This window comes from Onychomys torridus, chromosome 4, assembly GCF_903995425.1.
Source record: "Onychomys torridus chromosome 4, mOncTor1.1, whole genome shotgun sequence".
NCBI classification, from domain to species: Eukaryota; Metazoa; Chordata; class Mammalia; order Rodentia; family Cricetidae; genus Onychomys; species Onychomys torridus.
The window spans coordinates 8,481,375-8,603,270 of NC_050446.1; the positions used below are offsets into that span (position 1 = coordinate 8,481,375).

The 121,896-nt window shown below is 53.0% G+C and overlaps 4 protein-coding genes across 6 annotated transcripts; 2 read left to right on the top strand and 2 right to left on the bottom strand.

Moving 5' to 3' along the window:
- Positions 1–43,131: 43,131 nt before the first annotated feature.
- On the top strand, positions 43,132–45,859 carry Ier5l (immediate early response 5 like). Its single transcript, XM_036183074.1, has one exon. The coding sequence runs from the start codon at positions 43,334–43,336 to the stop codon at positions 44,567–44,569; it is 1,236 nt and encodes a 411-aa protein (XP_036038967.1). The 5' UTR covers positions 43,132–43,333; the 3' UTR covers positions 44,570–45,859.
- A 23,397-nt stretch (positions 45,860–69,256) lies between these two features.
- On the bottom strand, positions 69,257–98,223 carry Ptpa (protein phosphatase 2 phosphatase activator). 2 transcript variants are annotated; one of them, XM_036186630.1, is made up of 10 exons: positions 97,934–98,222; positions 93,536–93,633; positions 91,337–91,423; positions 85,427–85,552; positions 81,552–81,669; positions 79,594–79,693; positions 77,955–78,079; positions 76,535–76,635; positions 72,539–72,646; positions 69,257–69,356 (listed from the first exon to the last, which is right to left on the bottom strand). In XM_036186630.1, the coding sequence occupies exons 1-10, from the start codon at positions 97,962–97,964 to the stop codon at positions 69,279–69,281; spliced, it is 972 nt and encodes a 323-aa protein (XP_036042523.1). In that variant the 5' UTR covers positions 97,965–98,222; the 3' UTR covers positions 69,257–69,278. The 2 variants fall into 2 exon arrangements, with proteins under 2 accessions (XP_036042523.1, XP_036042524.1); XM_036186631.1 differs by lacking the exons at positions 69,257–69,356; positions 76,535–76,635 and having other exon boundaries at positions 72,576–72,646; positions 97,934–98,223.
- Positions 98,224–98,311: 88 nt separating this feature from the next.
- Positions 98,312–113,047, top strand: Crat (carnitine O-acetyltransferase). The gene is made up of 14 exons (XM_036186629.1): positions 98,312–98,909; positions 101,058–101,321; positions 104,255–104,373; positions 105,521–105,574; positions 106,071–106,236; positions 106,380–106,554; positions 107,102–107,280; positions 107,687–107,787; positions 109,171–109,290; positions 109,383–109,505; positions 109,608–109,743; positions 110,091–110,153; positions 111,278–111,415; positions 112,184–113,047. Exons 1-14 carry the CDS (start codon positions 98,883–98,885, stop codon positions 112,397–112,399), a joined length of 1,881 nt encoding a protein of 626 aa, XP_036042522.1. The 5' UTR covers positions 98,312–98,882; the 3' UTR covers positions 112,400–113,047.
- Positions 113,048–113,943: 896 nt separating this feature from the next.
- Positions 113,944–121,667, bottom strand: Dolpp1 (dolichyldiphosphatase 1). 2 transcript variants are annotated; one of them, XM_036186254.1, is made up of 8 exons: positions 121,279–121,663; positions 119,295–119,395; positions 119,010–119,094; positions 118,816–118,915; positions 118,572–118,670; positions 117,989–118,117; positions 117,554–117,643; positions 113,945–115,869 (listed from the first exon to the last, which is right to left on the bottom strand). In XM_036186254.1, exons 1-8 carry the CDS (start codon positions 121,436–121,438, stop codon positions 115,833–115,835), a joined length of 801 nt encoding a protein of 266 aa, XP_036042147.1. In that variant the 5' UTR covers positions 121,439–121,663; the 3' UTR covers positions 113,945–115,832. The 2 variants fall into 2 exon arrangements, with proteins under 2 accessions (XP_036042148.1, XP_036042147.1); XM_036186255.1 differs by lacking the exon at positions 117,554–117,643 and having other exon boundaries at positions 113,944–115,869; positions 121,279–121,667.
- Between the last annotated feature and the right edge of the window lie 229 nt (positions 121,668–121,896).

Genomic DNA, 121,896 nt, shown 5'->3' on the forward strand with positions numbered 1-121,896 from the left:
GGGTTGGGGTGTGAGTGACCTGGACTCCTAGGCAAGTCCGGCCCCAAGGACTGCCTGAGACCAATCACGGCCCATGTCAGACACTTCTTGCAGACTTAGAGAGGAATAGGGTTCAGGAGAGCAGGCCCTGGGTGGGGACAGGAGTGGATTCAGAGACCTAGAGACAGAGCAGAGACCCTAGCATGTGCCAAGAGTGTCTGTGTTTTTACAGATGGAATAAGAAGCTAGGCTGAGGTGACGGGGCCCTGTAGCACCTGCTGTGTTCGCCGGAACACACACTTTCCTTGAAAAGAGAGAGGTGTGTGCTGTGTGACATACTGTGCAGAGCACTTCTGCAGAGGCCAGGGGGGCTGGCTCCTGAAGGGGTCACTGGCCCACCCTCCAGAGAAAGCCCACCCAAGCAATTGACACCTTGAGGACCTTCCAAGACCTCAGCAAGGCGGAGCTGGGGCTCGGCCCAAGGAAGATACAGCTTGGATGGGTGAGTAGGAGGCTCCTCATTCCTGCCATCTTGAAATCTCATGTTCCAGGGTGAGAGGCAGTGGGGTTAGTATGTGAGTGTCTTGATTTAAATGTGGGTCCCCAGGCCCCTCCTTTTATTGTTTTTGTTTTTTGTTTTTTCAAGACAGGGTTTCTCTCTGTAGCTTTGGAGCCTGTCCTGGAACTCACAGAGATCCGCCTGGCTCTGCCTCCCGAGTGCTGGGATGACAGGCGTGCGCCACCGCCCAGTCCCCAGACCCCTCCTAAAGAGGCTCTGCTAAGGCTCAGGAATCTGCATTTGCTCGAATGACCCCCCAACTGGTGTGAGAGGTGCTTCTGGGTGGGCGACTCCAGCTTGGAGTCTACAACTGTAGTGACAGGTCCTGCTCCACCGCTTCCTGCTGTGTGACCCAGGAAATGCCTCTTTCCTTCTCCTGGCGGCCATGCAGCCATCAGTGAGGCAGATGAACAAGGAGACTGTCCTAGCTGAGGTTCTATTGCTGTGGTAAACACCACGACCAAAGCAACCTGCGGAGGAAAGCCTCGATTTCAGTCAGGACAGGAACTCAACAGGGCAGGAACCCGGAGGCAGGAGCTGATGCAGAGGCTGGAGGGTGCTGCTGACTGACTTGCTCCTCATGGCTTGCGCAGCCTGCCTTCTTACAGCTCCCGAGACCACTAGCCCGGGGTGGCACCACCCACAGTGAGCTGGGTTCTCCCCGTCAATCAAGAAAATGAGCTGCAGGCTTCCCCACAGACCAATCTAGTGAGGGCGTTTTCTCAGTGGAGGCTCCTCTTCCCAAATGACACTAGCTTGTGTCGAGCTGACATTAACCTAGCCAGCACCAGTCCAAAGCTCAAGCCCCCAGGCAGACTCCTGAATTCTCTCCCACCTCTGCAGCTGCTGCCTGTGCGACCTTCTAGGTGCTGGTTCCTGTGCAGCACAAGGTACCACCAACAATGCTACAAGGACACCATGACCACCTGCTCCTGCCCCACTTCAGCAACCAAGGGGATCCTGTGACAGTCTGGTCCCATCTCTTCAGTCCACCTGATGCTACTTGCCTAGCCCTCAGCCCTGGCCATCCTGAGTGCTGGGCCCCACTCACACCTCACTGCCTGGTGTGGTTCCCTCTCCCCTGCCAGGCCTCAGTGCACAGGATGGCGCCTGGTGTGTGCCGCCTTCTTATAAATAGAATACTTATAGTCCCTATCGAGAAAGGTTCCAGAACCTTCTCAAACACCGATGATAGATTGGGGGCTTGCATAAGAGACTGCGTTTTGCATCACAAGAATGCACCAAAAAATGCAGAGGTAAATAAATGTAGCTGGGCATGGCAGTGCGCACCTGGCACCCCAGCGCTCAGAAGGCTGAGACAGGAGCACTGTGGGTTTCAGGGAAGCCTGGGCTACCTATGGGGATCTTACCTAAAAAAACAAAGGAAAGGGGAACTGGAGAGATGGCCCAGTCTGTAAACCACCTGCTGCATAGGCCTGGGGATCTGAGTTCAAATCCCAGCACCAAATAAAATGCCTGGTGTGGTGTCACACCCATCGAACCCCACTGGTGAGTTTCAGGTTTAGTGAGACGCCCTGACTGAAGAAATACAGTGCAGAATGGCTAAAGACCCCACTGTCAACCTGGCCTCCGCAAGTATGTGAATACATGTACGTACACACAAACACACATGTGTGTACACAAGAACACACAAAAAAGGAAAAAAAAGGAAAGGCGATACAGAGGGGGAGGGGAGGGGAGAGGGGTGGAGTCAGATACGGAGGGGGGGAGGGGAGAGGGAGAGGGGTGGAGTCACATACGGAGGGGAGGGGAGAGGGGTGGAGTCAGATACGGAGGGGGAGGGGAGGGGGAGAGGGGTGGAGTCAGATACGGAGAGGGGGGAGGGGGGAGAGGGGTGGAGTCAGATACGGAGAGGGGGGAGGGGGGAGAGGGGTGGAGTCAGATACGGAGAGGAGGGAGGGGAGGGGAGAGGGGTGGAGTCAGATACGGAGGGGAGGGGAGAGGGGTGGAGTCAGATACGGAGGGGGGGGGGGGGGGGAGAGGGGTGGAGTCAGATACGGAGGGAGAGTAGATTCTGCCCCCCACCCCAACTGCTCTCACAGGAAGTGCGTGTTTAACTGGGCACTAACCCATCAACATGACTAAATCCTGCCACTGAGTCAGAGAGCCTGAACCCTGGGGGAAGAGAAACCCAGCACCACTCTGCCCACCTGGCCTCTGATGCTGTTCCAGGATGGAGCCTGTACACCACAGGGGCTAAATAAGTGTCTGTCAAGTGAATAAAGAAATGAATGTCTAAGGCCTCTGACCAGATGGATGAGTTCCTTTAAGAGACCAAAGCCCCCAGCCAGAGGCAGCCAGCATACAGTAGATGCTCAGTGGAGGAGCTACTTAATGTCCCAAGACCCTCCTGGACCGGTGTGTGTGCCTGTGTGTGCACATGCATGTGAGGGCTAGAGATGTCTTCCTCGGTCACTCCACATTTTTTTTTCCTGTGTGAGGCAGGTTCTCTCACTGATCCTGAAGCTCACTGATTCAAGACTCACTGTTCAGCAGGCCCGTGGGACGTTCCTGCCTCTGCCTTACCAGTGCTGGGATTACAAGTACAGACCATCATGTCTGTCACTGTTTTAAAGGTTTCTTTAATTTTGTTTTATGTGTATAACTGTGCATGCAAGTACATGCAGTGTGCCGGGCGGGGTGGTACACACCTTTAATCCCAGCACTCAAGAGGCAGAGGCAGGCAGATCTCTGTGAGTTCGAGGCCAGCCTGGTCTACAGAGCGAGATCCAGCAAAGAAGCAAAGCTACACAGAGAAACCCTGTCTCGAAAAACAAACAAACAGAAAACAAACAAACAAACAAAAAAGCAATTACAGAAGCCGAAAGAGGGAATCTGATGCCCTGGGCCTGGAGTTTCAGACAATTGTGAGCCACCATGTAGGTGCTGGGAGCCGACCCCTGGTCCTCTGCTGGAGCAGCAGGTGCTCTCAACCACTGAGCCATCTCTCCAGCCCTCCCATGCCCAGCTTTTACCTGGTGCTGAGAATGGATCACAGGTCCTAGCAGTTTATGGACTGAGCCATGCCCCCACCTACATGCTGACTGTCACAGACGCCCACATGTATGACGAAATCCACCTTTGCACTTTACAGCTCTCTCTGGCATGTCTGGGTGGCTAACAACACTGGCCTTGTACTGTGGAGCATCAGGAGGTCAGCTAAGGATACTTGAACACAGCACTAGGGTACCGCATAACACACAGGCACCACACACAGCATGGATACCCTGGGTGACTCAAGTCCTGGCCATATGAAGTGGACAACAGGAGATTTGATCAAATCCCTCAGAGGACTTGCAAGTTCAAATTCACAGATTATTTCCTGAACTTTTCACCTAATATTTTCAGACCAAATTTAACCATAGACAACTATAACCTTAGAGAGCAAAGTGGATGACTTTCCTGGGCCTTTTTCTATGAATGCAAAGAAATCGGACCCAGGAGAAGAGAAGAAGCAGATTGTGTGGGCGTTCTGTCTTGTTTGTTTTGTTTTTAGAGAAGTCATGACTCAGTAGCCCTGTAGATCTGACTGGGAGCTCACTCTACAGACCAGATCAGCCTCCGACTTGCAGCAATCCTCCTGCCTCTGCAGGCATGAGCCACCACACGTGGCAGGGCGTGATTCTAGAGACACAGAATTCTTCCTTGGGATTCCCACATTGACTATGTAACCTCCTCCTTCATTCCCAGAAGACTGTGTGTGTGTGTGTGTGTGTGTGTGTGTGTGTGTGTGTGTGTGTGTGTTCTTGCCTGCCCTCTCTATGGGAAAAGTTGCCCACAGCCTCCCAGGGGTCCCACTCAATGGCTTGGCTGGGGTGGGGGCAGGGAGAGCTGGCCACTCCTGTCCTTTCCCCCAGAGTTCTCCAGAACCTGCTTCCTGCCACCCTGAGAAGCCTAGGAGTCTGGCAGCCCTGTCTTCCCCAGCTCTGGGCTTTCTAGCACATTCTCCCAGTTACCTTGCCCTCTGCTCTCTGTGGCTGGTCAGGCTGGCTGCTTAGAGCTGTTCTGTGACTGACCATTTCCCAACCAGGAGAGGGAATCACCTGCTCCCACCAGCCAATGAGTGTGTGGCATCAGGCTTGGCACCCCTTTGTCTGGGCGAGGGCCCTCACTGTCAGCCTCAGCTTCCCGATCTGTAAGGCAGGGTGATCCCTCCCTCCTCAGAGAGGCCCCCTGTCCAGCCCTGGCCCAGAAAGCAGCCTTGGTCTGAGATCAGCCAAACCCCTTCCTCTGGTTCCCCCAGGAAAGGCGGATGTTAGCGCTGGGAGGCAGAGGGGAGCCAGAGGGGAGGGGGGGTTTACAGGGGTGGGAGGTGGGTTCTGCCCCCTGTCACCACAGGGCTAAGAAGGCAGCTCCTTCTTCTCTGGTTCTTTTTCCTTCCCAGTCCTGTAGGGTGTGTGTGTGTGTGTGTGTGTGTGTGTGTGTGTGTGCTCGTGTGTGTCTGTGTCTTTGTGTGTGTGTGCTCATGTGTGTGTGTCTTTGTGTTCATCTGTGTGTGTGTCTATGTGTATGTTTGTGTATTTGTGTGTGTGTGTATGTGTGTGTGTGTTCATCTGTGTCTGTGTCTTTGTGTGTTCATCTGTGTGTGTGTTCGTGTCTTTGTGTTCATCTGTGTGTGTGTCTGTATGTTTGTGTCTTTGTGTGTGTGTGTGTGTGTGTGTGTGTGACTGAGTGCCTTGTTTGTGTGTGTGTGAGTGTTTGTGTGTTTATTTTTTTAAATTCCAGCCACAGAGCTCTGCGTTCCCATCCGGGCCTCCTGCCTCCTCCCACCTCCTCGCTGGTGGCTGTCTCACAACAGACATTTTTAGTGGTGACAGCTGGCCTTGTGGAACTCGGCTGAGTACGGGAATGATTTTTTTTAAACAACGAGGCAAACCACGGCCACTTTAAATAGCTGGGAGGAAAGGCGAGGCGGGAAGGCACAGGTCTGAGCTCCTAGGTGGGGAAACCGAGTCCCGGATTGAGGGGCAGACGTCCCTGCCCGGCTTGTGAGTGGCAGGGCTGGGACTCCAACCAGGCGTGGGCGGATCCCCGTGGGCCACCTTCCGGTGGCGCTCACCCGCACCGCGGACTGGTGCGGGTCCCCAGGCCCGGGCATCGGTCCTGAAGGGCCCCAGGTGCCAGACATGCTCCAGGGCCGCCCTGGTGGTTGCTGCTCCCCCACAGACTAGGGTCCGGTCACTCTGTCCCCTTGGACGCTGGGAGCGGTGACAACTCGGTCATCCGTGTGCTCCCCTTGCAGATCGTAACATGGCATCCGCCTCGTTCCTTGGCAACAGAGGCATCGCCAGCTTCTGGTGGAGCTGAGCAGACCCGGGTTCAAGTCCTGCCTCTTCCACCTCGGAGCCTCCACCCTCCGCTCTGTGGAGCGGGAATCCGAGGTGGGTGGGCGAGGTTGCAAGAGGCACATGCTCAGTGCTGGAGCCACCTCGCCCTTGCTGGAGGCAAAAGCAGCAGGGGTGGAGGGGGCAGAGGAGCTTGCCCCCTCCCCTCCCCCCACCTCCCACACACCCCCACCATCCCACACACACCCCTCACACCCCGCCAGCCAGGCTGCACCTCTGGACCTGAGTCCCTCTGCCTGTGCCATTCCTTAAGAGGACCAGCAGGAAGCCCTGGGTTCCAGTTAGGCAGGGTGGGGATGAGAGGTGGGAGGTAGGGGAGGTGGGGGGCCCTTCCTTGTTCGAATGTTACTACAGATTGCCACACAACTCCTACCCCCTCACTACAGATCGCCACTTTCCTCTCACACCCCCTACACCCCACAGTGATTTAAGTGCCCCCAGTGTCCGCCTCCCCCGTGTGGTGCATTATGGGTGTAGAACCAAGGAGCTCACCCTCAGCTGATCTTCTGTCTAGAGAAAAGCAGTCGAGCAGGGGATTTAGCTCAGTGGTAGAGAGCAAGAGCAAGGCCCTGGGTTCAGTCCTCAGCTCACAAAAAAAAAAAAAAAAAAAAAAAAAAGGGAGAGAGAGAGAGAGAGAGAAAAGCAGTTGAAGCCCACCAGGAAGTGTGCACATAGCAAGACTTTCCCCATCCTGGATCACCCTGGTGCCAACATGCACCTCTGTGTGCCTCCCCTGCAGGACCCCTGCATATCTCTAGATTAATCTTTGGAACATCCTAGGAGCAGGATTTTTTTTAATATCTCCCCATCTCAGTATAGATGATACTGAGACTCAGAGAGGTAAATACACTTGCCTGAGACCACACAGCAGTGAGTATAGGATCCAGAATTCTGACCCAAATCTGACTCCAGAGTCTGTACCCTGTTGTTAAGAACTCCCAGGCCCTAGGGAAATGACTCAATGCTTAGAGCACTTGCCATGCAAGATCAAAGTTCAGATTCCCAAAACCACTGTAGATGCTGGGTGGGCCTAGCAGCCTGACTGTAATTCCAGCGTCCAAAGGATTCCCAGAGCTCAGGTTTGATAGACTCTCCTTCAGTGAATAAAGACAAAAGCCATCACAGAAGATCCCTAACATCAACATTGGGCCTCCAAATGTGCACACTCGTGCACACACGCGCACGTGTGCGCACACACACACACATGCTCACACACATGCAAACACACATGCAAACACACGTATAACACACATACATTAAAATGAAAATTAATAAGAGAATCTCTAGCCCACTCAAGAGCCATCCTGCACTGGCCAAAGAGTGCCTTCTTCACCACAGGGAAGATTCTAGAACTAAACAAACTAGCATGTGCCTCAGAGAGTTCTCCATGATCAGAGGAAGCCCCAGGACGGCAGGGAGAGGCTCTGAAGTTCAGTGCTGAGCAGTCTCCACCCCGTAATTCATACTCCACGCTTCGTGGTGTGTTCATGTTAAAACACATGATCTCATTTACTCAGACAAGCTTGTGTGATGAGCACCGTTTGCTCTGTGTGGCTTAGTCAGGTCTAAGCTGCTCCGACCAGGCTGTGGAACAAACGGCCCCCAAACCAGGGCTCAGCATACTCTTCTTCCCAGAGGTCTGCAGCAACCTGGCGTGACACTGCTGTATTCCATGAAGCGCTCTCCTCACTCCAGTCCCGGGAGCCTCTCCTTTGGGCCCGTCCGTCCGCTATCTGGGAGTATGTGGCAGAAGCTTAAACAGCCTATTCTGATCCTGGTCAGGAGTTGCCATGACATCTACCCACAATGCAGTGGGGCAGGGGACGGGTCTGCCTGCTCCAACAGGACACTGGCTCACACCTGTCACTCTAATACTCAGGAGTGAGGCTGCAGAGGGGTATGTAGCGTCAAAACCAGCTGGAGCTCCATAGCAAGACTGTTTAAATATGAGAGAGGGCTTGCTACCCACATATCCACAAGAGATCACAGTTGAGAATCTGGGGTCCTGCACAGGGACACAGTGGCTCAGAGTCAAACAGTTGCTCAGGGTGGCTGCCACTAAGGTTCTCAGCCAGTCTCTTGACCCACAGTCACCAGGTACACAGCAGACACAGCATAGATGCCCCATAAGTAATCAGTTCAGTACCCGGCGGTGGTGGCCCAACCTTTAATCCCAGCACTCAGAGACAGAGGCAGGTGGATGTCTGAGTTCGAGGCCAGCCTGAACTACAGAGTGAGTTCCAGGACAGCCAGAGCTACACAGAGAAACCTTGTCTCAAAAAAGAAAAAAAATCAGTTTATTAAACGCACACTTGGAATCTGCTGTCAACTATGCCTCAAGGAAACTTACATCCAGAAGAGAACTTCAGAGAAATAAACAAAAACAAAACAAAAACAAACGCATTGAAGGAATAAAGTAACACCTCGGCAGCGGGACAGCACTGTCAGTAAAGGGTCTGCCAGAAAGCATGGGGACCTCAGTTTGGGTCCCCAGTACTCACATAAAGAGTAAAAAGCGGGTGCAGTTAGTTAACTTGTCTTGGGAGCACACACCAGCCACGGTGCCCCTGTGGAGATGGAAGTTGCCAGGGTCCGTTCTCTTCTTCCGTCACACTTTACCCACCGAACCATGTCACCACCCCGAGGCCTTGCTTCTGAACGACACCAGCAGAGAAGCAGAGGACTTCAGCCGAGTCCACAACCAAGAACAAAGGGTGGGGCTGGAGAGGGCTGCCGGGTCCAATGCTGCCACTGGACACAAAGGCGAGGAAGGCCCTGACTCTCCGAACAAGCCAGTCTGGGAGAAAGCATGGGAGAGAAACAGCTGGAATGAGGAGAGATCACCCTTTGTTCAAGTCCTGCATGAAGTCCCCACCTGAGTCAAGATGGAGGCAAACTTGTGCCGGGATAAGGCAGCCTGCAGGATCATCAAATCTGCCACTCAATGTCTGCTCCAGTCGGTCACCTGCCCTTTGCCCCCTAGACTGCAGAAGTCACCCTGTAAGCCTCATGATTTTAGCTCTTTCCATCAAGGACCCTTCTGAGCCTTAGCTTTGTAACCCACTTCTCAAGTCACCCGTTGCCTTAGCTTCCTCCCCTGCTGGAAAAGCAGCAAGATGATCAGGAAGGATCACCCAGCCACATGGCCTGGACACGTGGTATGATCGGTGTCTAGACAGGTAACTCCTTTCTGGAGTATTCCAGCCAGTAGATGGAGGGACAATAACACTGGATTATCTGCATGCTGCAGCCATTCACATATCAGTGGGTCCAGGTTAGGAGCCGCTAGGCCACTGGCCACCCTGAAAAGAGAAGCCCACAGTACGGTGTACTAGCTCTGTTTCTGTTATTGCGAAAAGCCAGCTTCAAACAACTGGTTCCATCACATCCACAGTCAGGAGCAGAGAGAAATGCATGCATGTCACTCACTCTGTTCAGCTGGATTTCTCTATTTTCATATAGTCCAGGACCCTCTGTCTAGGGAATGGTACTGCCCACAGTGGGCTGAGTCTCCCCATATCAATTTACTTACAAAAGACTTGAACTCACAAGGCCAGCCTGGTCTATGTAGAGAGTTCCAGAACAGCCAGGGCTCTGTAGAGAGATACTGTCTAAAAAACAAACAAACAAACAAACAAAAATCCCCCACAGACATACCCATGGGCCAATCCAATAGTCTCAGGTTTCTACTGCTATGATAAAACACCAGAGCCAAAGACAACTTGGGGAGGAAAGGGTTTGTTTCAGCTTACAGTTCTACATCACAGTCCATCACTGAGGGAAGTCAGGGCAGGAACCTGGAGGCAGGGGTCATGAGGGAGCTGCTTTTGGGCTTGCTCCTGACTTGCTCAGCCTGCTTTCTTCTACAACCCAGAACCACTGGTCCAGAGATGGCACAGCCCACAGTGGACTGAGCCCTCCTACATCAGCTACTAGTCATGAAAATGTTCAACAGACCGCCTACCGGCAAGTCTTGTGGAGACATCTTCTCACCTGGGAGCCCGCTTCCCAGATGGCTGGTGTGTGTCAAGCTGACATACAGTAACCAGCACATCCCCAATGACCAACTTCCTCATGTCTCCCCAATTCCCAGCACCCCATAAAGCTAGGGATCCGTGGGTGGATTAACCCTTTATTGAGGTCCCAGCCCCATGAGCCAATCACTACTCAAGGGCTCCATCTCTGAAAACTGCTTCACTGAGGACTAGGTCTCCGACACAGCAGCTTTTCTTTGGGGGACACTTCTGATCCCAATGATACACACGGACTCCAGTGAACAACCTGCCAGGACCAGTGAGCAGGCTGCCGGAACTGGGCGCTATGAACACCTGGTGGTCTGGTCGCTGTGAGCTGCGGCAGCGACCATGTTTTCCGGGAGAACTTCAGCCAGGATCCCGTGCTTATTTACCCAGCATCTGAAACAACACCTCCTGACCTCCCCAGACCACCTGAGGGCAGGACTGGGTGTCAGGTGCTCAGGCCTGGTGGCAGGGTGAAGGTCCTGGCCCAGTAATCAAGTTTTCCAGGCAATCCCTCAGTGCCAGCCCAGCCCCCACGAAGAAGCCAGCCTCTGCCTCCCCTCCCCCCACCGGCTTCCCTACAGTCTCCTCTGAGCACTGCAGCCTCCCCTGACAGCCCCAGGTAGTCCAGCAGGACCCAGAGAGTCACCTCTGTCTTGATAAGAAGGGGGGCCACAGGCAATTTCCTGGAATGTCTCTTCCTCTTTGTTTTTCTAACCAGTGTCCAGGAATGAAGGTGAGGGCGCCTCTTCAGAAAGCAGACAAGCTGGGGAGGGAATCCCACCCACACCATGGGAGCCCGGCAAACAAAGGCCAAGCTGGCCTGAAGGGACCCCAAGGGGCTCAAGGTCATGGAAAGAGCTAGGCACATCCCCCAAAAAACTGCAGGTGGGGGTGTTGTAAGATGGACAGGTGCAGGAGGGGCCTGGGAGGAAGCATAGCTAGACAGAAATGAGGGACAATAAGGAAGGACCCCTGAAAGCAGGTTCTGCTTCCAGAGACCCAGAGAACAGGAAGGTACAAGCCCACAAGAAGAGTTCAGATTTCACCAAAGAGCAATAGGGAGCCACTGAAGACTGTTCAGCCGCGCAGAGGCACCCAGGCCAGCACAACCCTCCAAAGTCCCGTGGCAGCTGTAGCAACCAGAGGCCGGAGGAAGGAGCCAGCAGATAGGAGAAGAACAGAGAGATGGAGTGCCTTCAGGGCAGCGTCACTCCAGATCCAGGCAGCCGGCCTGCAACCTCTGCTGGCACACTCCCAGCCCGAGCATGCCAGACACATCCTTCAGCAACTCCCGAGGTGAAGAGACAGGGTTGCCCCAGAACCTGTGTGCCTAAGAGGCTGAGATCTCAAGAGTGGTGGTCAGAGGGATATGTGTTGGGCCACTCAGCATCGGCAAAATCTTGACAGGTGGACCAGCAAGATGGCTCAGCAGGTAAAGGCACCTGCTGTCAAGCCTGACAACCTGAGTTCAGTTCCCCAAATCCACACAGTAGAAAGGGAAGCAGCTCCACAGATTGTCCTCTGATGTCCACACACATTGTGCCCGCCCGTGCAGGTACACATAGACAAACACAAATGTGTAAATAAATACAGCCTTGACAGAAGCGTTTCCTCTCCGAGTCTCCATTTCCATCTTCCACAAAGGGAGGTGACACCCACACTTGTCCTACAAGGGGGGACTGTGACAAAATAAACACCACAGGCCAACAGTGCAGGTTCCACAGCGAGTGTGGCTTCGTCACACTACAGACTTGACTACCATTTACACAAAAGTCCACCAAGCCCCAGCCCCTGCTCCGCTGGCCCGAGACCCAGGCATCCCCAGTTTCCCCGCCCATCCTGCTTACCCTTTTTGCTTTCAAGGGTCCTCTCCCTGATCTCAAGTCCAAAAATCCTACCTACGTCTCAAACCACCCTCTAAAGGTCACCTTCTCCACAAAGGCTACCTGTATTCTCTGTCCCCAAACAGCCACCTAAGTCCCAGTCACCAGGCTCACCTCAGCCGTTCCTGTCCCCCACTCTAAGACATTTGAGCCTGAGGCCAGTCTGCATGTGGCAGTTACCACCGAGCCATGTTTCGTGAGGCCAGATAGACAAAGAGAGTATGATTTCTGTGTTAGTCAGAAGTACAGAAACCCAAATCTAAACTGTCCCAAGCAAAAAGGGGTGGCTGGATCAGACATGGCTGGATCCAGGAGGCCATGCCGGTAAGAAGGTCCATGTCGTTGGCTTGCCTGGGGGCAGAGCACTGGCTCCTAAGCCTCTTTGGCCAGAGTGCCCAGAACAGGATATCCTGCTCATTCCTAAGGGAAGGCAGGACCCAAGAGCCAGAGCCTAGGGGCACAGGAGGGTGCTAGCCTGACAGGTTTGGAGGACCACCCCCACTGCTTTGGCCAGAGGGAAAATGAGACATAAACCCTTTCTAGGAATCTATCCTGAGAGGAAACAGGCAGGCACACAGCCCCACGGAGCCAGACAGGCAGGAGACTTGGCCTCTGGCTGCCCCAGGGTGGAGAGCTCTAGAAGGCCAGACTGAGCAGAGTACCAAGGGCCTCTTTGCCCATACTGGCCACACACTCCTGACCTTCTCCTGAGGAGAAAGCTTACCTTCTGTCCTGCACCCTAAGTCACACCACAGACCCCAGCTCTGAGCAGCCTCCAGTGCCGGGTGGAAGGGCAGTATCACAGCAGCTGCGCTATACATGTGTGCCCTGTGCCCACCACACACAGCCCATGGAGGGCTGCTTTAACCCTACTGCACCGACAAGGGGCCTGGGGCCCGGGGCCCGGGAACGGACTCTGCCAATGTCCCACTTGGAGCAGAGTTGGGACCTGCTTTGGCTCTGGACACAGAACAACTGTGGAGTCCGTTCTCGCAGCTCCCCTGGGGCTTGTGGATGCGGTTAGGGCAGGAGCCTGCATCTCACCAGTCTCCCAAGACTGGGCAGCCAGCACCTGAGCAATCACTTGGTTTCTAGAACATTGGCTCTGAAACCCAAGCAAAGCGGTGGGAGACAGACATCTCGTCCTCAGGAGCTGGTGCCAGTGGGGAAGAGATTTCAACAAACACCAGCATCACTCCCAGCCTCCCTTGGCCATTCACCCCTCTCTTCTGTCCCTGTCAAGTGGACCACAGCCACCCATGGGACAGAGGCATCTCCAGCATCTGCCTTCTGTGTGATTCATCAACTTCATGCAGAAGTGACAACCACCTTGCTACAGTGTGACCTGCATTTTAATGAAAGGGTATTTGATTTATTTGATATGGTCACTGTTTTTTATTAATCAAAGATAAACCATCAGGGGGCCAGGCCCACCAGCCAGGGAATGACGTCACACCAACATGGCCTTCCACTCACCAGGGCAGACACAGGACTGAGAAGAACAATTCTTTTCTGTTGGGCTTTCCCAAGAGTCCGGAAAGTGGGAGCCAGAGAGATTGCTCAGGGGTTGAGTGCATTTGCACCTCCTGAGAAAACCCGAGTTTGGTTCCCAGCACCAACATTGGGCAGCTCACAACTGCCTGTAACTCCAGCTCCAGGGCATATGACTCCCACTTCTGGACTCTGCAGGGACCTGAACTCACATGTACACACACACACATACACACACACACACACACACACACACACACACTCACACACACTCAATTTTTTTTTTTTTTTTGATAAAAATAAATCTTTAAAAAAATGGCCAGCAGTGGTGGTGCACACCTTTAATCCCAGCACTTGGGAGGCAGAGGCAGGTGGATCTCTGTGAGTTCAAGGCCAGCCTGGTCTGCAGAGAAAGTTTCAGGACAGGCAGGGTTACACAGGAAAAAAAAAAATTAAAAATCTGTCTTGAAAAATAAAACCCAAAAACCGAAAAGCCAGAACATGAAATTCCCCAGGGCATGAGGAGACAGAGAATGTAGGTCCCAGGCAGAGTCAGGAGACTTGAGGAAGATTTGCCAAGGCCTTGAGGCCTAGGCTTCTTGCCTCTGGAGGCGACCAGGCCAGCCATCATGTCTTTATGGCTATACAGCCTGCAGGGCCAGAGCAGAAACACCCAACACAGCCAACTCATCAGAGCCCAACTTCCAACCTAACAGCTCCTACTTCTGGGCCTCTAGCCTGATTACCTGTGCATCTGGGGGTGAGGGTTGGAGAACGAGCCTCCCTGCTTTCTTCTCATGTGGAGTTTGGGACAGCTGGGGTCTGTCTGGGAAGAGTCTCCCTGAGAGACTCACTCGGCAGAAATTCATGAGGCTCTCAGTAAGGCTCTCGGTTTCCCGAGGTAGGAATGCTGAACCCACTCCTCATCCCTTACTTCTTGCCCCGGGTTCCATAGACAACCCCAGGGCAGCAAGAGGCCCCTCTCCAAGCAACCTTGCCCTGGGAAGTGCCTGCCCCAGTGACAAGCCAGACTGCCAGGCACGATGCCAGGCTAGATTCAGATGCCCCTGACTCCTTGTCAAAGAGGACGCCCCCCCAAGTCACAGTCACCTGGACTCCAACACAGCCTCCCTTACGCTGGGTCGGCTTCCAGCCCATTGGCCCTTCCCAGGCCTCTCTCATCTCCAACCTAGCAAGATTCTTCTGGTTCCCTCAAAGCCCCAAAGCATCCATCCATGTGAGCCTCCCACACCTGCTTCTCCTGTCCCTGACCTCGGCCACCCAGCCCAGTCTGGATGCCAATCACCTGGTAGCCTGAGACACACTCAGCCTCAGGCTGGCGGGGCACCTCACTGTTCTACTGGGGTCAGCTAGACAGACCTCTGTGGTCCCCTCCTGCCCGCCCCATCTCAAGCCCTGTGCCCCAAAGGGCCAGATGCACAAGGGACAACCATGGCCGGGGGTTGGATTCCTAGACAAGAAAGGTTTCAGAGTGTCAGGAGTTTCAAGACGCACGTGGGACACGCCCTGAGGTGGAGCAATCAAGGCTGGGACACTCCCGGCCTCGCCCCTTAAAGGGACCGAAGCCCCAAATCCGAAATATTAGTGGAGTTGACTAGGATCCCCAAGTCACCAAGGTCAATTCGTAGGGACTGCGGTGGTGAGCACCCCGCGGGGAACGACTCTCGGGGACCTGGCCGCTCCGCCCCATCCCAGTTACGCGCGCGCCCGAGGCCAAGCGCGCCCTCGCCACGCCCATCTCCAGTGGCGTAAAACTACAACTCCCAAGTCCCCGCGCTCGGCACCCTCAGGGACTTCTGGGGACTGTAGTTCCGGGGTAGGGGAGCAGCCTGGGCTCTGGGGCTGTTTCACTGGGCAACCTCTTCCAGCATCCCCAGTGACAGTGAGAAGCAGCACTAGGTTTCCCGAGCACCTGCTGTGTCGGGCCAGGAGCTGCTCTCTGGAAAGAGGAGGAAAGCAACCACCCTGTCTTTGCTATACACAGCTGCTGGGGTCACAGCTGCCATGCTTCCTTACTGTCTGGGTGCAATGGGAGTTAGCAGGGTTACACAGGTGAAGGTGGTCTTTCTGCTAGCCAAAACAGACCTGGCTTAGACAAATGGCCTGGAACTCATGGAGTTCACTTCTTCTACCATGTGGGTTCCAGGTTCCTTTACCTGCTGGGTCATCTTGCCAGCCCTAAATGTGTGTGTGTGTGTGTGTGTGTGTGTGTGTGTGTGTGTGTGTGTGTGTGGTAATGTATAGCATGGGGGTAAATGGGTATGTGGTGCAGTGTGTGGTGTGTGTGCGTGTGTGGTGTAATGTATAGAGGTGGGGAGGATGTAGTGGGGGGTGTGATGTATAGTATATATGTGTGGTACGTAATGTGTGTGTGTTGTGGAATAATCTTTTTTACACTGTGAAGATGTGTCACTAAGATTGGTTTAATAAAAAGCTGAATGGCCAATAGCTAGGCAGGATTACCAGACACAGAGGACGCTGGGAAGAAGAAGGGCAGAGTCATGAGGAGATGCAGAGGAAGCATGACATGTAGGAGATGAGGTAACAAGCTATGAGCTATATGGCAGGACATAAATTAACAGAAATAGGTTAATTTAAGTTATAAGAGCTAGAGTTAGAAACAAGCCTAAGCTATCGGCCAAGCTTTTATAATTAATAAGAAGTCTCCACATTGTCTTGATTTGAGAGCTGGCTGGTAGGACAGAGAAAGACTTGCTATATGTGTAGGCGCACGTTTATATAGTACCACATGTGAAGGTTGGAAGGCACTTCCTGGAATTGGTTCTCTCCTCCCACCTTTCTGTGGGTTCAGGGATGGAACTCTGGCCCTTAAACAATTTTGTTGGCCCTCCCACAAAGTTTTACATGTTTTGGTCCAAGGTTCTTTGCCCCTACAGGAAGGCCGTACTATACACCTTGTGACAGGCAGGAAACAAGGAAAAAAGAAGAGGAAGAGCCCCCGGAATCTCCCTCATGGGCACACCCCCAGGGACCTTGACTTCTTTCTACTAGGGCTACCTCCGATAGTGACAGGGATGGAGATGAAGCTGTAAACGTGAAGGGCTCTGAGAGACACTCAGGATTGTTGCGGAATATTAGTTGAACTATGTGAAGGTATGTTGCTGTTTCATCTTGCCTGCCTAAGGCACCTGATTGGTCTAATAAAAAGCTGAACAGCCAATAGCTAGGCAGAGGAGGGATAGGTGGGGCTGGCAGGCAGAAGAAAAGGGAAGCCAGCCAGTTAGCAAGAGGCCAGACAGACAGACAGACATGGAGGAAGCAGGAAAGCAGGATGGACAGTACATACATGAGGTAAACGAGTTTTGGGACAGCACACAAATTAACAGAAATGGGTTGGTTTAAGTTAAAAAGCTAGCTAGAAACAAGCCTAAGCTAAGGCCAAGTATTCATAATTAATAAGTCTCCGTGTCATGGTTTGGGGGCTGGTGGTCCAAGAAAGCCTGCTACACAGAATCTCAACTAGGGCAGAGAAGATTGCAAGTCAGTAAAGTACCTGCCAAGCAACCATGAGGACCTAAGTTTAGATCCCCAGGACTTATGTGAAAAGCCAGGAACTTCCTTGTGTGAATCCCAAAGCAAGACGACGCAGCACATGAAAGCCCTGGTGGCCAAGCCTGAAGGCCTGAGTTTGATCTCTGGGATCCACGTGGTAGAAGGAGAGAGCTGATTACACAGGACTTCCAAGACCCACCCTCACATCACCTCCAAGAACGTGGATCTTAGCCAGTCAGACAGGCAGAAGGATGGGCTAGCAAGGGCTGGACATATGGCCTCTTCCTGGGCACGGTGTGGGTGGCAGTGGACCTGCCAAGGATACAGCTGTGCTCGTGGTCACCCTCCCTACTCCTGGTTGGCCTCCCCATCAGGAAGCACCCTTTGGGGGCACTGGACCAAAATCCTGAAGACAACAGGTGTGAATGGGCTTTTGCACCAAGGAGGTTCCAGTGGGAGTCCCTTCCTATTCACATCCTGGTGCTATGCCATAGAACTAAATAAATTTGAAAGACATTATAAGATGTTAGTAATATAAGTTAGGATAGAAAGTGATTCAGGTACATTACTTACCAAATTAGGATAAATAATGGAATATTTTCTCTGAGTTTGTCAAATGGACTAGACATTGTTAAGGTATTTATTGCTTGTGTATATTGCATATAGTTTTTCTTATATTAGTTATAACTTTCTTCTTTTTATTAGAATAAAAAGGGGAAATGTGGTGATATTTTAATTGTGCAGAAATGTGATTTTATTTGTATGTTAATAAATAAAGTTTGCCTGGAGATCAAAGGTCATAGTGAGCCAGGAACAGAAGTCAGGCGGTGGTAGCACATGCCCTTAATCCAATCACATGGCAGGCAGAGTCTCTGTGTGGTCAAAGACACAGCCAAGCGTGGTGACACTAGCCTTTAATCCCAACACCAACCATAGAGACCTGGAGGTCCGTATAGACGGGCAGTGATGAGAAAGTGATGTGGCTGGGCTTAGAGCCAATGAGAAGGCAGAACAGGAAGGCAATAAAGGCACAGGTTAGACAGGTAGAAGCTCGCTCTCTCTCTCTCTCTGGGGAAGCTACTGCTGGTGGTAAGCTAAGGTTAGTCAGTGGCTTTTTGCTATTTCTCAGATCTCTTCGGCTATTACCCCTATGTTTGGTTCTGTGTTTCTTATTTAATAAGACTATTTAGAAATTCATCTACATTTACTGTTTACAGAAGCCCTCTGTGGGCCATTGCTGGGTGTCAGCTGGGACTGAAGGGCCTTCTCTAAGTAGTTAAGGTTGACAGCGTCCTGAGGACTCTCCTGGTTTGTCCTACAGGTGCCCATGGGCCAGGTCCTCCTCAGCAGTATGTCACAGGTCCTCTAGTTAAACAGTAGAGTTCCGGCACAAATGTGCACCTGACCCTGTCACACCCCTGTAAAAGCCATCCATGTGTCCCGACAGCCCCCAGAGGGAGCCCACTTTTATAGCCAAATCCTTCCCACTCCTTCTCTTTCTGACCCTTGAGTTCACCAAAGCCTTCCTTACAAGCCCATGACCAACACTGTAGATCAACAAAGCCCAAGCCCCTCTCTCCCTTCCTCTGTTCTTCAGGATCTTCTGGAGATTGTTGAAGCTGTGGAGCCCACTTCCAGCCAGCCAGATAAGTCAACAGTCTCTGGGAAGCAGCTCCCATTTCGAGGCGGCCTCTGGCAAAGAAGAAGCCATGAAACCTTTGCTCTTTCACCCTTTGCTTTTGCCTGGATGCGAGCATGAGACCCAAAGGAGCGCCAATGACATGGAGACCAGGAGGTAGCCAATGTGAAGGTGTGAGGCCTCCACACTTGAAGACCCTGAGAAAGGAAGACACAGCCAAGACTCCTGGCAACACCAGCAAGCCATCCCCAGCCCTGACCACCCACTCCAGGCTCACTGTGGACTGAGGCACCATCTCCGTTTGTGTGAGGTGCTGTGGGCGTTTACAGGGGCAGGAACAGCGCTAGTGTGGGATCGGCCTTCCTGAGCGGTTGCCGCTAGCGCAGATCCTATCGCTGTCCTGGGGCCACTCTCTGACCTCATTCCTGCCACGGGGTCTTGCACTGCCTATAGATCCTCCTCTTTTGGGTCTCAGCCTAAAGGCCTCAACTTCAGAAAGACCTGCGGTCCTGGTGCACAGTGTAGAGCCGCCCCCAGCCCCAGTACCCAGCATTCCTGCTTATTTTCACCGTTCCCCCATGACTCCCTGACACTTCCTCCATACTGTCCTCCTTTTTTTTTTTTTTTTTTTTATTGCACCAGATGTGGGCTGCACAGAGGATGAAGTTCCCACCTGGATTCTGTCTCTGTAGCCCTGGCCAGGGTTGAACACCAGGTGCTCAATGGAGGTTTGCTGAGTTAGTTTATCTGTGGGCTAGTCAATGTCGTTCTCTTAGGGTCATGCTGTCTCTCTCTGCTTGGCAGCTGGAAAGCCTCTCAGGAGCATGGCTCTCACATTCCCCACCCTGATGCCTAGGCAGGGACAGCTACGCGCAGCTCCTAGCTTCTAGGAACCTGCCCTTCACTGGCCACACCTACTTGCTGGGTGGCTGCCGGCTTCCTCTGCTGCCTGTCACTCACCTCCAGGTTAGGCTTTGTTCCTTGTTCCACAGACAGTACCCAGCATCACTGATATGCCTAGGAATGAATGAATGGCAGGAGTTACCACAATGATTGGTCCATTTCCCCAACCTGGAAGATCTGGGTTTGGATCTGGTAAAGCACATGCCCTGCAAACACAAGGGCCTGAGACAGATTCCCAGCACCCACATACTAGCTGAGCACAGTGGTGTGAATCTGTAAACCTTGGCACTGGTACAGCGGAGACTGGTGGATCCCTGGGGCCCATTGGACAGCCTGCCAAGGTAAATGGATGAGCTCCAAGTTAGTGAGAGATCCTCTCTCAAAGCATGAGCTTGGGCAGCAAAATGGCTCAGTAGTAAAAGCAGCTTTGGTTCTCAGAACCCATGGTGGAAGGCGAGAGAAGAGTCTCCTGAAAGTTGTCTGCTGACCACAGCACATGTGTCACGGCACATATGTGCTCATGCTAACACACATATCGTATATACACACTAATATAAATAAAAATAAGTTTTTTAATTAAAAATAAAAAAATAAGCTGGGTGGTGGTAGTACACGCCTTTAATCCCAGCACTCGGGAGGCAGAGGCAGGCGGATCTCTGAGTTCTAGGTCAGCCTGGTCTACAGAGTGACAGTCAGAGATATACAGAGAAACCCTGTCTCAAAACAAAACAAAACAAAACAAATTTAAAGAATAAAGTGGTGAGCAATTGAGTAATGCCCCTGACCTGGACCGATGGTCCTCATGTGCACATGCACAGGGGATATGCGCCTCTCTCTGCAATACGCACATGCATATACATGAACACCTATGCAAATGCACCACACACAGGGGTTGGAGAGATGGCTCAGCGGTTAAGAGCACTGACTGCTCTTCCAGAGGTCCTGGGTTCAATTCCCAGCACCCACACGGAAGCTCACAACTGTCTATAATTCCAGTTCTGGGGTGCCCGACACCCATGGCAAAACACTAGTGTACATAAAATGAAAATAAATAAGTTAAAAAAAAAAAACAAATGCAACACACACATACACACACACACACACACACACACACGCGCACACACACACACACACACACACACGCACGCATGCACACATGCACACACACACATACACAGAGGCATGTGGTGTACTCTTTTAATTCCCAGAACTCTGGAGGTAAAGGAAGGCCGGTCTTTGCAAGTTTGAGGGCAGCCTGGTCTACACAGTGACTTCCAGGCCAGGCAGAATTATTTGGTGAGACTCTGTCTCAAAGCTAAAATAAAGTCGATCTAAAAGGGAGGAATCAACCAGAGAAGTTTGTCCCCTCAGTAAAACGGCACCCCCCAGCAGAGAGGAGCAGCTGCAGCCCCAGCTCAGGGTGTCCTCGCTGCCCATTCGTCAGTCAGGGTTTCCTCTTCCCCAAGCCTGGATCCACAGCAGCCCCCAGCCCACGGAGGTTCTTTTCTTCACAGCACTTCACAAGCATGGGCTCCTTGCCAGGGCAAGCAATTGACCCCAGGAGTCACTGTGCTGGAGCTGACCCACAGAGAGTGTCGGCCAAACTCTCTCTTCCACAAAAAAAAAAAAAAAGCGAGGCTGCTCTGGCTGGCTGGGCTGGCCGCAAGCACCAGAGGAGTCAGGGACCCTAGGGGCTCCAGGCAGACTCGTCAATGCCCCCAGGTCTGAGCCAGGCTACAGTCTTCTGCCTGCTAAAGATGCTGGGTGCCACCCACCGGACACCTGCTACCAACTCCTGTCCCCTCCCCAGCCGGTCTGTCTCTGTGCCTCTGAGTTCTCCAGGTTCCAGCACAGCCAGAAGCCCAGTGAGGGACTGACCACTAGCCTGGCCTGAGCAGTGGTCATCATGGAAATGGACAAGCAAGGGTTCAAATCCCGGATCTGCCACTTGAAATTTCTCAGTTCTTAGGCAAATGATTCAGACTGTTTGCCTGTCCACTGTGGGTTGGACCAAATGTCCCTGGGCTGCCAGGCTCTCTATTAGCAGCCAGGACATGGGCAGAATACACAGGGCACTGGAGAGAGGCCAGGTCCTCAGCACGGCAACATCAACATCTTGGCAGAGGGGCAACAAGGGACTGGAAATGCATGGAGGGACTAAGCTATATGCACCCATGAACAGCTACAAACAGAAAGAGGCTTGTAACCCCCTAAGGAGGAACTAGTAGTCACGGTCGCCCAAACCCAGCTAATGCTGAGAGTCCTGTGTAAGCCACCAGAAGCCCCATGGGTTTCTGGTAAGTACCTGGGAAATGCTAAGACTTAGAGACATTTCTCAAGTCCCCACAGTCACTGAGCACCCTGTGGATCCCAGGCCCTGTACAGTGTACAGACACTGAGCACCCTGTGGATCCCAGGCCCCGGACAGTGTACAGACACTGAGCACCCTGTGGATCCCAGGCCCTGTACAGTGTACAGACACTGAGCACCCTGTGGATCCCAGGCCCTGTACAGTGTACAGACACTGAGCACCCTGTGGATCTCAGGTCCCATACAGTGTACAGACACTGAGCACCCTGTGGATCCCAGGCCCCGGACAGTGTACAGACACTGAGCACCCTGTGGATCCCAGGCCCCGGACAGTGTACAGACACTGAGCACCCTGTGGATCCCAGGTCCCATACAGTGTACAGACACTGAGCACCCTGTGGATCCCAGGCCCTGTACAGTGTACAGACACTGAGCACCCTGTGGATCCTAGGCCCCGGACAGTGTACAGACACTGAGCACCCTGTGGATCCCAGGCCCCGGACAGTGTACAGACACTGAGCACCCTGTTGGATCCCAGGCCCCGGACAGTGTACAGACACTGAGCACCCTGTGGATCCCAGGCCCCGGACAGTGTACAGACACCAAGCACCCTGTTGGATCCTAGGCCCTGTACAGTGTACAGACACCAAGCACCCTGTGGATCCCAGGTCCCATCAGTGTACAGACACTGAGCACCCTGTGGATCCCAGGCCCGTACAGTGTATAGACACCAAGCACCCTGTTGGATCCCAGGCCCCGGACAGTGTACAGACACCGAGCACCTTGTTGGATCCCAGGCCCCGGACAGTGTACAGACACTGAGCACCCTGTGGATCCCAGGCCCCGGACAGTGTACAGACACCAAGCACCCTGTTGGATCCCAGGTCCCATACAGTATACAGGCACCAAGCACCCTGTGGATCCTAGGCCCCAGACAGTGTACAGACACTGAGCACCCTGTGGATCCCAGGCCCCGGACAGTGTACAGACACCAAGCACCCTGTTGGATCCCAGGTCCCATACAGTGTACAGGCACCAAGCACCCTGTGGATCCTAGGCCCCGGACAGTGTACAGACACTGAGCACCCTGTGGATCCCAGGCCCCGGACAGTGTACAGACACTGAGCACCCTGTGGATCCCAGGCCCCGGACAGTGTACAGACACTGAGCACCCTGTGGATCTCAGGCCCCAGACAGTGTACAGACACCAAGCACCCTGTTGGATCCCAGGTCCCATACAGTATACAGGCACCAAGCACCCTGTGGATCCCAGGTCCCATCAGTGTACAGACACCGAGCACCCTGTTGGATCCCAGGCCCCGGACAGTGTACAGACACCAAGCACCCTGTTGGATCCCAGGTCCCATACAGTATACAGGCACCAAGCACCCTGTGGATCCTAGGCCCCAGACAGTGTACAGACACTGAGCACCCTGTGGATCCCAGGCCCCGGACAGTGTACAGACACCAAGCACCCTGTTGGATCCCAGGTCCCATACAGTGTACAGGCACCAAGCACCCTGTGGATCCTAGGCCCCGGACAGTGTACAGACACTGAGCACCCTGTGGATCCCAGGCCCCGGACAGTGTACAGACACTGAGCACCCTGTGGATCCCAGGCCCCGGACAGTGTACAGACACTGAGCACCCTGTGGATCCCAGGCCCCGGACAGTGTACAGACACTGAGCACCCTGTGGATCCCAGGCCCCGGACAGTGTACAGACACTGAGCACCCTGTGGATCCCAGGTCCCGGACAGTGTACAGACACTGAGCACCCTGTGGATCCCAGGTCCCATACAGTGTACAGACACTGAGCACCCTGTGGATCCCAGGTCCCATACAGTGTACAGACACTGAGCACCCTGTGGATCCCAGGCCCCAGACAGTGTACAGACACTGAGCACCCTGTTGGATCCCAGGTCCCAGACAGTGTACAGACACTGAGCACCCTGTTGGATCCCAGGCCCGTACAGTGTACAGACACTGAGCACCCTGTTGGATCCCAGGCCCCGGACAGTGTACAGACACTGAGCACCCTGTTGGATCCCAGGCCCCAGACAGTGTACAGACACTGAGCACCCTGTGGATCCCAGGCCCCGGACAGTGTACAGACACTGAGCACCCTGTGGATCCCAGGCCCCGGACAGTGTACAGACACTGAGCACCCTATGGATCCCAGGCCCCGGACAGTGTACAGACACCGAGCACCCTGTTGGATCCTAGGCCCTGTACAGTGTACAGACACCAAGCACCCTGTTGGATCCTAGGCCCTGTACAGTGTACAGACACCAAGCACCCTGTGGATCCCAGGTCCCATCAGTGTACAGACACTGAGCACCCTGTGGATCCCAGGCCCGTACAGTGTATAGACACCAAGCACCCTGTTGGATCCCAGGCCCCGGACAGTGTACAGACACCGAGCACCCTGTTGGATCCCAGGCCCCGGACAGTGTACAGACACTGAGCACCCTGTGGATCCCAGGCCCCGGACAGTGTACAGACACCAAGCACCCTGTTGGATCCCAGGTCCCATACAGTATACAGGCACCAAGCACCCTGTGGATCCTAGGCCCCGGACAGTGTACAGACACTGAGCACCCTGTGGATCCCAGGCCCCGGACAGTGTACAGACACCAAGCACCCTGTTGGATCCCAGGTCCCATACAGTGTACAGGCACCGAGCACCCTGTGGATCCTAGGCCCCGGACAGTGTACAGACACTGAGCACCCTGTGGATCCCAGGCCCCGGACAGTGTACAGACACTGAGCACCCTGTGGATCCCAGGCCCCAGACAGTGTACAGACACTGAGCACCCTGTGGATCCCAGGCCCCAGACAGTGTACAGACACTGAGCACCCTGTGGATCCCAGGTCCCGGACAGTGTACAGACACTGAGCACCCTGTGGATCCCAGGCCCCGGACAGTGTACAGACACTGAGCACCCTGTTGGATCCCAGGTCCCAGACAGTGTACAGACACCAAGCACCCTGTTGGATCCCAGGCCTCGGACAGTGTACAGACACTGAGCACCCTATGGATCCCAGGCCCCGGACAGTGTACAGACACCGAGCACCCTGTTGGATCCTAGGCCCTGTACAGTGTACAGACACCAAGCACCCTGTTGGATCCTAGGCCCTGTACAGTGTACAGACACCAAGCACCCTGTGGATCCCAGGTCCCATCAGTGTACAGACACTGAGCACCCTGTGGATCCCAGGCCCGTACAGTGTATAGACACCAAGCACCCTGTTGGATCCCAGGCCCCGGACAGTGTACAGACACCGAGCACCCTGTTGGATCCCAGGCCCCGGACAGTGTACAGACACTGAGCACCCTGTGGATCCCAGGCCCCGGACAGTGTACAGACACCAAGCACCCTGTTGGATCCCAGGTCCCATACAGTATACAGGCACCAAGCACCCTGTGGATCCTAGGCCCCGGACAGTGTACAGACACTGAGCACCCTGTGGATCCCAGGCCCCGGACAGTGTACAGACACCAAGCACCCTGTTGGATCCCAGGTCCCATACAGTGTACAGGCACCGAGCACCCTGTGGATCCTAGGCCCCGGACAGTGTACAGACACTGAGCACCCTGTGGATCCCAGGCCCCGGACAGTGTACAGACACTGAGCACCCTGTGGATCCCAGGCCCCAGACAGTGTACAGACACTGAGCACCCTGTGGATCCCAGGCCCCAGACAGTGTACAGACACTGAGCACCCTGTGGATCCCAGGCCCCGGACAGTGTACAGACACTGAGCACCCTGTGGATCCCAGGCCCCGGACAGTGTACAGACACTGAGCACCCTGTGGATCCTAGGCCCCGGACAGTGTACAGACACTGAGCACCCTGTGGATCCCAGGCCCCGGACAGTGTACAGACACTGAGCACCCTGTGGATCCCAGGCCCCGGACAGTGTACAGACACTGAGCACCCTGTGGATCCCAGGCCCCAGACAGTGTACAGACACTGAGCACCCTGTGGATCCCAGGCCCTGGACAGTGTACAGACACTGAGCACCCTGTGGATCCCAGGCCCCGGACAGTGTACAGACACTGAGTACCCTGTGGATCCTAGGCCTCGGACAGTGTACAGACAGTGAGCACCCTGTGGATCCCAGGCCCCGGACAGTGTACAGACACCGAGCACCCTGTTGGATCCCAGGCCCCGGACAGTGTACAGACACTGAGCACCCTGTGGATCCCAGGCCCGTACAGTGTATAGACACCAAGCACCCTGTTGGATCCCAGGCCCCGGACAGTGTACAGACACCGAGCACCCTGTTGGATCCCAGGCCCCGGACAGTGTACAGACACTGAGCACCCTGTGGATCCCAGGCCCCGGACAGTGTACAGACACCAAGCACCCTGTTGGATCCCAGGTCCCATACAGTGTACAGGCACCGAGCACCCTGTGGATCCTAGGCCCCGGACAGTGTACAGACACTGAGCACCCTGTGGATCCCAGGCCCCGGACAGTGTACAGACACTGAGCACCCTGTGGATCCCAGGCCCCAGACAGTGTACAGACACTGAGCACCCTGTGGATCCCAGGCCCCAGACAGTGTACAGACACTGAGCACCCTGTGGATCCCAGGCCCCGGACAGTGTACAGACACTGAGCACCCTGTGGATCCCAGGCCCCGGACAGTGTACAGACACTGAGCACCCTGTGGATCCTAGGCCCCGGACAGTGTACAGACACTGAGCACCCTGTGGATCCTAGGCCCCGGACAGTGTACAGACACTGAGCACCCTGTGGATCCCAGGCCCCGGACAGTGTACAGACACTGAGCACCCTGTGGATCCCAGGCCCCGGACAGTGTACAGACACTGAGCACCCTGTGGATCCCAGGCCCCGGACAGTGTACAGACACTGAGCACCCTGTGGATCCCAGGCCCCGGACAGTGTACAGACACTGAGCACCCTGTGGATCCCAGGCCCCGGACAGTGTACAGACACTGAGCACCCTGTGGATCCCAGGTCCCATACAGTGTACAGACAGTGAGCACCCTGTGGATCCCAGGCCCCGGACAGTGTACAGACACTGAGCACCCTGTGGATCCCAGGCCCCGGACAGTGTACAGACACTGAGCACCCTGTTGGATCCCAGGTCCCAGACAGTGTACAGACACTGAGCACCCTGTGGATCCCAGGCCCCGGACAGTGTACAGACACTGAGCACCCTGTTGGATCCCAGGCCCCAGACAGTGTACAGACAGTGAGCACCCTGTGGATCCCAGGCCCCGGACAGTGTACAGACACTGAGCACCCTGTGGATCCCAGGCCCCAGACAGTGTACAGACACTGAGCACCCTGTGGATCCCAGGCCCCGGACAGTGTACAGACACTGAGCACCCTGTGGATCCCAGGCCCCGGCCAGTGTACAGACACTGAGCACCCTGTGGATCCCAGGCCCCGGACAGTGTACAGACACTGAGCACCCTGTGGATCCCAGGCCCCGGACAGTGTACAGACACTGAGCACCCTGTGGATCCCAGGCCCCGGACAGTGTACAGACACTGAGCACCCTGTGGATCCCAGGCCCCGGACAGTGTACAGACACTGAGCACCCTGTGGATCCCAGGCCCCGGACAGTGTACAGACACAGACTCTAAGCCATTGCAAAACAGCAAGGCACTGACCAGGGACTTCCCACTTTATATCCCAGCTAGAAGCCCCCAAGGCAAGTGGCCAAGACCAATGACACAGGGGTAGAAACACTGGGCTGTCACTCCATCCCCAACTTCCTTCCCCACATAATGTGTCCAGATAAAAATATTCTCCTCCTAGATTTCTTTGCAGCTAGCCAGAAATGGTGAAATACTGACCACGAGATGAAATCACTGTTGTGAATGATCAAATGTTTTTCTGATTAAGAAAAAAAGGCTTGCCTCGCTGGGCAGTGGTGGCGCACGCCTGTAATCCCAGCACTCGGGAGGCAGAGGCAGGCGGATCTCTGTGAGTTCGAGGCCAGCCTAGGCTACCAAGTGAGTTCCAGGAAAGGCGCAAAGCTACACAGAGAAACCCTGTCTCGAAAAACCAAACCAAACCAAACCAAACCAAAACAAAACAAAACAAAAACTTGCCTAGAAGGCTGTCGTCATTCCCCCCACCCTCCCCTCCCCCTCCCACCCCCACCCTCACCCCCCACAGATTTTTAGCTGGTGGAGGTAAGGCAGCCATTTTGTGCCATAAGAATGAAAGCCACATGCTGGAGAAGCCAGAAGGGCGTCTGGAGAGACCTCCTGCAAGGCTTTGTGCTTCCTGTTTAAGCCATCATGGTTGGGTTTCTGTGGCTCGCAGCTAACTGCAAATCCTGACTCATCACCAGGCCATCTTGGGGACCTTCAGAATGCTGGGCCGCACATCAGCCAAGACAACTGTCTTCTAAACACTGGGCAAGGGAGAGGACAGCTGGATGAGTCAGCCCTGAGGCTCTGGGGCCTGGGCGGCTGACTGACTGAGAGAGACATGTTAAGTCCTTCCTCGACACTTAGGATGCCTCGGGTCCACAGTGTGTGGCCCCAAGCAAGTTCCTGTCCCTCTCTGGGCCTCAGTTTCCCTTATTGTGGGGCTTGGTGGCTTTGGGGAGAGTCTGGTGGGTAAGTGGGTATTCCTTTTACCCTCATATTCAGTGAAGAAGCAGCTGTGTGGTGGGGGAGCGTCTAGGAAGGGCTGGCATTGGTTCAGCCTAGGTGCTGGGGGTCATGGTCAGGAGGACGAGGCTGGGGTCAAAGCGCTTGCCGTGAAAGCCTGAAGCCCGGCCTTCAGATCCTTCCTGCCATGTACATGCCAGTTGGGTGGGACAGGGACAAGGGTCCCTAGGGCCAGCTGGCCGGCTAGAGCCAGTCTTTGAGTGCTGGGTTCACATGAGACCCTTCAGCAATGAACAAGGTAGACTGTGGTCAAGGGGGACTTCAGAGGTCAACCTTGGTCCTCCACACGTGTACACATGGATACCCATACCAACACACACACACACATACACACACACACACACACACACACACACACACACACACACACTCACACACGAATGCACGAACAGTGGGAAGGGCCAGCAGGATGGGTTAGTGGAAAAAGGCTTGCCATGGAAGCCTAACAATCTGAGTTCAATCCCCAGACCCTACAGTGGTAGGAGAAGGCCAAATTCTGAAAGTCGCTCTCAGCCCTTCACATGCATGCCATGGCATGTGTGCCCAAACTCACACACATGTACAATAATAATATATAAAGTGAAATAGCATGTCATTGTGTAATCATCAAGGAAACAGAGCTTCAGAGAGTGAACAGCTAAGCCTAATGTATAGGTTGAGCCCATACAGAACTATAGATCTGGGGTGCTGAGAAGAGGTCCGCTGTTGCTCCCCAAGTCCCAGGGAAAACACCAAGGCGATCCCACGCCAAGACTCAAGTCTTTCTACCAACAAAGTAGGCACTCTGACCACAACCATGGCCCCATCACTGACCCCTGAGGGACAGGCGCCAGTGCATGGCCAGCCCTAGGGAACCCTTGGGCTCTGCTGTGCAGAGGCGCTGGAGCACAGAAGGAGAAGTGGGGACTTTGGGAAGGCTTCTTGGAGGAGGTGGCATTGGCAGGAGACTTTATAAAAGTAGTGGGAACGGGAGGCCGCCTTCCTGGCACAAGAAGCCCACAGGAAGTCCTCCTGGATGGGGATGATGAAGGCGGCTTGCTCTTAACTGCCTCCCCCATCAGACTGTACGCTCCTCTGGAGTCTTCAGTGCTTGGCAAATGTCGAGGGGAGAGGGAGCTGGGGTCCCCAGGACACACTAGCTGTGATGGAGGCTAAGAGGCCAAGAAAAGGGAGGAGGAGAGCCAGAGGCAACTGAGGACAGAACACTCCTCTCTCTCCCTCCTTTTCCCTCTCTCTCTAGCCTGTGTGTCTCTCATGGAGTCATTCCCTTCCAAGACTCCCCCAACACATGCACTCACACACACACACACACACACACACACACACACACACACACACACATGCACGCACACCCTCAGCAATCTGTTTCATGTTGTAGAAAATGGGTGAGAGAAAGGTTCACCCCTAGACGTGGCTGTGGAGAGGAAAAGGGGACTTTTGTGTTCATCTAAGTGTGGGCTATTTTTTTCCAGAGCTGAGGACCGAACCCAGGGCCTTGCACTTGCTAGGCAAGCACTCTAACACTGAGCTAAATCCCCAGCCCTGCAATATGATGACTTTTTTGGGTTTTTTTTTTGTTGTTGTTGTTTTGTTTTGTTTTTCGAGACAGGGTTTCTCTGTGTAGCTTTGCGCCTTTCCTGGAACTTGCTCTGTAGCCCAGGCTGGCCTCGAACTCACAGAGATCTGCCTGCCTCTGCCTCCCGAGTGCTGGAATTAAAGGTGTGTGCCACCACTACCCGTCGGTGTGGGCTATTTATCCCACCAGTGATGGCAGGCCTGGGATTCAATCGGGAGTCCCCAACCACCAAACTGTGACAGTGAATTTGATCTCCACAGAGACCAGGGAAAGGTCTAGATGCACAAGAGCCAGGGGTTGGCTTCATTCCTAAGCCAGTCCTCCTGACCAAAAAGGCTCAGTATTCCCCAGATTGATTCCAAAATGCAAAATTTCAGGCTGGAAAGAAGACTCAGTGGTTAGGAACCCAGAGACCTGTATTCTATTCCCAGTACCCACAACTATCTGAACACCAAACCCAAGGGGTCTGATACCCTTTTCTGGTCTCCACAGGCATGCAAATGATGCACAGGTAGAAGGACATGCAGACAAAATACCTATAAACATAAAAAAATGCACATTTTCTCAACAAAGAAGAGAGGACGAGAGAGAGAGAGAGAGAGAGAGAGAGAGAGAGAGAGAGAGAGGGAGAGGGAGAGGGAGAGGGAGAGGGAGGGAGAGGGAGGGAGAGGGAGAGGGAGGGAGAGGGAGAGGGAGGGAGAGGGAGAGGGAGAGGGAGAGGGAGAGGGAGAGGGAGAGGGAGAGGGAGAGGGAGAGGGCAAAAAGTAAATAAACAACAAACTCATCCTCATTCACTCACCCCAAAAAGGTTCAGCTGGCATCAATGAACCGCTTTCTCCTTTTGGAGCCCGTTTATGGAATCTACTCATGTTTGTTGTAACAGGGTCTAGCTCTTCACAAGAGCCCAAAGTCACCAGCAGAAACAGACCCAGGAAGACCTTGGGGGGGGTTCTCTTCAAATAAATGCACCTCAATTTTCAGGCTTTGTATTGTTTGTCTTAGCTGGGTTTTTATTGCTGTGACGGAATACCATGGCCACGGCAACTCTTATAAAGGAAAACATTTAATTGGGATTGGCTTACAGGTTCAGAGGTTTGGTCCATTATCATGATGGTGGGAAGCATGGCGGCGTGCAGGCAGACATGGTGCTGGAGAAGGAGCTGAGAGTTCTACATCTGGATCCACAGGCAGCAGGAAGAGACTGAGACACACTGGCCAGGCTTCAGCATCTGAGACCTCAAAGCCCACCCCTGTGACGTGACATACTTCCTCTAACAAGACCACCTCCTAATAAAGGAGGCCAAGGGGCCATTTTTACTCAAACCATCACAGGGACAGAGACCAAACTGCAGTAGTTACACTGACTTTGAATGACAGTATTTGTAGCTACTTGAAGGTGTCAAAATCTTGCCTGGCAGCATAGACTTTTAATCCCAACTACCCAGCCTGCTGAGACAGAGGTTTCAGGTCAACACCCAAAAGTGTTTATGTATGCTTCTGGGGGAGAAATGTTATCTGCAGTTTTAGCTTGACCTTGAACCCTGGGAACCAAACACCAACCCACCAGGCAAGATGCCCCCTCATCCCATCCCCTCATCCCTCCACCTCCCCACCCTCAGTAAAACAGTGGCATGACTATGGGGGTTAACCAACACTTTCTGACAGGGGCTTGAGCTCACTCTACAGGAGGGATCCATGCCTGGTACTGCAAATATGGTCAAAAGCCCAGGATAGAGCACTCAGAGGCCCTGGGGGAACCTATGACTGTTGTTTTGCTAAATGGATGAAGTGTCGAGCCACTGTCTGAATATTAATGTTTGTATCCATACATCTGGGCCGCCCTCAGTCTTGGTCAGAGAAGCTTCTGCTTGAGGGCAGTGATTAATGCAGAGACGCAGAACTGGTCAAAGTGCTGGGCATTAGTGATTTCAAGCACTCAGCTCTAAACAGGACAGCTAAGTCACCCTCTCCGAGATCTAAGATCTATTTCATCCCTTCCAAGACTCAGGGATCGTTGCAGAAGAAGAAAGAGCAAGTCTGTAAGGGCCAGAGGGCAGGGGGCAGAGCTGTGAGGTGCCATCTTCCAGACATGGTGGGGGCTACCCTCATGAACTCACAGCAGCTGTGCTCCCTAGCAGGAGCTGCACAAGGTGTCTTGTGCATCTTCGTACACAAGTCTGTAAGTGTGTGTGCGTGTGTGTGCATGCGTGTGTGTGTGTGTGTGTGTGTGTGTGTGTGTGTGTGTGTGTGTGGTGTGTGTGTATGGGCTAGAGATATAGCTCAGTCATTAAAATGCTGACCTAGCATGTATGAAGACCTAGGTACCACCTCCACACAAGCCAACCATGGTGACCCATGCTTATAATACTCAGCAGTTGGAAGGTGGAGACAGGAGAATCAGGGGTTCAAGGTCATCCTCAGCTACATCAACAACATAATGAGTTTGAGGCCATCCTGGGAGAACTGTCTCTAAGACGTAGGGAGGCAGTCAATAATGTGCTTGCCTTACAAACACAAAGCCCTGGGTTTATTTTTTTTAATTATTATTTTTATTTTTATTCATTTTTAATTTTTTTGGTTTTTTGAGACAGGGTTTTTCTGTAGCTTTGGAGTCTGTCCTAGACTAGCTCTGAAGACCAGGCTGGCCTTGAACTCACAGAGATCCACCTGCCTCTGCCTCCCAAGTGCTGGGATTATAGGCGTGCACCACCACCGCCCGGCCAAAGCCCTGGGTTTAATTTGAAGAACTCAAGTTCAAATGTCAGTTATGGCAGACTGCGCTTATAATCCCAGCACTAGGCAAGACAAGAGGGTCCCTGCCGCTCACTGGCCAGCCAGTCTAGCCCAATTAATGATCTCAAGGCCAATGAGAGACTCTGTCTCAAGGCGGGTAGAAGATGGTCCTGAGGATGACACCTGAGGCTGTCCTCTGGCCTCTACACCTCACACACACGCACACACACACACACACACACACACAAAGGCATACACATGGCACATACACAAAGGGGCACACACACGGGCACACACCTAGGCACACATACAAGGGCACATACACATACATGGGCACACACCTTTTTTTTTTTTTTGGAGCAGAGGATCGAACCCAGGGCCTTGCACTTGTTAGGCAAGCGCTCTACCACTGAGCTAAATTCCCAACCCTCACATTTTTTTTAAGTAATTAATTTAGTTTAAAGAACTTCAATGCTCAACTAATGCTAAAATAAAATTTTGTACACATCTCATATATGCAAAGCCAAAACAGTTGTTCATCCAAAACCTGTCACCCAGACAACCTGTGTGGAGCAAACGCTAATTGGCTATCTATTCTTTGTCATGGACTAAGGAAGCTGGAAGCCCAGAGATTTACGGCCTTGACTTCAGAGAATGTCTAGTCTAATAAAGGGGAAAAAAAACCAGTAAACCAAAAAACAAAACCCTACAGTCATGTAGTAAGTCTCACACACACCAAGGCGCTCAGGAAACATTGCTGAAGAGAGGTTGGAAAGATGGAAGAGCCAGAGGCCGGGAGGTCTCGGGTGAAACTGTCTTCCGACTGTGGCAGGGCTACTGCCCTCAGGAACGGCCAGCAGCGATGGTGGTCTGAACAAGAGGCGCACAAAATCAAGCCCTTACCAGTGGGGGCGCTCACGCCCCCTGCAGCTGAGGAGTTTTGACTGTGGGTCGATGCTGGGGGCGAGGAGAGTTTTCTTTAAGGGTGTGGCTTCTGGTAGTCCAGTCATGCCCACTGGATGATCCTATACCGCGAGTACATGGACAGACAGCACAAACTGGACTCAGTAGGTTGTATTTAGTATTTTTTAGAAGCAGACATAAAGTTGGGGGTGGGGGAATATGATAAAAAACAATGTATACATGTATGAAATTCTCAAAGAATTAATGAAAGTGTACTTAAACAAACAAAAACAGCTGCAGAGATGGCCCAGGGAAAGGCACTGCTCCTCTGCAGAAGACCCAGGTTCTGTTCTCAGCATTCACAACTACCTGTGACTCCAAGGGATCCAACATCCTCTTCTAGCCTCTACAGGAACCTAAACGCATGTGGCAGCCACTCATATAGACACATAAATAAACAATAAAATAAACCTTAACAGAAAACCATCCTGCTGGGCAGTGGTGGTGGTGATGGCGGCGGCGGCGGCGACGGCGGTGCATGCCTTTAATCCCAGCACTCAGGAGGCAGAGCCAGGTGGATCTCTGTGAGTTCCAGGACAGCCTGGTCTACAAAGCAAGATCCAGAGCAGGCACCAAAATTACACGGAGAAACCCTGTCTCAAAAAGCCAAAAATAAGGCGGGGGGGAGATAGGGAGGTGGGCTGGAGAGATGGCTCAGCAGTTAAGAGCATTAATTAGCTGTTTTTCCAGGGGTCCTGAGTTCAATTCCCAGCACCCACATGGTATCTCACAACCGTCTGTAATGAGATCTGGTATATGTGCAGACAGAATGCTGTATACATAATAAATAAATAAATCTTAAAGAAGAAAAGAAGCCGGGCAGTGGTGGTGCACACCTGTAATCCCAGCACTCAGGAGGCAGAGGCAGGCGAATCTTTGTGAGTTCGAGGCTAGCCTGGTCTACCAAGCGAGATCCAGGAAAGGCGCAAAGCTACACAGAAAAACCCTGTCTCGAAAAAACCAAAAAGAAAAGAAAAAAAAAAAAAAAAAATAAAATAAAACCTATCCTGACTCTACTATCTACACACACACACACACACACACACACACACACACACACACACACACACACACACACACTGGTCCACAGCTAAACCTTGCATAGCATGGCAGGATTGCTGGGCTGAAGAACTCAGGGCCTGGAGGACACTGGTCTGGCCTACATTAGACGAGGCTGAAATGAAAACACATGTTTCAGAACGCTCTGCCATCCAGGTCATTGTTGCTGCTGCAGAGCAGAGCCTGGCTCACGAGGGCTCTTCTTAAAGTCATCCCATCTTCTTATGAAGGAGAGGAGCTGGAAACTGGAACTGAAGGCAGACTCCAGCAAAGACGCACAGCAGGGGCTGAGGCTCCGGGCTGGGCCATCGCAGCTGTCCCCAGAGGGACAGTCACAAGACAAGGGGGGCATTAAATGCAATGAAATCAGGCTGAGGAGGTGAAACAAAGCAGGGTGGAGGGTCCCCCCCATTCATACCGCACTCACGAGCCCTGGCTCTCGGGGTGCCAGAGGCCACCTACACTTGACAAGTGCCTCCCTAGGAATCAGGACTAAGGAGGGTCTCTTCTGGAGTCAAACCAGCCCGCCCTGCCTGTGAAATGGGTATGACAATAAAAACACTCTGCCGGGTCCCTAAGGGATCCCATGAACTACTCACGGGTAGAACTTGGTGACATGCAGTGATCCTCAGCAAATACCCTGAGAGGAAGGCACAAGAGCCACCACTACAGGCACATGTCCACACCCTGGGTCAGGTCTGGAAAGGAGTCCTGGACTCTGCCTTCCCATCTATCTCTGTCTCCTTTCTCTCCCCCTTCACAGGCCCTCTGAGGTCACAGGTGAGGTTCCCTCTTTTACATTTTTCTTGAGGCAGAATTGCAGCTTTAAGAAACCTGAGAGGAGGGATCAGGGCCAGAAACAGAGACAGCAAGTCCTGGGAGGCAGCAGAGTCAGAACCATCGCCCTGACCCCACCACTGGCTAGAGAGAGGGTGAACAGCCCAAACCAATTCCTGTCTCAGTGCCTCTGTTTCCCCATCTGCAGGGCAAAAGTACCTGAATCCCACAGAGCCAGGTAGGCTCAGGAGGATGTGGATTTGGGGCTCTGGGTACCCTCTCCCAGTACCAGGACCAGAACTGAAAACAGAGGGTCCTGGGTGTTGGTCTCTTGGTTTTATTCAGATTTTCTTTGTTTTGAGATAGAGGATCAGGTGGCCCATGTTGGCTTGGGACTCGAAAGTGCTATGTAGCCAAGGATGGCCTTGAACTCCTGATCCTCTTGTCTCCATCTCCCAAGTGCTAGGATTACAGGCCTGTGCCACAGTGCCTGTTTTCTTAGGTGCTGGGCAAGCATCCTAACAACTGAGCCACATCCCCAGCTCCATTCCAGCTTTGCTTTGCTCTGTTTTGAGGTAGTGTGGATTGAATTTAGGGACTTGGCACATGCCAGACAAGCATTGTCACAGAGCTATATCCCCTCCCCTTATTTTTTAAACTTACTTTAAAACAGGGTCTCACCAAGTTGTCCACTCTTGCCTTAAACTCTTCTGTAGCTTAGGCTGGCCTTGAACTTAGGATCCTCCTGCCTCAGCCTCTGGAGTAGCTGGGATCCCTGCCTGCACCATCAGGTTTGGGTTTGTTTTCATTGAGAATAGAAAGGAATTTGGAAGGTGAATTAAGGACAAGGGTGCTAGAAACAGTGTCACCATGCTTCCTTACACTATCTTTCTTCATACACACAGAGGTGTGAACACACAAGTACACACACACACACACACACACACACACACACACACACACACACTCATGAACACAAACACACATGAGAAATAGGTTCTTAAGAAACGCTCTTAAAACAAAAATTCCTTTTTGTTCCATGGAACCAGCATTAAAAATTCACCAGTTTGGGGGATCAGGAGGGACCGAGGAGCAGCCTCAGCTTGAGGCCCTGAAAAGTGAGAGGTAGGGTTACCACCAGTGAAGGCGGCCTGACCCTCTGCCCGCTGGCCTGGGGGATGACACTGTCTCTTCCCTCCAGCCCCTCCTTGCTTCCCTTACTCTTCTTCAAGGCAGCCTTGCTTGCTTGTGACAGGGTCTAGCTGTGTCACCCAGGCTGGCCTCGAACACCTCCCCAAGCCCAGGTCACGGGCACGGACCACCACCACACTCAGAGCTTTCCAGGTCATTCCTCCGTCCACTGACTCCTTGTTTGTGTCTTCTGAAAGCTAAGGACAGTTCTCGACAGCAGGAATACTATGGCTCTGGGAGCTGAGCAAGAGCCCAGTGAACAGCAGGCACTGAATATACAGCAGAAAACCGATGTTCTGAGCAAGACCAAGGCGGAAGGGTGGCAGGTCGGGGCTGGGTGAAGGCCACCTCTCCCCAGCTCAGGCAGAAGTTGGTTGGGCACGTGTGGAGGTCAGAGGACAACTTGTGAACTGCTCTCTCCTTCCCCACCTCTATGTGAGTTCTGAGTTGAACTTGGGTTGTCAAGCACCTTTACTCGAGAAGCCACGTCAGGGGAGGGTCTGTCTACCCATCTATTTCTCCAGCCCCATTCCTGCAGATTTGTTTTTGTGTGTTTTAGTTTTCATGACAGGGTTTCTCTGTGTTAACAGCTCTGGCTGTCCTGGAACTTGCTCTGTAGACCAGGCTGGCCTTGAACTCACAGAGATCCACCTGCCTCTACTTCCCCAGTGCTGGCATTCAAGGCACGTGTCACCAACTCCTGGGTCATTCTGATTTTTGAACCAAGGACCTGCTATGTCATCCCAGCTGGCCTGGGACTCATAATGTAGCACAGGCGGGCCTCAAACTCAAGATCCTTCCTCTCAGCCTCTCAAGGTACCAGGACTACAGGCAGGAGCCACTTTGTGTCATTTTGCTTGATTTGGTTTTGTTTACTGATGCTGGCCTTGAAATCACCCTGTAGCCCAGGCTGATCTTGAACTCGGGGTCCTCCTGTCTTCAACTCTCAAGTTCTGGGATGACAGGCATGTGCCACCATACCAGGCTTGGGCCTCAGTCCACTTGGCTCTCCAATGGGCCAGCAGCACTGCACACTTCAATTGTTTTGAGAATTACTGAAAAGTCACTCACGCCAAACACAGCCCTGACACAGTGGGATCTGGGGTTACTTGTAGGGGGGCAGCCCCCACTACCCAAATAAAAACAAATTCCAGATTCTGTTCTAAGAGCCTCAGAAACTCCCAGCAGAGCTGTGCAGAGACAAAGGTCTATACTGAATCCTAAAAACAATTCCCAGTCAGGAAGTTTTAGCTGCTGCCACTCACCCACTCTCACAGCCCAGGTGAATGAGGGTTAACCCTGGCCTATATAGGGTACAGTGTTCAGGAGGACTCTGGGAAAGAAGAGAAAAGCTGTATGTAATTCCTTCCCAGCTCTGTTCTCCCTTCCCCCAGCTTCTCAAAGCACTTTCCTACCATTTGATGCTGGACTCACAACCCCCACTCAATCTGTTGGAACACCCAGGCATCCAAATTGCCTAGCACACTAGTCTCAAAGGCTCCTGCTGAGCCCTTGGCAGACATCACTAATCAACTGCAGCACATATCAAACCCCTTCTCACCCAGAGTTTCTGGCAGACATTACCAATCAATCAGATGGCTCAGGGGATGAAAAGGATACTTCAAATCAGACTTCAGGCAGTAAGACCTGCTGTGTGTTCTTCCTACAGCCTAGCTCAGTACCTGCAGCATAGTCCAGCCTGCAGCCTGAATGAATGAGCGAGTAAATAAACAAATGCACACTTAGCTAGCCCAAGTGCTCAGAAACCCAAGATAGAAGAGATAACAGCAACACTCCACACATTCTGCCCACAGGCATAGTCATCTGGAGGGCCAGTGAGTGTGAGTAGTGGGGACTGTATCCCCCTCACCCACCAATGGAATGGTGCCCATCTCCTCCAGATCCCTGCCACCTCTCCTCCTTGCTGTGTGACCGAGTGTCTGCTGGATGGAGGCTCAGGAAGGGCACCTACTCTCTGTGCCTCCTGCTTCATCCATGGAATGTGGACTGTAAGAGGCCCTGTCTTAAAGACTGGTGCTGGGCTCAGGCCTGACCTTGCGAACAGTGTGGGAGCACAAGGTCTTTAGGGCTGAGGCAACGTCAATCTTTCTTACCACATGCAAGGTCCTTGAGGTCCTTGAAGCCAGGCCCCAGTGTCTTCCTAAGTACTGTGCCTCTTGCTCGGACCATGTGAGGCAAACAGACACTGTTGGGTTCTTAACTTCTGCCTGGGTTGCTGACAGGGCTAAGAATGGCTGTAGGACCCTAACCTGGCTCCCCAGCACTAGTGGCTACACAATAACCTTCCTGGGGCACAGCAATGACCTCCTGCATCTAAGACTCTTGGACTCAGACCCCAGCAATGACTGCTATGCCCCACTACCACATGAGGCCCAGGATCTCTGTCCCCATGAAACAAGCCACATATCAGACCACAGGAGGTTGCTGCGGGTAACATCTGTCTCCCCTCCTCCTCACTTTCCTAGAGGCTGGAGCACAGAGAAAGAGGCTGTGTTGAAGGGACATCTGAGCCGATTCCCAGAACATACTTCAGCCCCTCACAAGACCTCAGTTTACCCATGTGAAAATGAGGAGGAGTGCTTGGCCTCAATCATACCTTCTGCACATCACACTCACTGATTTACTTATCCTACAGATGTTTATTGAGCAACTACTGTATAACCAGGTCCTCACTGGTAAGTCCTCCCCGTCTTTGGTCTTAAGGTCTTGGTTTTATCATAGGGAGCTTTCTGGGCCTCCCCTATGTCTGCTCTGCAAGATACCATCTACTTTATCTGGAGGGCAGAACTACGTCTTGTTCTTCCATACACTTCCATGGCCTCGAGATAACAGTTCTGAAAACTTCTCTCAGGAGACTGAGCATATAAACAAACTTAAGAAGTCCCAATCCCCTCCCCCGACTCTAGCACAATGCCTCCAAGATGCTTTTTGCCTGGGCACTCTTCCCCCAGCTACCCCAAGAGCCCCCAAGAGTAAACCCCATCGCTGCCCAGGCACCTTTCCAGAGACCCCCTAAGTCTGGTGTGCGCAGCTTTCTGTGTGCTGACAAGACACAAGGGCTCCAATGTGGGGCTGGTATCACCAGGTCCCCACTGATCCGTACCCTGCTCAGAGCCTCCATCCAGCAGACACTCGGTAAATATTGAGGTATTAATTAACTTCCTCTAGGGAATGGTGACTCAGACCTGATGTAATCTCCCCAACTCAGGGAGGAAAAGTAAGTGCCCCAACCCCACTCAGGTGATCTCTAGAACCTTGTGTACTGTTCCCCTCCAGAAGGTTAGGGTCCTGAGAGTATGCACACACACACACACACACACACACACACACACACACACACCACACATACACACACACACACCACATACACACACACACTACATACACCACATACACACACACATACACACACACACACCACACACACCACACACACCACACACACCACATACACCACACACACACACACCACATACACACACCACACACATACACACACACACCACACACCACATACACACACACCACACACACACACCACACACACAAACATACACACACACTACATACACACACACACCACACACACACACACCACACACACCCCACACACACACACACCACATACGCACACACACCACACACACATACACACCACACACACATACACACCACACACACCACACATGCACACACTACATACACACACCACACACACACACCACACACACACACCACACACTACATACACACACCATACACACTCACACCACATACACACACATACACACACCACACACATACACACACACTACATACACCACATACACACACATACACACACACAACATACACACACACCACATACACACACACCACACACACGCACACACCCACATACACACACACACCACACCACACACACACACACACACCACATACACACACACCACACCACACACACACACATACACACACACCACATACACACACACCACACACACGCACACACCACATACACACACACACCACACCACACACACACACACATACACACACACCACACACACACCACATACACACACACACATACACACCACATACACACACACACCACACACACACACCACACACACACATCACACACACACACACACACACACACACACATACACATACACACTACACACACAAAATTCCTGAATGGTCTTTCTCACACTCTGCCAAACCATTATGTGCCCAAGCAGAGGTCTGCAGCCTAGGGGCTGTGAAGAGCCCTGGTCCTGGGACACCTGGCAAAAATATGTATAATCTATAAATCCATAAGATGGGGGGCATCAGGAGTTGGGCCCAAAGAATTGGACTTGGCTCCACTGGCGTATTTCCAGGCACCCACAGAACAGGATTCAAATCCTGCCACTATCCCTTTCTGACTCTGTGACCTCAAAGTCTCAAGTTTCTTCAGTAAATACTGGGAAAGGACAGCAGACGTTGTGGGCCACAGACTCCCTTGATTCCAGCTCAGTTCCCCTCAGCTGTGGAGCAGGATAAAGCCTTCCAATACCCCACCTCCCACTCACCCAGCCCCCCCCCCCCCCCGGGGCCTGTATACCATTCAGATAGGTATTCAGGAGGCAAGGAGAGTACGGCTCTGTTCTCCCCAGGATTCTTGAGGGCACATTCGGAAGCCCGTCCCCATGGCCACATGGCCAGTGGGATGCCAGTTAAGTGTGTTTGTTCTGAGCACCACCCCCTCCCCAAATGTAATCCTGGCACTTTGAAACAGGGTGGGAGAGGTGCACCACCCAAGGGCCAAGAGCAGTTAGCATGTTCTCAGGGAAAGAGCACAGGACAGTCTGGAGCCCTGTGGTCTTGGACAAAGCCTCTCTATTGCTAGTGTCTAAGGTTCCTCATCCGAAAACCTGAGCAAACTGTTCCCTACTTTTTTGACACTTGCCCTTGAGAAGATGCAAAAATTTAAAGAAACAATTTCTAGGTCCTCTCCTAAAAAGAACCACCAGGACAGCAGGGTGGGGTGTCTGGGCCTTTGATTCCAGCCAAGAGGTACAGAGAGGGTCCAAAGACAGTGTCAGAAGAGCCTCCGCACACCAGCCCCACAAGGTCCCATCTGTCACTAGTTGTCTCTGTGGACACTGCTTGTCCTTCAAGGGCCCAGCCCTGGACCCTTCCTGGGCCCATTTCCTGACTTAGGCAGGCCCTGTGAATCCAGTCCTTCCGGCTGGCATCTTGGACCCCTCCCCCACAGCAGCCCTCTTCCTCTGTAAGTTTCTCAGTACAGACTCCCAGGTATCCTATGGCCTGTCCCACTGGTCCGGGGATGACTCTAAATAAGGACATAAACGGTGATGAGTCCTTGAGTACTCCTGGGGCTCAGGGTTCTTACCAAATTTTTTTTTTGAGCTGAGGATCGAACCCAGGACCTTGCGCTTGCTAGGCAAGCGCTCTACCACTTCTTAACAGGTTGCCCACTCAAGTGGGTCTCAGGCCCAGGCCCTGAGAACCTTAGAGAGAGGGATTCAGATCTTTCCTATAGGGGCCCCAAGCTAGGCACACTGTAAGTGCTTCTATTGTCATTGATATTAGCGAGGCAGGAGAGTAGAGGTTATCCAAAGGTGAGGAGGAAGCTGGGGCGGGTTCCTAGCCCCTACCTCCATCACCACCCCACCACTCCCCCAGCTGGCTTGCAACGACGAAGCTTCTCTACTACAGATTAAAATTCACTGGGTTTTGCAGTGAAACAGAAGGGGAGGCCCTTCCCCGACCATTCCCAGAGACCCCTGGGCTAAAAACATCAGGTCACCAGGCCCCAAACGCTTTCTTCCACCAGGGTACCCTAGTGCCCAGTTGCGCCGTCCCCCAACACACACACACACACACACACACACACACACACACACACACACACACACCACCACCAGCAGCAGTAGTTTTTCTCGGGAGAAGGCTCAGCTCTACCAGGTTACCCCTGGGTTTGGCAGGTGAGAAAGAGGAGGCGCCGCGTGGCCGGGAGCGGGGAACCGCGCGCACCTGCTGCAGGTGAGGCCCAACCGTGCGGAAGGGGGCGGAGCTATCTCCACGGCGCTCAGGTGAGCCGACCCCCAGCTCGCCGGAGCCAGGTCCAGGGTAGCCGCGGGCTTCAACGTGGCTCCCGAGAGACGACCCACGCTGTGGGCGACTACCTAGGAGACTCCGAGTCCCACGCGGTGCCACGGCCCCAGGAGAACATTCGAGGCAGCAGCGGCGTTGGAGGCCCGGGGTCCGTTCGGTATTTGAATAGCACAAAGGAACCGCCTTGGTCTGATTGGTCAGCCAAGTGGCCCCGGGGCGGGAAGCGGCTGTCATTCGGGAGGCTGCGCACATTCCTATTGGCTAATCTTCAGTGGGGCGGAGCGCTGCTACCCGGCTAAATAGCTGGGACCGGGGACGGCCGAGGCTCATTGCTTTGGCGCCGTCTGGGGAGCGTGAGCCTGCGGGTGGCGCGCAGCGCATGGTGGCGGCTTCTCTCGGAGCGCCGCCGACCCGCTGACCCGGGCTCGGTTTTCTGTGCCCAGTGCGCCCCAGCAACCAGCTGGAGATACACGCCGCAGCAGCCTTAGCAGCAGCAAAGGCGGCTGCTCTGCCGCCCGCGTCTCCGCGGGAGCATGGAGTGCGCCCTGGACGCCCAGAGCCTGATCAGCATCTCCCTGCGCAAGATCCACAGCTCCCGAACCCAGCGCGGCGGCATCAAGCTGCACAAGAACCTCCTAGTGTCCTACGTGCTCCGCAACGCGCGCCAGCTCTACCTGAGCGAGCGGTACGCCGAGCTCTACCGGCGCCAGCAGCAGCAGCAGCAGCAGCAGCAACAGCAGCCGCCCCAGCACCAGCACCAGCACCAGCACCTCGCGTACTCGGCTCCGGGAATGCCGACCAACGCGGCCGACTTCGGCCCGCTCCAACTTGGCGGCGGCGGGGACGCGGAGGCGCGCGAGCCGGTCGCCCGGCACCAGCTGCACCAGCTCCACCAGCTCCACCAGCTGCACCTCCAGCAGCAGCTGCACCAGCACCAGCACCCGGCGCCCAGGAGCTGCGCGGCGGCGGCGGTGGCGTTGGCCGGGGCGCCCGCGGGCTGCGCGGGGGCGCTCTCGGAGCTGCCCGGGTGCGCCGCGCTCCAGCCGCCGCACGGCGCGCCCCACCGCGGGCAGCACTTGGAGCCGCTGCAGCCGGGTCCTGCGCCGCTGCCGCCGCCCGCGCCCGCCGTGCTCTGCCCGCGGGACCCTCGCGTCCCGGCCGCCTGCTCTGCGCCCTCGGCGCCGCCGGGGGCTGCCCCACCGACCGTCGCCGCTTCCTCTCCGCCTGCCTCTCCAGCCCCTTCCTCGTCCCCTGGCTTCTACCGGGGCGCGTACCCGGCCCCCTCGGACTTCGGTGTGCACTGCAGCAGCCAGACCACCGTGCTGGACCTGGACACTCACGTGGTGACCACGGTGGAAAACGGCTACTTGCACCAGGACTGCTGCGCCTCCGCCCACTGCCCCTGCTGTGGCCAGGGCGCTCCGGGACCCGGCCTGACGTCCGCCGCTGGTTGCAAGCGCAAGTATTACCCTGGCCAGGAGGAAGAGGACGACGACGAGGAGGACGCGGGTGACCTGGGAGCCGAGCCCCCCGGGGGCGCCCCGTTCGCCCCCTGTAAGCGCGCCCGCTTCGAGGACTTCTGCCCGGACTCGTCCCCGGACGCGTCCAACATCTCAAACTTGATCTCCATCTTTGGCTCGGGCTTCTCGGGGCTAGTGAGCCGACAGCCGGACTCCTCGGAGCAGCCGCCGCCGCTCAACGGGCAGCTGTGCGCCAAGCAGGCGCTCGCCAGCCTCGGCGCCTGGACTCGAGCCATTGTCGCCTTCTAGGGACCCCCGAGGGCATGGGGACCCTGGGCCCCGCGGGGCTGGGGCCAGACAAAGACTCGGCCAAGGGACGATAGGGAGCGAGCGGGTCCTGGCCACTCGGGGCGAGCAGGGGGCGAGCAGAGGCTGATGTTTTATAAACTGTAAAATAAAAAAAAAAATCAAAAAATCTTCGACTTTATTTTTACAGAGAGAAAAAGCGCCTATTTAAGTATGCTTTGTGTTTCTCTTACTCTTTTTTTTTTTTTTTTTTTTTTTTTTTTATTGTACTGATTGCAGTGGTGTTTAGTGAGGAGCCTGCCACGTGAGGCAGGGCTGCTGCCCGGAGGAGGTGCCGGGCAGCCGGGGGCGAGGCTGGGTGCTGGGGCGCGCCGGGGGCGCAACGCAGGAGGGCGCGGGGCCCGGGACGCCGACTCCCACCAGTTGTCAGAGCCTGGAAGCCCGACGTTCCGCTCTCCTGAGTTCCTCTCTAGGGTGAGGAATGGATCTTGTGAAATTCTGAGCAAAAAAACAAAGGCAAACTCTATCTCCAAAAGGGACGTTTCGGTCACATTTCCTCTCTGGGGGCGGCCTCCAAAGTTCTCGAAATGAGAAGGCAGAAATGAAAACACTTCAACTTTTTTTTCTTTTCTTGCCGGGGCGGGCGTCTAGAACCCCTCCTCTCCCCGCCCCTCTGGCTCTGTCCTCCTCCTCCCCTCCTCCACCCGCCTCCCGGACCAGGGGGAAGGTGGCGCCCGACACCCTGACACTCAGCACCGTTGGGGAAGGGGTGGGGGGCGAGCAGGGCGAACTACATTTCCCATCATGCCCAGCACTGCGGTCCTCACTAAACAAAAAAGGAAGTCGATTCCTTCACCTGGATCCCCGGCGGCCCCGGGGGAGGGAGGGGCCCGGACCGCCGACTGCGCTGGAGACTTTTCGCTTAGCTTCACTTAGCTCCTGGTCAGCTGTGGTGTTTGTGTGCGCGCTTCTGAGTTACCTTGTCCTGCTTCAGTCTTCGGTTCCATCTCATGAAACCAGCATTGTTCCAGCCTGTGAGAACCCTGTCTGCGTCCTCAGCTCGATAGATTCTGTTTAATTTAAAAGCCTTTTGTTGTGAGAAGGTGAGGTTCGCCTAGACCCCCCTCTGGGTCTCTGCCATCATCACCCCAGAGACTCCAAAACAAGTTGCCAACCTTGCCTTTCCGGCCCTTCTTCCTCCTGTATTTTTGTGCATACTGAATTGAATCTCACCGGGTAAAACTGTTCAGATTATTTGTTTAAATTTATAATCTTAATAAAAAGTCGACTGTCGAGTGTATGGTAGTGCTTTGCTTTCACGTGGGCCTAGAGGTGGGAAAACACGCGCACACACGCACACTCACGCAAACCTCAGTTCTCCAGGACTGCGGGGCCGGCTCTGCCCACGTCTCAGGGCCAGGCTTGGGAGTCCCTGTATGTGTGCGATGCGGGTTCCAGGGATGGAGGCCGGTGTTGCACGTCTCCAGTCGTCCCCCACCGCTCTCACCAGCGGGGCCTGCCCCCATGGGAACTGGCTGCCCCGGGGTCTCCCGCAGGAAGCTGAACCAGCCTCCAACACATCTCCCTACGCAAGCGGGGTTGCAAGGGCCTGCTTGGCTCTAGTCTGAGCTCGCCGCAGCCCGGAGACTTCTGGGCCACCCACACTCCCCGCCCCGTGCCTCCGGCCGACCGCACGTCCGCACGTCTCAGGCGGCAACTTGGGGAAGTTTTTTCCTTTTCTTTTTCTTTCTTTCTTTTTTTTTTTTTTTTTAAAGTTGAGTTTGTTATCACTGCTCGGTGCCACTTGGTGGTGTGCTGGCGGCGTCTCCCTCCCTCCTCGCGCCCCTCCCCTCTCCCTTTCTGCTCCCTCCCGCCCGCCTCTCCTCCCTCTCCAGTGGATGGAGGCAGGAAGGCTCCAGGCGCGCGCTCCCCTCTGACCACCTACGGAATGACCTCAGAGTGGGAGAATGTGCCAAGGCCCGGAGGAAGCTCGCGTTCTTCCCACTGGAACCAAATTCACATCTGGAGCCGGGGCTCCGGCCCCAGGGCACACGGGTGGTTCCAGCCTTGCTAGGGGGATAGGAAAGAACGAACCGGGGTGGCGTGCGGGGGGCGGGGGTGAGATAAAACGGCAGCCTCTTGTAGTTTGGGGTAGCATCTCTCTGTCTCAGGCTGTCTCCCCAAAGATCTCTTGCTCTCATTGGCTCGCCCCCGCGCTCCCCTTCCCTGCGCAAAAGCTCCCAGCCACCGGCCGGTGGACTCACTCCGCCCCACCCCACACGCCTCGCTGAGCGACAGGAGGCGCTGTCACCCTGGGCCCCCAGCCCAGACTCCGAGAGGCGGATGCTATCCATTCTCAGGGGGCTGCTAGGCTCTGGATCCCGCTGTCGCGCGTGGTGAAGTTCTTGGGGACACTCCAAAACGCGGGGGGCTGCGAAGGTCCACGATTCGGGTTAGGGAAGAGGGATGCTCTGGAGGTGTGAGTTACCGAGAGGAAAGACACCTTTACCCCCCCCCCCCGACACACACACACATCCCTGTGTTCTCAGCCTCCCATGGGAAGAGCCTGGAGCTGCCTAAGGCGGGGGGCGTGCATCTTTACCCCCTCCCCTTTCCCCCTGCAAGTCCAAGGAAATAGCTGTTGGATGCAGTTTTGTCAGTTCAAGCCAGTTGCCACGGCTCCCCCTAGCGCCAATTGCGGGGCGCTGCAGCGTGTGCGGATGGGAGTGGGCGAGGCGCCGCCGGGGGCGGCCGGGCTGCTAGGGGAGGCTCCATGCGCACCCTCGGCCTAGTATCGAATCCCCACCCAGCCCTGGCCTGAGCAGGGACCGTGAGCATGGAGCTTCCCCATTCCAGGTCCACGAGGAGGAAGGCACGTGGTCGGGCGCCTTTGTTGGGATTATGGAGCTGGGCACAGCAAGATTCTCGCTGAGGGGCTTGGGACCTTTGCATCCATCCTTGGGACCCGCGTGGTGAAGATGTGTGGGTGTTTGGGTGCGAAATAAAAGCCCTGAGATCATCAAGACCACGACGAAGGTTCTCCCCTCCCCACCCGCGCAGGTTTTCTGAGCTTAAGCTCGGGACATATTGGAAACATTGTGATCTAGTGAAATCGGGGGCTGGGGGCAGAGCTCAGGGAGCCGCAACAGAGAGGACCCTCAGCCCCACTTATCTTTGCAGGGCCCACGTATCTCGAGCAATGGCACAAAGGGTTAATGCCCTGCTCTACACAGATACTCCCCCAGGAACAGCGGCCACGGAGTACTACACTGAGGGCTACAGCCGCCCTGCAACTGCCTCCTCCAACACGTGAATCTCCAAGCATCCTTCTCACCCCACTCCCAGCCCCTGGGGCCTCCTGCTCAGCCCACAACGTGGCAGCCCAGGACTCCCCAGGAGAGACGGATGCTCCACAGGCATTAGCACAACAGAAGCACTGGAGGAAGGGGTGGGGCTGTCTAGCCATGAGAGTCCTCCACATAGGGGAACCGGAGGGAAGGGGAGCGGTCATAGACCCTCTTCCTCCAGCAAGACCAAGGTTCAAGGGGAATTGGAAGACTGAGGGCTGGCTCCTCATGGTGGCAAAAGGCTCTCCACTCAGCCCCTGGTTCTCCGCAGCTAATCAGCTCTCCCCCAACATAAAACACTCACCCCCAAGGCTGCCTCTGATGCTGGGTAAGGGCTGAGCCAGGCTCTAATCTTGTTTGGAGCTAGATACCAGGATGGCGCTATAGACCCTCACAGAGCTTTGAGCTACCCTCCAGAGAAGACTGGAGCTAGGGATGCTCTGAGCTCCCAGGAGGGCCACTACACTGGGAAAGAGAACGCACACCCAGCATTGCATCTTCCGGGTCTCTGTTGGCAGGACACACATCTACAGTGTGCACTGGGCGCTTAGCCCCTGGAAAGCTCTCTCCACTCAACACCACCAAAGCAATAAAAAGCCAGAACGGCAAGTGCCTCCTCTGTGGATTACTAATTTCAACCTCCCAGCCATCCTCGGAGGAGGATCCAGCCTTTTGGAAATGAGAACACACATCCAAGGTCACACCACTTGGGAGCCAGCCTCTACCTGTTGGTGCTCACAGTCTGGTGTCCTTATGATGGGAGCTGGCCCTTGATCTGGACGTGGCTTAAATGGACAGATTGAGAATTCACGATGAGTCTACACTAGGCCACAGGATCTAGTCATGTCTTAGCTGGCAGGTTGGAAGCACACATTCATCCCTTCAGTGGTCATTCTTCAGGGTCCAGGACAAAGGCAGAGACGAGACCAAGGAGGGTCTGTATTCCACCCGCCTAGGACTGTCCTATTCCTGTGTCCTTTGAGACTGTTGTAAGGAACAAGGGAATGACTTGGGCAAAAGGTGAGATTCTGCAATCGCGGCACTGAACTGTTCAGCAGGCACAGATGGATACAGTCAGAGATTTCCAAAATGCTCTCTCAGTGTCTGGAGCTCACCAGTCTCTTACTGCAGAGCTCTGGTCTCCCAGCTCACGGCTTGGCCACCAGAAAGGAACCACCTTTCAAAAAATTCCAGGGAAAGATTATTTGGCTACCAAAGCTGTGGCCAAGCCTGAGAGGAGTTGGTAGCTGTCACTGGAAGGTCATGAGCAGAGAAGTCTTTCTCAGAAAAGGGTGGTAGCTGGTGAGTGCAGTACAGATTGCCTCCAGATATGGGGGCTGCACTCTGAGCTGAGGAGGAATTTTCTGATGCAGCCTGGGCAAGGCCATTTGGGGACCTTGGTGACGAGAAATACCCAGCATATCTCTGGAGAAAATGTCTGGTACTTCCCTGATTGGTCAAGAATGAGCAAGGGCAGGAGAGCTGCACACCCCAGGCAGGGGCTAGGTTCTCCCAGTAGGCTCTGGGGCAGGAGGCCATACAGGTCACTCCCAGGGGACTGATGGCAAGGATATACCTTGCAAGGAGACCATGGTGGGAACTCATGTGGGTTCTCTTGGACTTTGGGTAGACTGGAAAAGAACTTCAACAGTTAGCCAAGGATGTCAGCCAACAAGTCAAAAGGAAGAGGGACCATGTGAGGCCAACATGGCCACCGGGAGGGGCCTGGGGACATCTGGGATACAGGCAGCGTGATCTAGTCACCTGTTCAGATAAATAAGGCTGAAATACCCTTAAGGAGTTGAGAAGGTCACAGTAGGCAGGGAGGCTACAGATGACCTTGATTCTATGCATCTTCCTGCATAGAACTCTAGTTCCTGAATTTCTACAATAAGCAACCCTGTGGGGCGGCAGGCAGAGTCATCAATGTAAATGAGCTGCCCAGTAGAGAGGAGGCAGCAGGCACATCCAGCCCCGCTGGGGTATGCACCACCCAGAAACACCTGACCAAGCAGAGCTCACTCGCTGAGCTCGGTCTTTTGGTTTTCTGGTGTTGGGGATGGAACCCAGGGCCTCTCAGGTGCTCAACCACTCTAGCACCGCGCTCTTCTCTCCACCCCTGCCCCGCCCTCTGTTATTGTTAAACAAAATATGAGAGAGGAACACAGGTTTAGGTCGGGGATGTTGGTGGTGACAGAACATGCACAAGGCCCTGGGTTTGCTCTCCAGCTCTGAAAACAAACAACAAACAAATAATGGATGGAGGCGGCTGCTCAGTTAAGAGCATTTGCTACTCTTGCAGAGGACCTGGTTTGGGTCCGATCATGATGACTCACAACTGTCTTTAACTCCAGTTCCATCAGAGATTTGATACCCACTCCTGGTTTCTGTGGGTACCAGGCATGCACATAGTGCACATACATACATGCTATCACACAATCATACAAATAAAATAAAAATAAATCGAGTTGGGCCAAGTGACACACACCTTTAATTTTGGCACTCAGGAGGCTAAGGCAAGTTTTAGATCAGCTTGGTCTACACAGCAAGCTCCAGGCCAGCCATGGCTTCACAGTAAAACCTTGTCTCAAAAAAAAAAAAAAAAAAAAGTTAATTATTTCTTGGGGCTGGAGAGATGGCTCAGTGCTAAGAGCATTTACTGCTCTTGCAGAGGACCTGGGTTTGGTTCCCAGCACCCACGTGGTGACTCACGACCCCTTGTAACTCCAGTCCCAGGGGATCTGACATCCTCCTGATATCCACTGGCACTGCACATGCATGGTACCCACACGCACACAAACACACAAAGCATTTTTGTGTATCTGTGTACCACGTGTGCCTGGTGCCCAAAGGCCAGAAGAGGCATTGTGCAGCCCCACCACCACCAAAAAATGATTTTAAAATGAATAAAATAAGCCTACACGGTTATCTTGTAGGCGTTATGGAGCCTGGAGTCCTCTGAAGAAGACCTCTTCTGTGTCTATGTGTGGTGTGTGTGTGCATGAGCACGTGGCAGCCTGAGATTGACACTGTCTTCATCAATTATTCTCAATCTTGTTTTTGGAGACAGCGTATCCCTCACTGGAGCTGGCCTCACCCACTGACTAGGCAAGTTATAGAAATCCACCAGTCTACCCCACCTCACCCCCAGTGGTGGAGTGACAGGCTGAGCACCCAAAGCTTATATGGGTTCTGGGATCCAAAGTTGGGTCTTCATGTGTGTTCCCAGCAGGTACCTCCTTGATGGAACCATCTCCCCAGCCCCAAGAGATACCCCATCTGTTCCCACCTCTGAGCCCTATCCCAGTCCCAGATGCCAATACTGTTACCTGGTGCAGTGGGGTGGCTGCTGGGGAGGGGTATTTTTTAGGAAGATGGCAGAAGCTACAGAGGAAGTCACTGAAGCTGAGTAGGAAGAGCAATGGACAGTGTCTAGAAACCCCAGGGGAGGCTCTGGCAAAGCCCGGCACCTAGGCGTTACTTCCTGTTCCTCACAGGTCCACATTGCCTCATCTGTAAAGCTATGGGGGAGGAGAAAGGTCCCAGCCAGCTTTGACTTTGAGGCTCCACAGCTTGCACTTTCTGATGACTTCAGGCCTGTGTGCGCCTGGAGGGAGAAGTTAGGGCAGCAGCAATTATAAATCAGGAAGGCCCTGGGGGCGTGGTCACCTGACTGCTGCACTCACACATTCAACCAACACTCATTCATTCAAGAGTTTCTCAGGCACCTAAATCTGCCAGGCGCTGTACTAGGAACCAGGTCTGGGGCAGACAGTGCTGGGCTCTGCCTCAGAGAACCTGCAGTCTAGTTGAGGAGACTGAGGACAAGAAATCAACAAAGAAACCTTTAAGCAAGTATTACAGGAAAGTGAAATCAGAGCTTTTGGCTGTTTGGAGGGGGCAGACCATTTGAGGTCTGGTGATCTGAGATGTTCGAAACCTGCACAGACCAGCATAGTAGTCTGAATCAGATAGGCTATGCTGCCATAACAAATTAATCCCCAACCTGAGAGATGTGACAAGAAAAGGGTGATTTCTTAATCATTTTATTTGTTTGTATACACATGGGAGCACATGCCGTGGCACACATGCAGAGGCCAGAGGACAACCTGACGGACTAGGTTCTTCCCTTCCACCATGTGCATCCTGGAAACCAAACTCAGACTGTCAGACTCAGCAGGAGACAGGAGCCTTTACCCGATGAGTCACCTCAACAGGCCCAAGGTTGGTTTGTTGACTCTACCAAGTCCAGCTACATCAACCCTGTCACGGCTGCATCTCTCTCATGGTGACTGTTTCAACTGCTTCTGTCTCAAGCCTGCCATTGCCACGGTGACAGACTGGAGTTCTGTGAAGGCTCTGGACTCCTCAGCTGACAGTGACTGGCCTCACCTACACTGCCAGTCATTGGTCAGAACTAGGAGGAATGGTTCTAGGGGTGCAGTCTGTGAGCACTGGAAGGGCAAAGGTGACCCTCAGAGCCACACCGGTGTGTGGGCAGGAGATGGCGGCAGGGGGAGCCTGGATGTCAGGGGTAGGTCTGGCTGGAGGTGCCAACTCTCAAACTGAGGAAGCCCAGTTCAGGGCATGAGAACTGGGGGGGGGGGGAGGCAACACAACCTCCTGGGGGGCAGGAATCTGTGGTCTGACACTTCTGAGTTTGGTCAGGACTCAGCAGAGCCTGGCATCTAGCTAACACTCTTGGTGTTAGGAGCCTCTTTCCTTCCCTAGGCCAGTGGAAGGGAGGGGCTGGGGTTGGGTGAGGAGCCAGCAGTCTGGGCAGCTGCCCTAACCAGTTTTCCTGGTTGTACCTGGCAGGCTCCAGAGTAATCTTGTCTGTTGCCTTTCCTGTTGGACTAAGCCTATGCACCCCCATCCCAGGGATCCTTAGCAGGGGGTGGGGGTGAGGGTCTCTAGCTGTGCTGGGTTCCTGCTACAGAAAGCCACACTCAAATATGCTCAATGGCAGATAACTGACTGTGGATTACCAGCCACGCCCTCTGGAGTGGGGGGTCGGGTGGGGTGGACAGGTGGTTCCAGGTCAGCCCAGAGCCACACTATACCCAGCAGGCTCTGCTACACACAAGTGATTCACCTTCCCAAACTCCAGTCCTTCGTCCGCAAAGTCAGGTTGCATATGTGGAGAAACCCTCCCCTTAGCAGTGCCTTCCACACAACTGGGTGACCAGTCAGGGAGACTACCATTTGGGTGACGATCTCTTCCCAGGTTGTAAGTCTCCTGAAAAGTCAAGAGTCTGTCCCCCAGGCTGCCCTGTTAAAAGCCAAGCCTAAGAAACAGGAATCTTTTCCTGAGAGGAGGCCCCCGCCCTGCCCTCTGGCCCTGAAGAGGCACAGTGGATTGGTTTGTCTTCCCTAGGCTGACAGTGTGTTTCCACTGTCAGTCTGCCCGGTTGTTTTTATTTGCTGTTTGCTTTGTAACCGTTAGTCTCAAACTCATGATCTTTCTGCCTCTACCTCCAAGTCCTAGGACGGCAGGTATGCACCACCTCACCTGGCCTGGCCTTCGTGTTTAAAACAGGTTAAGGCCAAAGTGTCGAGTAAAAAGCCCTGTGACCCCAACACCATAAATAATCAGCTCATTTTCAGATTGTAATTTAAAGATGAAAAAGTTAAAACCCAGCAAGGGAATCTAGGGATCTTTGGGGAATGTCTGTGCTAAAGGTCGGCATTGTCTCAGTGAATAGATATGTAGCTCAGTGGTTAGTGTGCTTGCCTAGCATGCACAAAGCCCTGGGTTTTGATCCCCAGTACTGCACAAACCCAGTATGGTAATTCACACCTGTAATCCCAGCATTTGGAAGCTAGAGACAGGAGGGTCAGAAATTCACGGTCATCACCAGCTACATAGCAAGTTTGATGCTAGCTAGCCTGGGACACTTGAGAGCTGAGCTTCTTTTTTGGAGGGGGAGTCTGGGTGAGGGTAGGGGCGGTGTTCGTGCACATAAGTGCAGTGTCCACAGAGGCCAGAAGATGGCGCATCTGAGCCCATGGAGCCAGCAGTTGTGAGCCCCCCAGTGTGGATGCTGAGAACTAAATCTGGGTCCTCTGGAAGAGCAGCACACACTTTTAACCATTGCAACATCTTTCCAGTTATTCTGTCTTTAAAAAAAAGGAATGGAGTGGGTATGGTGGTGCACACCTTTAATTTCAGCACTTGAGAGGCAGAGGCAGGTGGATAGCTATGAATCTGAGGTCAGCCTGGTCTACATACCACATTCCAAGCTGGCTAGGGAGAAGTAGGTTAGATTTTATGGCTTGTAAGAAGGCTCAAAAAGTGCTTGCCACCATCATGACTGAGTTCAATCTCCAGGTCCTAAAAAGTGAAAGGAGAGCTAACTGCAGATTTTCTCTGACCTCCATGCATGCCCCCCCCCTTTTTTTTAAAGAGACAGAATAACTGGAGAGATGATACAGTGGTTAAAAGTATGTGCTGCTCTTCCAGAGGACTCAAATTAAAAATTCCTAATGTAGAAACAATTTTAAGTGGGCTGGAGAGATGGCTCAGCGGTTAAGAGCACTGGTTGCTCTTCCAGACATCCCGAGTTCAATTCCCAGCACCCACATGGTGGCTCACATCTGTAATGAGATCTGGTGCCCTCTTCTGGCCTGCAAGCATGCATGTAGGCAGAACACTGTATACATAATAAATCTTAAAAAAAAAAAAAAAAAAAAAAAAAAAAACTTTTAAGAGGGAGCTAAAAAGATGGCTCAGAGGTTAAAAGCATGCATACTTCTTGCAAAGGACCTGAGTTCAGTTCCCAGCACCAGTGCCAGGCACAGCACAAGGACTTGTAACTTCAGATCCAGGGGAAGCTAATGCCTTTGGCTTTCTTGGGCGTGAACATGCATAGGCATGCATGTGCACACATATGCACAAGTAAAATAAGTCTTTAAAAGAAACTTCAGTCAAGATTATGTTTGGGGCTTGACTGAACAGAGTATTTGTCCATTTCAAGGTGTGTCTTAAAGAGGAAGCAGTTGGCCTGGGTGGCCAAGAACCTGAGACTGGGCAGGACATGGATCTAGGGGAAAACAAAATACTATTGTTCTAATAAAAGAACAAAGCAATAAAATGACGTTCTGCCATACCTACAATCAGTGTGTCACTCAGTCACCATCAGAGAAGCTGCTTTTTGCAGGAACTAACAGAGACCCTGGTCAGTGTGTAGAGAGGTTCTGAAGCTGCTGGTCCTAACTGGGAGGTCTTCATCGAACCCTCCTCTCTGGGGTTAGGGAGCTAGGTGGAAGCGGAGGGAGAAAGATTCTAACGACCAGAGGGAGTGGAGGACACCTCCAAACAAAACAGGACAGATACACTGAGGAATTCACAAAGAATGTGGCAGCATCCACAGGCCCTCAAGCTCAAGCTAGATGGAGCCGCAGCCCTGGGAAGGGGAAGTGGACATGAGCTCCCATCCCTAAGCAAAAAATAACTGCAAAGGATGCCAGCTAATAAAGAGTTTTCTCTGATGGAGTTTCACTGAGTATACTGACCATACTTCAAGGCGGGCCCCATGCCCAGGAGGGGTTGGCCAATACAAAATGAACTCAAAGATATTTTTGTAGACCTTTTTGTCTCAAATTGCTGTTTGGGCATTTTTAACTTTTGTTTTTTGTCTTTGCTTGTATATTTTGGTTTCTGAGGTTTTGTTTTTTGAGACAAGGTTTTTCTGTGTAACAGCCCTGGCTGTCCTGGAACTCACTCTGTAGACCAGGCTGTCCTGGAACTCACAGAGATCCACCTGCCTCTGCTTCCCAAGTGCTGGGAGTAAAGGCGTGCACCACCACCTGGCCCTGGTTTCTGTTTAGAGGTTTTGTTTGTGTTGTTTTCTTGGTTTCTCTGTGTCTCTCATTTGGTTCTGGTTTTTCTTTTCTTTTTTGTTTTTTTTGTTTTGTTTTGTTTTGTTCTGTTTTTCAAGACAGGGTTTCTCTGTAGCTTTGGAGCCTGTCCTGGACTAGCTCTGGAGACCAGGCTGGCCTCGAACTCACAGAGATCCGCCTGCCTCTGCCTCCTGAGTGCTGGGATTACAGGTGTGCGCCCCCACTGCCGGGCTGGTTTTGGTTTTTCAAGACAAGAGTTTCTCTGTGTAGCTCCGCACTCAAGAGTCAGAGGCAGGAGGATTTCTGTGAGCTCAAGGCTAGCCTGGTCTATATAGTGAGTTCCAGGACAGCCTGGGCTCTGTAGAGAGACCATGGCTCTGAAAAAAAGATGCTCCTGCTGTGTTCCTTATGCAGAGCCTTCCACTCCCTTATCCATGGGTCCAGCTAGCTTCCCACCCCAAGCCTGCATTTCCTGGTGAGTGCTTGAGCTGGAGGCTGAGCTTAGAGTGTAAGCATGATAGGCAAACATCTTACCCCTGGGCTTCTCCTTGGCCCTGCTGTTTTCACTATTTTAAAATTGTATTTTATGTGCATGTGTGTTTTGCCAACATATATATCTGTGCAACATATGTATGCAGTGTGGGCTTCTACCAGAAGAGGGCGTCAGATCCTCTGGAATGGAGTTCATTTTGAACTGTCATGCTGGGAATCAAACCTGGTCCTCTAGAGTGGCAGCCAGCACACTCGCCACCCAGCTGTCTCCCCAGCCTGTAAAATGATTTTTGAGATAGGATTTTGTCACCTATCCCCAGATGACCTTGACTTCGCAGCACACCTCCTGCCTCTGCTTCTTACATAGCAAGGATCACTATCTGATGTTTCTTGAATACTCATTGCCCTGCTCTTGTCCTTAATCCTAAGTACCCTCCAAGGTCAAACACGGATGCACACAGCCCTTCGCCCACACATCAGACAGCCTAGGAAAAACCTGAATGAGGTAAATGAATTTTCCTTTGTTCTAGAAATGAACCTGGCCTAAGACAGACAGATGATGCACGTGACCTGAGGACAAGCAGGGCTGTGGGAAGTGGACTCTCGGTGACCTCCTCTGCCGCCCATTTTGGTCTGGTGCTGACGAGGCAAGAGAAGCCAGGCTCTCAGCAGGGAAATGAGGTCCACAGGTGTTAGAGCTGAGTTCAGTGGGGACCGTGATGCTACCAGGCCCCTGGCTCTCTCGGCACTCCAGTCCCCCTTCAGTCTTTTCCTGGTTCTCTGCCAGAAGCAATGCCATTGCACAACCACTCCAAAGGTCAGGCTGTGTGGTTACCATCTACAAACCACTGACCCGAGCTTTGAACTTGTACTTTGTTCATGAAGTCTAGGCTGGGTTGGAGAAGTTGCTCAGCCAGTATAGTGCCTGCACAGAATGCATGAAGCCCTGGGTCTGGTCCCCAACACCACATTAAAAACAGGTTTGGTGGGCATTTCTGTAATGCCAGCACTCCGGAGGTGAAGGCAGGAAGGCTTGGAGCTCAAGCCTTGGATGCATGGTAAGTTTGAGGTCAGCCTGGGCTACGGAAGACCCTATGTCAAGCTGGGCAGTGGTGGCACACACCTTTAATCCCAGTACTCGAGAGGCAGAGGCAGGTGGAGCTCTGAGTTTGAGGCCAGCCTGGTCTACAGAGCGAGTTCCAGGACAGCCAGGACTACACAGGAAAACCCTCTTTGGGGGGGGGGGGGGATAAAAAACCTCAGATTATATATATTTGACACTGGTCCCTGCCCCGAGGCAGCCACACAGAACCCATCTGGCAGCCAGCAGGCTGTGTGTCTAAATGTGAGATGAGCCTCCCCACTCCCCTCCCCCTCTATCCTGGAGACTGGGGTCCTCCGCAGCACTTTCCTGTGATAAGCTGGTAGAGTATATTATAGGAAGAGAAGGTGCCAGGGCTTGGGACATCAGCCTGGGGGTGCTCTCCTCTTTCTGTAACCTAGCTGTTTTTGTCAGCTGATGGTACCCTTTAGGGCAAGCCACAAAATAAGAATCACATCACTTCTGTGATTCCATGTGAACATTTGCATGAACTGGGTGCCCTGATATTTATATATCAAGCTGGTGATGCACACTGATAGGTGGTAAACTGCACAGTACTTGAGACGTTCATCTTTCCTTATTTCAAATGACATTGGATAGAACATTTAACACCATGACATGAGGTTTCATTTTCCGGAGTCCCCCCTCTGCTCTGCAGAGGTTTCTTTTCCTCTGTGTATCTGCTGCCACATGTGGGCTTCCTCACCCCCAATAAATGCCTTAACAAAACAAAAAAGCATCAAGACAAGTTTGGAAGAAAATCATGTGTCATTCATTGTCCTGGGTTTTGAGCATCTGGCTCCACACACCATCCCCCTAGCCCTGCCCCTGGCATCCCCAATGGCATGCATTCTTACCCTGCACCAACCACAGTGGGTGGGAAGACAAGGTCCCTCATTGGCAGGTCTGGGCCTATGACCAGCCTAAGGCTAGGAGGCTGCTGGGCCTATCTTAGCCCTGCTAATGGGTTCTCTGGGAAAGAGGCTGTGTCCAGAAAGGGACTGCAGAGCCACACACCCAGTCTATCCTTGACTCCCTCACGCGTTCAGTTGTAAACTGAAAAGAAACATCTATGCTGGAGAACTAAAGGTCCTGGGAGACCTTCCCTCCAGCAGCTAGGGGCACTGGAGTCAGAACTTAGAAGTGGACGGACTGCAGTGAGTGGCGAGTGACAGCTGATTGTGGGGGCTGAACTGGCCCTGGTGCAGTAAGAGGCGGGCAGATCTGGTTTATAATTTGGAGGGAAAGCAAGTCAAACCTGCTCAGGGACTGCATTCCTGGGGAAGAAGGAATGGGGGATAATAAGCTGGGTGCAGCCTTGCTGGCAGCCCCCCTACTGCAGAGAAGCCTCTCCTACTAGCAGGAAGTGTGACAGGCCAGCCAGGCTTTCCCCTAACACACCAGGAGCAGCTGAGGCCCCAGGCAGCCACTGAAATCTCCCCAGCGCCACCTCCATCACTCCTAAAACAGATATGGTGACATCCCCTCTGCTCATTGTGGGGATCCATCTCACTGTCAGCCACAACCATGGCCACTATCTTGCCTCTGCTGTCTGTGTAGCTCAGCACCCATACCTCCTGCAGAGGCACATCTCTCCCTGGTGCCTCTGGGCCAGGACTAGTTCTGAAAAGATGGCTTCTGAAGCAGAGGAGAGGGGCTGTGGCCACCAGGGCGGGCCAGCACTTAGCAGCTGTGGCCATCCTGAGGTCTCACATCTGTGTGAAAGACTCAGCAGCCTCACACCAGTCAGCACCCTGAGCCAACTGTTCTTGTTTTCTTCTCAGTGAGGACATGCTGGCCAGAGGTTGAGATGGCACACTTGAACACTTAGCCCCATGTTTGATAGACAGGCTCGGTGCAGCTCAGGAGCCATCCGCTCCTGCAAGTAAGTACCCAGAGGTCCTGGGTTCCTGACTACAATCCTAGCACTATTAAGGCTGGGGTAGGAAGATTTCCCTGAGCTCTAGGTAAGGGCTGGGCTACAGAGAACCTGTCTCCAAAACCCAACACAAACAAAAGAAGCCCCCAGAGGCCAGCATTAGATAGCTTCTGGGGCCAGTGCATGCGCACAGGAGCTACTTCAGAAAGGGCTTGTTCATCTGGGAGGGGCCACCAGCCAGCCTGGCCCAGATCCGAGGGTAGGCCTATAATCCCCAGTGAGCAGGAGCCTTCCACCCAGTGCTGTAGTGTCCACATCTCTTAAACACCTCCACATGTCCCAGAAGGTCTCCTCCCTTGATCCAAGCCCTCCCTCCGAGTCACAAGGACAAGGACAGAATAAGCACTCAGTTCTTACCCTCTGTGTGGGTCCCGTTTTCCTCAGGCCTGGGGACATTAAATGAGGTTGTACTAGCCAAGCCCTGTATCTTCAATGGTTGATGCAGACACACTGTAATGCTTACTTACCACTTAGATACGAGGGGACCAAGGCTCCAGGTCACACACTGCGAAGTATAAGAGCTAACTCCAGGGCCCAAAGCTCCCTTGTACATTAACATCTGGCTCTAGAAAGATTGCCACATCTTGTAAGCCCAGTCAGAAGAGCCAACCATGAGGCCCACTTAGGATCCCCAATCTGGGACAGGTTACCTGAGAACAAGACAAACTCCGCCTTTTGGTTTGGATAATTCATATTCATATTCTCATATTCTCTCTCTCTCTCCCCCCCCCTTCCCTCCCTCCTTTTTTTTTTTTTTTTTTTTTTTTTTTTTTTTTGAGACAAGGTTTCTCTGTGTAGCTTTGGTGACTATCTATCCTGGAACTTGATTTGTAGATCAGGCTGGCCTCAAACTCACAGATCCACCTAGCCTCCTAAATGCTGGGATTAAAGGTGTACACTACCACAGCCCAGTGGGCATGGTTTGGGTGATTTTTTTATTTCAGCCTCCTCTCCCCCTATACACAGCCTTTTTTTGGACAGGGTCTTACAATGTAGCCCTGGTTAACCTTAACTCTCTATGTAGCCCAGGCTGGCACCAAACTCACAGAGATCTGACTGCCTCTGCCTCCCAAGTGCTGGGATTTTGGTGTCCCTTTTGAAACCCACAAGATAAGTGTTAAGAAACAACAGTAACAGGATTTGTCTACACACAGTCCAAGAGAACTCTGTGGGATCAGCAAAGGTCCAGCTAGAGAGGTTGTCACAGACAGAAGAACAATACTGAATCCAGGATGGAGCATGGCTTGTCTTAGCTACAAGGGCAGTCTATGGGGGATGTCCAGATCTGCAGATATCTGTGTCAGGTCCTTCTTACCAAAGAGCTGCTGGGGTTGTCCTGAATGGATGTGTCTTTGGTACAAAGAAAGATGTGGATAAGGCTGGACCCCCCTTGGAGGGGACAGGCTCTGCCTCTTTGTTAGGGTCCCCAAATACCCCCACAGAATCAGTGTTGGATAAAATAGAGCCACCATGTCTTAGCCTATACCCACACTTCCTCCACACTAGGCCATTCACAGGGAAAAGAGCCCTTACCTTGAAGACTGAACATGCCTCTAACTTATCAGAGGACTCAGAAGAGCCAGGCTGGGTCCTAGAGGGCATGCCAGGCCAGGGAGGCTTCAGACACACAATGGGGGAGAGATTTTCATCCCTTTCAAAAGCATGTCATTCCTCAGGGCTCTTTAGGAGAAGAGGTTTCCAACCAGTTTCCATCTGCCTCAGTACCAAAGTAGTATGTAGGCAGTGGAGACAGACTTAAAAATTCAAATCACAAAATGAAAAGCAGCTCGCTATGGAAGCTTACACCTTTAATCCCAGCACTCGGAAGGCAGAGGCAGGTGAATGACTATGAGTTTAAAGCCAGCCTAGTCCACATATGAAATTCTAGGCCAGCCAGGGTACATAGTGAGATCTTGTCTCAAATAAACAAACCAAGAAGGAAAGCCAACTAGAATGTCTACAATCCCTTTTTCTTCGCTGGGTCAGTGGTGCTTCACCTCTTATGGCCAAAATTGATGGCAGGAAAAGCAATAGGATTTTCCAAAACCCACGGTAGAGTACCACCTACGTCCACGAAGGTGGACGGGACAGAAGCCAAGGATGCAGACCTGCTTCTCTCAAAGGGAATGTGCTTTTCTTGGTCTCCTTCACTGCTTGCCCTACTTAACAACCCATAAGCTTCTTACCAAAAGGAACACAGAAGCCCCTATGACTGCCCCATCAGTCCCTAACAGCTCAACACTGGGGTATTTCCAGCCATTTCTGAGGATAAATCATGAGGGTAGAGGGCGGGCCTTGTCTGGTGGCTTCACTGCAGCATCCTAGCTTCTGCAGAGAGCTGGAACCAGAAAGCTCCACCCACACTGAGGGAGGGGAGGCGCTCAGGCCTGCAGACACACACTGGGGTCCTCTTTTCTCTCCAGCTCACAGCACTTCCACTTCAGGACTCTCGGAACTATGCTGTCCGAGGTTCCCCATCTCCAGCTCAGGCCACCACTGGCTTAGCCTCCCTTCCTATATCTCCATCACCCCTGCACAGAACAGGTCTTGACTCTGTCTGGCCATTCCCAAGTATGACCCCAGTGTCCGCAGCGTAAGGTATACTTCTAGAGACAGGAAGAAACATCAGATCCTGCTCCCTGGGCAGCGCCAGCAGGGCTGAGAAGGACGTCCATCAGCCCTAAAGGAAGCTTCATAGGCAGAGCCAAGAGCCTCCAGGCAGGCTGAACATATGGCTGCCTCTCCCCCTTGCTCAGAAAGCTGGTAGAACTTCTGCTGGACAGTTAAGTACAGCCTCCACAGCTCCATGTGCCTGGTACTTGGAGAGGCAGCCTGGTTTAGAAGGCTGAGGCCTTTCAATCAAGTGAGGCCTCAGCTGAGCCCTAAAGAACCAGAGGGTCCCCAATGGGGTAAAAGGGTCAAATCAATCAGTAGGTGAGAGTCTGAAGAACAAAGCAGCCAGTGTGGCTAGAACTCAGAGGCCGAGAGGGAGGGCACAGGCCAGGCCCAACACCCTGCAGGGCAGCTTTTCAAACTTGGCCCCTTTGGCTGAGCACAGGGTCTTATCTCACATCCTACTGTTTTTCCTCCAAGACAAAGTGACGGGACCCAGGCTTGGTGAACCCTTCCCCTTCACCATCTAATCTGTCCACTTCTTCCCAGCAGCCCAGGCCTCCCTGGCCTGCACAGGATGTGCAGATACCTGATACGGGCTTCCATGCCAGCACCCACCCAGATGCCAGGGAGCTTCCCCACTCCCTACACAGGTCCCTCATACATTCTGACACACCCACAGCGGTGCCCATCGTCCCCTATGGACCACTGGTTTACACTGAGTGGAGCCTTCCTGCTGTGTGCTAGCTCTGTGGTTAACGAGCTGATCTGCCTATCAGAACAGTAAGTGCAGGCACTGTGCAGAGAACTACATGTGGTTGTTCACATGAATTACAGTGCTGTGGGTGTCCCCAGGCCTGACTCAAAGCTCCAGGAGGCCACTTCACCTTCATAGATGTGTCCTGACACCTACATACTTCTGTTGTCACGGGCTCCACCTGATGCCCATGGCCTGTGCTCCTTGTTCAGGACTCAGTTCCCGGGCTACTCTTCAGCCTTCTGAGGGAGCCCTGGAACCCAGCTTGCCTGTACAACTAGCCACCTTCTTCCATGGCTGGGCCACCATGTATTTCCCCCACCTGTAAATTTCCTGAAAGCAGGAAACACTCTCATCCCTACAGCCCTGGGATATCGTTACGAAAGTGCTTGACGTTAGGTGGGGTCAAGAAAAACACACTGGTCACACCTTTCATCTCAGCATTTGGGAGGCAAAGGCAGGAGGATCTCCATGAGTTCAAGGCCAGTCTGGTCCACAGATTGAGTTCCAGGACAACTAGGGTTATACAGAGAAGCCCTGTCTCAAAAAACAAAAAAAAAAAAGAAAGAAAAAAGGAAAAAAAAAATACAACCTATATTGGGGGCCATTGAGACCCCAGCTTTGTTTCCCTGCAGAGCCCTCTCCTAGGAAAGGGCTCTTTCCTCTTACCTTCATGAAGCAACCAGGCTGACGCAGACAGACTCTCAAAGACAAGCTGCTAAGCTGGCTTGTTCTCAAGGTCCATTTGGCTGAGGATGGTGGGCACAGACATGCCCCTCCATGGAGGGGTTCCTTAGACCCAGATGTGGGCACAGCACAGTCATCCTTCATGGATACAGCATGGACCAGCCGAGTGAACCCTCTCACTCCTCTCTGGGTGTGAATGTACCCCAGGGCCATATCCTCAATGTTCCCACTCCCCCACAGACCCCTTCACTACCCTTCGGCCCTAGACAGCTGATGACCCTGCCTTGCCATTCCCTGCTCAGATAAACCTGGTACAATCCACCAGTCAGCGCCCTCTTGTAGGACAGGACAAGTACCCTCCAGCTGCCTGGGATGGCTGCACTTGGCCACAGGGTTGACTCGCCCAGCTCTCCTGTTCTCCGTCATCACCTGTGTACCATCCCCTAGGCCCCTTTCAGCATGCACAGAGCCACATGGTCCGCCTCCCAAAACCTCCCCACAACCCCGTCCCACCCACTCACAGGTTCTTCTGTCCTAAAGAAAGGCAGGCTGTGTGGTTCAGAGCACCGTGGAACACACACTGCCCACTGCACAGCCCTCCTTCCTCTGGAGGGGCTGAGCTAGGAAACACTGGCTGTGGGCAATGCCCAGGCCGGCAGTCCAGTGAGCACTGCTCTCACCTGCCCCACCCCCAGTACTTCCCTTCGCTGCACTCCTCACACTTGGCAAAGGTCTGCTGGCTCTATCCTATCTCCACGCCAACTGCTCCCTGAACACCTCGGCCAGTGCCAGACCAGACACGCCCCTCCCACTCTTTCTGCAGGCCTAGGCCCCTCTTCGCTTGCCCACCACCAGCAGTCAAGCGATGCTAGCCAAGAACTGGAGTCTCTGGACACACTTGCTTTCCCATCTTCCTTCTTGAGTGACATCTTCACACACCTGACTGGACGACTTCTCACCAGTCCCCATCCTTGGGGCTCTCAAGCAAGTTCTCTACCCAATTAGCTCACCCCAGGATTCTCAGGCCCCAAACTAAAACCAAACCCCAAACTCCTCACCTATCTAGGATGTGCCACTCAGCCCCAGCCCCTGCTGGGTTTCCTGGAGCTAGCAGCAACTCCATGGTTATACTACCTCCCCTGGGGGCTCACATCATCCTTCAAGGCACATTCAACTCTAATCATGAAAGTGTGAAGCATTTGACTCGAGATGTGGTAGCTCAGTTGGTAGAGAGCTTGCCTAGCATGCGCAAAACCCTAGGTTCAATCTCCTGCACGTCTCAAACTGGGTATGGTGGTGCATGCCTCTAACTCAGCACCAAGTGGGTAGACGCAGGAGGATCAGTAGATCATCAAGGTTTTCCTCAGCCAATCATCAAATCCGAGGCAGCCTGGGATACAGGAGACCCTGTCACAAACAAAAGGGGGGGGGGGGGGCAGGGGTTTGAGGAGATGGCTCAGTGGTTAAGAGGACCTGGGTTCAATTCCCAGCACCCGCATGGCAGCTCACAACTGTCTGTAACTCCAGTTCCAGGTGATCTGACACCCTCATACCAATGCACATAAAATAAAAATTTCCTAATGAAAGATTTTATTTTATTTATTTATTTATTTTTTTGTTTTTCAAGACAGGGTTTTGTTTTTTCCTCTGTATAGCCCTGGCTGTCCTGGAACTCACTCTGTAGACCAGGCTATCCTCAAACTCACAAAGATCTACTCTGCCCTGAGTGCTGGGATTAAGGGGTACACTACTGCTACCCAGCTAAAAGATTTTATTTTTAAGATTTTTTTCTTTTTGGCCGGGTGGTAATGGTGCACACTTGTAATCCCAGAACTCGGGAGGTAGAGGCAGGTGGATCTATGTGAGTTCGAGGCCAGCCTGGGTGAGTTCCAGGACAGCCACGGCGGGTACACAGAGAAACTCTGTCTTGAGAAACTAAAAAAAAATAAAAAAAAAAAATTTTTTTTTTGGCAGGGTGGGTTTGAGATAGGGTTTTGGTGCCTGTCTTAGATATCAATCTGTAGACCAGGCTGGCCTCGAACTTACAGAGGTCCACATGGCTCTGCCTCCCAAGTGCTGGGACTGCCAGGCAAGATCTTGTTTTTATTAGTTGGGCATGATGGTGCACAGCACTCAGGAGGTAAGTAAATCTCTGTTGAGTTTGAGGGCAACCTAGTCTATGTAGTGAGTTCAAGGCCAGCCATGGGCTATATAGAAACCCTGTCTTAAAAAACAAACAAACAAATTTGTGCTTTGTCTGCATATAAGCTCATGTGTGCAGTACCAGTACCCATGGAGGCCAGAAGGCATTGGATCCTCTGGAACTCAAGTTATAGAAAGTTGTGAACCGGGCTGGAGAGATGGCTCATCGGTTAAGAGCCACTGGCTGTTCTTCCAGAGGTTCTGAGTTCAATTCCCAGCAACCACATGGTGGCTTACAACTATCTGTAATGAGATCTGGTGCCCTCTTCTGGCCTGCAAGCATGCATGTAGGCAGACCACTGTATACATAATAAATAAATAAATCTTAAAAAAAAAAAAAAAAAGAAAGAAAAGAAAAAGAAATTTGTGAGCCACCATGTGGGTGCCAGGAGCTGCACACAGGCCCTCTGCAAGATCAGCAAGACTTTAAACACTGAACCATCTCTCTGGGCCCTTACTTTCATTTGGAAAGGTATCTTATGTGTATGAGTGCTTTGTCTACATGTATGTTTGTGTGCCACATGCATGCAATGCACACAGGCCACAGAGGGCATCAAATTCCCTGGAACTGGAGTTACAGATGGCTGAGCCCCATGTGGGTGCTAGAAGCAAAACCTGGAGCTTCTGGACTTAACCTAACCCTTATATTTATTTATCTATTTTTATTTTATGTACACTAGTGTTTTGCCTGCATGTATGTTTATGTGAGTGTTGGATCCCCTGAAGCTGGAATTATAGATAGTTGTGAGCTGCCATGTGGGCCTGGGAATTGAACCCAGGTTCTCTGGAAAAGCAGCCAGTGCTCTTAACCACTCAGCCATCTCTCCAGCCCCTAGCCCTTATTTTTAATTACATGTATATGTATGCATCTGTGTGTGAGCATGTGCCCATAAGTGCAGGTGCCCATAGATAGATTGCTCCACATGAAGATATATTTTTTAAATGTGACTGCACAGCTCTCAGGTAGATAACATTGTATCGGTGTGGTGGTTGGCATGAAAATGGCCCCCATAGACTCACAGGGAGTGGCACCATTAGAAGGTGTGGCCTTGTTGAAGGAAATGTGTCACTGGGGGTGGGCTTTGAGGTTTCAGAAGCTCAAGCCAGGCCCAGTGTCTCTCTCTTCCTGCTGCCTGTGATCTGGATGTAGAATTCTCGGCTTCTTCTCTAGCACCAAGTCTGCCTGCATGCTTCCATACTTCCTGCCACAATGATAATGGACTAAACCTCTGAACCTGTAAGCCAGCCCCAATGAAATGCTTTCCTTTATAAGAGTTGTCAGCCAGGTGGTGGTGGTGGTGCACGCCTGTAATCCCAGCACTCGGGAGGCAGAGGCAGGTGGATCTCTGTGAGTTCGAGGCCAGCCTGGTCTACAGAGTGAGTTCCAGGAAAGGCGCAAAGCTACACAGAGAAACCCTGTCTAGAAAAACAAAAAAAAACCAAAACAAAACAAAACAAAAGATTTGTCGTGGTCATGGGGTCATGGTGCCTTTTCACAACAATAGAAATCCTAACTAAGACAGTTTGGACATGCCTGTGTGTAACAAAAAACATCACCCCCTATTAATTTCTTAATTACAATCCACTAAATAATGCTGTTCTTTTCCGGTATGCTGTGGTCACAAATACACAGCTATTGCCTGGGAAACATATAAGCCATTAGATTAGTGGTTCTCAACCTGTGCATCTTGATCCCTTTGGGGCTGAATGACCCTTCACAGGGGTCACTTAAGACCATCAGAAAACACAGATATTTACATTATGATTCATAGCAGCAGCAATAAGGAAGGCTGAGACCCACGGCTCTAGACCATGGTGCATTATTATGCCTGCTTTTTTGGATCAAGAAACTGAAGCTCTGAGAGGTGAAGTCAAGCATCACAGATTTCCTCCATTGTAAGCAGCTGGCCTTGGGCCTGAACTCCAGTGTGCTGTACTCCAAAGACTAGAATTTGGCCAACCAACGGTGTCTGGAGAAGAACAAGGGCACTGAGCTGAGGCTCCTTTTCCTGCCTCTATGCAAAGCCTCTAGGGCCAGCTGAAAGGCTTCTGTTCTCAGGACAGGTACTCTCAGGGTTGCCTGGTGTCTAAGGAGTCCCACTGTCCAGCCACACTCAGATGGGCCACACCTAAGAACCAGGGACAGGGCTGATGGGAGTCCAGAGGCGCTGCAGGAGGGCACATACACTGTAACAGTGACAGCACAGCATGTGTTATGTGCCAGGCCTAGACTCGGGGTCACCAGCGCCACTTGTGACTGTACCCATCTTCTAGATGAGGGTGCTGGGTTCAGAGCAGAGGGAGACCTGGGACTTGACTCCTCTTGTCTGCTTGAATCCCTGTCACACATCCCTTCCCAGAGAAACCAATGGGGAGGAGACCTGCCGGAGAACACTCACTCAGCCGTGTCAGGAAAAGATGTCTCACACAGGGGCCGGGTGTAAAACAGAGGCTTTAATCCAAACAGCAAGGGAGGTGCAGGCCTAGGGACAGGGGAGGGAGAGGCGCAGGGCTAGGGGCCCAGGTAGGGGGTGGCCTGGCCCTGGAAGGGAGGCTGGCACTGGGCCTTTCCTGGACACCAATGACTGGAGTCCCAGCTCTGTGCAGACAGTTGCTAAGCTCAGGCCAAGCCCCGGGGCTGTGTCCGTGTCCTCTCCCCAAAGGCTCCGAGGACACAGACACAGGATGAGCAGTGGCAGAAGACAGGAGGAGGGTGGTAGGCAAGCCTGCACGTGCCAGCTCAGCCACAGCATGGGGGGGGGGGGGAGACTGCTGACTGGGGCTAGGCCCTCTTAGCAGTCCCGCCCATTCTGAGTCTGTGCCCAGGACCAGGGGACCCTTGCCTCACCTCATGAAAGGTCGGTCGGTCGGGAGAGGGCTGCCGCCTCCTCTGCCATCTCACACCAGCCCCAGACCGACCCAAGGGAGCACAGCAGCAAGCAAGGGCCTCAGGTGACGCTCAAGGCCATGGAAGCAGGGGAGGGGACAGCACTGGTCAGGCCTAAGACTGGCGGGAGCAGACCAGGTTCTCCACATACAACAGCCCTAGTGCCTCCCTGAGTCTTTACCATTCTCTCCCTGCCAGAGACAATTCTGGAAAGACAGTCCTCACCCACTCTACAGGCTTTCCCAGGAGCCCAGGGAAGCTTCCGTAGCTAGGCTACCCCCAGGAAGAGGAGCATTACTAACAGTCAGGAAACCTGGCAAATCCAAGGGCCAGGGAACAGAAGCCAGAATGAGGATGGGCACAGGTAACCTCAGGGCCTAGGAGGCTACCTTGAGAAGGCCAACCTCATCATCTCGCCCTTAGCCCTCCCCAGCTGCTGACAGCCTCAGCCTCCAACCCCATAGCAGACAGCTCGGGAAGCTGACCAGCCGCTCCGGAGGTGCACATTCCTCTCTGAACGAGGAGTCCCATCATGGGAAAAGGGAAGCAATGGGAAGAGCAGGCCGCCTTGTGTCCACATGGGCCTGGGCAAGAGGGAAAGAAGCAGGGGGACAGGGTGGGCAGGGGCCCTGAGACCACGTCCCAGCCCCTCTTCTTGCTTGCCCAGCAGACAGACAGTCAGAGACTGGCCACGCCTCGGTCAATTCCCCCAACTCAGGCCCTGTTCAGCACCCATCTCAGTAAAGAGCATCTCATCAAACAGAAAGAACACAAGGTGGGTGGAGGGTGCCGGGTCAGAGGGGACAGGAACCTGGCCAGGGTGGCTCTGGTGGCTCGGCCTCTCCTAGCCTGACGTGACAGGATGGATGGGCAGCAGGCTCCCGAACTTGAAGTGCTGGATCACAGGGAACTTCTCCAGGCACTGGGGAAGGAGGGGAGACCAGGAGGTGAGGCTGGGCTGGCCTCTTGCGTCCCCAGGGGCCCAGACAAACGTGAGGGCTCAAACAGAAGCCACCTCTATGGGGTGTCCACTAATGCTCAGGAAGTCACCCAGTCAGAGCAGCCCTGGCCTATACAAGGAAGGGTGATACTTGTTCACCCTGTCCTTCCCCACCTCCCATTCAAAAACACACACACAGTAGACACCTAGACAGGCACAGAAACAGAAAAGATCCCCACACCCCCACAGCCCAGTCCTGCCCCTACAGGTGTGGGGACATCTGAACACAGCTGAAAAGAGGCTGGACCTGTTCTCTGTAGTCTCTGGGTCTCTTTAAAGTGAGACAATCAGTGGGCTCACACCTCTGCCCCACCTTGGCAACAGCCCCTGTGGAGGTCAAGGCAATAGCACTTATGGTAGGCAAAGGGATGGGTACTTCCTGAGCCCAGTTCAGACCCCAGGCAAGAAGTAGAGAGCCACAGGCAGCCTGACCCCTATATCCTTGCCTGCCACAGGCCATCACTGGTTCAATCTCCCAAGCAGTAGCCCAAGCCAGGGTGTGAGGATAGGCTCTGCCTGGCTGGCCTGGCCTCCTCCTATACTTTGGCCTCATACACAGCCCTCAGTGTGCTAGGGACCTGCAGGCTGTTGGGGAACAAGATGTAAGGACTTGGGGGGTGAGGGTCAAAGAAGACACCTGACTGGCTCGCCCTCCCTCTCCCCAGAAACCAGCTTCAGCATAAGCTCCAGTGACACACACAGGACAAGTAGACAAGACTGAACTCCAAAGTGGAGCCGGGCCTGGGCACGGTAGGGAGAAAGGAAGTGCAGGGCGTCCCTAAGGGAGGAGGAGCGGCATGTCCAGGCCTGAGGCAAGGCAGCTGCCATGGTGCTTATGTCATCAGGAAGTGGTGGGAGTTTGGAGGCCACCCCCACCCCCAGGGCCTGGAATTCCAGAAAGGGTCAAAGGTCAACCTGCCTCAAGCGATCACAAGAAGAGAAGCCAGAAAGGCAAGTGGGGGAGGGGCACGAATTGTCCTCATTTGGTCCACAGGACAGGCAGAACCTGGGCTCAAAAGAAGCCATAGGGCTGAGGAAGTCCAAGACCCCAGGGCAGGAGAAACATCTAAGAGGGCCTTTCTTCCAACAATACTGGCCAGCTACTGTGCCTGGGCTTCAGAAGCCTGTCACCCCAGGCAGAGTCCAGGCTGGGTAGTCTGTGATTCAGGGAGAGGCAGGCCTCTCCAGGTACAGTGATGGCCTTCAGGACAGAAAGACCCCCACCACACAAGGCCCAGAAAACCCCTGATACTTCTCTTCAAAACCAGGTCAGGCAACTTGACAGTTAATTGCATGTCCTGAGGCTGCCTAAGGCCAGGCCGGATTGGGCCTCTGCTGGCAGCTCAGGGTGCCATGGCCTTGTACTTCAAGTCTAGTGAGCCTTAAATGTCTTCCCTATAGACATTTGGACTGAAAAAGTAGGTCCTTTCCTGGGCCCTCTGGGCAAGGGCTTATGAAAGAGATAAAAATCCCAGCATGTGGAAGCAGAGTCAGGTGAATCTCTGAGTTTGAGGCCAGCCTGGGCTACAGAACACCTCCCCCCCCCCCCAACAATATAAAACACACACAAAAAAACTGGGCCCTACAAAGCCTTGAGGTCCTCACGCCTATCAGCAAGCTGTAGAATTGCATTACAAATCCAGCGTTGGCATAAGGGCCTGAGCCAGGGCAGGGGTCAGCTCCCACCTGCAGCATACACCAAGTGAAAGGTCTGGTCAGTCACTGACCTTTCATCCAACAACTAGAGATACCTAGCAACCCCTTCAGGACTTCAAGTTCAGGTCAAGGCTGCCAAGGCCGGTGTGCCATGCCACCAGCTTGTACCGTATCTGCTCCCCCCCAGCCTGCAGATCTTCTGCCTCTGAAAGGGGGACAGGGTTGCAGGCCCTCCCTCCCCTTAGAAGGCTGAATCAAGGCAAGTTTGAAGACACACAAGGCCAGCATTTAGGAATCGAAGCAAGGAGGCAGCTGGAGTCCTGCCTTTGATATAGGAGAGCTACACACCCTCCATGCTGACACTTCCCTGCAGTGCCATGGACCAGCAGCAGCAGGTCAGACTTTTCTGTATTTCCCACTGGGAATCTGCAGAAATAAGGCTGTGGAGACAGGACCAAGGGTGGTATCCGGGTGCTGGACTTGGCCTGCTGAGCAGGAAAAAGTCTGGGCAGCTCCAGGAATGGCCTCCCAGATGAGAGGTATGTGGCTGAAGCATAAACATAGGATGTGAGAGAAAGAGGGTCAGCAGAGAAGAACAGAAGAAAGCTGGCCAGGCCCAGACCTGGTCGGACCATGTTCTATTAATCACTTCAGGGCCAATCCAAGGGCACTAGGCAAGCGGGAAACATTTGCACTACCAAATCTGGCTGGCCTCTAGAGCCTTCCCCGCTGTCCTGCCTCTGACGATGGATAGGGTGAGCTCTGAGCCCAGTGAAACTTGACTTCTCCAGAAGAGAAGGTATGATGTCATCAGAATCAGAGATGGACATCAGTAGGAGAATACCAGAGGCTGGGGGCAGGCAGGGCTGCACAAGGTCAGAGACAAGTAGTCCCAAGGGTTAGTGTGCCCGAGTTGTGGGAGGGCTGTGGAGGCAGGAGAGAGAAGGTAAGAGTCTTCTCCCCTTTCTGGGGAGGAGAGGACGGAGGAACTAGGAAGGGCAGGCCCTTTCAGCAGGGAGCTTCCCAGCCCAGCTTGTGAACTGAAAGCAGGAAGAACACCTACATCCTTCCCATTAAACAAGGCCAGGGACCACCCCTGGCCATACCCTCTTCCCAGTCACCTTCTGCAGTAGGCTAGCTCACTTTGGACAGTGGCTCCAGGATTACACCCACCCCAAGGACACCCTAGTCACCCTGGAGAGACATTCCGGTTAGCAGAGCTTTGAGGGGCCTCAGGTCATTTGACGGAAAGAGAGTCTCCAACTTCTCTAGCAGCAAGGGCTGTTTCAATCCCTAAGATACACATGGCTAAGGGGGGCCTCTGCCCAGTGCCTTGACTGCCTATCAGGTTCTGAGGTCTCCAAGTTCCAGAAAGAATCAGTAGTCCTGAACGCGCCCCCAGGACTAAGTGACAGCAGGGGCAGGCATGCTGGCCAGACCCCACTCACCTCCGCCTTATACATGCGGATGAGGCCTTGGTTCACTTTAGACCACGAGGGGACAGCACTGATGTTCCACAGCTGGTTGGAGTGCTCTGCAAAGGGGCCGGTCTTCATCTGGAAAAGAAAAAGTCCAGGAACTAGAGAGGCAGAGGCCAGTGGGGGTCTAGTCCTGCTCTCATGCGGCCCGGACCCAAGAGCACACATGCACACACGGGAGACCGGGAGGCACACTCATGAGGGGAGGAAGGGGCTTGGCCTGTGAGCCCTGCTGAAAACTATCACCTCTCCTGCCCACATCCTCCGGTTACCTTTCTTTCCTACAGACTGGAAAACAAAGGCCCCAACCCCAATACCTATTGAGTTTAGCAACCCTAGGAAGACAATATCTCCACCCTGGGAGAGGAGGACGTGTTCCCATTCAGACAGCAGCCAGGCTCCCTTCCCCAGACTGTACGGGCTTGGTCTGTACCTGCCAGGCAGACCTAGAGGGGGGCAGAGGGGCTGTGGGAGGGCCGGCCTGTTGAGAGCTGCTGCCTAGCAGACAGAGGGAAGAAACAGGTGGCTGACAGGAAGGAGGCCACAATTCCAGAGCAGGACGGGAGGAAGGTTTGTTTGGCCAGGTCAAGAGGAAGGCAGAAATGAGCAAGGCAATAAGATTGGCAGTAGCATGGCCAGTCCATCACTATGTCCTTCTCGCTAAAGAACCTGACTCCAGGAAGGCAGGAGGTTCTTGTGACATCAGATCCACCTGTGTCCTGAGTGGATTCTGCTAGTCATAGCGCAAGGCCAGAACAACTGTATTTATTAACCATGTAGCTCACTCCCTTCCTAGTTTACAGGCAGCTTTATGTTGGGAACAGGGCTCAGCATCCAGCCCCAGGCTACAGAGGAAGACAGAAGAGAAAAGCCAAGGAACTGAGTCTGGCAAGGAACAGAGACTTGGACCTTAGTCAGTGGAAGGTTCCAGAAGAGGCTCTACATGGAAGTGGGGGTGAGTTAGGGCTAGTCCAAGGAGAAAGGATAAACCCACTCTTTGTAATGGGACATCACAGGCCACTTGGATGCTGTGGCTTCACCTGGCCCACTCCCACAGGCCTCTACTTCAGTAAGAACTTGTAGATTTACACTAGAAACACTGCCATTTTCCCTCCCCCGCAAAAGTCCCCAAGGAGAGCCTGTCTCAGTGGCCCCTCCCCCAGTGGTGGTCACCAGACTTCCAAAGCCAGCCCTGCTCTCTACCAGGCGTTTGTGGAGTCTTTCCTTGACCAGGAACAGGAGGCACCAAAGTTTACAAGGCCCCTGCTTCCTGAGCCGTATCCCAACACCCCTGCAAAGACTCCACCCTCAGCCTCTCTACTTCCTGCCTTCATCTTGCACACCAGCAGGCCAGAGGCAGGAGACCGCTGGAGCTGTGGACCAGGTGCCCTGCCGACCTACCCGCTAAGCCAACTGCTTTGTCTCCTAGCAGGTGCTCCAGGCCAAGACAGAAGGACATGAGACTCTGTCTGGAGGCCCAGCCTCTCTCACTAGCAAGGGATATTCGAAAAGGGCTCTCTGGCAGGCTGCAGAGTTGTGAGGCCCAGGACATCTCTAGAGAGGCCACCCCACCCCCAGGCCTCAGTGCCTCCGGTCTCCCAAGACTTCAGGAGGCTCTGCAACTCAGAGAAAGAAAAAAACAGATGAGGGAAAAGAAATCAGGGGTGAGAAGACAAAAAAAACTTAGCTCATTCTAGCCACAAAGGGAGAAGAGAGAGAAAGAGCGAGAACCAGCAAGCAGAGAACTGCAGACCCGCGGTGACCCCAGGGGAATCGTGTGAGTCAGAGCAGCCATATTGAGCAGGAAATTACTCACAGACGCTGCGTTCCTGCCTCTCCACTCCCCAGAGAATCGGCCTTTTGTAAATGGTTCCTCTGTCAGTAACTGAGGGGGATGGGCGGGGTGGGGGAGGCTCAGCACAGCGCCTTCCTGTCAGCTCCTTCCCTTCCAGCTGAAATCTGATCCCTCCCTTCCCAAAACTCCAAATTTAGAAGCCAGATTGAAACTGAAATTCTTTTCCTGCCTGCCCTGGACTCTTAAAGGCGCCAGGGCTGCATTTCCTGATGAGTAGGAGCTCTGCAAGGTGGGCTTCCTCCGCTGCCCTGCCCAGAGCTGTCAAGGCAGTCCCAACACGAGGGAAGCCGTTTCCTTCCCAACTTCCTTGGGTTTGTTTTACCAGGAGGGATTTCAGGTATCCAGAGGCAACAGAGCCCTGAACACCTCGCAGACTTTCCAGGATGCTGTGCGCCAGGGTCTGGGTGATCCTAATCAAGCGGCTCACTCACTCATCAGAGCTCATAAAACGCTGCCCACTCCTCTGAAATGCACCGGGGGTGGGGGTCTGGGGGTGTGGGGGGGTGGGGGTCTGGGGGTCTGTGGGGGGGTCTGGGGGGGGGGGAGAGACTGAAACAGCAGAGTGCTGCGACAGTAACCATCCAACCCAGGCAGGCAAAAAAAGCCCTTTGCTACCACAGCGCCTAGCAACCGACCAGAGCTTGACCGAGAGCCTGAAAGGAAGAGAAAACCAAGCCTTGCAGAAAAGGTGCCCAACAGCCAAAGGCGTCCTCCCACGTCCTCCACCTTGGTTCCGGAGACCGCCCAGCACAATGCACTTTCGGCGCCGCCTCCTGGTTACTTTGGGCTACCTTCTGTGGGGTCCTCTGTCCCAAACTTTGGGAAAGCTTTTGGGGTTTTATACCAGCAGAAACAAACAAACACACTAAGTTTTTAGTGTGGGATCAATTCCCAGTCCCTGAAGCCCAGTCTGGCTAGCCTCCTTGTTAGAATTATTGACAAGGACGCAAGGGGCTTGGCAGGCCGCCAGGAGAAGCAGAAACAGCTTAGGCTTTTGGCCTCAAGCAGCAAGCTCCGCAGGATGTGTGGCTCCTTCCCATCCAGTTCTTCCATCTCATCCTAGGGCTCTCCAGCCCCGCACTCCACTCTGAAGGAGCCCTGCAAAGCTGGCTTTCAAGGCAGTGAGCCAGGCTGCCCCCAAGTCCTTCTGACCTTGAGCCTGCCACTCTGCTGAAGGCAGCAAATCTCTAAGAACCAAGCAGGGCTGTGCAGCCATCAGTCCTGGCTCCATTTGCTGACTTGGAAAAAACGTGTCATTCCCCTCTGGCCCCGGAGCTTGGCAGAAGCCTGAGGCGAATGCTGACCAGAAGGGACTTAAGAGTCAAGGCTGCTAACAAGGCTCTTCCCACCCAGGCCCAGAACAGGAAGTTGAGCGTGGAGTCAGTCCATGGGCTGGTGGGCACAGGAAGAGAAGGAAGACAGGTCTTTGTGAATTTGGGGTCAGAGAGTTTACAGGTCTAGATGGGAGAATGAAAAGTTCCAACACCTGCTAGAAGCAAGGCCCTAAGACTGTAGGCCCCTTGATGAGCCCCTGGCTCTTGTCCACAAGATTCTAAGTGAGGAAGCTGGCGTGGGCCCAAGGCCATGAATTTTCAAAGTCCCAAAGCCACTTTGGGGAATGTTCCAGCAACCCACTATAGGGAATCCTGCCTTGGTGAGACAAGACTTCCAGTTAGGGAATCTGCCAAGTGGTATAGGGCCAGTGACGTCACCAGAGGCTGCTTGTCTCCACCTCCAGCACACTGCTGAAGCACAAGGACAGAGCCAAGCACTCCGTCATTCCAGCTCCTCTAAGCATGGCTCTACAAACCTCACGGGGCCTGATGGGCGATGCTGCCCCCTCCCCCCCCACCCACACACAATGTCTGCTAATAACTACAACTTAATCCGTTAGCTCAAGAGCCCTGTGGGAGCTGTGTATGGCTGCTAATAGCAGTTAGTAGGTTGAGGCAGGAACACTGTCATGAATTTAAGGTCAGCGTGGGCAGCAGAGTGAGGTTCTAACTCAAACCAAACAATGAAAGAGTCCTCCTGGGTCTGGGAGGAGGCTGGCATGGGCAAGCAGGCCCTGGTAGCCGAAGCTGCCTACCAGAGGCTGCTGTGGCTCTCACCTCAGTGATGAACAGGATGCACTGAAGGAACATGTAGTCCTTGTGGTTCTCGCTCACCGCCTTCTCATCCACAAAATGTCTGGGCTCCAGGTGGGGGTGGTCTGAGGAGAGCAGAGGCCTGGCCTTCAGAACAGCCCTGATCCAGCCTAAGCACAAGGTACCTACCACAGTACTTTACTTGCGTTGTGATGGTATGCTGGGGCAGAGCTGTGGTAGAGTGCTTGCCTAGTTGCATAAAGATCATAACGGGACTGAGAAATCTCTGCCATCTAGTGAGGTGCCCACGGTACACAGCCAGCCATAATGCATGTACTTATGGTGACGCTGGTGCACACAAGCCTGCTGTGCCACCAATCAGCAGAGGTAACAGACACAGCTAAGTAGTGTGTGCCCCCCTTACCCATGACAACAATTCTGTTCCTGGTTTGTCAGCACCATTAGAGTGGACATCTACCTTCAAAGCTATCTCAGCTGGGCGTGGTGGTATACACCTTTAGTCCCAGCATTCAGAGACAGGTGAGTTACAGACTAGCCATGGAAAAAAAAATGTCCTTAGTGGAGTTAACTGTACACACTCACTGTGTCAAGAAGACACCATGGTGTGAGAGGCACACACTAAGAGCTTATGCAATGAAACCATGCACAGGGTGTACACAGGTGATGCAGGAGTGTGTCCTAACAGATCAAACTCAGCTCAGCACATGGCAGTGAGACCTTGGAAGGCTCTGCATCTATGCACAAGACTGGAGCAGCATCGCTGCCCCCCCACCCCCGAGGTTGAGGCCACACTACTTTAAGGTTACGGCCTGCCCTTAAATCTTCCTGGGGTCCCTGAGAAGACTGTGGTGGAAGTATCTAGAATGGCAAGTTCTCAGCTGTTAGGCATTTGTGAGTATTAATTAGCAGCAATTCGCTCACTCTCCCTAGAACTAAAGATGATCACTAACGCCGCCCAATGGCAGATCCCAAGAGGCTGCCCATGCCTGGGTAGTCTCAGTTTCAAACTGAGACGCAGGGCAAACAGACTGGGAAGCACACAGGAATGGCAGTTGGCAGTAACTCTTCATATGCCCCTGCACAGATTTCAGGGACAACAGCAGATGACACTGATGAGTGACAAGCCAAAAGAGGCCCCAATTTTCAAGTGAAACCCCACAGCTGTTGCCAGGAGATGCATGCATTCCCACCAGGCACATGCCGCTGCTCCAGTCCATGTCACTACCCATTCCTTTGGTGGCAGTCCACCGTCATCTCCTCCAGCTGGCCACACTGGCTGAAAGCACTAAGTCATCAGCAATCGGCCGTCATCACCAGCTGGTCTAATGTCTACTCTACACGCTGTCACTGTGTGCCTGGGCAGGAGGAAGGAAAAAGGAGGGACTTGGGGGTTCAAGGTAGAGACATGACCACCCACTAGTACCTATGAGCTGTGAGCTGCCCCAGATGAAGGGAAGGAACTGGAAGTCATCCAGACCCCACACGCCCTGGCTGCCTGCAGGTTCCATCCTGTATGTCTTCTGCAACTTCCGCATAACCTCAAGATACCTGCATGGGAGGAGGGTGGGGGAGAAAGGAGAGAGAAAGGTAAGAAATGGTGTTCTTCAGCGCAGGAAGGGCAGGGAGAATGGTGAGGCTGAAAGAGCCAATAGGGCTTTTTTCTTTCTGCTCATACATCTTCTGTTAGGGAGAGAGAGCAAACACCACCTGGAAACCAGGCTTAGTGTCATCATCGCTGGCAACCTGTAACCCCAGGCAGGAGTCAGTCCCTTTCTCTAACCTCAGACACCACTGGAAAGTGGTGAGTCCAGGAAGTCAGACACAGCCCTGGGTCACCTGCAGAGCTAGACGTGCCTCATCTCCAGCACACCAGTATGTCCCCGGGACCACTGCAGCTCAGAGGAATTTTGGCTTGGGAAGAAAGAAAAGGAGACACCAGGGGCTGGCCAGACAGACAGACAGACAGGGAGGAAGCAGGAAAGTAAGACATACAGAATGAAAGAAAGGTGAAAAGCTGGGGCTGGAGAGATGGTTCAGAGAGACCGACTGCTCTTCCAGAGGTCCTGAGTTCAATTCCCAGCACCCACATGGTGGCTCACAACCATCTGTAATGAGGTCTGGAACCCTCTTCTGGCCTGCAGGCATACATGCAGGCAGAATACTGTATACATAGTAAATAAATGTTCAAAGAAAAAAAAAAAAAAAAACTCCTCCCTCCAAAAAAAAATGTAAGAGGGGGTCAAGATCATGATGGGGAAACCCACAGAGACAGCTGACCGGTGCTAGTTGGAGCTCACTGACTCTGGACTGACAGCTCGGGAACCTGCATGGGACCGAACTAGGCCCGCTGAATGTGGGTGACAGCTGTGTGACTCGATCTGTTTGTGGGGTCCCTGGCAGCAGGACCAGGACTTATCCCAGGCCCATGAACTGGCTTTTTGGAGCCCATTCTCTGCGGTGGGTACCTTGCTCAGCCTTGATACAATGGGGAGGGGCTAGGCTCTCCTTCAACTTGGTATGCCAGACTTTGTTGACTACCATGGGAGGCCTTACCCACTCTGAGGAGTGGATGGGGGCAGAGTGGGAGGGAGGTGAGGAGGCGGGAGAAAGGGAGGGAGGGGGAATTTGGGTTGGTATGTAAAATGGAAAAAAATTTAATAAATAAACATATTTAATAAAAAAAAAAGGTGAAAAGCTCACAAGGAAAATGTAGATGAGGAGAAACAAGTTAAATTAAGTTAAAAGAGCTAATAGGACAAGCCTAAATAAGGCCGAGAATACATAATTAATAATGTCTCCCTGTCTTTATTTGGGAGCTGGTTGGCAGCCCCCAAAAAAATTCCAACTACACAGTAAACTTGTGCTGCCCAGGAGAATCTGCCTCCTACCTTTGGTGGACTGGTCTCTCAGCAGAGACCTGTCTGTTTCCTCTTCTAGAAGAGGGAGGCAGCTGCTGAATCATAGGGAATTAACTGAATAGTACGAGCCACCTCAGAAGAGAGCCTCCACGTGGTGAACACCAGGTACAGCATGCCATCTCTTCCCTTCGAGCCACCTCTCACCTGTCAAACACCTTGAAGACAATAGCGACCTGGTCGTCTACCCGGAGCACCCCGATCTTGCAGAGACAACAGAGGAAAGCAGCAAAGGCAGCCTCATGCCCTGGGGAAGAAAAACATCTCAAGCTGAGGTCTTCCAGAAGAACTCCCCAGCATTCAGCTCCTGAGGAGGAAGGCCCATACTTAGGTGGAGTCTCCCCTGTCCAGAAGATCCGGGCCTTTCAGTAACTACAAGCACTGGCGTGCTCCCGACGGGCTTCATGTCAATTCCTGCACAGGCACTTGCCTCCTACTTTATGAGTTTGACACATTACCAACCCCAGCTTACTGAGCACCTACTATGTGGGCACTCACTGTCCATGCTGGGTTCCAGGGACAAAGGAGTCCTTGCCTCAAAGAGTTCATGAACTGTCAGAAACCAGACATTAAATAGACAGTTACTACTGTGCGTCTAGCTATGCAGGAGACAGGTGGGTACCTGAGCACATCCCAGGGGAACCCTGATTTCAAGAGTTCAAGGTTTTCCCCTACGGAAATAAAAGAGGAACGACTAACGGCTAGGAAAAAGGACAGGAGGAAATAGGCAGAAGCACCAGCGCATGCAAAGGCCTAGGGCAAGTTAGCAGCGTGTCTTCGGCAGAGGGAAAGGGAAAAATCCTCTCCCCAGATGGCCTAAATAGCCACGGTCAGAAGCTTGGACGCCGTCCACGGGGACCATGTGGACAGATTAGAAGGCTAAGGTACTCTTTTCTCTCCCTGTCACATCCACAGCAACAATCAGCTCTCAGAAGGCACTGGCTGGACCTTGGACCCTGTTCCTTACGTGCTAAGACACCAGGAAGGAGGTGAAGCCAGGTGTCAGGCTGTATCTATAGAATGGAGAGCCTGCCAGAAGCTGGAAGCACATATGCTCAGTTACTTTCACCTGTCAATTTCCAGATGACCCTTTTGCCCTAGAAATCTTTTCCTTGCCAAGCAATGGTGTGCACACCTTTAGTCCCAGCACTCGGGAGGCAGAGACAGGCAGATTTGTGAGTTTGAGTCCAGCCTGGTCTAGAAAGTTCGTTCCAGGACAGCCAGGGCTACACAGAGAAATCCTGTCTTGGGGTGAAAAAAAATTTTTTTCCCTAGCTGGGTCTTTTTTTGTGTGTGTGGGGGGGGGGGGGGGTTGAGCCACAGATCTTACAGAGATCCACCTGCCTCTGCCTCCTCCTACTTGGGTTTTAAAGGCCACATCCATGGTCTTAGAACTGTTCCCAGCAACAGAGCGAGCAGAGAATGAAGCTCTCCCAGGTTCTGGCTCCAAAGAAGCCTTCTCCAGAGCCTGCTCTGAAACCAGGCTCCCTCTGGCCCTCCTTCCTCAAGCAAGTGGGAGGCAGCCTATATCTAATGTGCCACCTTTAGGGAAAGCAGGGTTTCCTGGGCTATGGAGGCCATCCCTGACCTAAAAAACACTTCTCTTTAAGGTACCCACAACAGCTTGGCTGAAATGGATGACAGAGCCAAAGACCATCAGCACAAACAAAAAAGGGCTAAGAGACAAGCGATGTCAGGACAGAGCAGGCTAGCGAGGTCTTTCTTTTCTCAGCATCTATAGGCAATAAGTGCTCAATAAACTATCACAGAGTGATCAAGTGCTTAATTGGACAGACGCCGGCTGCACAAAGAATGGAAACAACCGAAACCAACTCCCAGCGGGCGCCAGGCCTGTGGCATAGCGCCACCTGGTGGAATGAACTAGAGCACAGAACACCCCCCACCCCACCCCACCCCACCCCACCCCAGGCCCTGCTGGACAGACAGACAGACAGACAGACACACACACACACACACACACACACACACACACACACACACACACCAGGGGCCTGTGTGGAACATGAAGAAAGCAGCAGCCCAGGACACGTAAAGAAAGCATCAAGGCCCCAGTCACCCAAAGCCATGCAGCAGCAGCTAGATACCTGTGCCGTAGTCAATGCGAGTGGAGTTCCCCACAGCCTCCTTCAAGTAAACTGCCACTTCAGGTACAGCCGCAGCCAGGTGGGTGGGAACCACTGTGCCCACCAAGTTCTCTGCTTCCTGATAACACAAGAGACACAGTGGTGGCAGCAGATTAGGCAGCATCTGAGGGTACAGGCACTGAGGGGCAGCATCTGCCTGGGTTCCATGCTGCCAGCCTGCCTACTTCCCAGTTCTGACTGGCCAGAGAAAAGGAGATAACAGAGAGACCCCTGGGGTGACTCTGGGAGCAAGACAAAAGATCAATCCTCCCATGGGTAGCTCACCAAAGGCCCACAGAGGTTATGGGACATCCAGACTATTATCCCCATAGTTGTTGGTTCCATTCCCGGGGCAGTAGGAGTGTAGGCCGTAAGTCTACATGACAGACACATGAAATATCCCGAATAGCATTATTTATAGTATCTAAAACACAAATTCAACGAGATGCCTGGTGGTGGTGGTGCACCCCTTCAGACCCAGTGTGTTTCTTCAGCAAGTATGAGCAGCACAAACATGATTTTTAACTCCCCTCCCAACTCAAAGGATACAAGGTCTGCACAGCAGCAGCACAGCGGGCTCTATTTGTTTGCTTGTCTGAGTTTGTAGCCCAGACTAGCTGAGAACACAGCTCCTTAAACTGTGGGTGGGGGTAGCTCAAGGTGAGGGCGGCAACAGTATAAACAGAAATTAATTAAAAGTCAATTGCATTTGTGAGTCCAAGGTGTTTTGGGAAATGCTCTCCTCTGCTGCAACACGTTATTGCAGCCTTGGTTCTGAACACACAACATGCACCTGTGCATTGTGAGTACAGCCATGCACGCCATCACGAGCCCTGACTGACACACCCAGATGCTGGGAACTGTAGGGCTTTCTCTGCACTGTTCTCTAATAGAAATATAATGGCTTGCTGGCAGTGGTGGTACTCACCTTTAATCCCAGCACTCAGGAGGCAGAGGCAGGCAGATCTCGGTGAGTTCGAGGCCAGTCTGGTCAACAAGGTGAGTTCTAGGACAGCAAGGACTACATAGAAACTGTCTCCAAAAACTAAAACCACAACCAAAGAAATATAATGGCTTAGCTACAAAAAAACAAAGATTTCTGATGTCCCTGCTGTCACTCCTCAGCACCAATCAAGTTAATGTATCTCTAGATTGTACTGTGTATGCCTTGAGTGCATGCATGTGATACACATGCATGTAGTGCCCTTGGCATCCACAAGAGGGTGTTGGATCCACTAGAACTGCAGTTATAGGTGGTAGTGAGCCAGCCAATGTAGATGCTAGAACTGAACTCAGGTTAGCCCATGCATGGCTGGGCATGGTGGTACATGCCTTTAATTCCAGCACTCAGGAGGCAAAGGAAGGAGGATCTCTGAGTTTGAAGCCAGCCTGGTCTACAAACAGGTTCCAGTATAGCCAGGGTTAACTAGAAAGCCTGGGTCTCAAAAATATAGCAGCACATGCTCTTAACTGCTGAGCCATCTCTCTCTAGCCACAGAAAATATTTAATTTTAAAAGCTGCAATTTGAGTTGCCAACCTGAGTTTCATTTTTAAAGAAAGAAAGAGAAAAAAAAAAAAAAAAACGAAAACAAATTGGTGAATGAATTCTGGCTTTGGATTAAAACAGTTTCCAATTATTTTAATTTGCTTCTGTTACTGCAAATACACATCATGACCAAAAAACAGAAATCAGTACCAGGAGTGGGGTGTTGCATCAATGGATCTGATCATGTTTTGTTGGAAGATCAAGGAAGTGTTTGGAACCAGAGCTGGAAAAGACATCGAGTCCTCAGAGCTTAATGGGCTGTTCTGCAGGAGCATGGAAGAATGGTGAGAAAAGGCAGACAATGGAGGCCTGGCTTGTGAAGTCTCACAAAGAAGCAGATTCTATAAGGTCTCTCGTCAGCAGGTGCTGAGAAATCAATTGCGAATAATACGAGATCAGCATTGTCGAGGAAAACTCTTCCAGGAAATATTTCACCAGACAAGCTGTGTAGACAAGCTGTGGTCTGGGCAAGGCTGCATCTCCAGCTGGAAGCTGAACTGGGCAACGTGTAAAGAGTCTCCACGTAGTATGATTTTGAAGGCATGAGGAGTCATGGAGGAGACGCTGTGGCATGACATCAAGTGGCGAGGTCAGAGTCCCTGAAGAGAGGCCAGGGTGCAGGGGCTATTAGTGATAGTGCAGTAGAAACCACAGGACACTAGACGTGCAAGGATCATGGAAAGAGTGGAATGGAGCCAACCTGAGCCTACAGGACAAGCTATGTGTGCTGCAGATGGCAGAGCTGGAGACACAGGCTGCCCAAGCACTCTGCAGCCCAGAAGATCATGTGTGGATTCCAGATGTGAGAAGCTGCAATTTTCACCCTGGGGAATTTTGGTTCTGCTTTTGCCTGGTCATAACCATACCTTGATCACCCTCTCTTCTGATCATAACCATACCTTGATCACCCTTTCTTCTGGTCATAACCATACCTTGATCATCCTCTCTTCTGGTCATAACCACACCTTGATCATCCTCTCTTCTGATCATAACCATACCTTGATCACCCTCTCTTCTGGTCATAACCATACCTTGATCATCCTCTCTTCTGATCATAACCATACCTTGATCATCCTCTCTTCTGGTCATAACCACACCTTGATCATCCTCTCTTCTGGTCATAACCATACCTTGGATCATCCTCTCTTCTGGTCATAACCATACCTTGATCATCCTCTCTTCTGATCATAACCATACCTTGATAATCCTCTCTTCTGAAATAGGAAAGTATGTAACTTGTTCTCTGTTTTATAAGAGCCCAGTTACGACTCAGATTTTTAAGAGAACTGGAACCTTTTAGGTGTTAAGAGTTTTTTATTTAAAGATGATGAAACTTTTTTTTATATATTTCTTTATTATGTATACAGTGTTCTGCCTGTACGCCAGAAGAGGGCACCAGATCACATTACAGATGGTTGTGAGCCACCATGTGGTTGCTGGGAATTGAACTCAGAACTCTGGAAGAGCAGTCAGGGCTCTTAACCTCTGAGCCATCCCTCCACCCACCCCCCTTTTTTTAATTTCTTGGAACTTTTTTTAAAGTTATATTGTTTTTTGTTTTTGTTTTTGTTTTGTTTTGTTTTGTTTTGAGACAGGGTTTCTCTGTGTAGCTTTGGAGCCTGTCTTGGATATCACTCTGTAGACCAGATTGGCCTCGAACTCACAGAGATCCGCCTGCCTCTGCCTCCAGAGTGCTGGGATTAAAGGCGTATGCCACCACAATAGGGTCTCACTATGTAGCCCTGGCTGGCTTGGAACCTGTTATATATGTATCAGGCTGGTCTCAAACTCACAGGAATCCACCTGCTTCTGCCACCCAAAATTGGGATTGAGGGTGTGCAACCACACCCAGCTTTTCCTTATTCTTTTTCTTTTTTGGGGGATGGGGGTGTTTCCAACTGCCTCTGTCTCCCAAGTGCTGGGATTAATGGTATGTGCCACTACCACCAGGCTTCCTTATTACTTTTCAAGGTTGCATAGTACTTCACGGTATGGTCTAGTATAGTTAACTTGTCCTCTTATGATGGGTACCTGAGTCACTTCCAATCTGCTGTTAATAAAATGACTTAATAAGCAGCCTCATACAAGGGACTGTGTAGCCACACCTGCAGTTCCCAGAAGACAGAGAATGATTTTGTAATTTAGGTAAATAAAACTGCCATTCTGACAAATTACCTGATTTTATGTTTGGAAGCTAGACTGGCCTACTTTGAACACAGACCTTGCCCCACCTGGAGCCACAACAGTTCTCCCACTGGCCCAGCCCAGCCTGGGCTCTGACGGTCTCACCTGATCAAGTTTGGCATACCAGGTCCTGTAGGCCTTGTTCCCAAACCGGGAAGGCTGGTCCACCGGCGGGGTCTCATCAATCCACCTATCCAGCGTATCAAGAAGAGCTACCAGCTTCTCAATGGCCTGTGAAGGGGAGACAGGAACCACACCAGTGACTGGTGGCCCTGCTTGAGCCACAGAGGAAGTCTCAATTGCTGTGGGAGGTGGCCCCTAGGCTGGCCTAGCTGTCACCCTCACTCCCAACTGTCCTGAATAGGAAGGAGGGTCAGGAAGTGACCTTCCCTTCAAAGAGACCCACACTTGGCTGGCAGGAGAGCGTCCTTGGTGGTTCCAACTGTTTCTTCAGGCAGCCTACCAAGAAGGGTCACTAGAGAGCACAAACCCCAGCCCCATCTTTGGTAAAGCAGGCAGGACTGAAGAACAGAGAAAGGCAGTGTGCTGCTTCATCTCTACAAAGCTAGACAGACGCTAGTGTCATTTGAAAGAGGGAACCCTAACTGAGAAAATGTCCCACTAAATTGGCAAGCCTGGGTATGTGTTCTTGATTGATGATTGATATAGGAGGCCCAGCTTAATGTGGGCAGTGCTAACCCTGGACAGGTGGTCCTGGGTTCTTTAAGAAAAGCTGAAGGTGGGCAGTGATGGCACACACCTTTAATCCTAGCACTCAAGAGGCAGAGGCAGGGGGAATCTTTGAGTTCTCTGAGTTGAGGCTAGCCTGGTTCTAAAGAGTGAGTTCCCTAGGGTTGGGGATTTAGCTCAGTGGTAGAGTGCTTGCCTAGTAAGCACAAGGTTCGATCCTCAGCTCAAAAAAAAAAGCGAGTTCCAAGACAGCCAGGGCTAAACAGAGAAACCTTGTCTCAAAAACAAACAAACAAAAGAAAAAAGAAAAGAAAGACACAGGCTGAGCAAGTCATGAAGAACCAACCAGTAAGCTCTACTCCTCCACGGCCTCTGCCTGAGTTCCTGCCCACTTTCCTCAGTGGGGACTGCGACGTGAGAGTCAGAAGCAGAAATAAACCCTTCCTCTCCAAAGCTGCTTTTGCTTACGGTGCCCTTTTTTGCTGCTGTTGTAAGTTTTTGGGTTTTTTGTTTTTGTAGACAGGGTTTCTCTATATAGTTTTGATGCCTTTCCTGGAACTCTGTAGACCAGGCTGGCCTTGAACTCACAGAGATCCACCTGCCTCTGCCTCCGAGTGCTGGGATCAAAGGCATGCACCACCGCCGCCCTGCTGGTTACGGTGCTTTATCACAGCACTAGAAACTCTGGGACATTCTTCTCTGTCACCAGGGTCCATTTAGAACCACTGTAAAAGCATTCTTCTGTGTATGTCTCTAGGACATTTTCCAGATGGTTTAACTGAGGAGGAAGACCCACCCTGAATGTGGGGAGGACCCAGACTGAATAAGAAGATAAAAGGAGAAATCCAGCTGAGCAGCAGGCTTCATCTCTCTGCTTCCTGACCGGATGCCATGTGAACAGCCACCCCACATTCCTTCAGCTTGTTATGCCTTCCCCACCATGAACTGAGCCTCACTCAACTTAGTGCTGGAATAAACCCTCTCCCTTAAACCGCTTCCAAGACAAGTAACTACTACAGCCAGTAATCCTGACCCCCAAAACAAATACCACCCACATCTTATCACCCTGGCTTGTTCTCTCTAGAGTGCTCCCCAACACTTGAAGAACTCCACAGGCAGAGAGCATGGCTCCAACCCTCTACTAAAACAGCACTGAGCTACCTGGAGACCTGAGCTTCTGTTTCTTCATTCCAAATGTGAGGGCAAGGATCTGTGCCTCCTAAGGTACAAGAGCCTGCTACAGAGCAATGAGATATACTTAATGCCTGCAGACCCTGAAATTGGACCATGGACAACTGCCCTAGCTGGCTCCTTTCCACTAAACCTCATTCTATACCAGTGTGTACACAGAATGCTGTGACCCCCTTAATAATCTTCAACTGTTGAAATGTCTAGGCTTTCTTCATATTTCACCACTACAGACAATATGCAAATCTGGGGTCATCTGTACAAAGCTTTGACAGCTGGCAGCCTAAGAACCTATCTCTCCATGCCATCCCCACAAACAGTACCAGGAAGCAGAATCAGAGTCACAGGTGTGGGAAGCATCAGCACATTAAATGTTATTTACAGAGGAAATCGGGTCAGGCATCCATCCACATGTTCCTTCCAGGCCAGAATTAAGGGCTGGAAGAGTACATGATACTGGAGCACCTCAAGACCAGGAAGCCTTGGGAAGAGGGGCCCTGCCAGGAAGCAAATCCTGTCTGTGTCGATGGGAATGCACAATATAAAGAGAAATCTCCAGGAGATCCTGGAACTGGCTAAAAACAGGAGCAACCCCAAAAAGGCTTCGGTTAAGAGGTGTGCCGAGGCTCTGCCTGGAGCAAGGATCTTAAGTGCTGCGTACCTGCAGTGAGGATTCTGCTGCAAGGACTCTCTAGCTGTACAGCATAACAATGGCCCTGAGTGCTGATACCCCACCTCCTCACGGATGCTGGGCCATGGAAGGAAGAAAGGTTGCTTGTAAGCTGAGGCGTGGCTGGCGTGGCGGCATAAAGATGTCTTGCTGAACTGTAACAGCAAGTGCTGTGAGAGCCAGGCTTTGGGAGGAACCAGGTCACTGGGAACTGCTGCTGAGAACAGACCAAAGCTCGTTTCACATGGCAATTGGGGTTTGCAGGAGGGTAAGGCATCTTAGCCCCAGGAAGCACCAGGCTCCCTGGAGATCTCAGCTTGAGGCCCTGACAAGGCACTAAAGGGGATAAAGAATGTGACTCCTGGCCAGGCGGTGGGGGTGCACACCTTTAATCCCAGCACTTGGCAAAACCAGGCGGATCTCTGTGAGTTCAAGGCCAGCCTGGTCTATAGAGCAAGATTCAGAACGGACATCAAAACTACAGAAAGAAACCCTGTCTCAAAAAAAAAAAAAAAAAAAAAAAAAAAAGAATGTGGCTCCTGAGGCCAGCAAGAGCCTGGACCCAGCAACTAGCTCAGCTGGGCTGATAAATAATTAAGAGATTCACAGCTCCTCCTTCTGCCTCCAATGTCTAGCCCACTGGGAGAGAAGGGCTAGAGGAGGAAGCAATCCTGGGCTGGAACCACCGCACCCACCGGCAGAAGGAAAGTGTGTACCCCTCCCATCCCTACAGCAGTGCCTCTGCAACTTCATGGACCATTAAGTCTTCTCTAAAATTATACTTGCCAATTTCTCATGCTGCCTGGGCTGTGGAGACAGAGGCAGCTCAATGAGTTCGAGGCCAGCCTGGTCTATAAAGCGAGCTCCAGGACAGCCAGGGCTACACAGAGAAACCTGTCTCAAAAAAATCAAAACAAACAAATAAACAAAACACAAAGGCAAAAGAAGCAACAAAAATAAGGTGTGGTAGCAAACACCTTTCATTCCAGCCTTCAGAGGCAAAGGCACATGGATCTGTGAATTCAAGGCCATCCTGGTCTACATAGTAAGGTTCAGGCCAGGTAAGGCTATATAGAAGGACTCTGTCTCAATAACAAACACACAAACAAGAGCCTTCCCAATCCACCTCCCTTTCTTAAATAAATACCTCTCCAGTACTAGCACAGTAAAGTCTTAAGGACAACTTGTCATCATGGGTCTAGATAAACTCTACCTTGCTATGGTCTGTCCTCTGCTTCGGGTCCTATGGAGTCATCTGGGCTGTACTGAGAGGACACAGGGGCTCTGGCAGCTGTGTGGAATGGCACAGGGAAATCCCTACATACAGCTATGGGGACATGCTATGACTGGTGCCTTCTACTGCTCTGCCAACACTCAGGAGACTTCTGGGGACCAAACTGGCTCTGGCTGTACACCCACTAAGGTGGGCATAGGGATGGATCCAGCTCAGGAAGGGCCCCAACTGAAGCAAGAACACCTGACAGTTAGACTGAATAAGCCTACTGACACGAAGAGCTAAGAACAGAGGCATTCAGCATATGCTAACCTCTGTACATGGGATTCCAGTGGCTCCTCACCTCATGCCCCACACCCCGAGGGCCCACTTACTCTACAGAGGGCCAGTAAGGACAAGAAGGAAGCTGAGTACGGTAATGAAAACCTATAATCCTGGTACATGGAAGGCAGAGGCAGGAAGATCACAAGTTGGAGGCCAGCCTAGTTTAAACAGTGAATTCCAGGCCAGTTAGGGTTATAGCAAGACCCTAGCCTCAAAAAAAAAAAAAAAAAAAAAAAGAAGAAGGAAGGAAGGAAGGAAGGAAGAAGGGAAGAAAGAAAGAAAAAGAAAGAGAAGATGCGATCTCAAGAGATGGACCTGGATATGGTTCAGTGCAGAGCTCTTGCTTAGCTTGTGCAAAGTGCTGGGTTCTATCCCCAGCACTAACAAATAAATAGAATAAAAATGGGAGGGAGTGCAAAGCCACTCAGCTGGGAGTTGGTGTGCTGGCAACCCTATCAGCCTGACACACGATATGATCCTGCCAAAAGAACAGCCCTTCAGCCTAGGCAACACCTGACCAGGGAAGACAATTCCCATAGAAACTTGGGAGCAATTGAGGAGCCAAGAGGATTGGTAGCTCAGTCCTCACTGGGGTAATCATAGCATTCTCCTTTAATTAGCTTCCCCTCGACGTGCCCAGCACACTGGGCAGGGCTGAATTCATCTTCCCAGCCAGCCTATGCTCAAAGCCACAGCCACAGAGCCGATCCCAGAGTCACTTGTGGGCTGGTTCTCAAGGGACAGTCTCTCCCAGTGGTGCTTTGGCTCCAACTAGTAGAAGGAACCAGACTGTCATCACCCAGGAGCCAACAAGGGCCAAGTGGCTGTACCAAGGACCTGGTATGAGGGCTTAAAAAGGGCAGTGTTAGCCTGGGACAGATGAAGAAACCAGGCCAGGACAAAGCCAGACCTTACCCAACAGGCCCCAGCTGTAACTAGAGGGCAGAAAGCCAAAGTGCTGGGAGGCCACTCAGCCGCTGGTGTCTGAGATAAGAGGCTTGGAGTGGCTCTGGGCCAACTGGGACATGAACCCGAGAGGCCACTGGAGGCCTGGGACCTAGTTCTGGAGATGGCACTGCAACAGCACCTAGCATGGGAGACTACCCTCCATGGGAGAGGTGGCTGGGCCTCCTGGTTCCCAGCTCATTCATACCTTTCCTGCACAATCAAGTAAGTCTGCCTCTAAGACAACCAGAGCACCTATTACACAGGGGGCTCCTAAAGCAAGAGTCTGCCTGTGCTCTCTGCCAGCATTTCTACCAGGATGGCGGTGAGGAAATGGGGCCCACAGAGCTCCTTGTCGAATGCTCAGAGCTGCAATGCCTGGGGACAGAGCTGCAAAGTCAGGACTGTTGAAACAAATGAGGGAATGTCTCAATAGGGTGGCTTGTTAGGCCAACAGATAGGAGGTGTGTGTGTGTGTACTGTTCCCAGGGTTGCCCTGGAAAGTTGTGGTGCTAGGGTTTGAAATCAGGGCATAATGCATGTCAAGTATGTGCTGAATCTCCTAGAGAACTAGAGATCGAACCTTGTTTTGGTTTTCATTGATGCCAAACGTGCTTCTGCAAGCGACCTCTCCAAAGAACTCATCTATCTCCTTTTTTTTCCAGCTCTAGGCATGAAATCCAGAGCTGTGCATATGCTAAGCAAGCACTTGGCCACATCTCCAGCCCCTTTTGTCATCTTTAATTTCAAGTTTAATAAAAATGCCAATCAGAAAAAATACAGACTATAAGATTGCATATTTACCTCAACTTCAGTTATAAATATTATTTTATGCACGGATTTAAAATATCAGGAGTATGGGCCACAAATTCTAACTGCTCTGTCCCGGGGTAAGCATCCTCTGCACCTGCCTGCCATGGAGGCAGCCTGGGTGGCCTGCAGCAGGCTCCTTGCCTGTGCCTACCTCAGAGACCTTGTAGTCGAAGGTCAGCTTCTTCCCTTTCACGCCTTCATTGAGGGTAAGGATAAAGCCGATGTAGTCAGCATATGCCTGCCAAACAGCGAGAGTAGGGAAGGAAGAGGCGTCAGATCTCATCTACCCCAGCCGCACCCAAGCTGCCCCAGCTCCCGCTCCCAACCCAGTACCAAAAGTTGATAGATCTGCCCCATCAATAAAGCCAGCAATGCAGTGATCACAACCATACCCAACTGCCAGCCAAAGTCTAAAGTGCTCACAACTGCTGTAGGTAGTTTCTTCTTTTTTTTCTTTTGATTGTTTTTTAAAGATTTATTTGTTTTTATTATATATAGTGTTCTGTCTGCATGTATGCCTGCAGGCCAGAAGAGGGCCTCAGATCCCACTATAGATGATTGTGAGCCACCATGTGGGTGCTGGGAATTGAACTCAGGACCTCTGGAAGAGCAGCCGGTGCTCTTACCCTCTGAGCCATCTCTCCAGCCCCTGTAGGTAGTTTCTTTCAACAGCCCCACAGGAAGACACCATTGTCACCATCTTACTAAGAGAGAAAGCAAGACCTCAAGGGAAGAAGTCATCTGCCATGGTTTTCCGGGACCGAGATTTCATTAGACACAGAGCCAGTCTAACTCCACAGCCGAACAGCCATTCCCTGTCTGACTACTACCCCGTACCAGCAGGAAGGAGGTCAAGGACTGCCCCACCACTCCCTCCCCAGCTCAGGGTGGCAGCTACAGTAAGGGTCTCAGCCCCCAGCAGGAGCTCCTTCCTGCCTACAGACCGGTCTGCTGGGACCCCAGCCCCACTTCTCACTGGCCTTTCTTCCTGCTATGTTGCAGGTTACCCTAGCACAGGGATAAGAAAACACTGGGATGCAGCCCCGGGGAAGCAGCTTCTGTTTCTTCCTCATTTTCCCTCTTACCTTCCTCCTCCTCATTCGGCCTGTGGGTGGTGGGACACCCATGATAAGCCATGACAACCAACATTTGGCATCTAGAGTGGGAGCGTCCATACTAGAGCCCCCCACCAGCCTGTAAGATGGCCTCCAGCCGGCCAGGGAAGTCAAGCAAAGAAACTTTCCCCACCCAGGACAGGACCAAGCCCTTGTCCTGACCTGAGGCAGTATTTGCCATGGAATGCAAAAGGTGGTGTGTGTCACGGAGTCAGACAAATAGCTAGTTCCAGATGAGAGCAGTCTCAGCTGGGAGGGTACAGATAGGCGTGGCGACATTCAGCGGGGAGAGTAGAGTTAGAACCTACACTCGAGGACTGCCCCACAAGACACACAGCGCTCTGCGACTGAGAAGCTCAGAGACAGCAACTGAGAAGATGAAAGGACTCCAGCCATGGCTTCTGAGCAGCGGGAAGGGCTACAGTGCTTAGCCCGGGGAAAACTCAGAAAAGTACATGACAGCCATCTGCAAACGTCAGAGGGCAGGCAGGCTTGTGAAAGAAGGGAGGAGCGGGCTCCTGTGACCCTTCCAACCCAATGAAATAAGGCATATGGCTGCTCAGCCCAAGTTCGGCAGACTTGGCATGGATGATCTGTCACATAAGCAAGGGCCCTTGTGCTTGCCGTCTGTGCAAATGACACTTTCCATGGCAGCTGCAGATCTGGCATTAGTGCCTGACTGGAGCTGGGCCCAAGGCCCTCTCTCTAAGAATTCCAAGTGGTCTTTCTTTTCCTCAGTTCTGGATTGGAATCCTAAGAGGCACAATTAGCTTTCTTCTGCCCACCATCTGGGTTAAGTGGCAGAGAAAGCCAGCCTACTGCCAGGGCGCTGGATTGCCAGACTCAGCTATTTTTAGGGCAGTCATGTTCCTGGCTAAGGTAGCCACAAGCCAGTCTCGTCTCCCTCTGCTGCACTGGCTCCTCCATGTGTAGGTTCTTGCAAGCAAGAATTAGGAGATCCATGTTCGTCCAGTATAACACTAAAAGAGCAATGAATGCTTTAACCAAAACGGGACACTCCAGACTTACCAGAGCCCCAGCCAGACCTTCCTGATAAAACAACTCTGTGCACTGACTGCGAGGGAGGAAGACAGCTACCTTCTCATCTCCCTCCTTAGTACTGACAGCTCAGGTTCCAAGAGCAGGAAAGTCAAGGGACATAGAACCCTACCCTGCCTGGAAAGTCTCAAGTTCTCACCCCTGCTCCAACCCTCACATGTGGGTGCCACTCGTACCTGAGAGCGCTTCCATTTGCCCATATCTGGAACTGTGTGGATCTCCTTTTTTGGAATGATAAAGTTCTGAGTAGCTGGAGGGGTGTCCTCTGAAGAATCTTGACAAAGAAAATGAAAGGGCAAACAGGTAAATAATTTCTCCCTCCAACCCCTCCTCCCTTGTTGGAAGCAGATTCTCTCTGTGTAGCCCTGGCTGGCCTAGACCTCACTCTGTAGACCAGGCTGGCCTCAAACTCAAGAGTTCCACCTGCCTCTGCCTTCTAGTGTTGGGTTTACAGGTGTGTACCACCACTGCCCACCTCCCTCTCATTTTTAAAGCAAGACTCCAGTCTTTGAGCCCAAAGCAAACCCACTAGCCCCAAGTCTTTCATTTCATAAGGAGTGAGAACAGAGCAGGCCAGCAGGTAAAGTGCCTGCCACAAAAGAATGGGCACCTGAGTTCAGACCCTAGCACACACATAAAGACCTGGGCACAGTGACACACATGTACAATTCTTGTGTTGGGGAAGTACTCAGGTGGATCCATGGAGCTCACTGACCAGAGCTATCTGAATCCATAGTTCCTGGTTCCGTGAGAGACCCTGTCTCAAAAGAATATGAGAACAGCACCCAATAGCCACCTGTGGCCTCTGCTTCTATACACACCTGTACACATAGATGTATACACACAAAGTGACTGGTTCTCTAGTAACCAACCACTCCCTCCCTGATCCCTAACTGAACAAGACACTTAAAAAAATAAGCCCAAGCCAGGCACAGCGGCACACACCTGTAGCCCCTGCACTTGCCCAGTCTCAAGAATTGGGAGGAGGCGGATAAGCATCAGGTGGGAAGCCTGTCTGGGTAACACAGTATGTTCTAGAGCAGCCGGGGTCTGTTTAAAAAAAAAGAGGGAGAAGAAAAAAAAGGAAAAAGAAAGAAAAGGAAATCAAGACCCACAGAAATTTAAAATTGTGGCTGAGCGGTGTTTTTTTAAAAATTGTCTTTATTATTTTAACTTTTAAAAGATATTTTATTATATTAATCATGTTAATTTACATTTATAGACTAATATGCAGACATCCATAGGCTTTGTGTATCCTGCTTAGTAAAGGCATTTATGTACTGCCGAAATGATTCTGCTTGGTTAGAAGTGTACCTCCTTAAACATGAGAAACTGAATTCCAAACACACCTGCCACGGATTTCGGAGAGTGAGCTCAAGCCTGAGTCTGCAATTAGAGATGTGGTGATTCAGGAAGTCTCAGAGAGGAGAAAGGGGATGAGACTCCACCTGACACAAACCTTCCCTGCTGCCTTCCTCTCAAACCCAGTCAACACTGCACGCTCCTCACAACTCGACAAAGGCCTCCAACAGTCCTGTGTGCGGCCTGTGCAGGGAACAGAGCCCGCCTGGAGAAGGCATGAGGGAACTAAAGTGCCAGGGGACTTGGAGACCTAAGAAGGTCAGAAAATGAGATAAGAGCAAGATAAACTTCCCAGACCTAGCAGAACTCAAGGTAAAGCAGAGAGTGAGGGAAGGGAAAGGTACAGAGCGAGTCCAGAAGCTCCCCTCCGCCCTACTCTTCTGATCCCAAACACACACTGTTCCCACAGTCCCATGGCAGGCCCCTCCTACTAGGAAATTGCTACTGGAAGTAAGATGCTAAGTAAAAAGCTTTGAAGCCAGTCTGGTGAGCCAACCAGTTTATAGGGACACCTTTTATGGGAAAATGCCTTCCACATTCCAAGTAACCAACCTGCAAATGGGCTTTGGGATCCAGCCCTCCTGAAAGAGACCTATTCCCTGCAACAAACTGCCCTTCCTCCACATATTATTTCACAGAGAAGAAGGCCTCCAGACCTGGTGACATCCCCAAGAGCAGAAGCCACCTTATGTGAAGCAAAACAGTAAATCCCTGAAGAAACACCGTCAACAGAATACACAATCCCAAATTAAAACCAAACAAGCAAGCAAAAACTAGGAAGGCTTCAGAGACAAGATGACCAGCGAGCACAGCCCCAGCCTCTCCAGTTGCAGGTTGTCTTACGAAGGATGCAAACACTGGGTCACCTGCATTGACAGCTAAGATCAAAACATGAAGAGTTTTACAGATGTTCCTTGAAAAACCCCAAAGGTAGCCCAGGTGTGGTAGCACATCACTACAGTCCCAGAATTCAGTGGGTGGAGACAGGAGGACACCCCCCTCCCCAAGTCTAGCCAGCCTCAGCCACATAGTGAACTCCTGCCTCAGTAACAGCTGAGCATAGTGGCCCACACCTGTAATCCCAGCTCTTGTGGGGGAGACAAGATCAGATCATTCTTGGCTATAAGATGATTTCCAGGGCAGCCAGGTCCAGTGACCTTGTATCAAAAGCACATGCTGGATATAAGTAGTACAGGCCTTTAATCCCAGCACTCAGAAGGCAGAGGCAGGTGAGTTCTGTTACAGACTGGTCTACAGTGGGTTCTAGTCCTAAAACAGTTCTGTGTGTGTGGCCTGTGCAGAGAACAGAACCTCCCTGGAGAAGTCATGAGGAAATGAAAGGAAATGAAAAGTGTTAGGGGATTTGAAGATACACAGTGATAGTCTGTCTCAAAAAACAAACAAACAAACAAACAAACAAACAAAAACCCAACCCAGAAACAAAAATACCCACCAAATCCTCCAAGAGTGTGTTGGATTATCACCTCCCATTTGGAGGTGACATGTTTGTATCCACTATGTACCTGTCACATCTCACACTCTGCTCACATCTGACTGTCCACATATCAGAACTCCATGAGGAAAGTTGGATAACGTCATTTAAAATTAATTTCGTGTGTGTGTGCGTGTGTGTGTGTTGTGTGTGCACATGTGTGGATAAAGCCACAGAGTATATGTGGAGGTCACAAGACAACAAGCAAGAGTCGGTTCTGTCCTTCCACCTTGTGGGTTCCAAGGATCGAACTCAGGCCACCAGGCTTGGCAGGAAACACTTTCACTTACTGAGCCAGAGTATCCTCATTTTCAGTCTACCAAAGGACACAGGTTGTGACTTGCCATATAGTCAGGCTGTATAACTCAACGCTTTCCACAACTTTACAGAATCTCTTACCAGTTAATATAAAAACTCCTGTCTGGGTGGTACTTTCATTACTTCCCACACTACTGTCCTTCATAGGAACTCAAATCTGTTTTAGTCCTAAAACGTAAGTTAAAACTGATAAAAATTAATTTTAACGGGCAGTGGTGGCGCACGCCTTTGATCCCAGCACTCGGGAGTCAGAGCCAGGCGGATCTCAGTGAGTTCAAAGGCAGCCTGGGCTACAGAGTGAGTTCCAGGGCAGTCAAAGCTATACATATAATGAGACCTTGCCTTCAAATACCTAAATACTATTTCAGCCTTCAAAGGAGCTACCTCCAAGTCTCTCCAGGAGTCACAGCTTGCCTCCCTGAGGTTTTTTGTTTGCTTGTTTTAGTACACAGGTTCTGATCCCCAACCTCTCCTCCCTACTCATTTTCAGGGACACTCATTTCAAAAGGAGTCAGTCTGCCTGCCTTGGAGCTCCTAGCTCTTGATGTCATCACCAGAATTGATTAGGACACATTCAGAGAGGTTTGGGAATAATTTAAAATAAATGTCTGGTTTTGAATTCCACCGTGCGCACCTATTTTAGCGGCGCACAGAAATGGTGCCTCTTTTGGTTTTCAAAATTTCTCCCTACTGAGTGAGACTCTTTGGGGCCACAAAATACGAAGTGTGGCAGAAGGATCATCAGACGCTTTCAAAACACGAGCTGTGTTTAGCCAAACTATCCATTCTCTGTAATAATTCTCGGGTCCTTCTTAAGTGCGGGGGGGTGGGGGGGTCCTCTCCTGGAAGAACCGGCCTGTACCTCTGCCCTAGTTACTTGAGATGTAAATAAAAGTTCACAGGCGGTGATGCCAGCAACCCTCTCATCTTGCACGAACAGCTCTTTTAAATTAGTGGTTTAGACACCCCCGGTAGTTTCTCTCAACTCTGTAGACACTGAAACCCCAGAGCCAGGCCTCCTGGAGGGAGGGAGGGAAGGCGATGCAGGGTGGGCAGGGCATGGAGGAAGCTGGCGCGTGAGCGAGGCCCGGGCCCATCGAGCGAAGTCCCCGAAGGAAGGCAGCCTCCGAGATCCCTCTCGCCTGACCCCGGCAACTCTGCCTGACCTAGGCGCGCTCCGCCCTGGCCCACCGCCCGGCCCGCCCGGCCCGCCCGGCCCCGCCAGCCGCCTGCAGCCCGGCCCGCCCGGCCCCGCCAGCCGCCTGCAGCCCGGCCCGCCCGGCCCTTCGCCGCCTGGGAGGCCGTCGGCTTCGCCCCCAGCGCCTCTCCACCTCCCCACGCTCCCGAGACCCCAGCCACACCCCTTTCCGACCCGCACGCCAGGGCCCTCCAACCGCCCTACCTGGCGGCGGCTGCCGCTCGCCTTCAGCCATCTTCCCCGGTAGCAGCCGGCGCGGATGCTCGCGGTTCCCTCTCTCCGTTCACGGCGCACCTTCCCCCGGCTCCACTAAGCTTCCAGAAGAGAAATGAGCGCCGGCCGGCAACGACCGGAAGCCGAGAATTACAGCCGCTCCCGTGAAGGCGGCAGCCATGCCAGTGCGGGGCACGCAGGGAGCATGCCCACCAACTGCCGTCTCGGGGCCGCCGTACGGACGGGCGCGGCGGCCATTTTGGTGCGGGGCGCCGGGAGCATGCGCACGAACGGCTGCCGCCCGCAGGCCGAGGGCAGGTGCGGCGGCCATGTTTGTGCGGGGCGTCGGGTTTCGAGGGGTGGGTGTGGCAGCCATATTTGTGTGGGGCAAGGCCACCTGTCATCTTTGTGTACGGCACTGAGCCTAGCCCCAAAGGAATCTGAGACAGTCCTCCGTCAACAGAGTTATGTTTCCCTGCAACTCCAAGAGTGACGCTCAAGGACACCAGCCGGACTTGATGGACGCACACAGCCGCCTCGACAGCTCTGGTGGCGTTCGGAGGCGGAGAGCGCGCGCGCGACCGTGGCCACCGTTGCGAGCTGTGACGGAAGCCCAGGGCCTGGCTTCTAACGGCTGAGCCCGAGACCTGTCGCCAGGGCCCCGCCCCCCGGGCCACGTCCGGGCTCGGGCCAGCCCTCGGCTCGCGGCTAGCGGCTCGGAACTGCGACCCGGCCCGGCGAGGCTCCGCCCCGCGAGTCCTGCTCCACCGGCCGCCCGCCCGGCCCGGTGGGCGCGGGGCCGCCTCCACTGGCTGGCGGCGGTGACTCGGTCACCTTGAACCCAGAGCCCGAGAGGGGAACCCACTGACCCCACAACGGTGCAGACTTTGCTCAGCGCGAGGGGCGGAGCGGACCGGGTGTCCGCAGACAGACCGGGACGATGTTAGCCTTTGCTGCCAGGGCCGTGGTGAGTGCGCCCCGGAGGGTTGGGGCAGGGGAAGGTAGGCGGGCCAAGGGCCGCGGGCTGCGGGAAACGGCGGTTCAGGATCCCACACTGGCTGACAGGGTGCGATCTGCAAGGTGGGCAGACGAAGGGCGGGATTGAACCCGAGACCTGTGTGGTGCTCGCTGTCAACGACCCAGGGAAAAACTGGGAAATCTAGGTTCAAGCCTCTGTCACCTTTACACCCCGCTTCTTCATACTCTGTTATTCTAACTCAGACGCCCGTCAGGAGCTCCTGGCTAGGGTTCAGCCTCAGGCCCAGCTGCCCTTGCCCGGAAAGCCTACCCAGTTGGTCATTCTCCTTGAGTTCATCAGGTGCTCACCCTCCCACACTGTATGTGCCCAAGAACCTCAGGTGGAGACTTGTCCTGGAAGTCCCCATGGGGAACAGGTGGCCGGAAGCCCCTTGCCATGCTTACCCAATGCTCCTTCCTCTCTGATTCAAGTGAGCTGTACAGCCTGAGCTGTGCCTCCATCGCAGACACTGTGTTGGCAGCTAAGGGTACCATGTCAGCTCAGACCAAGACTCTTCTAAGAGTCCCAGCAGCACCTGAGACCTGCCTCCCCCTTTTCAAAAGCTGTACGCCATCCACCAGACTGCTTTTTACATCACCCTCTGGGACCACCAACCATCCTGGCACAGTCACTTTAATGCTAGGGAAACTGACACAGGAGACAGATCCCATGGCTCTGCTAATCGATTTAGCCCAATCCCCAGACTAGGGTCCTTTGGTTTATTGTTCACACCCAAAGTACCCCTGCCTCCCCCTCAACACACACCCCATACCCCTACCCACACACCCTTGATCCCAACCTGAATGATCTAGGGTTCAGAAAACAAACAAATCAACAAACAAACAAACAAACAAAAAAACAGATTCTGTTAGAGGGTTGACCACCAAAAGCCCCTAGGTCTAGAAGGGAAACCAATGGGCAAGGTTTGTAGCAATCATTGTCCACCAGTGGCCCTTTTCTGCCATCTCCTGTCTTGCACAGTCCCAAACAGGACCGATTTCAGGGCCACGGGTTAACAGCCAGTCCACCCTCCAGCCAAGTTTTCCCACATCAGAAAGATCTCTGAAGATCTTGACAGGTGGATTTTTTAATACCTCTTGGCTTGCCTCCCTGGCGCTGGGCCCATCCAACGAAGAAAGGAGAAAGTTTCAGGCTTCCTCCTACTCTGGTGCCTACTTCCAGCCCACTCAGCTGCCCTGTCCCTCCTCTGGAAGGTCGGGAGAAGTGGAGGGTAGCTGCTGCAGTCCTGTCGTCACCACGGCTACTGCCTTAGGTGCCGCCACATCAGTGGCTGCCTCGCTGCTCCCTCAGCCCTGAATTGTGGATCTTGTCTTCTCTTTCCAGCCCAGGCAGATGGCTGCCTCTTGGTAGTTTCTGCTCGTCCAATTGGTAGCACAGTTAGGCTTAGAGATCCAGCCGAGGCAGACAGACAGGGCTCACATCTCAGTCCTGCCATGGAGGATGAGCAGCAGAGAGAGAAGGTATGGAATGGAGCTTCTGCAGCTTGCCTGCCACTGTGACAGCAGCCTGGGACCTTCCTTCCTACCTTGCTTTCTGCCACTCCCTGAGTCTCCTGGACTCTCCCCTCTCTCTGGTACCTCTCCCTCCATGCCAGGCTACTCAGCCCTTGCTGCAGCCCCACACTCTGACCATCACCGCACACTGGAGAGAAAGCCCAGAGGTGCTGTCCCTGCCTGCTTCTCCCATTTCCAATCCCTTCCTGTTTCTCAAACTGGAAAGGGCGGAGGGAAAGGAAGTTGGGGACCTCAGCTTAGAGAGCCGGCTGCCACCTCTCTGCTGGCCGACTTTTCTGCCCAGGGCAAGAAGGATGATGAATCTTGTGCATCCTGACAGGCATGAGACCCCCTTACAGTGTTGTTCATCCCTGCCCCCCACCCCCGCCCTCACCTAGCCTGCCTGCACCTCTAGGCTCCTAAGAGGCGGGACTCCTAAACCTGAAGGGCTGGGCATCCAGGGCAGGCACCACCCATTAGGCTGTCTTTGCCCCCAGGGATGGCTTATAAATGCCCAGGACTGCAGTTTGGAGAGAGCTGTGCTTAGTCTGAGAGAATGAATAAGCTGTTCTGCTTCCCTCAGGTAAAGCCCCTGGGCCTCCTCAAGCCCTCCTCCCTGATGAAGGTTTCTGGTCGCTTCAAGGCCCACCAGGATGCATTGCCAAGGCTGCCTGTGCCCCCACTCCAGCAATCCCTGGACCATTACCTCAAGGCACTGCAGCCCATCGTGAGTGAGGAAGAGTGGGCCCACACCAAGCAACTGGTGGACGAATTTCAGAGCTCAGGGGGTGTAGGGGAACGCCTGCAGAAGGGACTGGAGCGCAGGGCCAAGAAGATGGAGAACTGGGTAAGTGAGATGGTGGCATCTTGATGGTCCCCAGGCCTGGGTCCTCCAGAGCATCCTTCAGGTTGCTTATTGCTGGCTGCACGCCCACAGTCTCCTCATACCAGTCACTCTGGCGTTGCATTTGTTTGCAAGAGCAGGGTGGGCATGGAGGCCCTGGTTGTAGCCTCTCAGCTGATATTCAGTCGTGAGAGGGAGGGAGAAGGGCAGAAACAGGACTGTAAAGCAGTAGGTGAAGTCAAGGTAAGCAGAGAAATTACAGGGAGTTTTTTTAAAGGTCATGCTGGCTGGGGTTGTGGCTCTGTGGTACAACAATTGGCCAGCATGTATGAGAGCCTGGGTTCCACTCCCAGGGCTGAGGGAAAGAGGCACAGATATGGATGGCAGGGTCTGTCAGAGGGAGGGCGGGAGGAGAAAGTATTGGGTCTGAGGGCAAAGGAAGCAACAATCTGGCCTGCTTTGGGACAGAGCCTGGGACAGAGTGTGTCCAAAGCAGGATGGGCAGTCAAGGGGAAGGAATGTAGACGTGGGCTTGGTGGGACAGCCTGAGGTAGGGGATTTGTGTGAGCCTGGAGTTGCTGTACATGCTCCTAGTTCTGTGTCTAATCACTTAGATTAGTTCAATTTGCAAAACACTGTTACGTGGTACATATTTCTGTCTTCACATTATACACAAAGATTTAAAACCCATAGCCCCGCTGCTACAAAGAGAGCAAGGGCAGGACCAGAGACAATGAGGATTCGAGGCCTTCACCAGAGGGGTGCTCATGGCCTGGCCTGGCCCAGGGAGATGGGATCGGGAGCTCCAGGACTGAATGGCATTTGCTAACTCAGTGGGGCTGAGGGGTGGGATGTTCCCTTTTAAAGCAACTGTGGAGAAGAAGGTTCTAAAATGAAGCCCAAGGAAGAAGCTGGCTGTAGGGGACAGCCTGAACTGGGTGAAAAGCAGTCACCCTCAGTATCCATGGGGCATTAGTTCCATGACCCCACAGATACCAATATGTACAGATGTTCAAGTCTCTTATGTAGTTCAGTATTTTGTCTCACTAAATACCTGCTCTCATAGACCCTAAGTCATTTCCAGATGATGTAATATCTAACACAGCATAAATGTTGGGTTAATAAGTATCCTGTATAATTTAAGGGATAATTATCAAAAAATAAAAGGCCTATGTGTTCAGTATGGATACAGTTTTTGTCTTTCAAATTCTGTACCTGAGCTGGTGGGATCTGTAGATACAGAATCTGTGGAGGCAGACCCGCAGATCTGGGCTGACTGGAATAGGAAATGGGAAGTACCTTGGATGGGTGAGCCTCAGTGGAGTCTGGAGCCCTGTGTAGGAAGTAGGAAGTAGTTGGGGACAGTCACTTGCTGAGTCTTAGCAGGCCGGAGCCTTAGACTCTTGAAGTCAGGATGCTGTCCCTAAAAGGACCTTAGTTAGAGATTCTGGGGCAGAGCGGCTTTCTGACTTTGCTGAGCCAACTAGAGTTAGACCCCACTCTCCACTCACAGCATTGCTGCTGCTACCAAGGGCCTTCTTCCCTGTCTTCTAAACTGAAGCCAGGGACTCCTGCAATCCCGTAGTGTGAAGGCCCCTGGCTGAGAGGGAGCCCTTGTCTGTCCCCTTCCTACAGATGAGGGAGCTGTGACAAGAGAGGCAGAGCAGGCTCCAGAGTGGCTCTCAGGAGGACCCTGAGATGCACAGGAAGGCCTGGGTACTTCGGGGGCCGGTCCTTGGCTATGAGTCAGCAGGTGGCAGTCATGTGCTAGCCAGCCTGTGGCAAGTCACCTTCCCTTCCCTCTTGCCAAGGGCCCAGGGCGAGTGGCCTGATGCCACAGGCCAGCCACTCCACAAAGAGTCTGTGTGCTGTGTAGAGACATCCTGCTGCCCTTTGGGATGGGCATGGAGCACACTGAGAGGTCTAGGTCTCAAGAGGTTTAGCAACCTCCAAAAGATAGTTGTATCTATTGTAGCATGGTGGCACATGCCTAGCACATGGGAGACAGAGGTGCAGATCTCTGTGAGTTCAAGGTCAGCCTAATCTGCACAGTTTTAGGCCAGCCAGGGGTACGTGGTGAGACCTCTGTCTCAAAAAAAAAAAAAAAAATTAAATTAAAAAAATAAAAAATGAAGGGGGCATAGGTAGACGTTGTTGGGGATAAATATCTCCTCTAAACCTACTGCCAGTTGTAATCAGCACAGAAGGCTAAGGGTATCACTAACAGCATGCCTGTGGTTGATCCCCTGTGAGAAAAAGGACCCATGCACATGTCCTCACTGCTACAGTAACTTACCCTCTCAGGGAGTCCCTGACATTGCCAGTGTCCATCTCCTAGTCTAAGGCCACTGAGAAGGACTAGTTCCTATGGGTGGCCCTGATGCAGGTTGCTGGCTCCTTGGACAATTACCAACTAGAGATAGTTGAAAACCCACCTGCTGGGCATTATTATTATTATTATCATTATTATTATTGTTGTTGTTGTTGTATGTCATTCCTTCTATTTTATTCTACATATCTAGGGATGCATTTTTATTTACTGACAGGAAATTTGAAAGATAAAGGAAGGGTAGTTCAGTGACCAAACATGCTTCTTATTAGCATGTGTGTGAGGTCCTGGGTTCAAGCCTCCCCAGCACACATACACACACAGAAAGAAACTGGAGAAAAGCTACTCACTCGTTTATTCCCTGGCCAGGTTTGCTTCCAGTCTTCCCCCAGGGCACTCTGTTTGGCAGTGCGGTTGTCTCGGGCTCAGGGGAAGATGCTGGGTAGAAGGAGGTAGGGCAGGGTACTGTGGACCTCAGCATTCGCTGGGAGACTGCCCTGCAGAGAGGCCGAAGGACACAGGGCCAGCTAGGCCCGCAGTCCTGGGGAGGAAGGGGCACCGGGGGGGGGACCGTCTTCACTCCTGACCAGCTCTGCTCCTTGCCCAGCTGTCGGAGTGGTGGCTGAAGACTGCCTATCTCCAGTTCCGGCAGCCCGTGGTCATCTGCTCCAGCCCAGGAGTGATGCTGCCCAAGCAGGACTTCGTGGATTTGCAAGGGCAACTCCGGTGAGTGTCTGAGGCCAGCACAAGGCGTGGCAGTGCCGTGGTCAGGGCCCTGTGTGTTTCTAGAACCCTCCAGTCTGTTCCCTAGGAAACTGGGAAGGCCTCGCCCCTGTGCTTACCTACCACAGCCTCATCTTACAGATGGGGAAATAAGCTCAGAACAGTGAGGGGACCTTCTCCCTGGCCACAGCTCAAGTTAAGAGGCCGGGCTTCCAGCGCAGAGGCTTTGGAACCATTCACCCGCCAACCTTGCCACGAGTCCCTCCCACTTTCTTAGCTAGCCACACAGTGACCTTTATACACAGTCCCCTTTCCACATTCAGCCATGTCACCTGCCCTGGCCCCTGGCCCAGTCCTACCAGAGATAAAAATACTAGCAGCAGGGATCTCCAGGAGCCTGCCGCTCACTGCTGCCACCAGCTTCTCTTAAAGAGACCAGGGCAAGAACACAGAGAAGCCAGGAGGAAGAACAAGAAAGCAGTGTGGCTCAGTGGTTGGCTGATTGCCTAGCATGCATCAGATCCTGAGTTCCATCCCAGCAATGCACACACACAAATGATAAAGGGACCAGTGCCGCCTGGTTATAAGTGGGACTCAGCCTGGGACCTCCAGCCAGCCCATACTGGGACCAGAGATGGCCTCAGGCATTGGGGAATCGTTGGTATGAGCCAGGAAGCCCCTTTTCCTAACCCAGATAATCCAGGGAGGAAGAACTGGTTGACAGCAGTGGCATGGGAAGATACGCTCAGAAGAGAAAGGCGCTTAGCAGCAGGGATCTATTCACTAAGGAAACAAATCTCCACATAATGACCCTTCAGACTGTGGTTCAGGCCCTTGGTAGGTGTCAGTCACCCCTGGCCTTTTATCTAGCCATGGTGTGCCACTGTTGAGCAGCACCTGGGTCCTCCCAGGTCCTCTGTCGCCAGCATTTCTCCAAGGCAGATGTGGCCCTCCCACTGGAGGTAAAGAAAAGAAGCTCAGAAGGGCCTCCCATGCTGTGGGTCCACCTTGAAGTCCTCAGGCCTCAGTACGCTGAGTGGGGAGCAGTGATTGCATAGGAGCTGCCCTTGACGCACCCCTACTCAGCACACATTGTCCCAGCATCCTCCATTGGATGGCCACAGTTTCTCATCTCTGCTTCATCTTCTAGGTTCGCTGCCAAACTCATCGAGGGTGTGTTGGATTTCAAGTCCATGATTGACAAGTGAGCAGCCCCACTCCCACTCTGCCCGCCTTGCCCACACCTGCCTAATACCAAAGGCGCCCCTGGCTCCAGCCCTGGAGGCTCTAGCCTCGACACACTTCCAGTGTGCCAGCCAGGGCACTGAGCAGGCCATGTCATTTTCATTTCCTATCGGCCTGCCTTGGAAAGGGTGGAGGACAGTGATCGGTGAGGTTGGGGACACCTAAGTCTTAGGGTTCTCCTGGTGGGTGACCTTGTCATTCCAGCCAAAAGGGATCACAGTTGCCTGTGGCAAACTGAAGCCCAGAAAGGGAGAGGGAGGGAGTCTGTGGGAGACTCATCAACAGGGCCCCAATACTTAGAGAGTACTGGCCTTGAGACCTCCTTATAACCCTAATGGCTCTCGCTCATGCTAAAGAGAAGGCCCCTCACCCAGTTGCAAGCAGAAGTGCAGGTGTCTGTCCACCCCAGCCTCTTTCCTACCACTGGCTCAGTGGCCCCCCGTGTCCTCCCACAGCGAGACCCTGCCAGTCGAGTTCCTGGGGGGAAAGCCGCTGTGCATGAACCAGTACTATCAGATCCTGTCCTCTTGCCGTGTGCCGGGCCTCAAGCAGGACTCCGTGGTGAATTTCTTAAAGACAAAGAAGCCGCCCATGCACATAACCGTGGTGCACAACTACCAGGTGGGCACCACTGCCTGCTCTGAGGGGCCCCAGGCCAACTCCAGCTCCTCCGCTGGCCCTCAGCTGCACTGGTTGTGTGGGCTGGTGGGTATTCTTGGCCTGAGATCACCCAGGCCCCTTCTCTTCTGTGTCTGGGCTCACAGTTCTTCGAGCTGGATGTGTACCACAGTGACGGGACACCCCTCACCTCTGATCAGATCTTTGTGCAGCTGGAGAAAATCTGGAACTCATCACTGCAAACTAACAAAGAGCCTGTTGGCATCCTTACCTCCAACCACCGCAACACCTGGGCCAAGGCCTACAACACCCTCATCAAAGGTGCCTCCGGGGCAAGGGCTTCCTTACACGCCAGATAGCTCCAACACAAGGCGTGGCAGCCACTGTTTCATTGACCCTCTCAATTTGGAGCAGGTGTTACTGGCCCATTTTAGAGATGAGAATACGAAGGTTCAGGTTTGTGAGGCTAGTTTCTTCCTGTGAAGTAGCAAGTTGGATTCAGACAAGTGTTCTGGCTGAAGTGCCCTTCTCCATACTCTCTCTGCTCCCAGAACCACTCCCATCAAATCCTATACTGGCCATGGACACTGTCAGATTGCTGGTATTAGATCCCTGGCACACCAGCTCTCCATGAGACCCTGGGCTTCTGCTTTTCTGTGTCTGTAGTGTGCCAGGTTTTGGGCCCTGCCCTTTGAAGTACGGGGGGATACCTGTAGAACTTTGTTGAGAGCAAAGCTCTGAGCATACATTCTGAACTCCAAGCATGCCCTAGTGGCCCCAAAGGTGGTCAGAGGGGTATGAGGCAAGAAGAGCCCAAGGCAGGAGATAGCAGGCTCTGAGGCTCCCTATGTCTACCCCAACCCTATAGACAAAGTAAACCGGGAGTCGGTGAGCTCCATTCAGAAGAGCATCTTCACTGTGTGCCTGGACAAGCCAGTGCCCAGAGTCTCAGACGATGTCTACCGCAACCATGTAGCAGGCCAGATGCTTCATGGCGGTGGCAGCAAGCTCAACAGTGGCAACCGCTGGTTCGACAAGACACTGCAGGCAAGTGTGGACCTGGGGGGCCATGGCCCCAAAGCTTGGTCCACTCAGGCTCTAGACTTTCCGTGCCCTGCTCGTAAAGGAGGCTGGACGCTGCTGTAATTACCAGGCAGCCAGCCTGTCATTACCAGGCCTGCGTGCCACTGACACCCCCAGCATAACCCTTGAGCGTGTCAGAGCCAGGCTGGGGCGGTCGGAGTGGTGCAGTCTGGGTGTGACTTCCTCTGTGCTCATAACAGACACAGTAGTAGAACTGCTGGCAGAGCAGGACGCGGCAGGGCTCCTGAGGACCTGCTTCCAAATACGCTGAGTGGGTCAGCACAGGGACTGGCGAAGGCTTCGGAGCCTCCCTGTGAGAGCCACCCTCCAGGATCTAGGGCTCCTAGGACAGGCCCTCTCTCACCCACAGTTCATTGTGGCAGAAGATGGATCCTGTGGGCTGGTTTATGAGCATGCAGCGGCAGAAGGGCCCCCCATCGTCGCTCTTGTGGACCATGTCATGGAGTATACGTGAGTACGCCTTGAGCTTCATTCCCCAGTTCCTGGTGGCGGGGCTATGCGGGCGACAGACCTAGCCTGTGCAGGTAGGTCACTCATTTGCACCAGAGTCAAGTCAGATCAGTCTGTCTGTCCATCCCGGTCTTTTAGAAGATTTTTTTTTAATATAATTTATTTGTATTTTATGTACATTGGTGTTTTTTATATGCATGTATGTCTGTGTGAGGGTATCAGATCCCCTAGAACAGGAGTTACAGACAGTTGTGAGCTGCCATGTGGGTGCTAAGAATTGAACCTGGGTCCTCTGGAAGAACAGCCATCTCTCCATCCCCCCCCCCCCCCCCCCTTTTTTTTTTTTTGGTTTTTCGAGACAGGGTTTCTCTGTGTAGCTTTGTACCTTTCCTGGATCTCGCTCTGTAAACCAGGCTGGCCTCAGACTCACAGAGATCCGCCTTCCTCTGCCTCCTGAGTGCTGGGATTAAAGGTGTGCGCCACCACTGCCTGGCTTTTTTTTTTTAAGGTAGGGTTTCTCAAGCCGGGCAGTGGTGCACACGCCTTTAATCCCAGCACTTGGGAGGCAGAGCCAGGCAGATCTCTGAGTTCAAGGCCAGCCTGGTCTATAGAGCAAGATCCAGGACAGGCACCAAAACTACACAGAGAAACCCAGTCTCAAAAAAAAAAAGAAAAGATAGAGTTTCTCTGTGTAGCCGTGGCCATTCTGGAACTCACTCTGTAAACCAGGCTGGTCTCAAACTCAGAGATCTACCTGCCTCTGCCTCCAGAGTGCTAGCGTTAAAGGTGTGCATCACCACCACCCAGTTTAGAATATTTTTAAGGTTTGTTTATGTATTTTATGTATATGGGTGCTTTGTCTGCACACCAAAAAAGGACATTGGATCCCATTATAGATAGTTGTGAGATGCCAGGTGATTGCTGGGAATTGAACTCAGAACCTCTAGAAGAGCAGAGCACGACAGGTGTGGTGGTGCACACCTTTAATCCCAGCACCTGGGAGGCAGAGGCAGGTGGATCTCTGAGTTCTAGGCCAGCCTGGTCTACAGAGCAAGTTCCAGGACAGCCAGGACTATACAAAGAAACCCCGTTCAAAATAAAAAGGAACAGGGTCTCCTATAACATGGTTGTCCTGGACTCACTAAATGATCCAGGCTGGCCTCAAACTCATGAGATCCACTTGCCTCCTGAGTGCTGGGAGCACACCTGGCTTCCATCTGGCATCTTGAAAGCTGGAGTGAAATCAGTTTTCACAAGAGCTAACCTATGATCTGTGAACCTCCTACACCCTAGCTTCAGGAACTCATCTTCCCCACCTCAATCCCAGGGACACTTGGGCTTCAGTGACAGCAGCATGAGCCTGAAGCCCCCTGTCCCATGCAGGAAAAAGCCTGACCTTGTGCGGTCTCCTATGGTGCCCCTGCCCATGCCCAAGAAGCTGCGGTTCAACATAACCCCTGAGGTCAAGAATGACATTGAGAAAGCCAAGCAGAACATCAGCATGTGAGTGCATGCTAGGTCTTGTTAGGGGAGGGCTAGCCAAAAGGCTGCCAGGGCCCCGCATCTCACCCATACTTCCTGCACGTCCACCCCAGCATGATCCAGGACCTGGACATCATGATGCTGGTATTCCATCACTTTGGAAAGGACTTCCCCAAGTCAGAGAAGCTGAGCCCTGATGCCTTCATCCAGCTAGCCCTGCAGCTGGCATACTACAGGTACGCCCTGCCTGACCACCTGTCCCACAGAGGAAGAGGGGAGGGGAGTTGCAGGCAGCCTGCTGTGGAGAGGGGACATACTGAGACCCACCTCCCATCCAGGATCTATGGACACGCATGTGCCACATATGAAAGTGCTTCTCTGCGCATGTTTCACCTGGGCCGCACTGACACTATCCGCTCAGCCTCCACAGACTCACTGGCCTTTGTCAAAGGCATGGATGACTCTGATGTGCCGGTGAGAGGTCTGGGACAGGGTGGGTAGGCTGTCATCTTCCTTTCCTGTTCCCTCTCTGTGCAAATGGATTGCACCTCCATTTCAGCCCCACAGTGGGGAAAGGGCACTTAACAGAAGATGGAGCCATGAATTTAGTTCTGAGCTCTCTGGCAACCAAGGCAAAACTATGTATACATCCATTCATAAGAGGAGCCAGCCAGCCAGCTGCCTACTCTTAGCAGCAGCGAATACCGGGCTCTGGAGAGTGAAGAGTTCAGTACTTGCTGTGGTGCTGGGTGCAGAGTGAGCTGCGAACGTGGGAGAGACACCACTTCATCTTCCTCCTCTGTCGCCCCCCCCCCCCCCAGGAGCACGAGAAGGTGGAGCTGCTTCGGAAGGCTGTGCAGGCCCACAGAGCCTACACTGACCGAGTGAGTGAGCCCCCTCTCCTTCCTTATTGTCCATTACCACCCCTGCCTGTCTGTCCATCTTCCTGTCCATTCCTGGTAAGAACTGCCTCTTCCCAGAGCTCGGGAGCCCCTGGGACTCTCTCCATTTTAAATGAATATTGTCAGGCTGGAGAGATGGCTCAGTGGTTAAGAGCACTGACTGATCTTCCAGAGGACCTGGGTTCAGTTCCTAGTACCCATGTGTCAGCTCACAACTGACTGCAACTCCAGAATCTAACACCCTCACACAGACATACATGCAGATAAAACACCCATGCACACAATATAAAAATAAATTTAAAAATTAATGAATATCACCATTTGAAAGTTGGTGAAACCAGGGTCAACCTAGCCACTGCCCTGCTCCCAGTGCCATGATGGAATTGAGCACATGCTGTCAGATCTTGTGTTGTGCATTCTCCCTGATGACCCAACGGATGGCATCTCTCCTGTTCTCCAGCAGCTAACGCTAGAGCCAGGGAGGTGGTGGTCTGGGCATCAGCAGGTACAGTGTGCCCATGCTGCAAGGCACGCCCAGATACTACCTGTCATATGAAGGCACACTGCTCCGTATTACCCAGCATTCACAGACACAGCTGTTACACAGCCTCTACAGCCCTGACCTTGTTACATGGCACATGCAGACATTGCTCATCTTACATGCAAACACTATCCAGCTCTCACTGAACCATTCGTTACCACAGCTCATGTTTGGTTGGGTTTTTGTTTTGGTTTGGTTTTTGGTTTTCGGGGTGGTTTCTCTGTGTATCCCTGGCTGTCCTGGAACTCACTCTGTAGACCAGGCTGGCCTTGAACTCACAGAACCATCTGCCTCTGCCTCCCGAGTGCTGAGACTAAAAGCATGCGCCACCACCACTTAGTGAAAGCTTATGTTTACATCGTTCACTGTTCTGCTGCCCTGGGCAGTTGTCCGCTCCTCTCTGGCCCTGGTTTCCCATCTGGAGGTAAGGACTCCTCTGACTGGACACCTGGGCCCCATGGTTCTGAGAGACCAGGGGCTGGGAGGGGAGCACTGCCACAGACCCCTGAGGAGGGGGGCAGGGATGTGACCCTGCAGCACCTGCCTTACAGTCCCCCACCCACAGGCCATCCGAGGAGAGGGCTTTGACCGTCACCTGCTGGGGCTGAAGCTGCAAGCCATTGAGGACCTGGTGAGCATGCCTGACCTCTTCATGGACACCTCTTATGCCATTGCTATGCACTTCAACCTTTCTACCAGCCAGGTAGGCCACTGCCTCGCTCGGGCCAGGGGCGGGGCTAGAACCCACTGGCAGGAGCTGGAGGGGTGGCTAAGAACACTTGCTGTTCTCCAGACGACTCCGGTTCAGGTCCCAGCACCCTCATCAGCTTGTTTAAAACCTGCTATCTGATGTCTTCTTCTGGCCTCTGTGGGCACGTACACACACACACACACACACACACACACACACACACACACACACACGTGACACATATACCTACACTCAGGCACACACATATATAAGATATAATCTTTAGAGCCTGCTGGCAGCTGGACCTTAGGGGTAATACGGCCCACACAGGTCACCACAGGCTCACTGCCAAAGCAACTGAGTTCCCAAGCAGGAGCTCAGGGTAGAGACACTGCTGTGAAAAGCATGGGAAGGCTTAGGCCTCTTAAGAGACTCTCTTCCATTCTTTCATTGGCCATTTGAAAATGACTACCTGATCAGTACGAACTAACATGTGCCGGGTTCTGGGACACAGCTGGGGACAAGCCATAGTCCCAGGAAGCTCCCAGTATCTATGGAGCACAGGCAGCGAGGCAGTGATGGCTCCAGGGCGGGGCTAGGGGCTAGAAGAGTGTAGAGAGCGCCCCACCGCTCCCTCCAGGAATGTGAAGGAAGGCTCCCCCGTGGAGAAAGGGAAAGAGCACAGAGAGGAGTGGATGCAGAGAGGCAGACTGGTACAGCCAAGGGGCAGGAGGGCTAACACAGGCCTGGGGATGAACGCTTCGAACCTGCTGTCCCCAGGTGCCTGCCAAGACCGACTGCGTCATGTTCTTCGGACCGGTGGTCCCAGATGGTTACGGCATCTGCTACAACCCCATGGAGGCCCACATCAACTTCTCTGTGTCCGCCTACAACAGCTGCGCTGAGACCAACGCTGCGCGCATGTCTCACTACGTGGAGAAAGCTCTGCTGGACATGCGCACTCTGCTGCAGAACCACCCCAGGGCCAAGCTCTGAGCCCAGGCCAAGGCCTGCCAGCACCACAACCAAGCCCTCTTTGGGATGGACAGCTGCCATGGCTCAGTTCCTTGGCCCCTGTGCCCTCCAGTTTCACTGAGCCAGGCAAAGTGTCTAGCAGGGCCCCAAGGTCCAAGTCAAGTGCCTTTCAGATCCTGTCCTCAGCACCTGCCATAGTCCAAGTGTCAGAGTTGAGTTCAGAGGCTGAACAAGACTAAGGCCTAGGTCCCCACGAGTCATCCACCAACATGAATCCCAGGGAAGGGAACCAGTCTAGCCCATCCCTCCTCACAGCAGGAGCCGTGAAGAGTTGCTTTCCTCAGCCCTGATCAATAGCCACCGTCTCCACAGCCCAGCTGAAATCTGTCCTCATCTATAAACGCCCAAGGACCAGGAGTCAGGATTATCTAGCGCTGAGTGGCTCTCGGTCTCCCTGAGGCTGAGGGTCAAGTCTTTGTAGCCAAAGGGACACTGGAGGCTTTGCCTCCATCACTCCACCTCAAGGTGCCATCTCCCAGCTGCCATGCTTTTTCTGGTGACTCTTGCCCCAGCCTTCTTGCTTCCATTCAGCTTGGTTTCAGAACTACACTCATGGTTACATAATGTGACTATTCCAGGTGATCAATAAAGGCAAGAAGTGCTGGTGAAGACAGTTTCAGCTGAGGGGCAAGTAGAGGGCAGATGGCCAGCATGGCCATCCTCTAGCTGGTTCCGAGAGCCGCTGTCCAAATAGCCAGTGGGCCAGTAAGCTCCCAGGGAAGCCAAGAGAAGTCCTCAAGCTGGGCTCAGAGAGCTGAGGACCAGCCTCAACCTTGATGCTGGGCCAGGGATGGTGCCAGACCTTAGTGGGTCTGTTTCTACAGACCTACTGTCCTGGCTTCCCGAGTCCATGCATAGTGGGGGTGCTACAGATCTGCAAGCTGGTGAGCAGCTACCCTGCACCAAACTCAACAGGAGGGGTAATGAAGCAGGGCCCTGTCATTAGAGGCAAATGCTTGCTGGAGGTGGGCTAGGGAAGCAATGTACTGTCTCCAACCCTGATACCCGTCCAAGTCCCTGGGTACACATGTGCTTGGAATGTGGAGCTGGGAGGCTGTCACATCTGTGAGGGAAGTACTTCATGGCCTGACTGACCTATATGGTCACCAGGCAGGGCCTGTGGCATGTACCAGTTTTCACACAAAACCTGCTCAGAGGAGTTAATGTCACCATAAATGGCAGGCTCCCAAGGGGACATCGTCACCTTCAGGCCAGGTCTGAGAAGGCCCTGAAGCTCACTCAGCTCAGCCCGGCCTCACACACCCCTCAGCATCCTACAGCAGTCGGGATGCAGAAAGGAGCTAATCGGGTGTGGCCGTGGGTTCTGACTAGGCCCAGTTCAGGCAGGGCTCACTGTAACTTAAAACTGTGACAATAATTTGAAGTGCAAAGCCGGGCATTGGTGTCGCACGCCTTTAATCCCAGCACTCAGGAGGCAGAGGCAGGCAGATCTCTGTGAGTTCAAGGCCAGCCTGATCTACAGAGTTAGTTCCAGGACAGGCTCCAAAGCTACACAGAGAAACCCTGTCTCAAAAAATAAAGTCCAGGATACATTCTTTTTCCTGGGGTCACTACCAGCCAGCAGTAATAACAGTCAAGATTCTACCCTCCCCCACCATGTGAGGAACATGGTGACCTCCCATACACACTCACCCAGAGGGTGTGGCTGTGTACCTCGGCCTAACTTGCCAAGAAAGGAAACTACCTGCTTCGGGCCAGCCTGTGCTCACTCAGTACTGCAAGGCCTCTGACCACCAGCTTGGCGGACAGGCATTTCTGCCAAGGCAAAACCCCGTACACACTGAAGCAGACGGCACAAGTGAGTGGACCATGGAACCCCTAGGAAGGACAGATACTCCCCAGTCCTCAAGACTTCTGTGGAGGAAAAGCTGGCCAGGGCTAGCCTCTACCAGGCAGGGAGGGCATCTGACAGGAGCACAGACATGAATGGCAGACCCCAGAGGCTGGCAAGCTCCTGTGGCAGATTTTGAGGCCATTAAACCTTCACTTTGGGGGCTTGTGGGGACAAAGTCCCCTGGAAATGCTTGGGGCTCCAGAGGGCTGCCTGTCACAGCCTCCTCTCCTCAGTTCAGTTAACGTGTACTCAGCCTCCGGAGTTTCAGATTTTATTTTAAAACAATAGTAAACAATTTTATTTTCTTAAACCACCTCACACTTGGCTTGTCTCAAGCAAAAAGTCAAAAATAAAAATCCTAGGGAAGGGGGGGAATGTGACTGACTGACTACCTCCCTAGAAACCGGCCCTGGCCCTGGCATCTCGAGAGGCTTGGACACGGCCTTTAACAAACACCAAAGGAAAGCACCAAACACTTGTGCTTCAGCAGCAGGTTAGGACCTCCACGAAGAGAAGGGGAGGGCTGAACAGCCCCCTGGGGCTGCTGCACTTCGGGAAGCATCTCCACAACTGGGGCAGGCCGACCGGAGACAGGTCCTAAGAGGGTCTCCTTACAGCTGTGCAGGTGGGGGTCGGAGAGCCCACACCCAGGTAGCCTCCAGGGCAGGCCAGGAAGGACGGGCAAATCCAGAGCACACAGGGCAGCTGATGGGGAGGGTGTCAGCACTGCCACACTGCCAGAATCCAGCTGAGCTCCTGGTTCCTGCTGTTCATGTGGGGGTGAAGACAGACTGCTACTGGATGGCCAGACAAAAGGGGCTGTAAACGCTCGGGTGTGCTCACCCCTAGGTGCAGGCTCTTGTCAGGAAGGGATGGAGGACCAGAGAAAGCCCTTGTGATGTTGGGTGGGTCTAGGGAAGAACGCAATGACAGCAGCCGACAGACGGGTGCTCGACCTGGGCCCTGCCCCCAGGCAAGGAAACACTGACAAGGTTCTGGAGGGGTGGCAAGGAGAGCAGGGGATGCCTCACTCATGGGCCCCAGGCTCCAGGCTCCACTCAGGTCCAACAGGAGGCAGGCCGCCCCAGCTCAGGGCACAGGGCCTGGAGCTGACCTGGGCCCTTTGTACCAGGGCAGCCACTGTGGAGCAGCCAACTCCACAATCCCAAAAAATAAATAGTGTGCACTCCACCTGGAGTTCCTGGTCTCAAGACCAGAGGACCAAGCCCCCATGCTCTACCCAACCCAGGGCCCATGCCAAGAACACTTTCCACCCAGTCAGGAGCTGGCAGCAGCAGAGCCAGGGTCTCTGGCCATGTGACCCACAGACAGCAGGCCCTCCCAGGGTCCTCGCTGAGGGCCTGACTCAGCCCTTTGGTCCACCATGTCCATTAAAATGAAAATAAGGAAAAAAGGCTCCACTTGGTGACTTGGGTCTGTCAAGGTCTCTGCTTCACCCTCCTCCGTCCATCATCCTGTCCATCCTGCGAGGCATGGCGCAGGCCAGATTTGGGGGCTTGACCCAGCCACGCCCACCAATCACTGCAGCTTTGTCCCCAGCTTGCGTTGTCTGTTCCTGCAAAATGGGGATGATTTCTACGTGGGGGTGCCTGGTATTGAGTGGCCAGCCCTACAGCCATCCTCTCTCCCTGCTCAGTCTCAACGAGGCAGGCAGATGCCCAACCATAGCCACCCTGACCAGGGCCAGGCCAGTTAGAGCTCCTGCCCTGGACTGGAACCTGAAGAGGGCCAGCATTAGGCTGGGCTGTGTCATGACGACCCAGGTTTGGAGCTCAGGAAGTGAGCCAGGGATGGCAAGATGGGGCTGGGACAAGCCAAGGAAGGTCAGTGGTGCTTGTCTGGGCCTGACTAATTGTGGGGAGTTCTGCTGCCACCGCCAAAGCGGCTACAGAAAGGTGGAGTGCTGTTCTTGGAGGTTTCAAGCAGAGGAAGAAGACACACTAAAGGGGGCTGCCTGGGAAGGAAGCTCCTACTTGGAGGGCCCAGGAAGAAGCACTGCTGTTCTCTAGAGGGGCTGGCTGAGGCTCAGAAATAACAGTGCTGGGTGAGATACCTGCAGAACTAGAAAGCTAACTGTGGCCCACCGGGTCCTGGTGGGACGGCCCCAGCCCTCCAGCTCACACCCCCGGCTGTTGCACACCAGTCTGTCTGTCTGGAGAGCTTCATGCACGCTGTTCCTCTTGTCGGACGCCTCTTGGTAAGCCCCGCTGTGAAAGGCCTGCTATTTGTATCACTCAGCTCTGTTTCCTCCTGGGAGGCCGGGGACTGCCCTGCTCTACTCGGGAGCCTGCCACTCGCTAAGCCTCTGAGCTTACGCCTTAGTGTGGATCACGTGGGCTGGCCTTTCCATCCTCATGGCCCCCTGCTGCTGTGAGCACCAGGAGGATGATGGCATGGCTGTCTCACTGTGCTTGGCCCCTGCACACAGCCTGACACGGAGCAAGTACCAGGGAGAGTTCGAGAATGAAGGCAGCTGGCTGAGCAGGGCCAAGCAGGGCTGGCTACTCTGGGAGCCAGGTGGAGAGCTGAGCCCGAGGCATCTGGGGCCTTTCTGTCACTAATGGGATTGCCTTGCCCTAACCCTCAAATCCCCTTTCCTCATGGATCCAAGGCTTTGCCCTTAAGCTCATTAGGATAATGTGGACCTTGATGTCCTAACACATCTCCTAACGGCTGGACACCCACCCGGCTCTGTGCTGCTCAATGGCCTATAACCTTCCTGGGAAATCTCCCAGGCATCCTCAGGAGCCTGACCTGCCGCAGCTCTCCTCAGAGCTTAGGGAGAGGCTGGCCTTCTCCTACCCCTGAAGAACTCCACCCCAGATTGAGGAAGAGTTGAGAAGAGCATGAGCCAGAAGATGCCAAAGTCCAGCTTTGCCCTAACTTGCACTTGGCTTCAAGACGGCCCTCAGCTCAGTGTGCCTCAGCTTACCCAGCTAACAGAAAGCTACACAGTTCTGAGGATGGCCACACTCATATTCCCTGAAAACCCCAAGGCCCAGCTCTCTGTATCTGTGCTGTAGAGGGTAAGGCATACACTGGGCCAGCAGTTTACCACCGGCTCCCTCAGCCACTGACACACAGAGCTCAGGCAGGTGACTTCCTTCTCTCTAAGCTCACTTTTCCCATCTGAAAAACTGGAGCAAAGGAGAATTCAATGTCAGAAATGGCAGCAAGTATCTAGTTTTTGAAGAGCCTTCCAAATAGGGGGCAGTGCTGGCTACTGTCCCTGAACTCACCTGGCTTCTGCCCTGGTTACTGTGTACTCAAACCAGAGCACATTGGGGATGAGGCTCGTGTCCCGGATGAGGAAAAACTCGGAGATGGGCCTGGAGAGAGATACCCAAAAGCCAGGGCCATGGTGAGGGCATGAGTCTACCACCAAGCCCGATGTCCCAACAGTTCCAGGCCTCCACGCCTCCGCTCCTCCACGGGACTCTGGCTGCCTTCTAAGTCTAAGTGCTAAAGCAAGCACAAAGGAAAGCACTCTGGTTGCTGAGCCTGAGATACCCATAAGCCCCTGGGGGAGGTGGAAGCACCAGGAGAGTGGGCACTACAGCCTCATGTCTCCAGAGGCCCAGACACTGGGCCACCCAGGACACCAGGCTCTCCAAAAATGGTCATACCTGTAGGGGGCAGGGACACAGTGCTGGGAACAGATAGGGATTGGTTACCAGGCTGCTATCCTGGGGAACAGTGGGGTGAGAACTTCCTGGGTGAAGATGAACCAAGCGATGGCCATGAGGCTTCCAGCAATACCCCCATAGAGTACCTGGCTCCAGGTGTGGTACAGCAGGTAGACCCTACGACAAGGCCAGAAGGGAAATTCATAAGAGACAACCAGAGACAGGCTTGTACAATACCCGATGCCCAAGGGCCAGGTCCTCAGGACCCTGTGTGTACAGATGTGAGGACACACACAGAAGAGGCACTTCCAGAGGCAGTAGGGATGCTGGAGCAGCCCATCCCCCTCCTGGCCAGCTCTTACACTGGAACCCCGCTCCTATCCCTACCCTGCCAGGAAGCTGGGGACAAATGGCTAATACAAGAAGCTGCTGTTACACCTGGGCTGTAGCCTGCTATGTTAGCAAGAGCAGCTGGAGCCCTGTCTGTTCAAATTAGAGACCATGTTCCTTTCCCAGTCCTACCATCCAGTCTCTGGGCCCAGGATCCACAGGGACTGTTCAAAAGACACCAAGATCCTAGCAGGACCCCAGATGGGCAGGCTGCAGGTTGGGGCTCCTCCTCCCTCCATACCTGCTATAGGAGACGAGAAAGGCTGCAGTGAGGAGCCCTAGGGTGAGCACATGCCTCCACAGCAAGTCCAAGAACCTGGCGTTATTTGTTTGATGCATTCTGGAAAAAGAGGTGCATCACACAGTCTCAACCCACAGCCTGAATAAGAGCCTCCCAATATCCCTTGCCCCCATCCAAAAGCCTAGTGCAGCAGGCCCTGGCAGACCACAGCTACCACGGGGTGTGGGGGGTTGCAGATGCTCACCTTAAATACAGGAAAAGGAAGGAATAGACAGAGAAGAACCACATAAACTGGGAGTGGCTGGAGGGCATCCCGTACTTAGTGCCCACTGCTGTGTGTGGGCCTGGGGGAGGAAAAAAGAACGGCATCATGGGAGGACCCAGGGCTTCCTCATAATGTCCAACATGAAGCCCTGGGTCCTTAAGTCCCAGCCCTACCTCCACAGGGCCGAGGCTCCTGGATGACGTGTTTGATCAGCCAGTTGACACCTTCATTCAGTGCCAGGCCCCCGAGGAATGAAATCTGCTGGGAAAGATGGGCACTCAGTTGGGCCTTGGCATACCTGCTGGCCACTACCCAGTCCCCATGGTTGTGGCCTCTGAATGGAGAGCCTAAACCAATGAGTGAACAACCTAGACCCAGCCAGGAACCCCTACAGGCTTTGCACGGTAAGGCACTGCAGACGGAAAGAGGGTTCTGGGCAATGTGGGGCCACAACTCACCGTGTGTAGCTCCCGCTTGAATATGATGAGGGTCACAAAACCAACAATAACAAAAATAGGGCTGAGGCTCAGATAGGCAAGGAGGCGGCCAGAGAGATCACCTGTAGGGACAGGATGAGACAGGGCATAGGCATCAGAAGAGGGGTCTGAAAGTCAGCAGGGCCTAAACAAAAGAGGAGGTCCCAGAGCCACAGCCACGGACACCCAGTTGATGTACCAACTCCCCCACAGTTGTAAGGGTGCACTACCAACCACAAAAGCCCACACACCATGAGTTTTGAGAAGGTGCCTCTTTGTCCCCATTTTACAGAAGGAACTAAGTCTCAGTATGGCTATGTTCTTGCTCAAGTAGCATAACCAGAGAGAGGTGGGGCCCGGATGAACCCCAGTCTCTGGCCTGGTCTAGATACTGTAGCCATTGCTCTGCCAGAGGAGAAGTCGGAATCCCAAGGTCGGATGCTGCACAGGTCTGGGCTGCCCGTGGGGTGGGGCCTCTGGAGAAGTCTGTGCTCTTCCAGATACCAGATACAGAACCACATTCAACGTGGCCACCCACAACAGTTAGCAGTTTCTCAAAACTTCTCCACAGGCAAGGAGCTGGCTTTTCCCCTTCCACCAAAGCCTGCATGGAGGCAGTGAGGACCACTGGCCTCTCTGAGACACAGAAGCTCAAGTTTAGATCATGTTGTTCCCTTGCTCACAGGCAGGGCTCCAAAGGCCACTCACCACAGAGACAAGGTGGTGACGAAGAAGCTCTCTGGGGTCAGAAGCCACCATTCATTTCCTGTAGCAGCTTGAGCTGCTTGCAGGAACTCAGGTAAGGACTTTACTTCCCTAGACCTCCACACTCTCTCCTCTAGGGTGGGGGTAGTAGTGTCTTTCCCACAGCTGTGAGAAACGATGTAAGATGCCCAGCATGGTCTCTGGCACACAGGACATTCCCACAGGGGTGCTCACAGAGGCTGGGGGAACCCAGTATGGGAAATAGCCCACACCAGCAGCCTGGCACAAGCAGGCAGGTGCCCACAGAGGGCAGAGAGCAGATCCCAGGCCTTAAGAGATAGCTGCACACACACCTTATCCGATCCTCCCAGGAACAACTGACAGAGTTGCCCAGTAACCCAGGTTCAAATGCTGATGTTGCCACAGTCCCACTAAGGAACAGAGTGAGTGAGTGCCCGCCCTTTTCTGAGCCCGTATCTGCCCAGCCCCGGAGTTCTGACTCTCTCAACTTCACTGATAACTCCTCGCTATGAGGACAGGGCATGGCTAGAGCCCCTGAACCTTTGGCCAGTTCCTCAGGTTGTCTTATAGCAAGCCCCTCAGGCTTTCCTGTACATATTGCTGGAGACTCTGGCTCAGCTCTCTCTGCTCCACACCCCTCCCGTCCTTGGGCTGTGTTTCCTTGGGCCCTGCTTACCAGGCTCCATGCAGTCCTGGCCCACTTCCCTCCCACCCACTGCTCCAGTTGCAGGGACGGCTCTCTAGCTCCCTGGACACACTGCCGTCCTACTTCTGGACTCACGCTCACGTGGCTACCCCCCCACCTGGGTACTGCCTAGGTGAACTCAACAAACCAAAGCAAAGACCCAGCACTGCTACAAATCCCACAGATAAGACCCTCATAAAACTCTCAGCCTGACTGGGGGGAGATCTGCGACTGGGCCGTGGTTCATGGTAGCTGTGGGATGGGTGCCTCTCTGTGTCCTCTTATACTTCAGGTCCCATGAGGGTAGTGACAAAGTCTCTGCACCCCACTGTCCTCGGAGTGAAGTAATGTATGACACTCCACAGGGACCGGACACCATGTCAGACAGACTAGAGGAGCATGTTCAGTAACTGAGAGATATGGAGTGCAGGGGTTCCAGAAGGGTATATCCAGGGGACTGGACTTCACCAGATGCCCCAGGCTCAACCGGGTCCCATGTCACACACAGCCTGTATATGTCATGGTGTTCTTTCTCAGCGGCAGGTGCCTTCTCACCTGTAAGGTCATGAACCCTCCAAGAAGCTACTCTGGAGCCAGGAAGGGAAAGTCGGGAAGCTGTGGAGGCCTCAGTCCAGTCTCTCCCCTTCTCCAGGCCTGGTTTCCCTCCTCTGGAGCAGAGACTTTCCACAGAGCTGGAGTGCAGACACTTCACCATTCCAAACCCAAGGCCGGCTCAGGCCTAGCCCTTGGGAGATGTTATGGGGATGCAGAATGAATGGATGCGTGCATGGGTGCATGGTGAACAGGCACTTGGATAGGGCCCAACGCTGGGTAGGATTGCCACACCTTAAGTATAACCCACAACACCCAGAGCCCAAGTTCTCCTTGCCTGTGGCCCTGTGCTCTCAGCAAACCAAGCTCTCCCTTCCTGGACAGCCAGAGGTCAGCAACGGGCCCCCAGCTGCTCAGCAACAAACATCCATCCAGGATTACAGAGTTAGTTCCAGGACAGGCTCCAAAGCTACACAGAGAACCCTGTCTCAAAAAATAAAGTCCAGGATACATTCTTTTCCTGGGTCACTACAGCCAGCAGTAATAACAGTCAAGATTCTACCCTCCCCCACCATGTGAGGAACATGGTGACCTCCATACACACTCACCCGAGGGTGTGGC

Coding starts and splice junctions, on each gene's coding strand:
- Ptpa (XM_036186630.1), bottom strand. CDS start 97,964: ATGGCTGAAGGCGAGCGGCAGCCGCCGCCAG. Junction 81,670..85,426: donor GGTATGCCAAACTTGATCAG/GTGAGACCGTCA, acceptor TTGTGTTATCAG/GAAGCAGAGAACTTGGTGGG. Junction 79,694..81,551: donor TCGCATTGACTACGGCACAG/GTATCTAGCTGC, acceptor TTTCTTCCCCAG/GGCATGAGGCTGCCTTTGCT.
- Dolpp1 (XM_036186254.1), bottom strand. CDS start 121,438: ATGGTGAAGTGTCTGCACTCCAGCTCTGTGGAAAGTCTCTGCTCCAGA. Junction 119,396..121,278: donor GAGGGTTCATGACCTTACAG/GTGAGAAGGCAC, acceptor CTGTCCCTACAG/GTGATCTCTCTGGCCGCCTC. Junction 118,916..119,009: donor GGAGCCTCGGCCCTGTGGAG/GTAGGGCTGGGA, acceptor TTCCTCCCCCAG/GCCCACACACAGCAGTGGGC.
- Ier5l (XM_036183074.1), top strand. CDS start 43,334: ATGGAGTGCGCCCTGGACGCCCAGAGCCTGATCAGCATCTCCCTGCGC.
- Crat (XM_036186629.1), top strand. CDS start 98,883: ATGTTAGCCTTTGCTGCCAGGGCCGTG. Junction 109,744..110,090: donor TGGATGACTCTGATGTGCCG/GTGAGAGGTCTG, acceptor CCCCCCCCCCAG/GAGCACGAGAAGGTGGAGCT. Junction 111,416..112,183: donor TCAACCTTTCTACCAGCCAG/GTAGGCCACTGC, acceptor TGCTGTCCCCAG/GTGCCTGCCAAGACCGACTG.